This window comes from Ranitomeya imitator, chromosome 10, assembly GCF_032444005.1.
Source record: "Ranitomeya imitator isolate aRanImi1 chromosome 10, aRanImi1.pri, whole genome shotgun sequence".
NCBI classification, from domain to species: Eukaryota; Metazoa; Chordata; class Amphibia; order Anura; family Dendrobatidae; genus Ranitomeya; species Ranitomeya imitator.
In genome coordinates, this window is record NC_091291.1 from 136,285,591 (window position 1) to 136,429,769 (window position 144,179).

Below are 144,179 nucleotides of genomic sequence, written 5' to 3' on the forward strand. Positions count from 1 at the left end.
AAAAAAATGAGAATTACTTATTTAAAAAAGTTTTATTCAAGATAGCATCTTGAAAACATTAATCCCATTCAAAATACAGTTCAGTTGACGATATGCACTTGTCCCAATGTTTTTTCCACTGTTCGAGACATATTTATATTCTTCTAAACTAATGCTGTTAAGTGACTTCAGATTTGTTTTTCTTAACCTCTTCTACATTCTGAAAACACTTCCCTATAGGTTATTCTTTATTCTTGGGAATAAGAGGTCTCAGGGGGCTAGTGTTAGGGGTCGAGTTCCCACCTCTGCAGAGGGGGAATCTCGGGCCATCTCCACTGCGATCTCCCATTCTTCTCCTGCCGCAGTGGAACCTGCTCAGCAGAGACGTTGGTCCCAGCGTCTCGCTCAGTCTGACTCTGTACAAAGAGTTACTGCTGCTTTTCCTGCTTCTGCCATTGAAGCCAGTGCTGGGCAGCGGCAAGCAGACGCTTCTAGGACTAAGTCCTGCTTTTCTCGTTCTGAGCATGCCCAGAGTAACATCTCTCAGTGGAGATCGAGGGTCACATGTTCAGATACTGCAGCTAAATCCATTGGTCCTTCAGGAAGGTCCTGTAGGTGCTCAGGCTCTGTGGCAGCCTCTCATTGGTCCTTCTAGGAAGGTCATGTACTTGCTGCAATTATTTAAAGCTCGCATGGCCACACGGCCATGCGCTAGTATCTTTCTAAGTTATGTGCTTTGTGCCAGTGTGGTCATGTAAGATTGTGTTCAGGGACCCGGCTGAAATAAGCCCCTAGAATGCTGGCACCTCCGGCGAGGAGATTGTGTTTGTGTGTATTCAGGGACCTGGCTGAAATAAGCCCCTAGAATGCTGGCACCTCCGGCAAAGAGTTTTGTGTGCATGCATGACCACTGACTGCTCTCAGTTGGGTAGTTAGCCTGTGCCTCTGTGAAGTCTAACAGGGTGCAGTGCTTTGCTTTCACAGCTACTCTGTGAAATAACAGATCTAGGTTATACTGCCATATAGTGCCGCCATTTGCTAGCAGCAGGTTCTGCTGCACGGTGGATCCCGGGCTGCGAATGCATCTATAACAATAAAACATCTATATTTACTCGGTGCGTTCCACTAGCCTTAACAGCTAGTTTGGGCAAGTAAGGGGTGGGTAAGATACCATTATCATGACATTTACCAAAAACTGGTTGACTTTCAATGCTGTGTTGGCAGGCATGCTGTCATGATTAAGCAGCAATCGCCACAATTCATGTTGTTCTTTACTCACTGCCTCACGCAATCACTTCAGCACTTGCAGTTAGTAACATTGGTTGGCTTAGGTGACCTGAAGAATCAGTTCAACATGGACAACTTCTTTGATGTTGAAGAAAAAAAAAATCATGGACTTCAAATTTGATTTTATTTGCCATGATTTTTTTGGGCCTGAGCGATGAATCTGTCTTCCACTGGCTGGACTGTTGTTTAGTGTCAGGATCATAGGCGTAACACCAAGATACACTGTGATGACTTTTGACAAAAAAATCAGGTTCACCCCACCCCCCTCCCCTTACTCTTATAACTTAGCCCCCTGTGACTTCTTCTTATTCCCAAGAATGAAAAAAATCCTAAAGGGGAGGTATTTTCAGAATGTAGAAAAGATAAAGAATAAATTGCTGGGGACAATTAACATCATTAGTTCAGAAGAATATAAATGGAATGGAAAGACTATTGGGACAAGTGTGTGTCATCTAATGGAGAGTATTTTGAAGGATTATTTTGAAGGAGAGTATTTTGCTTCTGTGCCATTATAAAAGATTCTACTGTGGGTCAATTGATCAGTTAACTACATGTGTTACTTGCCTTACTTTTTTCTACCACTATTGCTGAATGAAACTGATGCTTGTGCCATGTGAGTGTGGCTGGAATTTAAAAAAAAACTTGGAGATGTTGCATGAGGTATCAGGTTTCCCAGCTAAGATGGCTTTCACATGTCCTTTAACCACCAGGTCCTCATTGCAACTTCAATTCCAAGCTGTAAATGCTGGGCCAGACCCTGATACCTCATGCATGGCCCATGGATGGCTGCTGCTGTGCCATTTGCAAATTTCTACTGTGGGTCAATTGATGCCACTTTTCATAATGTTTGCCCCTAATTTTAGCTGTTTGGGAAGATTTTTGTCACCCCTGAAGTTGTTGTCTATGCATTTGGTTTTGCCTCCCATTGAATCTAATGGGGTTCGGATACATTCAACTAACCATTCGGCGATCTGAACCATGAAAGATTCACTCATCTTTACATCTTCACCTTTACGGTCATTGGTACATCTTCAGATCGTCTTAAAGTCTTCTAGGCCAGGAATGAGCACGTTGGCAGCATATTGCAGCATTGAACATATTCAATTCTTCAAGAATGAGCTCTTTTAGAGCCAGGATGCTGAATGGAGAGTGAGGACAATTTGCCTCTTCAGAATTCCCAATAAGTGTCTTGTAGGAGTCAGATCAGAAGACACTTGGCCCCTGAATCACTGTCACCTGTTCTCCATCTGAAATACAACAGACATGAGTTTTTGATTAAGGCCATGTTAAAGAAGTACTCGCATACCAAGAGCACTGAGCAATGGCAGCATCTTCTCTTTCAATATAAAGCAGGCATCCTTCTATGAATTTATAATACCATCAATGAACTGTAGCTCCCCAACTCCAGCAGACCCTCATAAGGACACCACCACTATATTTCACTGTAGGCCCCATAAGTAAGTAGTGAGCATGCTTTATCAGATACAGTTGTGCTCAAAAGTTTACATACTCCGGCAGAATTTTTGCTTTCATGGCCTTTTTTTAGAGAGTATGAATGATAACATCAAAACTTTTTCTCCACTCATGGTTAGTGGTTGGGTGAAGCCATTTATTGTCAAACTACTGTGTTTTCTCTTTTTAAATCATAATGACAACCCAAAACATCCAGATGACCCTGATCAAAAGTTTACATACCCTGGTTATTTTGACCTGATAACATGCACAGAAGTTGGCACAAATGGGTTTGAATGGCTACTAAAGGTAACATCCTCACCTGTGACCTGTTTGCTTGTAATCAGTGTGTGTGTGCATAAAAGCTGAGTGAGTTTCTGGGATCCAGACAGACTTTTGCATCTTTCATCCAGCCACTGATGTTTCTGGATTGTGAGTCATGGGAAAAGCAAAAAAATTGTCAATAAATCTATGGGAAAAGGTAATTGAACTGTATAAAACAGGAAAAGGATACAAAAAGATATCCAAGGAATTGATAATGCCAGTCCGCAGCATTCAAACTGTGATTAACAAATGGAAAACCAGGGGCTCTGAAAAAACAAAACCACAGTCAGGTAGACCAACAAAAATGTCGGCCACAACTGCCATGAAAATTGTTCGGGATGCAAAGAAAAATCCACAAATAACACCAGCTGAAATGCACGACTCTCTGAAAACTAGCGGTGTGGTTGTTTCAAGATGCACAATAAGGAGGCACTTGAAGAAAAATGGGCTGCATGGTCGAGTCGCCAGAAGAAAGCCATTACTGCGCAAATGCCACAAAGTATTTCGGCTACAATATGGAAAACAGCACAGAGACAAGCCTCTAAATTTCTGGGACACAGTAATTTTCAGTGATGAGACCAAAATTGAAATTTTTGGCCACAACCATAAACGTTACATTTGGAGAGAGGTCAACAAGGCCTATGATCAAAGGAACACCATTCCTACTGTAAAACACGGAGGTGATTTGCTGATGTTTTGGGGATGTGTGAGCTACAAAGACACAGGAAACGTGGTCAAAGTTGAAGGAAAGATGAATGTAGCACATTATCAGCAAATACTGGAGGCAAATTTGGACTCAGCAGCAACTGCGCATGGGACATACTTGGACATTCCAACATGACAGTGATCCAAAATATAAGGCCAAGTCAACCTGTCATTGGCTACAGCAGAACAAAGCGAAGGTTCTGGAGTAGCCCTCTCAGTCTCCTGACCTCAATATAATTGAGCGACTCTGGGGAGATCTCAAGAGCGCAGTGAATGCTAGACATCCCATGAATTTACAAGACATGGAGGATTATTGTCAAGCAGAGTGGGCATCTTTGCCATCTGAGAAAAAAAAGAACCTCATCCACAACTACCACAAAATACTTCAAGCTGTCATTGATGTTAGAGGAGGCAATACACAGTATTAAACATTGGGGTATGTGAACTTTTGATCAGGGTCATTTGGATGTTTTGGGTTTTCATTATGATTTAAAAAGAGAAAACACTGTAGTTTGACAATAAATGCCTTCACCCAACCACTAACCATGAGTGGAGAAAAAGTTTTGATGTTATCATTCATATTCTTCAGAGAAAAAGCCAAGAAAGCAAAAATGATGCCTGAGTATGTAAACTTTTGAGAACAACTGTAATAAACAGCATACTGAAGTCAACTATTGTGGTGAGGCATCCCGTCTCATGTTTCATCAGGCTTTGTCACTGGATACGTGCAATCATGGACACAGTATTAGTTTTTCAATGGTGAAAAGCAAACTTAAACATTTTGTGTACTCCTGAAAGTAGGGTCATTAATGGGTTAAACATTATTTGTTTTCCTTACATTATATTTTAATTAAATGACTGCATAAATGAAGAGAAGAACTTGTGATATGATAAGCAAACATATTCCTTGCTAGCATGCTTTGTAAATACATGTCTGGTGATGATATAAAGTCCTTGAGCAGCGGAGTAGAAAAAGTTACCCTGCCTGTGATAGATTAGACGATGGATTCCAGCACCCATAAGCGCTACCATGAAGATGGCTTTGATTCCAGACAACATTTGGAGAGTTATTTGTCAGATAACCCTGATATGATCTCTGTAGAGGATTCCTTGATATTTCCAATTGAAAATCTTCTGAAAAGTTTTACAGAGGGTAAGTATCCTAATTGTTCTGTTTAGATGGTTTCAACTAAATACAAATAAGGCAAATTTGATTTTTAATGGTTTGTGGGATCTAAGTTGGAAAGTACTGTGCCCGACTCATCTCAAGCGAGGGAAGAAGAGCAACGCAGGGTTTGATTATTCCATAATTCCGAATAATATCAGATTTCAGGAGTTAGTAGTGTAACTGTTTTCCTCTGCAATTTTCAGATTCCTGGAAAATAAGTTGAGGATAATAAACAGTTAAACAAAGATTTCATTTGTTGGTGCAATTACTTTTAAATCTGCTCTAAGGATACTCTCACATTTACAAATGCAGATTTTTCTGCAGATCAATAGAAAATCCACATTCAATGTGGATTTTGATACTAATTTACCATGCATTGCAAAAGGTAAAATACAATGTTAAAGTCTCCAAACTTCAGGTCAATTTCTGAAGATATTTTTTGCATTGTGTTCATTTATAACTTATTGGTATGAATGAGTGCAACAGCATCATGCCTCCCAACTTTCACAGAAGAGAAAGAGGGACAAAATATGTACACTGTGGCAAATTTTTGGCGCACTCCTAACCAAACCCCTATACAGACCCATATACCATTTCTTTCTACCGTTATAGGAAAATATATCAGGGGGTATGGTGGCAGCAAAAGACATTCAACAGACCACCTGGGAGAGCAAGAAGTAGACCAAAATTTGGGACTGTTACTCTGCATCTGGGGCATTTGGGAGCTTTTGATTTATTCTTTGATAATTTGTTTATATAGTGGCATGTAAAAGTCTGGGAAAGTCTTGGCACCCCTCGTTAAAATTACTGCTATTGCGAACAGTTAAGCAAGTTGAAGATTAAATGACTTCTTAAAAGCCTAAAGTTAAAAATTGACACATTTCCTTTGTATTTTAGGATATATATATATATATTGTAGGGATTTCACTCACTCAGCTGCGACGGCTGACACTCAGGAGACGTGTTCCTTTAAAGTTCACTGGGTTTATTGCTTCATAAACCATGTGGCAAACAACAGAAAACAAATAGCCTTTGGTTCAGGTAAAGAAAAACAAGTGTCCAGTTCATCCGGCTCAGTCCTGAAGCCGTAACACACTCAGGAGGGTTTCACCTCCACACATACCTACCTGTGTTAAGCATTAGGCTTTCTTTTATATGTCTAACCACACCCAGAACCCATCACATGACCAGACATGTGGTTGTGACATCACCACAGGTCCTGAAACACATATAGGTAGCCATGGTTACATCACAGCAACAAGCCATCTATAAGACACATATCTCCCATCGATTAGACATCCTTTAGCCACGCTACATACCTCCCCCCTCTGCCTAAAGCCGTGGGGCTTGGCACTTTCTCCCACTAGACAAGGGATTCTTGACAGGGCATCAGCATTACCGTGCAGCTTTCCGGCCCTATGTTCCACATGGAAACAGAAGTCCTGCAGGGCTAAGAACCAACGGGTGACCCTAGCATTTCTACCCTTCGTTTCCCTCATCCACCTAAGTGGGGCATGGTCGGATATCAGTCTAAATTTACGTCCCAGCATATAGTACCGTAATGTGTCGACTTCCCATTTTATGGCCAAGCACTCCTTTTCAACGACTGAGTAGTTCTTTTCAGACGAGGACAGCTTCCTACTCAGATAGAGAACAGGATGCTCCTCTCCATGTAGTTCTTGGGAAAGGACTGCTCCCACCCCAACATCTGAGGCATCTGTCTGAAGAATAAACTCTTTCTTGAAGTTTGGGGCCATCAGAACGGGTTGCTTACATAAAGCCTCTTTCATTTCTTGGAAGGCTGAATCTGTTTCTTCGGACCACTTAACCATTACTGATTTTGTTCCTTTTAGCAGGTCAGTCAGAGGCGCCGCCATTGTGGCGAAGTTTGGGATGAACCTCCTGTAATATCCCACGATTCCCAGGAAGGCTTTAACTTGCTTCTTGGAAACTGGTTTTGGCCATGTTTGAATTGCCTCCACTTTACTGATTTGGGGTTTTATTTCTCCATGACCCACTATGTATCCAAGGTACTTAGCTTCTTCTTTACCCAATGCACACTTCTTCAGGTTTATTGTAAATCCGGCCTCTCTTATAGCATCAAACACCGCTTGGACTTTCTCCAGATGACTCTCCCAGTCCGGGCTAAAGATGACGATATCATCTAGGTACGCAGCAGCGTATGCCTTGTGGGGTGCAAGGACTCTATCCATAGCCCTTTGGAAGGTGGCCAGAGCTCCCTGTAGGCCAAATGGCATCCGGACATACTGGAAGCATCCATCTGGTGTAGAAAACGCCGTCTTCTCCTTGGCTTCCTGTGCCATGGGGATCTGCCAATACCCCTTCGTCAAATCCAAGGTGGTTATGTACCTGGCGGGCCCAAGCCTTTCGATGAGCTCATCAACTCGGGGCATGGAATATGCGTCGAACTTGGAGACCTCATTCAACTTCCTATAGTCGTTGCAAAATCTCCACTCCCCATCAGGTTTTGGGACCAGGACAATTGGGCTCGACCAACCGCTCTTGGATTCCTCAATGACTCCAAGCTTCAACATACGCTCCACTTCCTTGGAGACTATTTCTCGACGGGCCTCAGGAATTCTATAGGGCTTCACGTTCACGCGCACATGGGGCTCTGTCAGGACCTCATGCTCTATGACCTTCGTGTACCCAGGCAACTCGGAAAACAGGTCCCTGTTTTTCTGGAGTAACTCCTGGCATTGCTGTTTCTGGGACTCCGATAGCGTCTCCGCTATAGTAACCGCTCCAACCTCATCTTCTGGGTTGCTTAACAACGATGGAGTTACTGTCGGCTCTCTATCTTGCCACGGCTTGATAAGGTTGACATGGTATACTTGGAATGGTTTCCGTCTTCCTGGTTGGTGAATTTTATAGTTTACTTCACCAAGTTTCTCGACAACCTCATATGGCCCTTGCCATTTGGCCAAGAACTTGCTTTCCACTGTCGGAACTAACACAAGAACTCGGTCTCCCGGATTGAATTGCCTCACTTTTGCAGACCGGTTGTAGACCCTGGCCTGAGCTTCTTGTGCTTGGAGAAGGTGTTCTTTCACGATAGGCATCACCTTTGCAATCCTCTGCTGCATCAGGGCCACATGCTCAATGACGCTTCTGTGGGGCGTGACTTCGGCTTCCCAGGTTTCCTTGCCTATATCCAGGAGTCCTCGTGGATGTCGGCCATACAGAAGCTCAAACGGTGAGAAACCTGTGGAGGCCTGTGGAACTTCACGAATGGAAAACATCAAATAGGGTAAGAGACAATCCCAGTCTCTACCGTCTTTCTCTATAGCTTTTCTCAGCATGCTCTTCAGTGTCTTGTTAAATCTCTCAACAAGGCCATCTGACTGGGGATGGTACACCGAGGTCCTCAACTGGGAGATTTTCAGGGCTTTGCATAGTTCCCTCATCACCTTGCTCATGAAAGGAGTCCCCTGGTCAGTCAGGATCTCCTTCGGCAGACCTGTCCGGGAAAAGACATGGACCAACTCGCGAGCTATACTCTTTGAAGAAGAATTTCTCAAGGGAATTGCTTCAGGATAGCGTGTGGCATAGTCCAGGATGACTAATATATACTGATGGCCCCGGGCTGATTTAACTAAGGGACCGACCAAGTCCATGGCAATTCTCTCGAATGGCACCTCAATAATGGGCAGTGGCACAAGGGGGTTCCGGAAATGAGGAGTGGGAGCAGTTAGCTGACATGTAGGGCAGGACCTGCAATAGTTCACTATTTCCCGGTGGCACCCAGGCCAATAGAACCTCTGCACAACCCGTTCCTGCGTTTTTTCCACCCCTAGGTGTCCACCCAAGATGTGTGAATGGGCCATGTCCAACACCTTCCGTCTATATGGACCCGACACTACCAACTGCTCTACCAACTCCTCCCTTATTTTCGTGACCCGGTACAACAACTCCCTGCTCATTAGAAAATGGGGAAATCTTGTGTCTGCCCCCGGCTCCTGTACCACCCCGTCAATAACTGTGACATTATTAAAGGCTTCCCTCAGAGTGGGGTCCCTATGTTGGGCAGTCCCAAAATTTTCACCGGATACCTCTAACTCCAGAATGTCAGATGCAGGGGACACTTCCTCCTCATCTCCAGCCAGGACACAAAAAGGAAACCTGTCTGACTCTGGGTGTGGCACCACCCTTCCCGGGTTCACTGGTTCCCTACTCTTGCTAGGGAGCTCAGAACCTTTCCCCCACAAATCCCAAAACAAACAGAAATCCCGGCCAATAATTATAGGGTGCAACAAGTCCTGAACGACGCCGACTATGTGGGACTCCGTGCCACATGTCGTTTCAATGTTCACACTGGCCACAGGGTAGTCCTTTGCATCACCATGTATGCACCGCACTCCGACCTTCTTTCCCGGGAGCAGGTGGAGAGGAAAAGTGGCCCTCACCAGGGTCACTAGGATCCCCGAGTCTAACAGTGCCGTTACTGCTTGACCGTTCACCTTCACGGGACATGCTTGAGGTCCCTCGTTGGGCGGAGAGTTCACACTGCAAGCTGGATACGCATAGTATGAACAACGGCGTCCCATGCTGCAGTCCATCTGCTCAGTGGTTTGGGAACAACGGGCAGCTATATGTCCTGGCTTGTGGCACCTCCAACAAATAATATCACCCGTGGGGACCTTGGGCACCACCTCCCCCGCCCTTTGTGACCTTGGACGCACCACCCCTTTTTGGGACTCAGCTGCCTTCTGGGATCCCCAGTATGGCATGGGCTGCCTCCCGAAGGAGCCTTCCAACCCTTGGTATCTCTCAACCAGTCCGATCAGCTCGTCGGCATTCTGGGGATCACCCTGGGCAACCCAAGACTGTATAGGCCTCGGGAGGGAATGGACAAACCGATCCATCATCACCCGTTCTACCATCTGTGCAGGCGCAGAGGACTCTGGCTGCAGCCATTTCTGGACCAGGTGCAACAGATCAAACATTTGGGAACGAGGTGGTTTGTCCCGGTGATAGCCCCAGGAGTGAACTCGCTGTGCCCTGACAGTCAGTGTCACCCCCAAACGTGCGAGAATCTCGGCTTTCAATTTGTGATACTGTTTGGCATCCTGCAAGGTCAAATCATAGTACGCCTTCTGGGGTTCTCCCGTCAGGTATGGCGCAAGTACCTCTGCCCACTGCTCTGGCGGAAGTTTTTCCCTCTCAGCGACCCTCTCAAACACCGTCAGGAAGGCCTCAACATCATCCCCGGGAGTCATTTTCTGCAATGCGCGTCTTACCGTTTTCCGGACGTGGGTGTCATCAGCCAAACCTGGGGTTGAGGCGCTCGCCTTTCCCTGGATGGCAGTTGCCAGAAGCTGCATCTGCTGCTGATGCTCCTGCTGGCTCTGCTGCATCTGATGCTGGCTCTGTTGTAACTGCTGCCGTTGCTCCTGCTGGCTTTGTTGCATCTGCTGCCGTTGCTCCTGCTGGCTCTGTTGTATCTGCTGCATCAACAGCCTGTTGGTCTCTTGCTGCCTTTTCTCCTGCTGTGACTGCATCTGGACCAATTGTTTCAGCAGGTCCTCCATTTTCTCCGGCAATGCTTGCTGGCTTGCAACAGCCTTGACCCAGGACATTCAAAATAAACTCACGTCTCCGCTGGGAACGCTGCCCGCATTCTCCACCAATTGTAGGGATTTCACTCACTCAGCTGCGACGGCTGACACTCAGGAGACGTGTGCCTTTAAAGTTCACTGGGTTTATTGCTTCATAAACCATGTGGCAAACAACAGAAAACAAATAGCCTTTGGTTCAGGTAAAGAAAAACAAGTGTCCAGTTCATCCGGCTCAGTCCTGAAGCCGTAACACACTCAGGTGGGTTTCACCTCCACACATACCTACCTGTGTTAAGCATTAGGCTTTCTTTTATATGTCTAACCACACCCAGAACCCATCACATGACCAGACATGTGGTTGTGACATCACCACAGGTCCTGAAACACATATAGGTAGCCATGGTTACATCACAGCAACAAGCCATCTATAAGACACATATCTCCCATCGATTAGACATCCTTTAGCCACGCTACAATATATATATATATATATATATATACTATATAATCGTCTAAGGGTCACTTCCGTCTGTCTGTCTGTCCTTCTGTCACGGTTATTCATTTGCTGATTGGTCTCAGCAGCTGCCTCTCATGGCTGCCACGACCAATCAGCGACGGGCACAGTCCGGAAGAAAATGGCCGCTCCTTACTCCCCGCAGTCAGTGCCTGTTGCCCGCATACTCCCCTCCGTCACCGATAACACAGGGTTAATGCCGGCAGTAACGGACCGCGTTATGCCGTGGGTAACGCACTCTGTTACCGCTTCTATTAACCCTGTGTGTCCTAAACTTTTTACTATTGATGCTGCGTATGCAGCATCAATAGTAAAACGATCTAATGTTAAAAATAATAATAATTAAAAAAAAAACCTTATTCTCACCTTCCGCCATCGTGTCCTCTCCTCGGCACTGCAAGCGGCAGGTTCCGCTTCCAAAGATGCTATGGGAGAAGGACCTTCCATGACGTCACGGTCATGTGACCGAGACGTCATGGAAGGTCCTGCGCTCATACCAATCCTGGGACCGGACTCCACACACAAGCGCCGGAACTACAACGGGCTCTTCGGATGGTGAGTATGTTTCTTTTTTTATTTTTAACCTGTTACATATGTGACTGGGCAATATACTACCTGGCTGGGCAATATACTACGTGTCTGTGCTGTATACTACGTGACTGGGCAATATACTACGTGGCTCTGTGCTGTATACTACGTCGCTGTGCAATATACTACGTCGCTGTGCAATATACTACGTTGCTGGGCAATATACTACGTGGCTCTGTGCTGTATATTACGTGGCTGTGCAATATACTACGTGACTGGGCAATATACTACCTGACTGGGCAATATACTATGTGACTGGGCAATATACTACGTTGCTGGGCAATATACTACGTGGCTGGGCAATATACTACGTGGCTGGGAAATATAATACGTGGTTCTGTGCTGTATATTACGTGGCTGTGCAATATACTACGTGACTGTGCAATATACTACGTGACTGGGCAATATACTACGTGGCTGGGCAATAAACTAAGTGGCTGGGCAATATTCTACGTGGCTGGGCAATATTATATGTGGCTGAGCAATATTCTACATGGCTCTGTGCAATATACTACGTGGGCTGTGCAATATACTACATGGATGGGCAATATACTACGTGGCTGGGCAATATACTACGTGGCTGGGCAGTATACTACGTGACTGGGCAATATACTACCTGACAGGGCAATATACTACGTGACTGGGCAATATACTACGTGGCTGTGCAATATACTACGTAACTGGGCAATAAACTACGTGGCTGGGCAATATACTACGTGGCTGGGCAATATTCTATGTGGCTGGGCAATATTGTACGTGGCTGGGCAATATACTACGTGGCTGGCCAATATACTACGTGACTGGGCAATATACTACGTGGCTGGGCAATATACTACGTGACTGGGCAATATTCTACGTGGCTGGGCAATATACTACGTGGCTGGCCAATATGCTACGTGACTGGGCAATATAGTACGTGGCTGGGCAATATAGTATGTGGCTGGGCAATATACTATGTGACTGGGCAATATACTACGAGGACATGCATATTCTAGAATACCCGATGCGTTAGAATCGGGCCACCATCTAGGATATATATATTTATTTAATTATTTATTTATTTTCATTTTAAAACTTACAAAAAAGGAAAATTGGCTGATGCAACAGTTTGGGCACCCTTTAAGATTTGTGTGCTCATATAACTTTGACCAAGGTTTCAGTCCATTATTCCATTAGGGTTACAGCAGCCGTGGGTTGTTCCAAGAAGCTGCCTAGCACTCTGAAAATGAAAATGGTGGAACCCCACAAAGCAGGAGAAGGCTATAAGAAGACAGCAAAGCATTTTCAAATCGCCATTTCCTCAATTCAAAATGTAATTAAGAAATGGCAGTTAGCAGAAACAATGGAGGTCAAGAAAAGGTGTGGAAGACCAACCAAAATTTCAGGTACAGCTGCTCATTGGATTGCAAGAGAGGCAAATCAGAACCGCTGATTGACTGAAAAAGAGCTTCAGAAACATTTAGCAGATTCTGGAATTGTGGTACATTGTTCTATGGTTCAGAGACATCTGAACAAATATAGTCTTTATGGAAGAGTCATTAGAAGAAAACCTCTCCTGCACACTCACCATAAAATTCATCATCAGAAGTGTGCAAAAGAACAGCCAAACAAGCCTGATGCATTTTGGAAACAAGTCCTGTGGACCGATGAGGTTAAAATAGAACTCTTTGGCCACAATAATCAAAAGAATATGTGAAGAAAAAAGGGCACAACATTTCAGGAAGGAGCATCTTGTCAACAATTAAGCATAGGTGTTGGATCAATCATGCTTTGGGGTTGTGTTGCAGCCAATGGCATGGGTAGAGGGAAGAATGGATTCAATGAAATTTTAGCAAATTCTTAATGCAAACATAATGTTTGTGGTTTACTGCTAGACCTGGTACCTGGTACCTGGTTTACTGGTAGACCTCGTGTTTGATTTCTCCTGCGCTGATTATAATTACTTTACTTCATATGAAATGGTCTTAGCTGTTAAGTGTTGGCCACTGCCCTCTCATATACAGTACAGATCAAAAGTTTGGACACACCTTCTCATTTAAAGATTTTTCTGTATTTTCATGACTATGAAAATTGTAAATTCACACTGAAGGCATCAAAACTATGAATTAACACATGTGGAATTACAGTATATACTTAACAAAAAAGTGTGAAGCAACTGAAAATATGTTTTATAATCAAGGTTCTTCAAAGTAGCCACCTTTTGCTTTGATGACTGCTTTGCACACTCTTGGCATTCTCTTGATGAGCTTCAAGAAGTAGTCACTGGAAATGGTTTTCAAACAATCTTGAAAGAGTTCCCAGAGATGCTTAGCACTTGTTGGCCCTTTTGCTTTCATTCTGCGGTACAGCTCACCCCAAATCATGGGCCTCTTGGCTGCATCTCTGATCAGTCTTTTCCTTGTTTGAGGTGAAAATTTAGAGGGACGGTCGGGCCTTTGTAGATTTGCAGTGGTATGATACTCCTTCCATTTCAATATGATTGCTTGCACAGTGCTCCTTGGGATGTTTAAAGTTTTGGAAATCATTTTGTATCCAAATCTGGCTTTAAACTTCTCCACAACAGTATCACGGCCCTGCCTGTTGTGTTCCTTGGTCTTCATGATGCTCTCTGTGCTTCAAACAGAACCCTGAGACTATCACAGAGCAGATGCATTTATATGAAGACTTGATTACACACAGGTGGATTATATTTATCATCATTAGGCATTTGGGACAACATTGGGTCATTCAGAGATAAAGAGAAATAAACCAGCTCACCCATGATGCATTAGGTGAACTTCGGGAGCACGGACCCATTGTGTCCAAATGTGTAAAGTCCAAAAATAGAAAAATGTCCAACTCCACCAAATCCATGAAGATAACATTTCTTTATTCACAAACTTGTAGCATAGAGGATACAAACTTCAACACAAACCATATGGGTGTGAATCTCAACGCGTTTCTTAGACTAAGCTCCCTTAATCATGATCAACGTAAATTACAACTAACATCCCACAGAAGTCTGGAGTTGGAATGATGCTCAAAATCAAAGTGGAAAATGAAGTTACAGGCTGATCCAACTTCAGTGGAAATGCCTCAAGACAAGGAAATGATGCTCAGTAGTGTGTGTGGCCTCCACGTGCCTGTATGATCTCCCTACAATGCCTTGGCATGCTCCTGATGAGGCGGCGGATAGTCTCTTGAGGGATCTCCCAGACCTGGGCTAAAGCATCTGCCAATTCCTGGACAGTCTGTGGTGCAACGTGACGTTGGTGAATGGTGCAAGACATGATGTCCCACATGTGTTCAATCAGATTCAGGTCTGGGGAACGGGTTGGCCAGTCCATAGCTTCAATGCCTTCATCTTGCAGGAACTGCTGACACACTCCAGCCACCTGAGGTGTGGCATTGTCCTGCATTAGGAGGAACCCAGGGCCAACCACACCAGCATTTGGTCTCACAAGGGGTCTAAGGAACTCATCTCGGTACCTAATGGCAGTAAGGTTACCTCTGGCATGCACAATGAGGGCTGTGCAGCACTCCAAAGAAAAGCACACCCCACACCATTACTGACCCACTGCCAAACTGGTCATGCTGAAGGATGTTGCAGGCCGCAGATCGCTCTCCACAGCATCTCCAGACTCTGTCACATCTGTCACATGTGCTCAATGTGAACCTGCTTTCATCTGTGAAGAGCACAGGGCACCAGTGGCGAATTTGCCAATCCTGTTGTTCTTGTGGAAAATGCCAAGCATCCAGCATGGTGTTGGGCAGTGAGCACAACCCTCATTTGTGGACGTCCGGCATCTCCACCATTAGAAGTAATCTGGGGACGCAGGGACAGCTAGGGTGACCCTAGCTTTTGGTATAAAAAAGGAACCCCTAGCCACGGGATATCTGACAACAGAGCCATGAAACATAATACATAACACCATCTATTAAAAAGCTAAAGTTGAAAAGAGGATGACTTCTACAAATGGATAATGATCCTAAACAAAATTCACAATAGACTACCTCAAAAGGCACAAGCTGAAGGTTTTATAATGGCCCTCACAGTCCCCTGATCTGAACATCATTGAAAATCTGTTTCTAGACCTCAGAATAGCAGAGGATGCAAAATGACGTGGGAATCTCACAGAATTGGAACAATTTTCCAAGGAAGAATGGATGAAAATCCCTCATCCAAGAATTAAAAGAATTTTTAAAATGTGAAAGTTGAAAATTTGTATTATTTTTGCGTGAAATACAAAATAAATTTGTCATCTTTAACTTTAGGCCTGTTAGAGATCTCTTTATCTTAAACTTACTTAACTGTTCACAATAGCAGTAATTTTGACCAGGGATGCCCAAACTTTTACATGTCACTGTATTTGTAGCAGACATACAGTGGGGCAAAAAAGTATTTAGTCAGTCAGCAATAGTGCAAGTTCCACGACTTAAAAAGATGAGAGGCGTCTGTAATTTACATCATAGGTAGACCTCAACTATGGGAGACAAACTGAGAAAAAAAATCCAGAAAATCACAGTCTGTTTTTTTTATCATTTTATTTGCATATTATGGTGGAAAATAAGTATTTGGTCAGAAACAAAATTTCATCTCAATGCTTTGTAATATATCCTTTGTTGGCAATGACAGAGGTCAAACGTTTTCTGTAAGTCTTCACAAGGTTGCCACACACTGTTGTTGGTATGTTGGCCCATTCCTCCATGCAGATCTCCTCTAGAGCAGTGATGTTTTTGGCTTTTCACTTGGCAACACGGACTTTCAACTCCCTCCAAGGGTTTTCTATAGGGTTGAGATCTGGAGACTGGCTAGGCCACTCCAGGACCTTGAAATGCTTCTTACGAAGCCACTCCTTCGTTGCCCAGGTGGTGTGCTTTGGATCATTGTCATGTTGAAAGACCCAGCCACGTTTCATCTTCAATGCCCTTGCTGATGGAAGGAGGTTTGCTCTCAAAATCTCACGATACATGGCCCCATTCATTCTTTCATGTACCCGGATCAGTCGTCCTGGCCCCTTTGCAGAGAAACAGCCCCAAAGCATGATGTTTCCACCACCATGCTTTACAGTAGGTATGGTGTTTGATGGATGCAACTCAGTATTCTTTTTCCTCCAAACACGACAAGTTGTGTTTCTACCAAACAGTTCCAGTTTGGTTTCATCAGACCATAGGACATTCTCCCAATACTCCTCTGGATCATCCAAATGCTCTCTAGCAAACTTCAGACGGGCCCGGACATGTACTGGCTTAAGCAGTGGGACACGTCTGGCACTGCAGGATCTGAGTCCATGGTGGCGTAGTGTGTTACTTATGGTAGGCCTTGTTACATTGGTCCCAGCTCTCTGCAGTTCATTCACTAGGTCCCCCCGCGTGGTTCTGGGATTTTTGCTCACCGTTCTTGTGATCATTCTGACCCCACTGGGTGGGATTTTGCGTGGAGCCCCAGATCGAGGGAGATTATCAGTGGTCTTGTATGTCTTCCATTTTCTAATTATTGCTCCCACTGTTGATTTCTTCACTCCAAGCTGGTTGGCTATTGCAGATTCAGTCTTCCCAGCCTGGTGCAGGGCTACAATTTTGTTTCTGGTGTCCTTTGACAGCTCTTTGGTCTTCACCATAGTGGAGTTTGGAGTCAGACTGTTTGAGGGTGTGCACAGGTGTCTTTTTATACTGATAACAAGTTTAAACAGGTGCCATTACTACAGGTAATGAGTGGAGGAAAGAGGAGACTATTAAAGAAGAAGTTACAGGTCTGTGAGAGCCAGAAATCTTGATTGTTTGTTTCTGACCAAATACTTATTTTCCACCATAATATGCAAATAAAATGATAAAAAAACAGACAATGTGATTTTCTGGATTTTTTTTTCTCAGTTTGCCTCCCATAGTTGAGGTCTACCTATGATGTAAATTACAGACGCCTCTCATCTTTTTAAGTGGTGGAACTTGCACTATTGCTGACTGACTAAATACTTTTTTGCCCCACTGTATATTTTCATGTAAGCTTCACTATAGTAGGTCTTGCTTTTTTGAGAGACAAGCTGTATTTTTAAGTGCCATTTTGCAAAACATGTCTGTAAAGTTGTGTTTGCACGTCGTGCAAGAGCTGCTTTTTTTGCTGCTTTATCACTGCATGTTTTATACAGATGTCCACACCAAACTATGCGATAACAATCTTCTGGTTGTTATATCTTTGCTGCATTTTTTATGAATTTCCCATTTTGTGATGCATTTTTGGTGCAGATTTGAAGCAGCTTTTTAATGTCTTTTTTATAGTTTTGATTCTGCACTTTAAAAATGTTTTTTTTTTTCTTTTCTGGCTCCCCATATAAGTCTAAAAATAAAAAACATCAAAACGGAAAAGTTGAACAGTGTCTTTAGATGAACAGTGGGTATGAGTTTTCATGAGCTCATATCTACTTTGCTTGGATAGTTCAGTGCAGTAAATTGCATAAAATGCAACAACAGTTGTGTTTTTAAGTGCAAAATCAAAACTTTTATGTACTATGAAAAAGTATTAAAAATTCTGTGTCATTTCTGCACAAAAGGTCAACAAATAAATGGGAAAAGGCACAAAATATTGCAGCACAAAAGAAATACAATAATAATCAGAGAAGATTGTTATTATGTAGTTTAGTAAAGACATCTACAGAAAATGTGGAGATAAAAAGCAGCAGACAAAAATGCAACATTTATGTTGCATGTAAACACTGTCTTAGTGATGGATTTTTAGTAGATTTTTAATAGTAATGCACCTCCACATACTGTAATAATCTCCTTAGTTCATGCGCATACAGTTGTAACGTTACCTGAGCCCCCCACACATGCAGTAATAATGTCCATTGTGTCCCTCGATGAATACTATTAATGAGACTTTGAGACCCTCACAAAAAAGTAATAGTGCACTAGAAAACTGTAAAATAAAACAATAAAAAAAGTATAAATCTAAAGATGAGTGAACTTGTTTGGAAAACGTTCGCCAATCTCAAATTTGGCGCGAATGTAGCTCATTTGAATTCATGCTCCGATTCCCAAGCTTTTTATCTCAAAGTCGGCAAAATTCAGGCACAGTTGGGTAAATGCTTTTGTTGGGACTTTGGATAGGATAGTGGTGCTGTATGATGTGCAGGAAGGACATGTTGTATGAGGGATGGGTGTGTATAGGCGGAGGAGTGTTTTTTCCTTCCTTTTTGAATTAACTTAATGTGTTTACATTCCTGCAGCCAATCAGGAAACAGAAACCATCCACAACATATGTCTACAAGGGCTTCTGTCATTGGCCACCAAAGTCACATGTCCCTCTCCATATAAAAATCAGACATGGCATCATTTTGTCAGTGTAACAGCGCAGAGAGGCTTCTTCTGCTCCTGCTGCTGCAATTTGTCTTATAGTTAGATAGGATCATGTCCTGTTTAAAATCGACCTTTCAGCATCAGACTAGTTTGTGCTATTAGTATTGTGCAGGCAGGAGTCCACATTTCTTAATCCAAATCATATGGGCTAATACCATGTTGCAGTCAGAACTCAAGAGGCCTCATTTCCTAATCCAAATCGTTTGAGCTAATGTTGTGTTGCAGTCAGGACTCAGGAGGTTACATTTCCTAATCCAAATCATTTGGGCTAATATTGGGGTGAGGGCACCAGGCCCCATTTCCTAATCCAAATAGTTTGGGCTAATACTGTGTTGCAGTCAGGTCTCAAGAGTATACCTGTGTATAGGTACTGACAGGTAATGTGGAATTAGCTGTCCTGCCAGTCTCTGAAGTAAAACGTAGAGATCCTTACTCCCTCTGAATTCTGGCTACTGGATTTCTGCGGCTCAGAAGGAAGCAGCCTACTCCTGGCTGGTCTCCCTCTGATATTCCTCCCCTGTGCTCTGCTTTCCTGCACACTCTCTGCAATATGTTCACTTTAGTATCTTCTTTCAGGAGCTGCAGCACTTCATGCCACAGAGCTCCTCTTCCTCTGTCTTCCTGACAGGAACTGACCCTTTTCCTTCCAGATCAGGATGTTCTTATAGGGGAGTTCACCTTAAACAGGCTTAGAGCTCCCCTTCTGGTCTGGAGTGTGAAAATGTTGCATGCATTGTATTACCTGACAAAGAGGTCTCCTTTATTGCCTTCAGACGTAACATCACTCCCCCTGGTGAAAGAACGACATTACTGCAATGACCAGGACCCTGGGGCGCTGCACCTCCCCCCCATCCCCCATCCCCCTCCCCCCGCTAAATCCAGTACTCCGGAACTGGGAAAAGAAAACAACAATACATTAGCAAAAAGACATGCAAATTTTTGAAATGCTATAAAACAAGTTATTTTAACTGTGCTTCCCTTTATGGGAGGTGAGGACACTTGAATGTTGCAAACAACCAGTTTGTAAAAGTGCATCTGCATTGTCTTTAGTCAGATGATGCAAAGAAAGGCTCTACCCACGTAGTAATGTGGGCAGAAACAGGGTGCACCTTGGAGATGCCAAACTATTTACAATGAAAGTCTTTGGGTAAGCATTGTCCTTTACCGCAATGTCCATTTTTAAACCTGTAACAAAGATATGCAATTCAAACATGTAACAGCAATTGTTAACACTTTTAATCTTTGTACCTGGCTGGAATTTGGCCTTTGGTACTATGTGGAAACCTGCGTAGTTCCTGATCTGACATGCCCGCTGTTACTGGAATGGACCCACTAGTGTGCGTACTCTCTGTAGGCCTGCATTGTGTAGGTAAACTGGGCAAGAGTCTGCGTCTCCTTAAATTCAGCATAGGTCTGACAGGTTCACCAATAGCAGAGGGTGGAGTCTCTGGTTCCACTGCTGGGGTGACAATCGCTGCTTGAACCTGTTGGTGCGGAGTCTCCTCAGGTTCTGGATGGTTCTGAGTCGCATTATGTTCTGGTGTTTCCAGCTGAGGAAAAGTCAAGACTGGTATCACAATGGCCTGATTTATTTGAGTCCAAGACTGGGGAAAATCTCCAAGAACAGTGTGTATCATCTTCTCTTCCATAGATGGAGATGTTCCTGGGTCTGTTTCTCTGTCCCTCAATTTGTCAGGGCATTTCTTGAGATGGCCTCTGGATACTGCCGTCGAAGTTTCTCCTCCATCTTTGCTGATGAGACAGACTTTAGTATTGTCAAAGTTGGACGGTAAGATGGTATATGCTTCTGCTTCCCACTGATCATCAAGTTCGTTCATTCTTCTTTTACGTTTTAACACTTGCTCACCTGGTGACAAGGGAATTGCAGGAGCACGTTGGTTGTAGTCTCTGTCTTGTTTTTGTCTGGCTTGAGATAGACTTCTTTCTACACATTCCTGTACTTGATGGTACTTTTGCTGCCTTTCTGTATCCCAATCTGCATCAGATGATGGATTTTCTGGGGTTAGGACTCCCATGTCCAGATTAACAGGTAGTTTGCTGGATCTTCCTCTCATCAGGTATGCTGGAGTACAGTTGGTGGAACTCACTGGAATGTGGTTGTACAAATCTACCAAGTCTGGCAACTTTTCTGGCCATAAGTTCTTTTCCTGTATAAGTCAGGTTTTCAGTAGGTCAATCACTACTTGGTTCATCTTCTCACACATTCCGTTGGTTTGCGGGTGATACGGAATTGTTCTGATCTTTTTGCATCCATACAGGTTGCAGAACTCCTGAAACACTTCCGCCTCAAAGGCTGGACCTTGATCAGTAAGGACCTTCCCTGGATATCCGTGTGGTCTGCAAAAGTACCGTTGAAAGGCCTTGGCTGCTGTTCTTGCCGTCAAATCCTTGACGGGTACAACTACCAGGAATCTGGAGTAGTGGTCTACAATGGTCAGAGCATAGACATAGCCGGATCGGCTTGGTGTTAGCTTCACATGATCTAGCGTGACCAATTCAAGTGGTTGTTTGGTAACTATGGGCTGTAAAGGAGCCCTCTGACTGTCACGGTCCTTTCTGCATAAGCTACACAGGCCACACTCTTGGCACCACTTTTTTCGATGGTTTTTCTCATACCAATCAAGTAGAACCTTCCATGAAGTAGACTCTCCAACTTCCTCCATCTGAAGTGTCCTGCTCCATCATGGTACGCTTCCAGAACCATTGGCGCATCTTGTCTTGGGACCACTATCTGCCAAACCAACTCATAAGTGCGTGGGTCGATGCTTCTTCGACACAGCTTACCATCGTAGATAAATAGTTTGCCTTTCTCCATCCACAGTTGTTGCAACTCTTGGGGATCATCTGGGCCAGGGTATGAACCTGCCTGCGTCAGGAGTTCTTTCGCCCGACGGACCGCGGGGTCACTGTCCTGGGTCTCTGCCCATCCATGGTGGGGCAAGGGATTCAGCGTGGCTTCTGGCTTGTCTCTGTGCCGGTTCCTCACATGATGAGAATACTGAGTTGCCTTGGGGCGATGGAAAGCTGGCAATTCTATTTCTTCGAGTGCTTCGGAATCCTCTACCATCTCTGGCAAGTTGGGCATTCTGGACAGTGCATCAGCATTCGCATTCCTGTTTCCTGCGCGGTACTTGATGGTGAAATCATAGTTGGACAACCGGGCCATCCGCCGTTGCTCCAGGGCACCAAGTTTTACTGTGTCCAAGTGTGTCAGTGCATTGTTATCCGTGAAGACAGTGAATTTTGCTAAGGCTAGGTAGTGCTTGAACCTCTCCGTCACTGCCCAGACGATGGCGAGGAACTCCAGCTTTAAGGAACTGTAGTTTTCAGGGTTCCTTTCAGTGGGATGAAGCTTCCTGCTGGCATAGGCAATTACCCTCTCTTTGCCTTTCTGGACCTGGGACAGCCCGGCTTCTAGTCCCATGTTGCTGGCATCCGTGTACAGCACAAATGGTTGGTCATATTCAGGATAAGCCAATACCTCATCCCCCATCAGAGCCAACTTCAAATGAGTGAAGGATCTTTCCAGTCCGTTGTCCCAGTCAAATGGGGTATTCTTACCCTTGGTTTTCTTGGGTTGGCCCACTAACAGGTCTTGTAGTGGCGCGGCTTTCTTGGTGAAGTCTTTGATAATTCTCCTGTAGTAGCCTACCAACCCGAGGAACTGCCGAACTTCATGGAGGTTGCTGGGCTTCGGCCAGTCTCTGATCACAGTGACCTTGTCAGGGTCTGGGGCCACTCCTTCGGCACTCACTACATGGCCCAGGTACTGCACTTTAGGCTTTAACAGATAGCATTTGGATGGTTTTACCTTTAGGCCAAAGTTGGACGGGGCTTCTAACACCTCAACCAAGTGCTCCAGATGGTCCTCATAAGTCTTGGAGAAGACAATGACATCGTCCAGATACAGCAAGACGGTTTCAAAGTTCTTGCGTCCAAGACAGCACTCCATCATCCTCTGAAACGTTCCTGGGCATTGCACAGTCCGAATGGCATGTAGTTGAATTCACAGAGACCCATCGGTGTGGGGAAGGCCGTGTTTTCTTTGTCCGCCTCTGCTACGGGAACCTGCCTGTACCCACTGGTAATATCCAAGGTAGAGAAGTAGTTAGCAGATTTTAAAACAGCTAATGATTCTTCTATTCTAGGCAAAGTGTATGCATCCTTGTGTGTAATGCGGTTTATCTGCCTATAATCTACACACATCCTTATTGTGCCGTCTTTCTTTCTGACGAGAACTAATGGAGCTACCCAGGGGCTACAACTGTCTCTTAACAATTTGAAGATTTTGTTGAACCTGCTTCACAACTCATTCCTATTCATCACAAGCACTGTGTTGTGCACAGGCTGCAGCTGGCAATAAGAGATAGACTACAAGATGGACATGCTGGAACTCTGAATAGCAAAGTGAGGAAGTTGGTTATTGCTGCCAGAACCCCTAAAATTGATTCCATCTGGAAGAGACGTGCTGGAAAAGGGGCAATTGTGGATCAAGCCACTCGTTTGGGCAGCACCTATTTAATGATTGATCGACTGCTTGAGCTGAAACCCTTCCTTGTAGATATGGCCAACCCTCAGGTAACACTACATGAAGGTCAACAGACACAGGTGGCTGAATATAAAGGAATTGCTTCATCACCTATTTACAGTGCCTAAAAAGTTACAAGCAGTGGCTTTAACTCCTGGCATTTTTATAAAGAGTGGAAGAACTTGTTATTTTGCCTGTCCCAAAGAGGAGGTTTAATTGCAGATGGCATTGCTGCTTCAATGAAATGGAGCGAGACACAGCTATTAAAATGAAATTCTTCTGGTAGTTGTTTATGTGGGCCCGAGTCATCATATATTGCTGGATGATCAACAGCTTCCTAAAGGAAAAGAAGCTCTGATTGAGGTAGCAGTTAGGGTGAGTGGGCTACAGGATGGCAAAGAGCAAGAGGACTCGAGTCCTGCCAGTGCTGCTGCTGCCGTTTCTTCATCCTCATCAGATGAGGAGTTTGATTTCGAAAAGTATTTGGACGACATGGAGCAGTCAAAGTGTTGCCACAGGGAAAAAGATTCCACTCCCATAAAAAACCGATTGACCATATTTAAGCATAATTTTTCACTTGCTGTCAAACAAGTAAAACAGTCCAATCGTTCATCAAAACTGACTGTGCACGAGGCAATTCCTTTATACCCTGAAATTGTTAGAGATGTTGCCCATGTTGTTACTGCTTTGCCACCAACCCAAGTTAGTGTAGAGAGGTCGTACTCAAGCCTTAAAATAATTAGGTCAGATTTGAGGTCATCTATGAAGGAGGATCTGGTGGAGGCGATACTATTTCGCAGAACAAATTCGTAGACTGCACAGTACGTTTTTGTTGAAAACTGTTTTTTTCCACGTACTGCATAGTGTATAATAAATTGTAAATATGCAAAAGTTTATTGTTCTAAAGTTGTATTCCAATAAATATATTTTATATTCTATCTACAAGGCTTGATTATTGTTTCGTAATAATGATTAAAAGCTTGATGTTACCATTTTACTACAGTAAATTTATCACTTAAACTTAAACATAAGCCATGTGTGAGGGAGTCGGAGTAGGTGTCATGGAAATTAATGAGTCGGAGGTTTGACTCACCGACTCCACAGCCCTGTCTCCAACTTGAAGAGTTTGTTGCAAAAAGGTCAATGAATACGACAAGACATAAAAAAATAAATAAATGTTTAATCCACCTGTAGTTTACAGTAAAAGTAGTATATTTAGATATTCGTAACTGATATTGTGACCTTTTCATCTCAGTGTATAAATATTTCAATATTTGAATTTTCTTTGCAGGTCATGTACAAGGCGATATTTTGATTGACCTCAGTCCTGGTTCCATGGTTCATCATCTTTTTGCAGCTTGTGACTTTTTCAAGCACATCATAGTGCTGAAGATGAGAGACCAATGCATCATGGAGCTGAAAAGATGGGTGGACGAACGTACAGGAGCATTTGATTGGAACCATGCCACAAAACTTCATGCTGACGTAGAAGGAAACTGGTTAAGCATTTGTCCATAAATTGGGGGAATTCCACTGCCATTGTTTCTACAGTACAAAAGAGATGACTGTGTAATAATAATGAGCGTACCCTGGCACTAAATATCCTTAATTTCCCCAGCTGCTGATTGAATAGCCAATTCCACAGTTTGCAAAAAAGAAAATGTATTGCAATAATAGTACACCAATTAGTGCTATGGGAATTTATGAAAAGGACCACTTGAGGTGATGTGTGCACTCCCATTTATTTAGATTTATGTAAAATCTTTCATCCTTACATGTATTGCACTTGCCCCAGATTTCCCTACAAAATTCACCATGGTTCAATATGTAAAAAATGTTTGGTGTGGTGTGAAGCAAACGGCCTCTGTCATCAGGCATCATGGAGCTAGCCGTTTGCTTCCAAAATGAGTAGGAGTTGATACATTCAGTTTTCCTTACAACCATCATGAAGTCGCGTGACACTGGGTTATTCAAGTTTACCTGCATACTGAATTCGCCGGAGTGTGCAATATTATTATATTCATATTAGATATTTCAAAATGGACCTATTTTAGCAGACGTGGGAATAATAAGTCCTTGCTTAAAGACATTTCAGGGCGGCAATTGACATTGCCAAACAACGATTAAGCCCGCATGTAATTAGCAATACTTAGTCCTTCATCGAACGGAGTTTATTTGGATGTTTCATCCTCAGCTCCATGTGTAGGAAACTTGTGCGAGCCACAGCTAAATTTTTTTACATATTGAACCATAGCTAATTTTTAATGGGAAATCTGGAGCAAGTGCAATACATGTAAGCATAACATTTTTACATAAGTCTAAATATACTGGAGTGTACATAGTATTTTCCATAGTGCTAGTTGGCGTACTATTCCTATAACAAATGCTATGACTGCGGTCTTAGTGTAATTTTGTGTATCTTTTGTCTACCTTATTTTACAATCGCAACCAGGCTGCCCTGTCATGTACTGGTTATTGGGACTGCTAGGTGCCGGGATTCTCCTGCTGCCCGGGATAAATCCCAAGCATTGTCTGGTGCTGTGGTATCCCATTCTGGTCCCGCCATTGGGATTGCTGCTCAGCACAGATATCGGTCCCAGCGTCTTGCTTAGGCTGCTGATATATCTCTGGTTATTGCTGGCTCTTCAGCTAAGTCTATTGTAACTAGTAGTCAGGTGCAGCCTTCCGCTCTTGAGTCTAAGTCCAGAAATCACCTTACAGAGCATGTCCAGGTTGTGGCATCTTTTCATTGGTGCTCAGATGTTATCTGCTCTGGTGATGTGGCAGCTCTGGATTGGCTCGTGGGCGATGACACGGCCGGCTGGGCATGAGTGTTTGGGGTGCAGCCTAGGGTTTAAAAGGCTCTCATCAGCACACATGGGTGCACTAGTATCACTCTTGTTCGTTGTGTGCGGTGTACCCTTGGCTTAGCGTCTGTCTTCTTCATGTGGTTGCAGAGCAAGTTCAACCCTTTTGCTGTACGTTTCTTCCTCAGAGAGTGCTTACGCAAGCAGGTAGGGTTAGGACTGGTAACTCCCCTTGGATTAGCATCTGTCTCCTTCACGTGTGCAGTTAGCACGGTTGAGTTGCAGAGCAAGTCCAACCCTCAGGCTATACTTCTCTGGGACAGCATCAGAGTCTTGCACCTAGCATCATATGAGTTATTTTCCTGGACTCAGCATATTTTCCCTGTGACGTTTAACAGGGTTTAGTACCTTATTTACTTTTAGCAGTAAAACTCTGTGAAGTAACTGAGCTGAGTACTCTTGGTCCTGTTCACACAGTGTGGTGATTAACACTGTGTGTTCAAGGTGTTTTGCTCTCTGTTTAGTTCCGCCATTGCTCACTAGCAGCAGTTTTACATCTCTGCACAGTGGACCCCGGGTTGAGCTTGCACTTTATTATTTATTTAATTTAGTACAGTCCGCCAACCCTAACAGAGGAATTCTGCAGTGAGGGTGGTATATCACCAGTCCCAGGCCGGGAATATATGTATAAACCTCCCATCTGTCAGTACCATGCTCCCCCAATAACACCAGAATGGCATGCTGCCACGAATTCCTGGTTAAATATTAGCCCGGTCCGTTATCAAGCTTATATTGGGTCAGAAACCAACCCCAGGTAGCGTGAAAGTACTAGCCAGACTCCTGGATGTGGGAAATCAGGTTTCGAGATAAAAGAGCAGCCCAAAATTATTTGATATTTTAATTGCCAAAAGGTGCACAAGATACTACAAATATATACAGAATAATATACAGATATTACAGCCAGATCAAAAACAAAAAAAGTCCACTAAATATCAAAAAGGCCCATAAAGTTCGGGCAACACTTCTTTGAATACTAACTGACAAAACCTTATTTCTTGAGCACCATAATCATTAGATAGGGCTCAAGAAATCTTTAAGAAGTGATCACAACCCATTATTTATTTTGAAACTATATTAGCTTTTATTAATTTATCACATAAAGTATTACAAACAGATTTTTCTAAAAAGGTCACTGGAAAAACAGAGGTCCACAGATGGCATAAAATTTAGCAGATTAATTTACTCAAACTTGTTAAAAATGGCAGATATAAAATGTAGCAAAAATTTGGTTGGGGATAAAGTGCTCAGTGCTTATCAGTCCATTTCATGAAATATCAGAATTTACAACTGAATAGTGCTATAATATCTACCACATCAATTTAAATTTATGGAAAATCTAAATTTTCATTATTTATTTACTGCCAGAACAAAGTGCTTAGTGCATATCAGTGCTTTTCATGAAATATCAAAATTTGCCACTAAATGGTGGTATAACATCTGCCACGTCAATCTAAAGTTTACTAAAAATCTATATTTTCATTATTTATTTGCTGCCATAAAGAGGCACATGGAAAGGACAAGATCATTACCAAATATCAACAAAGTACTATTTTAGATTGTTTCTAAACATTAGAGACGCCCCCGAAGAAGCAGGGCAGTGAAACGCGCGCGTCGGGGCGTGAGGTCCGCGACTTTGGCAGTGGCACATGTATCGGACAAATAAGACATTCAGGTAACAAGCTGATTATAAATTCAAAACATATTTTCTTTCCCCGCATGTCGGGACGCATAAGTTAGGACTGTTGTGTATGGGGACAGCTGTGTACCCTTTAGGGAACTAGATACTATAAACCATATACAGTCTCTAAATCTCAACGCGTGACGTGATGCGGCTTCTATGGCATAACAATGACAAAGGCAAAAGGTGCGCAGCTAGGTCTTAACCCCTAGCTTGCCCCCTCCCATATTTGCCACCTCCCTTCTGAGTTGGACTGAATCCTCCTCCCTTGACCTCCTAGCTGAAATAATTCCCAATATCAAGGATGGGTCATAACTTCCAAGGGGGGTCCAAACGGGACGACTGACATCTCAATGGGTTCGTTGGGTCTGGACCGATACGGAGAGTGCAAACTTAGGTCGACTAAGAGGTTCTCGATAGCTCGGTATCTGGGACAGCTAGAGAAATATGAGATGCAGGGGTGTGTGCGGAGGTCTCTCAGGGATCTGGTGGCATATGGGACTTAAGGTACCGTCACATTAAGCGATGCTGCAGTGATATAGACAACGAGCCGATCGCTGCAGCATCGCTGTTTAGGTCGCTATAGAGACGTCAAACACGGCAACACCAGAACGATGCAGGAGCGATCCAGTGACGTACTTATCGTTCTCGCTGGTTGTTAGCTCCATGTAAAAAAACTGCTGGCATCGTTGCTTTTGCTGTCAAACATGACGAATCACGCCGACCTGACGACCAAATAAAGTTCTGGACTTCTAGCTACGACCAGCGATGGCACAGCGGGATCCTGATCGCTGTTGCGTGTCAAACACACCGAGATCGCTATCCAGGACGCTGCAACTTCACGGATTGTTGTCGTTCTAGTTGGAAAGTTGCTCAGTGTGAAGGTACCTTTAACCCTGAGATGCATGGTACTTTCATAATTCATCTCTAGATGTTGGTGACGCTTGGTCTAGAGTTTCTATTGATAGATAATTAATGCTGACCGCCTTGCACAAAAGACCACTGGGGGTCTCAGCTCTGCTCCTCCTTGTCTTCATTAACACATGGCCTCTAATTCTCTGGCCAAATCGCGAAGTTCTGTTCTCTTGTAAATTGGATACTTGTCCCAAGGGTGGGGGCCACAACCCTGCTGTGCAAAGGAGATCTCTGGATAATCTATGGGGCCAGAATTAATAAATCCAAAATGGAGTCTCCCTCATCCTTCACAGACCATTTAATGGTATACTTTTTTTTGCAGTGGCTCTCTGTACAGGAAAACGCTATTTTCTGCACTTTTCTATTTTGTAAACATTTTTGCCAGCGTATAATACATTAACAGAGAACGATAAGACACTATATATGGCCTCATATAAGTGAATGGAGTCCTACAGATTTAAGCATTTGAAGGGAACGAAACAATTATATTCAAATAAATATATAATAGACTTGTAGGATTCAAGTATTTTCCTAACTGGAAGTCAATGATCCAGCACTAACCACTGAGCGATAAATCCGTCTTATTCAGTATTGACTGGGGACTATAATTTTCACAATTTTTCTCATTTATTTTAGTGATCAGTTCCAGGACAAAGAAGGAAAAGTGCGATTAGCCCTTCAACATATTGTGAAATGTGACCTTGAGAAAGAAAATATAATAGATCCGATCGTCTTACCACCAGCCGATTGTATCATCAGTGCTTGGCTTCTGGATATGATCTGCAAAGAGAAAGATGATTACATCAGATATCTCAGGAAGCTCTTAAAGTTGCTGAAACCTGGAGGACACATTATAATATTCGGTAGCTTAGAGATGACATTTTACACAATTGGGAAACATAAGTTCCATGCTTTTAGTTATGATGAGGATTTTGCCAGGAAAGCTCTAGTTGAAGAAGGTTTGATCATTGACCGCTGTGAGGTGAAAAAGAGAACAGTTATGAATGACCACAATGATTATAAGGGCATGATATTCATTGCAGCTCACAAAGAGATGTAGGTCTATGACACAAAATGAGTTGCCATGTCAAATGTTTTATGTAGAGCTTAAATCCTATAAAAATCCTTAATTTGCGCCTAGTGCATGATTCAAATGTATAAAAATATAATTGTTCTTTATTTATTATAAAATAGACAATGTGACCCTGGGGGAAATACTGAAGAATATCCATTCACAGTCATGTCTTCCACCAAGGACTTGGATCTTTAATACTATAAATGCACACAATAAAGTCATTATAAGAAGACAGATGTCCGATGTTCCTATTTGTGTCCTTTACTAAGACAAAACTTTTCACACTTACTTCCTCTAAGTTTTGAAAAATATTATTTATGAGCAAGCAAAAACAAAAATCAAATCAGATCAATTTGATTTTTGACAGATATCTGCTTTTAATGAGCATCTTGTTCCAATTAACTTTTATATAAATATTTCCTTTTTACCCGGAAAACCTACTGGATCATGAATTTGAAAATTAGAGACCTCCAAGGTATAAATTCTAAAAGGGATGTTATGTTCATCAATAATAACCATTCCTGTTTTATTTAATGGCCTTCAGCTTAATCTCAAGCCATGGTGACTTGATGGATGAATGCTTTGTGGTGAGATGGATCTTGTGCAAGGCTACACAGGCCAACCAGGATCTTCTCCGCTGTTATCTTGAAAGTATCAAGCCATCGTGATGCTGATCTTTCTCTTTGCCTTGTTCCTTCTATTCTTCCATCCATATTGTTCTTCTCCAGTGATTGCTCTCTTTGTATGATGTGTTCACAGTAGGCAAATTATAGCTTGGTGAACCTTGCTTCCATTGACATGTTTGGCTTGATGTTTTCCAAAATTGATTAGTTTGTTCTTCTTGCATTCCATGGTATTGATAACATCCTTCTCCAGCACCACATTTCGTAGTTGTCGATTCTTCTTCTGTCATGAATCTTTATCGTCCATGTTTCGTATGCGTATGTATAACCATTCTACATAGACTCAATAGCTTCTTTTATCTATTTTCTATGGTACTTAGAGATGAGCGAATCAAGCAAATTTCAAATTTAGCTGTTTGCGTAGTGGAAATTCTATTTGTAGAAAATTATTTATTTGCAAATTGAATATCCCTTATTATGGTCTAAGGGCTCTTAAGACCTTAGAGCAGAGGTAGGGAATCTTTTTTCTGCAAAGGGCCATTTGGATATTTAAACCATCCTTCGGGGGCCGTACATATTGTTCACAAACTCCACCCACAAAATAAGTGTTGATGCTGGCACTGGTGTCAGGATGTAATCTTTCATTGCACGCGCCTCGGCGTTCAGTAGTGAATGCTATGTGCGCATGCTCACAGAGAAAGAAGATATTAAAATACTGGTGACCATCAAAACACAGCTGGCAACACAAGTACTGTGGCCCCCAGGAATTTGCCCGAGGACTGGAGAAAAGGTAAATTACAACCTATGAGCCTGAGGTTCCCCACCCCTGCCCTACAGCATAATAAAAGTAATATGAGGAGGTAACCCCAAAAATGAGAATTACTTATTTAAAAATGTTTTATTCAAGATAGCATCTTGAAAACATTAATCCCATTCAAAATACTGTTCATTTGATGATATGCACTTGTCCCAATGTTTTTTCCACTGTTCAAGACATATTTATATTCTTCTAAACTAATGCTGTTAAGTGACTCCAGATTTGTTTTTCTTAACCTCTTCTACATTCTGAAAACACTTCCCTATAGGTTATTCTTTATTCTTGGGAATAAGAAGTCTCAGGGGGCTAGTTTGGGCAAGTAAGGGGTGGGTAAGATACCAATTTACCAAAAACTGGTTGACTTTCAATGCTGTGTGGGCAGGCACACTGTCATGATAAAGCAGAAATCGCCACAATTCATGTTATTCTTTACTCACTGCCTCACGCAATCACTTTAGCACTTGCAGTTAGTAACGTTGGTTGGCTTAGGTGACCTGAGGAATAAGTTCAACATGAACGACTTCTTTGATGTTGAAGAAAAAAAAAATTTGAACTTCAAACTTGATTTTATTTGCCGTGATTTTTTTTGACCTGAGCGATGAATCTGTCTTCCACTGGCTGGACTGTTGTTTAGTTTCAGGATCATAGGCGTAACACCAAGATTCATCCACTGTGATGACTTTTGACAAAAAATCAGGGTCACCCTCCCCTTAATCTTATAACTTAGCCCCCTGTGACTTCTTCTTATTCCCAAGAATGAAGAAAATCCTAAAGGGAAAGTATTTTCAGGATGTAGAAAAGATAAAGAAAAAATTGCTGGGGACAATTAACATCATTAGTTCAGAAGAATATAAATGGAATGGAAAAACTATTGGGACAAGTGCGTGTCATCTAATGGAGAGTATTTTGAAGGATTATTTTGAAGGAGAGTATTTTGCTTCTGTGCCATTATAATAAAAGGTTCTACTGTGGGTCAATTGATCAGTTAACTACCTGTGTGTTAGGGTTGGCGGAACGCACCGAGTATATATATATATGTATAAATAGATGCGTTCGCAACCCGGGGTCCACCGTGCAGGAGAGGAACCTGCTGCTGGCAAACGGCAGCACTATATGGCGGTATAAGCGAACTCAGTTAACTCCACAGAGTCACTAAAAATAAGATGCTGTGCCCTGTTAGCGTCACAGGGGAACACAGCTAACTGCTGAGCTGGAGGCAGTCAGTGGTCATGCACCCAGAAAAGCATACAAACACTCCTCACCGGAGGAGCCGGTATTCTAGGAGCTTATTTCAGCCGGGGCCCTAAATCCATGCACACAATCTCCTCGCCGGAGGTGCCGGCATTATTTCAGCCGAGTCCCTGAACACGTATAAATGTGACCACACTGGCGCATGCACATAACTGATTCAATACTAGCTCATGGCCGTGCGGTCATGAGAGCCTTAAATAGCTGCAGCATGTGCAGGACCTTCCAAGAAGGACCAATGAGAGGCTGCTACAGAGCCTGAGCACCTACAGGACCTTCCTAGGAGGACCAATGGATTTAGCTGCAGTATCTGAACATGTGACCCTCGATCTCCACTGAGAGATCTTACTCTGGGCATGCTCAGAACGAGAAAAGCAGGACTTAGTCCTAGAAGCGTCTGCTTGCCGCTGCCCAACACTGACTTCAATGGCAGAAGCAGGAAAAGCAGCAGTAACCCTTTGTACAGAGTCAGACTGAGCGAGACGCTGGGACTGATGTCTCTGCTGAGCAGTCTCCACTGTGGCAGGAGAAGAATGGGAGACCGCAGCGGAGATGGCCCGAGATTCCCCCTGTGCAGAGGTGAGAACTCGACCCCTAACACTGTGTTACTTGCCTTACTTTTTCCTACCACTATTACTGAATGAATGCTTGTGCCATCTGAGTGTGGCTGGAATTAAAAAAGAAAACTTGGAGATGTTGCATGAGGTATCAGGTTTCCCAGCTAAGATGGCTTTCACATCTCCTTTAACCACCAGGTCCTCATTGCAACTTCAATTCCAAGCTGTAAATGCTGGGCCAGACCCTGATACCTCATGCATGGCCCATCATTAGGACACCGCCACCATATTTCACTGTAGGCCCCATAAGTAAGTAGTGAGCATGCTTTATCAGATACAGTTGTGCTCAAAAGTTTACATACTCCGGCAGAATTTTTGCTTTCTTGGCCTTTTGTTTTAGAGAGTATGAATGATAACATCAAAACTTTTTCTCCACTCATGGTTAGTGGTTGGGTGAAGCCATTTATTGTCAAACTACTGTGTTTTCTCTTTTTAAATCATAATGACAACCCAAAACATGCAGATGACCCTGATCAAAAGTTTACATACCCTAGTTATTTTGACCTGATAACATGCACAGAAGTTGGCACAAATGGGTTTGAATGGCTACTAAAGGTAACATCCTCACCTGTGACCTGTTTGCTTGTAATCAGTGTGTGTGCATAAAAGCTGAGTGAGTTTCTGGGATCCAGACAGACTTTTGCATCTTTCATCCAGCCACTGATGTTCCTGGATTGTGAGTCATGGGAAAAGCAAAAGAATTGTCAATAGATCTATGGGAAAAGGTAATTGAATTGTATAAAACAGGAAAAGGATACAAAAAGATATCCAAAGAATTGATAATGCCAGTCCGCAGCATTCAACCTGTGATTAACAAATGGAAAACCAGGGGCTCTGAAAAAACAAAACCACAGTCAGGTAGACCAACAAAAATGTCCACAACTGCCATGAAAATTGGTCGGGATGCAAAGAAAAATCCACAAATAACACCAGCTGAAATGCACGACTCTCTTAAAACTAGCGGTGTGGCTGTTTCAAGATGCACAATAAGGAGGCACTTGAAGAAAAATGGGCTGCATGGTCGAGTCGCCAGAAGAAAGCCATTACTGCACAAATTCCACAAAGTATTTCGGCTACAATATGCAAAACAGCATAGAGACAAGCCTCTAAATTTCTGGGACACAGTAATTTAGAGTGATGAGACAAAAATTGAAATTTTTGGCCACAGCCATAAACGTTACATTTGGAGAGAGGTCAACAAGGCCTATGATCAAAGGAACACCATTCCTACTGTAAAACATGGAGGTGATTTGCTGATGTTTTGGGGATGTGTGAGCTACAAAGACACAGGAAACGTGGTCAAAGTTGAAGGAAAGATGAATGTAGCACATTATCAGCAAATACTGGAGGCAAATTTGCACTCATCAGCCCGGAACTGCGCATGGGACATACTTGGACATTCCAACATGACAGTGATCCAAAACATAAGGCCAAGTTGACCTGTCATTGGCTACAGCAGAACAAAGCGAAGGTTCTGGAGTAGCCCTCTCAGTCTCCTGACCTCAATATAATTGAGCCACTCTGGGGAGATCTCAAGAGCGCTGTTAATGCTAGACATCCCATGAATTTACAAGACATGGAGGATTTTTGTCAAGCAGAGTGGGCAGCTTTGCCATCTGAAAAAATAAAGAACCTCATCCACAATTACCACAAAAGACTTCAAGCTGTCATTGATGTTAGAGGGGGCAATACACAGTATTAAACATTGGGGTATGTGAACTTTTGATCAGGGTCATTTGGATGTTTTGGGTTTTCATTATGATTTCAAAAGAGAAAACACTGTAGTTTGACAATAAATGCCTTCACCCAACCACTAACCATGAGTGGAGAAAAAGTTTTGGGGTTATCATTCATATTCTTCGAAGAAAAAGCCAAGAAAGCAAAAATTATGCCTGAGTATGTAAACTTTTGAGAACAACTGTAATAAACAGCATAATCAAGTCAACTATTGTGGTGAGGCATCCCGTCTTATGTTTCATCAGGCTTTGTCACTGGATACGTGTGTTATGATTAGGTAATTCAGTAACACAGTGTACATAGAGGTCAGAGCACATACAGTGATCTGACAATAATCCAAAAACATAGAAAGAGCTCTGAGACGTGGGAACTTTGTTGACCGCAATCCCTAATCCTATCCAACAACACCAGAGGCAGCCGTGGATTGCGCCCAACGCTACCCATGCAACTCGGCACAGCCTGAGAAACTAGCTAGCCTGAAGATAGAAAATAAGCCTACCTTGCCTCAGAGAAATACCCCAAAGGAAAAGGCAGCCCCCCACATATAATGACTGTGAGTAAGATGAAAAGACAAACGTAGAGATGAAATAGATTTAGCAAAGTGAGGCCCGACTTTCTGAACAGAGCGAGGATAGGAAAGATAACTTTGCGGTCAACACAAAACCCTAAAAACCACGCAAAGGGGGCAAAAAGACCCTCCGTACCGAACTAACGGCACAGAGGTACACCCTCTGCGTCCCAGAGCTTCCAGCAAACAAATAGATAAGCTGGACAGAAGAAAAGCAAACAAAATAGCAAAGGAAAACTTAGCTATGCAGTGCAGCAGGCCACAGGAACGATCCAGGAGGAAAATAAGTCCAATACTGGAACATTGACAGGAAGCCAGGATCAAAGCACTAGGAGTTAAGTAGAGCAGCACCTAACGACCTCACCACATCACCTGAGGGAGGAAACTCAGAAGCCGCAGTACCACTTCCCTCCACCAACGGAAGCTTACAGAGAGAATCAGCTGAAGTACCACTTGTGACCACAGGAGGGAGCTCTGCCACAGAATTCACAACAGTGTGCAATCATGGACACAGTATTAGATTTTCAATGGTGAAAAGCAAACTTAAACATTTTGTGTACTCCTGAAAGTAGGGTCATTAATGGGTTAAACATTATTTATTTTCGTTATGTTATATTTTAATTAAATGACTGTATAAATATAGAGAAGAACTTGTGATATGATAAGCAAACATATTCCTTGCTATCATGCTTTGTAAATACATTTCTGGTGATGATATAAAGGCCTTGAGCAGCGTAGTAGAGAGAGTTACCGTGCCTGTGATAGATTAGACGATGGATTCCAGCACCCATAAGCGCTACCATGAAGATGGCTTTGATTCCAGACAACATTTAGAGAGTTATGTGTCAGATAACCCTGATATGATCTCTGTAGAGGATTCCTTGATATTTCCCATTGAAAATCTTCTGAAAAGTTTTACAGAGGGTAAGTATCCTAATTGTTCTGTTTAGATGGTTTTAACTAAATACAAATAAGGCAAATTTGATTTTAAATGGTTTGTGGGATCTAAGGTGGAAAGTACTGTGCCCGACTCATCTCAAGCGAGGGAAGAAGAGCAACGCCGTGTTTGATTATTCCATATGATGAATACTATCAGATTTCAGGAGTTAGTAGTGTAACTGTTTTCCTCTGTAATTTTCAGAACCCTGGAAAATAAGTTGAGGATAATAAACAGTTAAACAAAGATTTCATTTGTTGGTGCAATTACTTTTAAATCTGCTGTAAGGATACTCTCACATTTACAAATGCAGATTTTTCTGCAGATCAATAGAAAATCCACATTCAATGTGGATTTTGATACTAATTTACCATGCATTGCAAAAGGTAAAATACAATGTTAAAGTCTCCAAACTTCAGGTCAATTTCTGAAGATTTTTTTGCATTGTGCTCATTTATAACTTATTGGTATGAATGAGCACACCAGCATCATACCTCCCAACTTTCACAGAAAAGAAAGAGGGACAAAATATGTACACTGTGGCAAATTTTTGGCGTACCCCTAACTGAACCCCTATACAGACCCATATACCATTTCTTTCTACCGTTATAGGAAAATATATCAGGGGGTATGGTGGCAGCAAAAGACATTCAACAGACCATCTGGGAGAGCAAGAAGTAGACCAAAATTGGGGAATGTAACTCTGCATCTGGGGCATTTGGGAGCTTTTGATTTATTCTTTGATAATTTGTTTATACAGTGGCATGTAAAAGTCTGGGAAAGTCTGGGCAGCCCTGATTAAAATTACTGCTATTGTGAACAGTTAAACAAGTTGAAGATGAAATGACTTCTTAAAAGCCTAAAGTTAAAAATTGACACATTTCCTTTGCATTATATATATATATATATATATATATATATATAGATATATATATATCTATATATATATATATATATATATATAGATATATATATATATAATTATTTATTTATTTTTATTCATTTTAAAAATTACAAAAAAGGAAAATTGGCTGATGCAACAGTTTGGGCACCCTTTGAGATTTGTGTGCTCATATAACTTTGACCAAGGTTTCAGTCCATTATTCCATTAGGGTTACAGCAGCTGTGGGTTGTTCCAAGTAGCTGCCTAGCACTCTGAAAATGAAAATGGTGGAAACCCACAAAGCAGGCGAAGGCTATAAGAAGATAGCAAAGCATTTTCAAGTCGCCATTTCCTCAATTCGAAATGTAATTAAGAAATGGCAGTTAGCAGAAACAATGTAGATCAAGATAAGGTCTGGAAAACCAACCAAAATTTCAGGTACAGCTGCTTGTTGGATTGCAAGAGAGGCAAATCAGAACCCCTGATTGACTGAAAAAGACCTTCAGAAACATTTAGCAGATTCTGAAATTGTGGTACATTGTTCTATGGTTCAGAGACATCTGCACAAATATAGTCTTTATGGAAGAGTCATTAGAAGAAAACCTCTCCTGCACACTCACCATAAAATTCATCATCAGAAGTGTGCAAAAGAACAGCTAAACAAGCCTGATGCATTTTGGAAACAAGTCCTGTGGACCTATGAGGTTAAAATAGAACTCTTTGGCCACAATAATCAAAAGAATATGTGAAGAAAAAAGGGCACAACATTTCAGGAAGGAGCATCTTGTCAACAATTAAGCATAGGTGTTGGATCAATCATGCTTTGGGGTTGTGTTGCAGCCAATGGCATGGGTAGAGGGAAGAATGGATTCAATGAAATTTTAGCAAATTCTTAATGCAAACATAATTTTTGTGGCTTACTGCTACAGATAGGTAGACCCCGTGTTTGATTTATCCTGCGCTGATTATAATTACTTTACATCATATGAAATGGTCTTAGCTGTTATGTGTTGGCCACTGCCCTCTCATATACAGTACAGATCAGAATTGTTAGAGATGTTGCCCATGTTGTTACTGCTTTACCACCAACCCAAGTTAGTGTAGATAGGTCGTTCTCCAGCCTTAAAATAATTAGGTCAGATTTGAGGTAATCTATGAAGGAGGATCTGGTGGAGGTGATACTATTTCGCAGAACAAATTTGTAGACGGCACAAATGTTATTCAGTATGTTTTTGTTGAAAACTGTTTTTTTCCACGTACTGCATAGTGTATAATAAAGTGTAAATATGCAAAAGTTTTTTGTTCTAAAGTTGTATTCCAATAAATATATTTTATATTCTATCTACAAGGCTTGATTATTGTATCGTAATAATGATTAAAAGCTTGATGTTACCATTTTACTACAGTAAATTTATCACTTAAACTTAAACATAAGCCATGTATGAGGGAGTCAGAGTAGGTGTCATGGAAATTGATGAGTCAGAGGTTTGACTTACCGACTTCACAGCCCTGTCTCCAACTTGAAGAGCTTGTTGCAAAAAGGTCAATGAATATCACAAGACATAAAAAAAATAAATAAATGTTTAATCCACCTGTAGTTTACAGTAAAAGTAATATATATAGAGATATTCGTAACTGATATTGTGACCTTTTCATCTCTATGTATACATATTTCAATATTTGAATTTTCTTTGCAGGTCATGTACAAGGTGATATTTTGATTGACCTGAGTCCTAGTTCCATGATTCATCATCTTTTTGCAGCTTGTGACTATTTCAAGCACATCATAGTGCTGAAGATGAGAGACCAATGCATCATGGAGCTGAAAAGATGGGTGGACGAACGTACAGGAGCATTTGATTGGAACCATGCCACAAAACTTCATGCTGACGTAGAAGGAAACTGGTTAAGCATTTGTCCATAAATTGGGGGAATTCCACTGTCATTGTTTCAACAGTACAAAAGAGATGACTGTGTAATACTAATGAGCGTACCCTGGCACTAAATATCCTTAATTTCCCCAGCTGCTGATTGAATAGCCAATTCCACAGTTTGCAAAAAAGAAAATGTATTGCAATAATAGTACACCAATTAGTGCTATGGGAATTTATGAAAAGGACCACTTGAGGTGATGTGTGCACTCCAGTATATTTAGATTTATGTAAAAATGTTCATCCTTACATGTATTGCACTTGCCCCAGATTTCCCGATAAAATTCGCTATGGTTTAATATGTAAAAAACTTTAGATGTGGTGTATCGGAAGCAAATGGGATCGTGGAGCTAGCCGTTTGCTTCCAAAACGAGTAGGAATTGATACATTCAGTATTCCTTACAACCATCATGAAGTCGCGAGACACTGGGTTATTCAAGTTTACCTGCATACTGAATTCACCGGAGTCTTCAACTTACACAGTTGTGGATTTCAGCAAGCAGCTACAGCTTCTTAATCTTCCAGGCATACCCTCGTCTGTAATGGAACATTTCAGCATTCCAACTCCATTTTACATGGACTGTGCAAAGTAGACATCCTACCAATAGGTGTAAGTAGCGGGACTACTAAGGTTGGCCCATTCTGGTCCATTTATTCAGTGTGCAATATTATTATATTCATATTAGATATTTCAAAATGTACCTATTTTAGCAGACGTGGGAATAATAAGTCCTTGCTTAAAGACATTTCAGGGCGGCAATTGACATTGCCAAACAACGATTAAGCCCGCATGTAATTAGCAATACTTAGTCCTTCATCGAATGGAGTTTATTTGGATTTCACACTCAGTTCCATGTGTGACTGAGGTTGAATCAGTTTATTGGTTTCACCCTCAGTTCCATGTGTAGGAAACTTGTGCGAGCCAAAGCTAAAGTTTTTTTACATATTGAACCATAGCGAATTTTTAATGGGAAATCTGGAGCAAGTGCAATATATGTAAGCATAACATTTTTACATAAGTCTAAATATACTGGAGTGTATACATCACCTCAAGTGATCATTTTCATCATTTTCCATAGTGCTAGTTGGCGCACTATTCTTATAACAAATGCTATGACTGCGCTCTTAGTGTAATTTTGTGTATCTTTTGTCTACCTTATTTTACAATCGCAACCAGGCTGCCCTGTCATGTACTGGTTATTGGGACTGCTAGGTGCCGGGATTCTCCTGCTTCCCGGGATAGATCCCAAGCACTGCCTGGTGCTGTGGTCTCCCATTCTGGTCCGGCAATTGGGATTGCTGCTCAGCAAAGACATCGGTCCCAGTGTCTTGCTTAGGCTGGTGATATATCTCTGGTTATTGCTGGCTCTTCAGCTAAGTCTATTGTAACTAGTGATAGTCAGGTGCAGCCTCCCGCTCTGGAGTCCAGAAATCACCTTACAGAGCATGTCCATGATGTGGCATCTTTTCATTGGTGCTCAGATGTTATCTGCTCTGGTGATGTGGCAGCTCTGGATTGGCCCATGGGCGATGACACCGCCGGCTGGGCATGAGTGTTTGGGGTGCAGCCTAGGGTTTAAAAGGCTCTCATCGGCACACATGGGTGCGCTAGTATCACTCTTGTTCATTGTGTGTGGTGTACCCTTGGCTTAGCGTCTGTCTTCTTCACGTGATTGAGTTGCAGAGCAAGTTCAACCCTTTTGCTGTACGTTTCTTCCTCAGAGAGTGCTTACGCAAGCAGGTAGGTTTAGGACTGGTAACTCCCCTTGGATTAGCATCTGTCTCCTTCATGTGTGCAGTTAGCACCGTTGAGTTGCAGAGCAAGTCCAACCCTCAGGCTATACTTCTCTGGTACAGCATCAGGGTCTTGCACCTAGCATCATATGAGTTATTTTCCTGGACTCAACATATTTTCCCTGTGACGTTTAACAGGGTTTAGTACCTTATTTACTTTTAGCAGTAAAACTCTGTGAAGTAACTGAGCTGAGTACTCTTGGTCCTGTTCACACAGTGTGGTGATTAACACTGTGTGTTCAAGGTGTTTTGCTCTCCGTTTAGTTCCGCCATTGCTCACTAGCAGTAGTTTTACATCTCTGCACAGTGGACCCCGGGTTGAGCTTGCACTTTATTATTTATTTTATTTAGTACAATCCGCCAACCCTAACAGGGGCATTCTGCAGTGAGGGTGGTATATCACCAGTCCCAGGCTGAGAATATATATATAAACCTCCGATCTGTCACTACCATGCTCCCCCAATAACACCAGAATGGCATGCTGCCACGAATTCCTGGTTAAATATTAGCTCGGTCCGTTATCAAGCTTATATCGGGTCAGAAACCAACCCCAGGTAGCATGAAAGTACTAGCCAGACTCCTGGACGTGGGAAATCAGGTTTCGAGATTAAAGGGCAGACCAAAATTATTTGATATTTTAATTGCCAAAAGGTGCACAAGATACTACAAATATATACAGAATAATATACAGATATTACAGCCAGATCAAAAACAAAAAAGTCCACTAAATATCAAAAAGGCCCATAAAGTTAGGGCAACACTTCTTTGAATACTAACTGACAAAACCTTATTTCTTGAGCACCATAATCATTAGATAGGGCTCAAGAAATCTTTAAGAAGTGATCACAACCCATTATTTATTTTGAAACTATATTAGTTTTTATTAATTTATCACATAAAGTATTACAAACAGATTTTTCAAAAAAAGGTCACTGGAAAAACAAAGGTCCACAGATGGCATAAAATTTAGCAGATTAATTTACTCAAACTTGTTAAAAATGGCAGATATAAAATGTAGCACAAATTTGGTTGGAGATAAAGTGCTCAGTGCTTATCAGTCCATTTCATGAAATATCAGACTTTACCACTGAATAGTGCTATAATATCTACCACATCAATTTAAAGAAAATCTAAATTTTCATTATTTATTTACTGCCAGAATAAAGTGCTTAGTGCATATCAGTGCTTTTCATGAAATATCAAAATTTGCCACTCGATGGTATTATAACATCTGCCACGTCAATCTAAAGTTTACTAAAAATCTATATTTTCATTATTTATTTGCTGCCATAAAGAGGCACATGGAAAGGACAAGATCATTACCAAATATCAACAAAGTACTATTTTAGATTGTTTCTATGTTCAAAACATTAGAGACGCCCCCGAAGAAGCAGGGCAGTGAAACGCGCGCATCGGGGCGTGAGGTTCACGACTTTGGCAGTGGCACATGTATCGGACAAATAAGACATTCAGGTAACAAGCTGATTATAAATTCAAAACATATTTTCTTTCCCCGCATGTCGGGACGCATAAGTTAGGACTGTTGTGTATGGAGACAGCTGTATACCCTTTAGGGAACTAGATACTATAAACCATATACAGTCTCTAAATCTCCACGCGTGACGTGATGCGGCTTCTATGGCATAAGAATGACAAAGGCAAAAGGTGCGCAGCTAGGTCTTAACCCCTAGCTTGCCCCCTCCCATATTTGCCACCGCCTTTCTGAGTTGGACTGAATCCTCCTCCCTTGACCTCCTAGCTGAAATAATTCCCAATATCAAGGATGGGTCATAACTTCCAAGGGGGGTCCAAATGGGATGACTGACATCTCAATGGGTTCGTTGGGTCTGGACCGATACAGAGAGTGCAAACTTAGGTCAACTAAGAGGTTCTCGATAGCTCGGTATCTGGGACAGCTAGAGAAATATGAGATGCAGGGGTGTGTGCGGAGGTCTCTCAGGGATCTGGTGGCATATGGGACTTAAGGTACCATCACATTAAGCGACGCTGCAGCGATATAGACAACGAGCCGATCGCTGCAGCATCGCTGTTTAGGTCGCTATAGAGACGTCAAACACGGCAACGCCAGAACGATGCAGGAGCGATCCAGTGACGTACTTATCGTTCTCGCTGGTTGTTAGCTCCATGTAAAAACATTGCTGGCATCGTTGCTTTTGCTGTCAAACATGACGAATCACGCCGACCTGATGACCAAATAAAGTTCTGGACTTTTAGCTATGACCAGCGATGGCACAGCGGGATCCTGATCGCTGCTGCGTGTCAAACACAACGAGATCGCTATCCAGGACGCTGCAACGTCACGGATCGTTGTCGTTCTCGTTGGAAAGTTGCTCAGTGTGAAGGTACCTTTAACCCTGAGATGCATGGTACTTTCATAATTCATCTCTAGATGTCGGTGACGCTTACATAGTTATTAAGGTTGAAGGAAGACTATATGTCCATCTAGTTCAACCCATAGCCTAACCTAACATGCCCTAACATGTTGATCCAGAGGAAGGCAAAAAAAACCCATGTGGCAAAGAGTAAACTCCACATTGGGGAAACAAATTCCTTCCCGACTCCACATACGGCAATCAGACTAGTTCCCTGGATCAACGCCCTATCAAGGAATCTAGTGTATATACCCTGTAACATTATACTTTTCCAGAAAGGTATCCAGTCCCCTCTTAAATTTAAGTAATGAATCACTCATTACAACATCATACGGCAGAGAGTTCCATAGTCTCACTGCTCTTACAGTAAAGAATCCGCGTCTGTTATTATGCTTAAACCTTTTTTCCTCCAAACGCAGAGGATGCCCCCTTGTCCCTGTTTCAGGTCTATGATTAAAAAGATCATCAGAAAGGTCTTTGTACTGTCCCCTCATATATTTATACATTAAAATAAGATCACCCCTTAGTCTTCGTTTTCCAAACTAAATAGCCCCAAGTGTAATAACCTATCTTGGTATTGCAGACCCCCCAGTCCTCTAATAACCTTGGTCGCTCTTCTCTGCACCCACTCCAGTTCAGCTATGTCTTTCTTATACACCGGAGACCAGAACTGTGCACAGTATTCTAAGTGTGGTCGAACGAGTGACTTGTATAAAGGTAAAATTATATTCTCCTCATGAGCATCTATGCCTCTTTTAATGCATCCCATTATTTTATTTGCCTTTGTAGCAGCTGCCTGACACTGGCCCCTGAATATGAGTTTGTCATCCACCCATACACCCAGGTCTTTTTCATTGACGGTTTTGCCCAGAGTTTTAGAATTAAGCACATAATTATACATCTTATTACTTCTACCCAAGTGCATGACCTTACATTTATCCCCATTAAAGCTCATTTGCCATTTATCAGCCCAAGCTTCTAGTTTACATAAATCATCCTGTAATATAGAATTGTCCTCCTCTGTATTGATTACCCTGCAGAGTTTAGTGTCATCTGCAAATATTGAAATTCTACTCTGAATGCCCCCTACAAGGTCATTAATAAATATGTTAAAAAGAAGAGGGCCCAATACTGACCCCTGTGGTACCCCACTGCTAACCGCTACCCAGTCCGAGTGTGCTCCATTAATAACCACCCTTTGTTTCCTATCCCTGAGCCAGCTCTCAACCCACTTGCACATATTTTCCCCTATCCCCATTATTCTCATTTTATGTATCAACCTTTTGTGTGGCACCGTATCAAAAGCTTTTGAAAAGTCCATATACACTACATCCACTGGGTTCCCTTGGTCCAATCTGGAACTTGGTCTAGAGTTTCTATTGATAGATAATTGATGCTGGCCGCCTTGCACAAAAGACCACTGGGGATCTCAGCTCTGCTCCTCCTTGCCTTCATTAACACATGACCTCTAATTCTCTGGCCAAATCGCGAAGTTCTGTTCTTTTGTAAATTGGGTACTTGTCCCAAGGGTGGGGGCCACAACCCTGCTGTTCAAGGGAGATCTCTGGATAATCTATGGGGCCAGAATTAATAAATCCAAAATGGAGTCTCCCTCATCCTTCACAGACCATTTAATGGTATACTTTTTTTGCAGTGGCTCTCTGTACAGGAAAACGCTATTTTCTGCACTTTTCTATTTTGTAAACATTTTTGCCAGCGTATAATACATTAACAGAGAATGATAAGGCACTATATATGGCCTCATATAAGTGAATGGAGTCCTACAGATTTAAGCATGTGAAGGGAATGAAATAATAATATTCAAACAATATATAATAGTCTTGTAGGTTTCAAGTATTTTCCTAACTGGAAGTCAATGATCCAGAGCTAACCACTGAGCGATAAATCCGTCTTATTCAGTATTGAGTGGGGGACTATAATTTTCACAATTTTTCTCATTTATTTCAGTGATCAGTTCCAGGACAAAGAAGGAAAAGTTCGATCAGCCCTTCAACATATTCTGAAATGTGACCTTGAGAAAGAAAATATAATGGATCCGATCGTCTTACCACCAGCAGATTGTATCATCAGTTTTGGGCTTCTGGAAATGATCTGCAAAAAGCAAGATGATTACATCAGATACCTCAGGAAGCTCTTAAAGTTGCTGAAACCTGGAGGACACATTATAATATTCGGTACATTAGAGATGACATTTTACACAATTGGGAAACATAAGTTCCATGCTTTCAATTATGATGAGGATTTTGCCAGGAAAGCTCTAGTTGGAGAAGGTTTGATCATTGACCGCTGTGAGGTTAAAAAGAGAACAGTTATGAATGACCACAATGATTATAAGGGCATTATATTCATTGCAGCTCACAAAGAGATGTAGGTCTATGACACAAGTTGAGTTGCCTTGTCAAATGTTATATGTAGAGCTTAAATCCTACAAAAAGCCTTAATCTGTGCCCAGTGCATGATTCAAGTGTATAAAAATATAATTGCTCTTTCTTTATTCTAAAATGCATTATGCACAATGTATCCCTGGGTAAAATACTGAAGAATATCCATTCACACTCATGTCTTCCACAAAGGAGTTGGATCTTTAATATTATAAATGCACACAATAAAGTCATTATAAGAAGACAGATGTCCGATGTTCCTACTTGTGTCCTTTACTAAGACAAAACTTTTCACACTTACTTCCTCTAAGTTTTGAAAAAAATTATTTATGAGCAAGCAGAAACAAAAATCAAATCAGATCAAATTGATTTTTGACAGATATCTGCTTTTAATCAGCATCTTGTTCCAATGAACTTTTATATAAATGTTTCCTTTTTACCCGGAAAACCTACTGGATCATGAATTTGAAAATTAGAGACCTCCAAGGTATAAATTCTAAAAGAGATGTGATGTTCATCAATAATAACCATTCCTATTTTATTTAATGGCCTTCAGCTTAATCTCAAGCCATGGTGGCTTGATGGATGAATGCTCTGTGGTGAGATGGATCTTGTGCAAGGCTAAACAGGCCAACCAGGGTCTTCTCCGCTGTTATCTTGAAAGTATCAAGCTATCGTGATGCTGATCTTTCTCTTTGCCTTGTTCCTTTTATTCTTCGATCCATATTGTTCTTCTCCAGTGATTGCTCTCTTTGTATGATGTGTTCACAGTAGGCAAATTATAGCTTGGTGAACCTTGCTTCCATTGACATGTTTGGCTTGATGTTTTCCAAAATTGATTAGTTTGTTCTTCTTGGACTCCATGGTATTGATAACATCCTTCTCCAGCACCACATTTCGTAGTTGTCGATTCTGCTTCTGCCTTAATTCTTTATCGTCCATGTTTCACATGCGCATGTATAACCATTCTACATAGACTCAATAGGTTGTTATTTTATCTATTTTCTATGGCACTTAGAGATGAGCAAATCAAGCAAATTTCAGATGTAGCTGTTTGCGTAGTGGAAATTCTATTTGAAGAAAATTATTTCTCTGCAAATTAAATAACCCTTATTATACAGGGTGGGCCATTTATATGGATACACCTAAATATAATGGGAATGGTTGGTGATATCAACTTCCTGTTTGTGACACATTAGTATATGGGTAAACCTGAAGCATAAGTGTTCAGAGAAAATACACTTTAATAGTGACCAATCATACAGAAAAGAACCGACGATTCGGCCGTTTGGCCTTTGTCGAGGTAATTATCTACAAGCAAAAATATATAGAGTCAATAAAGACATATCAGTGTTATATGGTTGATCATAACAGAAAATATATCCAACAAAAACAGACATAGTTGTGTCGTACAATGGTGAATATATAAATGAAGCAGAGTCTTCCTTATATAAAGTTGATAAAGAGTAAATACATGGCCTATGAGTTAAAAAAAGGAAAAAAAGGAAATCCCTTAAATCTACATATTCCGGATGACTAGGAGGAATGAGATTAAATATTAAATATAATTTTTGCTAACACGACTGTCCCACCTATCTTTCTATGTTCCTCTTGGCAGAGATTGGTCTGGCAAGGGTGGACAACCTTGTGACCTGAAACTTGACACTATCTTACTCTGCCCCAAATAGGACAAAGATAATATTTCAGTATTGACAAGTAGCCCCTGTTATAGAGCAAACTGCGGGCAGCGAGGGTAAGCTGCCGTGGAGCAGGGGTGCCAATTCATAAATCCCTATGGTGCCAACATCCGTTGTTAGGTAGGGACGGATTCACAGTCTAGAACAGGGAGAACATTCCTCTATCTGTTTCTATATTTATAGGTATATATACGTATATGGAAAATTTAGTTAGTTCCCGTGTGAACACGAACGGTCTTGAAAATTAGATTTTAATTGAAATCGATAAAAATGTACAGTTTTTAAAGGGTATTTTTGTTTGTAAGTTTAGTGTAATATACCCCTAATTAAATAATTTCGTAAGTTATAAGTAACAATAGAGAAGGAGGAATTTTTTCGAGTGGAAATGAGTTCTCAAATTTAGAAAAAAGCCGCAGTCTGGCGAATTCAGATTTATTGTACTCTGCTGCACACAAATTCAGCAAAATGGTGTCTAGTTGCGACAATTATCCTGCTGAAAAGTAGAGGGTCTGAAAAGTTTAAAAAAAAAAGGAACATCAAGAGCTCTGGAGATGAACTTGTGACTTTGAGATTGTTGATATTGTTTAACAATTTTGGTTCTCAAGTCCTCAGACAATTTTTTTTCCTCTTTCTGTTCTCCATGCTAAGTGTGGCACACACAGATACACAACGCAAAGACTGAGTCAACTTCTCCCCTTTTTATCTGTTTTTAAGTGTGATTTTCATACTGCCCACACCTGTTACTTGCCACAGGTGAGTTTGAACATAAATGATTACATTGCCCTTTGAAAAGTAAGATTTTAATCAATATCCCACTGAATAAAATAACAGTTTCCAAAATTTTGATGAGACTGAATTTCATAGGACTTTTTTTAGCCCATAATATGACAGAAAAGGGTTAATAATATATCTTTCATTACACAATCTTCCATTTTACTCAAATTAGTTAATGCAAAAATCAAAACATCAAAATTTACTACATCTAGTATTTATATGACCTCCATTATTTGTAAGGAAAGCATCAAGTCTTCAAGGCCAGGAATGAGCAAGTTGGCGACATATTGCAACATCCCTCTTATTCAATTCTTCGAGAACGAGATCTTATAGAGCCCGGATGGGGTCAGATCAAGACACACTTGACCACTGAATCACTGTCACCTGCTTTCCTTCTGAAATACAACAGATGTGAGTTTTGGATCAATGCCATGTTGGAAAAGTGCTCGTCTACAAAGGGCACCGAGCAATGGCAGCATCTTCTCTTTCAATATAGAGCAGTCGTCCATCTATGAATTTACAATACCATCAATGAACTGTAGCTCCCCAACTCCAGCAGACCCACATAAGGACACCACCACCATATTGCACTGTAGGCCACATAAGTAAGTAGTAAGCATGCATTATCAGATAATAAACAGCATACTCTAGTCAGCTATTGTGGTGAGGCATCGTGTCTCATGTTTCGCCACAGGATATATGTAATAGGCAAAATATTAGTTTTTCCATGGCGAAAAGCAAACTTTAAAATTTAGTGTATTGCTGAAATTAGGGTCATTAATGAGTAATATATTATTTTTTTTGCTTATGTTATATTTTAATTGAATGACTGTATAAATAAAGAAAAGAACTTGTGATATAAGTTAACATATTCCTTGCTAGCATGCTTCGTAAATAGATTTCTGATGATGATATAAAGGCCTTGAGCAGCAATGTAGAAGGAGTCACCCTGCCTGTGATAGTAGATTAGACGATGGATTCCAGCACCCATAAGCGCTACCATGAAGATAACTTTGATTCCAGACATTTGGAGAGTTATTTGTCAGATAAAGCTGATAGGGCCTCTAATGAGGATGCATTGATATTTCACATTGAAAATCTTACAAAAACTTTTACAGAGGGTATGTATCCTAATTGTTCTGTTTCGATGGTTTTAACTAAATACAAATAAGGCAAATTTGATTTGTAATAGTTTGGGGGATCAAAGGTGGAAAGCACAGTCCCGACTCATCTCAAGCAAGGGAAGTAGAGCAAAGCTGTGTTTGATTATTTCATATGATGAATAATATGAGATTTTTATTATAAGGGGACGCAACGTCATTTTTTGGGGGGTTCCCCCATTTTAATAGCCAGTAAAGGATAATTATACAGCTGTGAGCTGAAATTAGTTGCCTGGGAAGCTCCATGGGTATTACCCCCGTCCCAGGCTATAAACATCTGCTACGCGTTTCGACCATACGGTCTTTGTCACATGCTGTGACAAAGACCGTATGATCGAAACGCGTAGCTTTCTTCACTTGTGATATGGCATTGTCCCAGGAGTGTGTCTTCTACTATTTTATATGATGGATTAAAGTTTTACATTTTATCAAGAAGCTGGAACATTTTTCTCTATTACTTGGATCTGCACTACGTCGAGTCAGGACGAAGTTCCGTGCTCCTTGCACATATCGGTGAGCTGGCTTTTTTCTTTCTTTGTACTTAATCTATAAACATCTGCCCCCAACCATCGGCTTTCCCTCTGTTGGTTTCGAAAATTGCGCGGGAGCTCATGCCATTTTTTCCCCGATAATCTTTTATTACATACATGTCCAGTACTTTGCACACACACTGTATTAATTGTATTTGTTACTGACATCTATATATCTACCTATTCCATTTATATTTACTGTATGTAATCCATCTCTTCTATCCTGTCGCCTCCTGCAGTGATTTTACAGAACACGCCGATGAATTACTGGATTTTCTTCTATATATTTATGTAATATATATATATATGTGTGTGTGTCACTGACATCTATATATCTATGTATTCTGTGTGTATATATCTACAGTATTCTATCTATTCTATTCTAACCTGTCAATGTTATTTTACTGTATGCGCACATGAATTGCCAGCTTTTCAGAGGACACCGTTGCGTAAAAATGCTGTGTGATTTTTTTCTCGCATCCATAGGCTTGCATTGGCGAGTCTCAGACGATATACGCATAAAATCGCAGCATGCTGCAATTTTACACACATGTTGAATACGCCTTTAAAAAAATGCGGTGATGTGAGCTGACCCATAGATTATCACTGCCATACTAGAAACCTAGTACCTGTGACTTATGATTGTCATGAGTTTTAGTAAGACGTTGAAATGATGAAATAGAAGCATTATTATGGTGGAAATTGTGCCGTTTTCTGGTGAAAGTACAGCATCGTTGTTGGTGGGTGAAGATCACACTAGAGGACAATCCAATTAGACATGAATTAGATCGGGGAGAGGAATAAGCAGATCCTAAATGGCTTTTTCCAAGACATGAAGTCCCACAAACCTAGATGGAGGAAAACTAGCTGGACTCCATTTATAATTATTGGTTGTAGATTGTCATGTTGGAGGATTTACACTCAACATAAGAAAGTCTATGAGTTAGATATCAACATTTAGAAATTCGCTGTCATTTTCATATCCACATATTGTCGTTTTCATGGTTTATTGAGGAAGCCAATTTTTTTCTCATATATGACCTAAATCCGAGGCTAACCATTAGAATTATTATATAATTATAATCAATGTCTAAATACAGACTTTTGTGATTCTGTGATAGCTATGGCTGAATGCAAGAATATAACATCTACTATTGGAGATTTCCATCATCCTAGAGATTGTGAAAGAACAGACAGTGAGTAGTGTTGAGCGATACCGTCCGATATTTGAAAGTATTGGTATCGGATGGTATCGGCCGATATCCGAAAAATATCGGATATCGCCGATACCGATATCCGATACCAATACAAGTCAATGGGACACAAATATCGGAATGTATCCGTAATGGTTCCCAGGGTCTGAAGGAGAGGAAACTCTCCTTCAGGCCCTGGGATCCATATTCATGTGTAAAATAAAGAATAAAAATAAAAAATATTGATATACTTACCCTCGGACGCGCCCTGGTTGTAACCGCTGCAACCGCCATGATTCCCTTCCTAAGAATGAGCGCGTGAAGGACCTTCGATGACGTCGCGGCTTGTGATTGGTCGCGTGACGGCTCATGTGACCGCTCACGTGACCAATCACAAGCCGCGACGTCATCGAAGGTCCTTCACATGCTCATTCTTAGGAACAGAAGCATGGCGATTGCAGCGGTTACAACCAGGGCGCGTCCGAGGATGAGTATATCAATACTTCTTATTATTATTCTTTTTTACACATCAATCTTCACCCTGATACCGATTCCCGATATCGCAAAAATATCGGAACTCGGTATCGGAATTCCGATACCGCAAATATCGTCCGATACCCGATACTTGCGGTATCGGAATACTCAACACTAACAGTGAGTGATCACACAAGGGGTGCTAAGAACAGGGTAAACATTTAATAAAACTCCCCTTATTATGTGACTTTGCATGTTACAGGTACACTTGGCTGTCAGCAGATGTTTGGTTCTCCTGACCCTTAGGTGCTGTCATTATTTGCTGAGAAAGACTTCTTCAAATAAACAACATTGCTCGTTCCTTTTGACTAAGATTATAAGACGTCAGATGATTACATGATGATGTTTGTTGATCAGCGCGGCCCTTGCAGCTAGTGCCCATGGGGACTATACACGGCACACATAGGGGTATAGTATTCACATATAACCACGTGGTCTTAGTGCAGGTCTAGAATAATCTCCACATAAATGCAATGAGTTGCTACTGAGGCCACGTACTGCCTTTGGCATTATTGCTCCATTTTGGATTATAGAGATTAGCAAATTCATCAGCTTGCTCAAACTCGTCAGGGAAAAGATTGGCATTGACGTTATTCATTTAATGTTCCTAATTAGGGTCTTGGGTCTCTTCAAACTCCAAAGACTAATAAATGTTGAGTGTAAATAACAAATGCAATGCTTATCTTGCCACTTACCTATCCTGGTGCAACAGCTGCCATCTATTCCTCTGCTCCACATGTGTTCTTCGTCTTCTTTCTGTCATCTCCAGCCTTCTTCACTCTGCTCTTGGGCTTCCAGGTCCGAGTACTCTTCTGATGTAAAGGTGACATCACATTGGAGGCAGGACAGGTGAGCAGTGAAATGAGTATCTTCCATTTTTTTAATCACTTTCCAAGGCTTTTTCAACTCAGCACAATGGCATCCAGCATGGAATGAATCGTGTACAAATTCAAATTTAGGAGAATCAGATTTTTTACTTTTTGCTAAATTCAATTCACCGTGAACAAATTTGCTAATTTAAACACTTACATATAAAGTTTTGAGCGCTTGGAGTAAGTGTTGACTAAAAAAAGCGCAATGGCGACCAGCATGGAATGAATTGTGTACAAATTCAGATTTAGGAGAATCAGATTTTTTAATAATAATAATCTTTATTTATATATCGCCAACATATTCCGCATCGCTTTACAGTTTAACAGCTAAATTCAATTCACCGTGAACAAATTTGCTAATTTCCATAGTTACATACAAAGTTTTGAGCGCTTGGCAAAAGTGTTGACTAAAAAAAGTGCAATTCTGCAAATTTTGCTACTGCTTTTCTGTACAGCTTTTACTACATGGGTTAATTAATTTTAGATTTTGATTTATTGGACTTACACAGACGCAGCAATAACAAATCTCATTCTTTATATTTTTAGGCCTTTTTACTTCAGTGGCAAAATTGTACGAGCTAAATGTTTATTTTTTTAACACTTTTTATTTTTTTAATTCCTTCTAGTTGACTTGAACCTGTTATTGTCTCATCACATGTTCTACTGTGTATACTGAAATATTTAGTATTTCAGTGTATAGTGAAATTAATGATCTCCTATAAAGGAGCACTAGCAGCACCAAAAATGTGACAATATCTGCCATGGTAATGCTATGACACTCCATGATTACATCACAGGGGCAATGGATGCATACATATGTTGTAACATTTAAATGCCGCTGGGGTCAGAGATTGACAGCTGTATCTACACCGCGGTCCAAATTATTATGCAAATGTTATTTTTCACATTATTTTCCTAAATGGTTGATGTAAATGAGTCAGTACAACATACAAATCATCAACTATTAGAGGATACATCACATTTTATTGGACAAACCTGCCAATGAGAACAGGATATTTTTCCAAACTAGAAAAACTCAAAATGCAGCAAAGTATTCTATGGAGTTTCCAAACATTTTGCAAACTGTAAATTATGCAAATTGTCTCTTCAGAGGGGAAGAGGACTAGAACTCTTGTGCCACCTATTGGAAGGTAGCAAACCTACAAGTCAATGTTGACCCTTTAACGAGCCTTGTCACATGAGCTAGAATAATAGCCAAACCAGGATCTCAACTTTCAGATACTGTGTTTCGGGGTACTGCCTCTCGTCAGTGCAAAGTGGAGTTTGGCTATTATCCTATGTCATGTGGCAAGGCTCGTTAAAGGGTCGACATTGACTTGTAGGATTGCTTCCTTCCAATAGGTGACACTAGAGTTCTAGTTCTCTTCCTCTCTGAAGAGACAATTTGCTTAATTAGCATATTTTGCCGAGGAAAATTCTGGCCTTAAAGGTACCATCACACTAAGCGACGCTGCAGCGATACCGACAACGATGTCGATCGCTGCAGCGTCTCTGTGTGGTCGCAGGAGAGCTGTCACACAGACAGCTCTCCAGCGACCAACGATCCCGAAGTCCCCTGGTAACCAGGGTAAACATCGGGTTACTAAGCGCAGGGCGTAAGTATGTAGTGGTTGTTTTCTTTACTTTAACGATGGTAACCAGGGTAAACATCGGGTTACTAAGCGTGGCCCTGCGCTTAGTAACCCGATGTTTACCCTGGTTACCAGCGAAGACATCGCTGAATCGGCGTCACACACGAAACAAAGTTCTGGACTTACTTCCCCAACCAGCGATATCACAGCAGGGGCCTGATCGCTGCTGCCTGTCACACTGGACGATATCGCTAGCCAGGACGCTGCAACGTCACGGATCGTCTAGTGTGACGGTACCTTAAGGGTCATAGTACAATTTCAAATATATGAAGGGACAGAACAGAGATCTTTCTACTTAACTTTTTTACATCTAGATCTGCAGTGATGTCAAAGGGACATCTTCTACGTCTATAGAAGAGGCTTAGTCATAATCACAGAAGATGATTCTTTACTGTAAAAGCTATGGATTCTTACTGTAAAAGCAGTGAGATTACGGAATTCTCTGCCACATGATGTTGTAATTGTCGATTCACTAAAACATTTCAAGGAGGGCCTGGATGACTTTCTTGATAAATATAATATTACAGGTTATGGGCACTAGATTCTGTGATGGGGGTGTTGATCCGGGGAACTAGTCTGACTGCCATATGTAGAGTAGGGAAGAAATGTTTTTCCCTAATATGGGGCAATTAGCATCTGCCTCATGAAACTTTTGTCTTCCTCTGTATCAACATGTTATGTTATAGGTTGAACATGATGAACTTGTGCCTGCTTTTAACCTTAATGCAATTAAATCAAATATTTTAACAAATGTTTTGGTATGAATTTACAAAAAGGGAAAAATTAAATTAATCGGGTGTGATCTACACAAAATAAAAACATTATAGAATTGTGTTTCTTATTGCTTGTCCCCCCAAACACGTTCCTAAAAACGATAAGTGTATGTAAGCAGGTTGCTGGATGCAGTGATGCAAGGGAGACAGAGCAGGAGTTAACAATATAACAGTTTAATTAACACAAAGGAGAAAACTCCTTGCAGGGAGATAAACAGTTAAATTTGAAAAAATAGCAAATGTAAGATGACAGCAGTCCAATTATCAAACTTATCGTTTCCTTATGGTCCTCCACAACAGATGATCCGTTGAGGGTTGTAGTACTAGCAGCTGACAGAGTAGTGTCCACAGACGGTCATCCAGCTTATGGTGGCAACGGGCGCTCTAAGGTTTTACCTGTTGAACCCCTAGTCCATGAGCTTGTACAGCCAAAGCAATGAGTGCTACACCAATCCCAGAATCAAATGTGAGCTCAGGCATGCTGTCCGGCATACGGTACCATGGCCTAATGTCCTGCAAGCGGTCCACACTTCTTTGCACGTGCCTTAACTGCCTCTGGGCGCTCAGTGCTCTCTACATGCACTGTCACACTGACATTACCTGGAGGTGTCAGCTGCCATATCTCACAGCGCCGGGGCTTGGGGTGCGGAGCTCACTTCTCACCTTGCTACGCTCTCCCTGATGATGGGAAACTTACAGTCATGGCCAAAATTTTTGAGAATGACACCAAAATTATATTTTCACATGATCTGCTGCCCTCTGGTTTTTATTAGTGTTTGTATGATGTTTATATCACATACAGAAATATAATTGCAATCATATTATGAGTACCAATAGGTTATATTGACAGTTAGAATGAGTTAATGCAGCAAGTCAATATTTGCAGTGTTGACCCTTCTTCTTCAAGACCTCTGCAATTCTCCCTGGCATGCTCTCAATCAACTTCTGGACCAAATCCTGACTGATAGCAATCCATTGTGGCATAATCAATGCTTGCATTTTGCCAGAATTTGTTGGTTTTTGTTTGTCCACCCGTCTCTTGATGATTGACCACAAGTTCTCAATGGGATTAAGATCTGGGGAGTTTCCAGGCCATGGACCCAAAATCTCTATGATTTGTTCCATGAGCCATTTAGTTATCACCTTTGCTTTATGGCAAGGTGCTCCATCATGCTGGAAAAGGCATTGTTGGACGCCAAACTGCTCTTGGACGGTTGGGAGAAGTTGCTCTTGGAGGACATTCTGGTACCATTCTTTATCCATGGCTGTGTTTTTAGGCAAGACTGTGAGTGAGCCGATTCCCTTGGCTGAGAAGCAACCCCACACATGAATGGTTTCCGGATGCTTTACAGTTGGCATGAGACAAGACTGAGAGTAGCGCTCACCTCTTCTTCTCTGAATAAGCTGTTTTCCAGATGTCCCAAACAATCGAAAAGGGGATTCATCAGAGAAAATGACTTTGCCCCAGTCCTCAGCAGTCCACTCCCTGTACCTTTTGCAGAATATCAGTCGGTCCCTGATGTTTTTTCTGGAGAGAAGTGGCTTCTTTGCTGCCCTCCTTGAAACCAGGCCTTGCTCAAAGAGTCTCCGCCTCACAGTGCGTGCAGAAGCACTCACACCAGCCTGCTGCCATTCCTGAGCAAGCTCGGCACTGCTGGTAATCTGATCCCGCAGCTGAAACAGTTTTAAGATACGGTCCTGGCGCTTGCTGGTCTTTCTTGGCGCCCTGGAGCCTTTTTGACAACAATGGAAGCTCTCTCCTTGAAGTTCTTAATGATGCGATAGATTGTTGACTGAGGTGCAATCTTTGTAGCTGCGATACTCTTCCCTGTTAGGCCATTTTTGTGCAGTGCAATGATGGCTGCACGTTTTTCTTTAGAAATAACCATGGTTAACTGAAGAGAAACAATGATACCAAGCACCAGCCTCCTTTTAAAGTGTCCAGTGATGTCATTCTTACTTAATCATGACTGATTGATCGCCAGCCCTGTCCTCATCAACACCCACACCTGTGTTAATGGATCAATCACTAAAACGATGTTAGCAGCTCCTTTTAAGGCAGGACTGCAATGATGTTGAAATGTGTTTTGGGGGTTAAAGTTCATTTTCTGGGCAAATATTGACTTTGCAAGTACAGTAATTGCTGTTAAGCTGATCACTCTGACATTCAGGAGTATATGCAAATTGCCATTAGAAAAAATGAAGCAGTAGACTTTGGAAAAATTAATATTTGTCTCATTCTCAAAATTTTTGTCCATGACTGTACTATTTCTTTGTGCGCTTTTTTCTCTGTTTCCAGCCTAAACACGCCCCCTCTTCTCGGGTAATGTGACCTGTCGGGTCCCCTATTCCTTCCCCAGGCAACATAGAACGCAGTCTCGACAGTTCCAGACCTGGCTCAATACAGGTACCTGCAGCCCGATCTTCCTCCTTACATTTACAAACGACACCCTTCACAGCCACAAAGACGTCACAAAGCTGCAATGATGCAAAAATAAAGTATTTTACACATTTTTCGATATCGAAAAGAAAACTCAAAAACTTTGGGTTCTCCTTAAGTCATGTTCAGAAATGGGATAAATGTTTTGTTTAAATTTTTCTTTTTCATTTTTATGTGTAAAGTTCTTTTAAATGTAACTGTTTGATCCCATGACTCTTTTTGTCATGGAATAAGAACTCATGATGACCGGATAATTAATTCTTAATAACATGCTTTGTAAATTGATTCCTGGTGACAGTACAGTACAGAAAGAATCATACGATCTGTGATACAAGATTAGACGATGGATTCCAGCACCTATAAGCGCTACCATGAAGATGGTTATGATTCCAGGCAATGTCTGGAGCATTATTTTTCAGATAAACCTGATACGGTCTTTGCAGAGGATTCCTTGGTATTTCCAATTGAAAATCTTTTAAAAACTTTTACAGAGGGTATGTATATTAATTTTTCTATGTTTCAATCAATTTTAAGTAGATATAAAATGGGTAAATTGATTTTTATTGGTTTTGGTAATCAAAATGGTTAAACAGACTGAGAAAGACCGTGAAAGCAGAGCAAAGCATTGGTTCTTACATATGATACAGGATTGGTTATTAGTGACAATCTTTTCCCTTCTGTTTAATCCAGAAACCTGGAAAACAAGTTGAAGATGACAAAATCATAATTTAAAATTTTAGTTGTGTAGTTGTTTACATTTAGATCTATTGGAAAGGTAAATTCATTTGTGTAAATTTTTTACAGATGCAGATTTTCATGAAGATTCTGGAAAAATCCACATTTAGATTCACAATAAAATTTGAAATATTAAGGGCTCATTCAGACATCCGATTATTGCATACAAGTGTTATCCATAGTTTTCACAGACAGCACTTGTGCCTGTGATAGTCTATGGGGCAATTCATATGTCCGTGATTTTTCGTGGACCGGGCAGTCTGTGGAAAATTGCTTAGACATGTTCAATTTTGATCCAAGGGTAATATCAAAATTGATCATGCAATTGATCATCTATGATATGAGATGATATCGGAGTGTGGTCCAATTTTCTCTGATTGTCAGAATGGACGATGCAGTCCAAATTATTCTTCATATATGAGAAATGCTGACGCCACTCGGGTTCCACCCTGATCAAAGTGTGATCCAAAAATCGGTCAGTTTTTCTTGAACATGGAAATAGCGGAATGAGCTCTTGGATTTGGATTTGGCAGTGTAATTTTTTTTATACAGAACTTGCCACAACTTTGCCCTATACATTAAAAGGGGTTAAATTCACTGTGAAAATCTGCATGACAGTTTCATTTCCACAATAGAATTTTTTTTAAGTATATAAATCTTGAAAACTATGACATCCTATTGCTTAGAATGAGCACTTTGTGCTGAAAGAAGCGCTCCAGTTGCTTTTTGCTTACTTCTTAAATCGTAAAACATTATTAAAGAATAATGCAGAGGCTCCTGTGTATGCCCATCCGGGGCTTATCTACAGCATTACAGAATGCTATAGATAAGCCCTGATGTCGGTGGCCTTAGCATATAGGTGAATTTTGGGGTGACAGATTCCCTTTAAAAGACAAAAAACCTGGTCAATTAAGACTAGCATTACATAGGCCAGTCTTAATGAAGGGGTGTGGTGGAGTAAGATACACTTAATTCATTCAGACACATTTTACCACTGGGGTTCATGTTCACCTCACCATTAATGTTACTCAAGTCAGGGACTTCATTTTGAAAGAATTTGTTGGCTGGGCATCATCACGCCCCATCCCACCCATGCTGCACTCCTGTCTCACAATAACATGTAATCTAACTTCTAACACCTTACAATGTGTCTATGAATATACAGGCACAAGATTACTGCACCAACTATACAGCATTCTACAAGAATATGCCAAAATTACAGTTTTCATTTTCATTTTGGGCTGTGTTCATTGAGTGTATCTAGTATACCTCTCTGTATAATAATTGTCACCAACTGAAACAGATTTTCACGGTTTCATCTTTACTGTGACCTAGGCACGCTGTGAGTGACAACTTAGCCACCCTATGGGATGTGGAGTGTGCTGGACTGTCTGTGCTGTGAGTGACAGTCCAGTCATCCAATCTGTTGATGGGTCGTGCTGGTGTAATGGGGGCCAGGGTGGTAGCCATACCGAGGGATTGCTGCTGCTCCCTCATCACACCCCGATGCTCCGCTACAGAAACATCATGTCCATTTTGTGGTGTGCTGTGTGTGTCAAGTAGTTCACCCACCTGTGGGTCAGGGATTCCCTTCAGCATACAGGGCTCCAATCCGTTGTAGACACACACAAATGTTATCAAAGTCCCGATTCATTTTCAATAAAACTTTACTCAATTCGTGCATCTTCATAACAGACCTAATCCAAAAATCTTCAAAAGACATAAGAACTTCTCCTCCTGCACTTTCCCTGGTCTTTTCCTTCAGCTTATCTTCTAGCACCGTGTCTTCCAGACCAACAGTCCACTGGGAATTCCAGCCTTCTGATACTAGGTGCTCCCCGTCCACTTTTCCCTTCCTGGGCAAAAAAATCAGTTTGCCTCTGCAATTCCTGTTCGGACCATAAGTCCCCGACGTCGCAGGAGGTAACCCACAGACTAGCCACTGATTCTTCAAGGCTGCCTCAATTCCCACATGCTCCAAGATCTAACCTCTCCAGACCTCCTTCCTTTAGTTCTCTTTCTGTCTCTTTCAACTATAACTCACCATACAACTACTACCACACCTTGTAGAACAATTCCTTTCACTATGCTCTAGCTCCTCCAACTACCTGAAAATTACCTCAGAAAGGCGCTCTCCCTGCCACTACACTGGCTCTGCCCCCTTTCTCAACTGTCACTACTCTGACTGAAACCAGTTCTCAACACAATCTAATCTCCTACTCTACAGTGCCCCCTTAACACTAACCCACAACTACACTGCCATAACCCTTACTAATGCTGACCTACCACTGCCACTGACTGTCCCTATTCCTGTCCCTAACACACAGATATCAGAACAGTGTCATTATCATATTAAACAGTGTCAACTATCATAAACTACATAGGGACACACAGCAAACACAAAACATACCCAGTTTCATTAGGTAGGCATGCACAGGAATGCAGGGCTCAAACCAGCTGCCTGCATACCCCCTTACACTGGGCTGTCAGCGTTTAGATTGAGCAGCAGGACTGTCAATCTGGCCAAGCCTGGGGGCATTTTCCCAAGTGCCTCCCGTCCTTGGGGATTTGCTAGCTATTTAGCTGGTTATCTGTGAGCATCCCAGTGTCAGCTGTAGCTTAGCTTTGTTTGGTGTGTGCTCACTGCTGTGTTTGATTGTGTCATATTCTCTGATCTTGTAGCTGGACCTAGGATTTTTCGTGACCATTCGTGTGGATTAGCTCTTCTGCTCTTGACTGCAGATACCTGACCCGGACTTGACCTCTGACTATCCATTTATCTTATTCCCTTGTCTTGACATGCTATCCTGGCATTTGTCCCTAGACTGTTACCTGACCATGCCTTTGTCTAGCCCCTCTGTAGTAGGAGCCATCCTGGTATCTGATCTCAGACCTCCTGACTACCCTGTCTAATGGCTTGTCTGTGAGTAGTGACTCAGCGTCACACAGATGTGTTTCCAGAAGCAGGTTGGAATATTTCCATGTCTCAACTGCCAAAATTGTAATGTTATCTTTAGAGGTGACCACGTATCCAATCCCAGTTGGGCACAAAAATATCAGACCTCGAAATCTAGCAAAATACATCTAATGGAGCATCAATTATCAATTAGAATATTTGAAGAAAAAAAAAGCCTGTTTGATTAAGTTATTAGAAAGATGAATGTATATTTTCATTTTTTTATGTTTGATGAAAGAAAAAACACTGTGGTACCGCCTATATTTGCTTGATTGTGACTGTTTAACATGTCTGCATTCATGTTGCTTCAACATTCAGTATTTTATTTTCCTGCAGGTCATATTAAAGGAGACATCTTGATTGAGCTCAGTCCTGGATCCATGGTTCATCATCTGTTTGCAGCCTGTGAGTTTTTCAAGCACATCATAGTGCTGAAGGCCAGAGACAGATGCATCATGGAGCTGAAAAGATGGGTGGACGAACGTACAGGAGCATTCGATTGGAGACATGCCACAAAACTTCATGTCATTGGAGAGAGCAGGTATTTTTCAAAAAAAATTTGAGAATCCCATTGCTGTTGTTTCTACAGAACAAACAATATGACTGCAGTCTTTATGTAATATTGTGTATCTTCTTTCTATCTCATGTTGCAATGATAGTCTATTGAAAACTAAATTTTAAGCGGAAATAGAAAATTCTACATTTGTCCACTCAGACAAAAATTCTCAGTCTTCGTAGCTGAATAATAATATTGGAAGGGCACAATATGGCACACATTTAGGTCAGAGGTATAAATTTGGTGTATCCAAACCACAGCTGTGATGTATATCTGCAACATATTCAATCGATAGGCCATACAGTGGGAAATTAGCACCATTGTCCAAAGTGCAAGAAAAAGACCATACCATAATATAAATTGCTTGCAGTGGCTCTCTGTACAGGAGAGAACTAACTGCTGCATTTTTCCTATTTAGAAACAAACGTTTTCCCAGCCTATAAGACTTCTTTCACACTTCCATCTTCCAAATCTGCACAGGATCCGCCAAGACGTTGAAATGACGTATCCTGTGCAGATTGTGGAAAACGTGTGCACTGAGCCTGTCTTTCTGACGGTCCCGTCGAAGCTATGTGCACCTGTTGTGTATGCGTCTTCGCAGCAGTTTTCCGCTACGAAAACGCATACTCAACACAAACCAGGTTAAAAAAAAAAATCACAGTATTCTCACCTACCGATGTCCCGCTCAGTTACCGATGCTCCTGGCAGCTAGCGTTCCTAGTAATACATTGCAAAATCTCGCAAGAAGTCGTGGTCTCGTGCTTCTCGCGAGATTTCGCAATGTACTACTAGGAACGCTAGCTGCCGGGAGCATCGGTGACGCTGCGTGGGACATCAGGAGGTGAGAATACTGCAATTTGTAATTTTTTTTATTATTTTTAACATTATATCTTGTTACTATTGATGCTGCATAGTTCAATCAAGATCAGCCTACATTAGGTCAGAATAAATCCCCAGATCCTTCTAAAAAACCTAATAACTGTAAGCTACAATATTGTTACACTCCAGGAAGACATCCAGGCCTCTCTTGAACCCCTTGACTGAGTTCGCCATCACCACCTCCTCAGCCAAGTAATTCCAGATTCTCACTGCCCTAGCAGTAAGGAATCCTCTTCTATGTTGGTGGAAAAACCTTCTCTCCTACACATGCAGAGAATGCCCTCTTGTAACCGTCACCTTCCTTGGTATAAACAGACCCTCGGAGAGAGATTTGTATTGTCCCCTTTTATACCTAGTTATTAGTGATGAGCGAATATACTCGTTACTCGAGATTTCCCGAGCACGCTCGGGTGTCCTCCGTGTATTTTTTAGTGCTCGGAAATTTAGTTTTTATTGCCGCAGCTGAATGATTTCCATCTGTTAGCCAGCATAAGTACATGTGGGGGTTGCCTGGTTGCTAGGGAATCCCCACATGTAATCAAGCTGGCTAAGAGATGTAAATCATTCAGCTGTGGCAATAAAAACTAAATTTCTGAGCACTAAAAAATACTCAGAGGACACCCGAGCATGCTCGGGAAATCTCGAGTAACAAGTAACATCACTAATACTTATACATGGTTATTAGATCGCCCCTCAGTCGTCTTTTTTCTAGACTAAATAATGCTAATTTTGCTAGTCTCTCTGGGTATTGTAGTTCCCCATCTCCTTTATTAATTTTGTTGCCCTCCTTTGTACTCGCTCTAGTTCTATTATATCCTTCCTGAGAACTGGTGCCCAAAATTGTACACAGTACTCCATGTGCGGTCTAACCAGGGATTTGTACAGAGGCAGTATAATGCTCTCATCATGTGTATCCAGACCTCTTTTAATGCACCCCAAGATCCTGTTTGCCTTGGCAGCTGCTGCCTGGCACTGGCTGCTCCAGGTAAGTTTATCATTAACTAGGATCTCAAAGTCCTTCTCCATGTCAGATTTACCCAGTGGTTTCCCATTCAGTGTGGAATAGTGATATTGATTCCTTCTTCCCATGTGTTTAACCTTATATTTATCATTGTTAAAATGCATTTGTCACTTCTCGGCCCAAGTTTCCAACTTATCCAGATCTGTAGCAGAATACTATCTTCTCTTGTATTGACTGCTTTACATAGTTTTGTATCATCTGCAAATATCGAAATTTTACTGTGTAAACCTTCTACCAGATCATTAATGAATATGTTGAAGAGAATAGGCCCCAACACCGACCCCTGTGGTACCCCACTGGTCCCAGCAACCCAGTTAGAGAATATACCATTTATAACCACCCTGTGGTTTCTATCACTAAGCCAGTTACTAACCCATTTACACACAATTTCCCCCAGACCAAGCATTCTCATTTTGTGTACGAACCTCCTGTGTGGCACGGTGTCAAACGTTTTTTAAAAATAAAGATGTACCCCGTCCAATGACTCACCGTGGTCCAGCCTATAGCTTACCTCTTCATAAAAACTGATTAGATTGGTTTGACAGGAGCAATTCCTCATAAACCTATGCTGATATGGAGTTAAACAGTTGTTCTCATTAAGATAATCCAGAATAACATCCCTCAGAAACCCTTCAAATATTTTACCAACAATAGATGTTAGACTTACTGGCCTATAATTTCCAGGTTCACTTTTAGAGCCCTTTTTGAATATTGGTACCACATTTGCTATGCGCCAGTCCTGTTGAACAGACCCCGTCGCTATAGAGTGCCTAAGCATAAGAAATAATGGTTTGTCTATTACATTACTTAGTTATCTTAGTACTCGTGTGTGTATGCCATCCAGACCCGGAGATTTATCTAATACCATCCTGTTCAATATTGACTGGGAGACAATCACTTTCATCATTTTCCTATTTCTTTCAGTGATCTGTTACAGGATAAAGAAGGAAAAGTGAGATCAGCCCTTCAACATGTTGTGAAATGTGACTTTGAGAAAGAAAATATGATGGATCCAATTAAACTCCCACTTGCAGATTGTACTATCATTGCTTGGCTACTAGATCTTATATGCAAAGATCAAGATGATTTCATGAGATATCTCAGGAGGTTCTCAAAATTGCTGAAACCTGAAGGACACTTCATATTAATTGGGTGTTTAGAGATGACATATTACACAGTCGGGAAAGACAAATTCCATGCTTTTAATTATAACAAGGATTTTGCTAGGAATGCTCTAGTTGAGGAAGGTTTTGTTATTGATTGCTGTAATATTAAGAAGAGAAGGGATGTGAGTGACCTTACTGACTATAAAGCCCACATATTCATTGCAGCTCACAAAGAGAAGTAGCTCTTAGATGACACACTAGCTCTGAGTCTGCCCAACAAGTGTTATATGTAAAGCTAAATCTTATTAATATTCTTAAAGAGAACCTGTCACCAGGTCAAAAGTGACCAGATTTTGCAATTATTTCATTTCCACTGTTCCCCGGACCACGGTGATTATGATGTTGTCAAATCCACCATACGATTCCAGAGATATCGACCTTTTTAATCAATGCCAATTTTTATGGTCTGTAAGGGGGTTTGGCTCACAGGTTCCTCTGGGGTTGTGTCTTTAGGCTGCTCTACATTATTAGCCAGTAAGCACCGCACCTTTGTTAAACTCCAGAGAATTTAGTCCTAAATAAAAGTGCCCGTATCTCTGGAACCTGGTGGAGGGTTAAAAGCAAAAGTGGCATGTTCAAGACGAACAGTGGGAATAAAATAAAATAGATAGATCCTCCTTAATTAGTGTTTATTGCAGGATGGAAGTTTATAAAAATAAATTTGCTCTAGCTTTATTATAGTTTTGTGCTCTATAAATTAGAGGGAGAACATCCTTTTTTTGGTGAATAACACTGCTGACAATCCATTCACACTTGTATCTTCCATGCAGGTGCTTGATGTTTTGCATTATATGTACACACAATATAGTCATTGTAATGAGACAAGTGTATTATGTATCTTTTTGTGTCTTCTACTACAACAGAATTTTTTCTACTTACTTGCCATTAAGTTTTACAAAAATTGATTTACAAGCAATGATTGTATTGAATTTAATGCACTACGTGTGTTAGGGTTGGCGGAACGCACCGAATATATTTATTAGGTGAGATAGGTGCGTTCGCAACCCGGGATCCACCGTGCAGGAAAGAACCTGCTGCTAAGTAAGGCGGTGAAGAAAATTAGTATAAACGAACTCTGTTACTTCACAGAGCCCATAGTAAAGAGAACGTCTCCATGTCTAGCGTACCTCCTCCAACTGCCACTAGACGCTGGCATTTCCCCGACCGCTGAGGACACTTGGAGGCAAGATGTCCTGACTGTCGACAAACATGACAGACCTTAAGTGCACGAGCGGACCGGGACTTCCACCCCGCTCGTGACACCTCTATGGACCCATGTGACTCGGGCGCCTGGACCGGAGATTCCAAAGGTCTGGCGAAGGTGGGAGCCAGCCGAAACCTTTGCCTACACTGGGCTCGCTCCAACCTTCGCTCGTAAAAACGAAGGTCTATGCGAGTTGATACAGCTATGACCTCCTCCAGTTTGGCGGGAATCTCCCTAGTGGCCAAAGCGTCCTTCACATGGTCAGCCCCCTCCAAAATACAGGAATGAGGGCTTTATCTGGCCACTCCAACTCAGATGCTAACGTCCGGAAGTGGACGGCAAAATGGCTGACCATGGTCGAACCCTGAGTCAATGCCAGCAGTTGGAGCGCCGTATCATGGGTGACTTGAGGTACTACAAAGACCTGTTTCAGAGTGCCCAGAAACCGAGGAACACTCCGCACCACATGATCGTTGCGCTCCCACAGCGGCGTAGCCGACTCCAAAGCTCTGTCCGACAAGAGAGAGATTATGAAGCCCACCTTTGCCCGCTCTGTGGGAAAACGTGGAGTTCGAGATGTATACCACACTGGCTCACGGAACCCCTACAGGACTTAGTGTCCCTAGAGTATTTTTCAGGCAATGAGAGGTGAGATAAGGTCGGAACATAGGTGGCAGTGGGTAAAGCTGCTGCAGCCACGCTAGCAGCCTGAACAGCTATTGCGGTAACATCCATCGCCGAGGTTGCACGCTCGAGAGACGCCAACCAGCCCTCCAGCAGCTGGATGTACCCCTGCAATCGCTGTTCATCCACCATTACTTAGCCAGATCATGGTGCTAGTATACTGTTAGGGTTGGCAGAACGCACCGAATATATTTATTAGGTGAGATAGGTGCGTTCGCAACCCGGGATCCACCGTGCAGGAAAGAACATGCTGCTAAGTAAGGAGGTGAAGTAAATTAGTATAAAAGAACTCTGTTACTTCACAGAGCCCGTAGTAAAGAGAACGCTGTGCCCTGTTTAGCTCACAGGGGTAGCTGTTACTGAGTAGAGCCGACAGAGGTCATGCAGTCCAAACCAAACACGCTGCTCCTCTCCGGTGGAGCCGGAATTCTAATGGCTATTAGCCAGCCCTGAATTCACTCATAAGAAACTCCTCGCCGGAGGTGCCAGCATTCTAGGGGCTTATTTCAGCCGGGTCCCTGACTGCATACACACAAAAACTCCTCGCTGGAGGTGCCAGCATTCTAGGGGCTTATTTCAGCTGGGTCCCTGACCACACACACGACCACACTGGTGCTGAGCCCGTACATATTTGATACTAGCGCATGGCCGTGCGGTCATGAGAACCTTTTATAGCTGCAGCAACTTCAGGACCTTCCCAGAAGGACCAATGGAAGGCTGCCACAGAGCTTGATCAGGTACAGGGCCTTCCTGGTGGACCAATGGAAGTTGCTGCAGTACCTGAGCATGTGACCCTAGACCTCCACTGAGAGATCTTACCCTGGGCATCCTCAGTGTGTGCAAAGCAGGACTTAGTCCCAGAAAAGCCTGCTCGCCGCAGACTAGTGCAGGGTACAATAGTAGAGCCTGGAGAGGCAGCAGTAACCCTTTGCACAATATCAGATTCAATGAGCCGCTGGGACTGACGTCTCCGCTCCACTGCGGCCGATGTAGAATGGGAGACCTGTTATGATTACGTAATTCAGTACCACAATGGACATAGAAGTCAGAGCACATACAGTGACCTGACAATAACCCAAAAACATAGAACGAGCTCTGAGACGTGGGAACTCTGCTGACCGCAATCCCTATTCCTCTCCAACCACACTAAAGGCAGCCGTGGATTGCGCCTAACGCTCCCTATGCAACTCGGCACAGCCTGAGAAACTAGCTAGCCTGAAGATAGAAAATAAGCCTACCTTGCCTCAGAGAAATACCCCAAAGGAAAAGGCAGCCCCCACATATAATGACTGTGAGTAAGATGAAAAGACAAACGTAGAGATGAAATAGATTTAGCAAAGTGAGGCCCGACTTTCTGAACAGAGCGAGGATAGGAAAGGTAACTTTGCGGTCAACACAAAACCCTACAAACAACCACGCAAAGGGGCAAAAAGACCCTCCGTACCGACTAACGGCACGGAGGTACACCCTCTGCGTCCCAGAGCTTCCAGCAAGCAAGAAAAACAAAATAAGCAAGCTGGACAGAAAAAACAGCAAACAAAAATAACAAAAGCGGAACTTAGCTATGCAGAGCAGCAGGCCACAGGAACGATCCAGGAGGAAACAAGTCCAATACTAGAACATTGACTGGAGGCCAGGATCAAGGCACTAGGTGGAGTTAAATAGAGCAGCACCTAACGACTTCACCACATCACCTGAGGAAGGAAACTCAGAAGCCGCAGTACCACTTTCCTCCACCAACGGAAGCTCATAGAGAGAATCAGCTGAAGTACCACTCGTGACCACAGGAGGGAGCTCTGCCACAGAATTCACAACAGAGACCGCAGCAGACAAGGTTCGAGATTCCCCCTGTGCAGCGGCGGGAACTCGACTCCTAACATGGTATTTATTAACTATTTTGCGTGACATGACTCTCTAATTTAAAGGCATAAAAATTAAAAGTTTTAAAATTTTCACCAAATTTCCATTTTTTTCACAAAAAAACACAAGTCATATCAAAGAAATATTACCACTGTCATGAAGTACAATATGTCACACAAAAGAAACAATCTCAGAATCAGTGGAATCCATTAATGTGATCTAGAGGTATGACCTCATAAAGTGACACTGGTCAGAATTGAATAAATTGGATTGGTCAGGAAGGTGTAAACAAGGGTGAAGGGATTAAAGGGATATCTGGGGCAAGTGCAATACATGCAAGGACAACATTTTTGCATAAGTCTAAATATATGGCAATGTATACATCACCTTGGTCCTTTTCATAATTTCCCATAGTGTTACTATTCTTATAACAAAAGATATGACTGCGGTTTTATTGTAATATTGTGTATCTTTTGTCTACCTTATTTTATAATCACAACCTATTTAAAATTAAGTTTTAGATATCACTAAGAAAATTCACCTTCTGTTGGAAGGGAACAATAAGGCTCAATTTCTGTCACATTTTGGTTAGAGGAATAATATAGCAGTATACAAAGATCAAAAAGAGCATTTAAAGGGATAAGGCTAAGTTCACATTAGTGTTCAGGGGTGGTCGGCGGGCACGTCAAAACAACGCATCCACATACATCCGCATGTCCTGCATACCCAATGTTAAAGATAGGTACGCAGGATGCATAGAGAAGTATGCGAAAGTAGGCAGAGCTTAACAGAGGAAGTACGCAGCCCTCCGCAAAGCCCCCGAACACCTAAGTTTTTTGCAGTGGCTCTCTGTATAAGAAAGCACTATTTGTGCACTTTTCTTTTTTTTTTTGTAAAAAATGTTGCCAGCGTATAATACATTAACACTGAACGATAACACACTATTTATGGCCTCATATAGGTGAATGGAGTCCTAAAGATTTATGCATTTAAAGGAAACAAAACAATTATATCCAAACAATATATAATATTCTTGGGGGATTCAGCTATTTCCCCAACTGGAAGTCAATGATCCAGCGCTAACCACTGAGCTCTAAAGCCGATCTATTCAGCATTGACTGGGGACCATAACTTTCATGATTTTTCTCATTTCTTTCAGTGACCAGTTACAGGACAAAGAAGGAAAAGTGCGATCAGCCCTTCAACATGTTGTGAAATGTAACCTCGAGAAAGAAGATATCATAGATCCGATTGTCTAACCACCGGCAGATTGTGTAATCAGTGCTTGGCTTCTGGAAATTATCAGCAAAAATCAAGATGATTACAGCAGATATCTCAGGAAGTTCTTAAAGTTACTGGAACCTGGAGGACACATTATAATAATTGGTGCTTTAAATCTGACATATTACACAAGAAACACAAGTTCCATGCTGTGAGAATGCTAGCAGATCTCCTAAGGTGAACCCACTGGACCGCGACAGCGAACCTTCCCAGAGCGAGTTGACCCAGAGACCCACCCCTATAAAGGGAGCGTTTGGGGCAGGCCCAGGGGAGACTACTCGCGCGGCAGCTGGTACCTAAAGAGGATGACAGGAAAAGGGGTGATAAGGCTGGAGTACAGGAAAAAACGGACAAAGCAGGGATGTAGGAGGAACCGGTGGGAACAAGGGAGAACGGGACACAAGGTCGGGAAAGGAAAACTGACGGACAGCTGACGGATGGCTGGGGAGACAAAGACTAGGCAGCGAGGACGACCCGGAGACACTGGAAGAGCAGAACTGTAAAGGAAAACAAAGGAGAGTGGTCAGGTAAGGGAAACCAGACAAGGAGGAACACTAAGGGTAGTAAGCTACAGGAGCTGACTGCAGGACGGAATGTCCGAAGGACGTGGGGCCAGAATCACATGTAGTATACAAATGATCAACAGGCACCGCTAGGAGGAAGGGGCAGGCAGATAAGGAAGGCGGTGACATACATTCCGGTTCAGGGTCCTCCTGGAGCACAGAGCGGTGAAGCAAGAGCGGCTGGGATCAGCGAGGCACGAGTGTGCGCGAGCCGCAGAACCCAGTACGTGCGCGGCTGAGAAGAAGGAGGAACCGTCCGTGCGAGAGGAGAAGCCCGGGGACGAGCAGGAATGCACTGAGACGCCGCAGAGTGGTGAGTATCACAGGTTACAAGCGGCGAGGTGAACGGGAGCATGACACATGCTTTCAATTATGATGAGGATTTTGCCAGAAAAGCTCTAGTTGGAGAATTCAAACGACCAAAGGAAACAATGAACCTCCGCACTGCTGTTATTAGGCGAGACTCTGTTATTTTTATCACCCTTTTTTTTGGAGTAAGCCGATATAATATCCTTTTTTATACAACGGGGTGCGACTTGCAAAGTAATACATAACAGTCCATGAAACGAAGAAAAAAAAGTGCACTTACCCGTGTATGTAAAAAGTCACAACTTTATTCGGACAACATTACAGTAAATTTCAGGGAGAGTGTAGAAAAAATGCGGACAACGATCGTTTCGTGCCTCAGCACTTCAACGGGTCCAAACACTGAGAGGAAATAGGGTGGGTCTATATCAGCATAAGCTGAAAGGTGCTGCCCCTCCTATTACTCCTCCTGTCGACAATGTGAACCAATCACCTATATCACAAATGTGAAGACATTAATTACAAAAACACATTTAAAAATAATTTAAAAACAATGCCACCAAAGATATAAATCTGAAATATAACATTGCAATGAATTTTATAATAACTTTTCAGAGGAAAACTGCCATGTCGATCCTTTCATTTAAACCTAGGGGGCCTACAGCGTCTGCACGCATGATCCATCTCCCTTCTTTTTGGAGTAACAAGCGCTGCAAGTCTCCACCTTGTTTTGGTAAGGAAACCTGTTCCAACCCCGCAAAACGTAAGGAATGTATATTACCATCGTGTTCATTTCTTACATGGTTAATAAACCTTGGGACCCCTTTGCCTGTTCTCACCGAATTAAAGTGTTCTCTTATTCTTTTGAACAACGGCCGGATTGTCTTGCCTATATAATAAAAGCCACATGGGCAAAAAATAACATATACAATATGAGTGGACCTGCATGAAATGAAATCTCGAACCGTATGTTGGATGGGGCCAATTTTAACATAGGTGCCTGTCAGATGGTATTTACAAAAATTACAATGGCCGCATTTAAAATTTCCTTTAGATGTATTTGATGTGAGCCAATTATCCCGATCTGAGGAGAACCTATTTCGCACTAACAGATCCCTAATATTTCTGCTACGTCGACATGCAAATAAAGGCCCCCTATCTGTCATTTCTTTCAAGTCAGTGTCCCGACCTAGGATATGCCAGTTTTTACGAATTACTGATCTAATTATTGAATCCATAGGTCCAAATTCAAAACAAAAAACAAATCTTTTTTCTTTTTTTGTGGACCTGACACGGGAGTTATCATATATATCTATACTCGCAGCTCTATTTAAAGCCTCGTCTAGGACCGAATGCGGATACCCTCTTTTTGAAAACCTCTTATATAGTTCTTCTGATTGCCGTTTAAATCCCACTAGACTATTATTAATCCTTTTTACCCGTAAAAACTGGCTGTAGCGCAGGGATTTTTTTGTGTAGAGGGGATGAGCACTATTATAATGAAGCAGAGCATTTGTTGCAGAAGGTTTTCGGTATGTCTCTGTGTGAATTCTACCATCAATAACCGTGAGCTTGACATCTAGGAATACTAATTCATTTCTTCCAAACTGAGACGTGAACTTCATACCCATGGTGTTGGATATCTCAAGATAATCCACAAATTGTGTGAAGGTGTTACTATCACCATCCCACACCATGAATACGTCGTCCACAAATCTCACAATAAACTTTATGTGTCTCAAAAAGGGATTTTTTGTGGAATATATATATTCCTCTTCTAATCTGGCCAAGAAAAGATTTGCTAGGGTGCAAGCAACTGGAGTGCCCATTGCCACCCCCTTAATTTGTTTATACCAGGTGTCATCGAACTGAAAGGCATTATGTTCGAGAATAAAGGACAGACCCTCACAGATGAAGGAAATGGTTCCCGCATCTGTAGGGGTATTCCTTAAGATCATATCAATTTTTTCGACTCCCATTTTCTGGGGAATTCTGGTATAAAGACTTTCAATGTCTATTGAGGTCAAACAAAAACCTTCCTGCCAGATAAAATTATTTATTGTACCTAAAAAATCTCCGGTGTCTTTTATAAAGGAAGGAATATCACGTAACAGGGGGCGTAACAACCAGTCTAGTTGGAGAAGGTTTCATCATTGACCGCTGTAAGGTTAAAAAGAGAACGGACGTGAATGACCACACTGATTATACGGACATGATATTCATTGCAGCTCACAAAGAGATGTAGGTCTATGACACAAGATGAGTTGCCATGTCAAATTTTTTATGTAAAGTTTAAATCCTATAAAAATCCTTAATTTGTGTCCAGTGCATGATTCAAATGTATAAAAATATAATTGTTCTTTGTTTATTATAAAATGCATTGTGCACAATGTGTTCCTGGGGGAATATTGAAGAACATCCATTCAAACTCATGTCTTCCACAAAAGGGTTGGATCTTTAACATTATAAATGCACACAATAAAGTCATTATAAGAAGACAGATGTCCGATTTTCCTAATTGTGTCGTTTACTAAGACAAAACTTTCACACTTACTTCCTCTAAGTTTGAAAAGAAAAATATTTTGAGCAAGCTGTAACAAAAATCAAACCAGATCAAGTTGATTTTTGACAGATACAGTGGGGAAAAAAGTGTTTAGTCTGTCACCAATTGTGCAAGCTCTTGCACTTACAAAGATGAGAGAGGCCTGTAATTGACATCATAGGTAGACCACGACTATGAGAGTGAAAATTGAGAAAACAAATCCAGAAAATAACCTTGTCTGATTTGGCAAGATTTTTTTTTTAAAATTATGGAAGAAAATAAGTATTTGGTCACCTAAAATCATGCAAGATTTCAGGCTCTCACAGACATGTCCCTTCTTCTTTAAGAGGCTCCTCTGTCCTCCACTCATTACTTGAAGTAATGGCAGCTATTTGAACATGTTATTAGTATAAAAGACATCTGTCCACAACCTCAAACAGTCAAACTCCAAACTCCACTATGGTGAAGACCAAAGAGCTGTCAAAGGACCCCGGAAACAAAATTGTAGCCCTGCACCAGGCTGGGAAGACTGAATCTGCAATAGGCAAGCAGCTTGGTGTGTTGAAATCAACCATGTGAGCAATAATAAGAAAATAGAAGACATACAAGACCACTGATAATCTCTGTCATATATAAAGGAGAACCAAGAGTCCAAAAATAGCCAAAATTACGTATGTTCAATCATAAACTATATTTATTGATAATTTATACAACTGTACAACAACATTAACATTTAAAAACGCACCACTTATGTAATATTATGTGATAATTCCGTGGATGCATAAAAAAAAATGAAGATCATAGATCAGAACTCTGCCCGGTATTATATGTAACATGCAGCTAATGTGCTATAATGGCAAGTGCTGAGCTACTGATTGGCCATGGCATTCAGACTGTCCATCAGAGTAAATGTGTGCAATGACAGAGAATGTTTAATAACAGCTATGCCACCCGGCCGATCATGCGCTCAAGATGGTAACATTAAAACAGTACAATCCAGGTTGTATTACCCATAGTAGATCTGGCAGGTCCTGTCCTGGTCCTTGTGTGGCTACCCCAACGCGCGTTTCGCGTCTGGTGAATACCGCTTCCTCAGGATGCTTGGCATTTGCCACAGAACACCAGGATTGGCAAATTCACCACTGGTGCCCTGTGCTCTTCACAGATGAAAGCAGGTTCACACTGTGCACATGTGACAGATATGACAGAGTCTGGAGACGCCGTGGAGAGCGACCTGCTCCCTGCAACATCCTTCAGCATGACTGGTTTTGCAGTGGGTCCGTAATGGTGTGGGGTGGCATTTCTTTGGAGAGCCATGCAGCCCTCCTTGTGCTCACCAGACGTAGCCTGACTGCCATTAGGTGCCAAGATGAGACCCTCAGACCCCTTGTGAGACCATATGCTGTTGCGGTTGGCCATGGGTTCCTCCTAATGCAGGACAATGCCAGACCTCATGTGGCTGGAGTGAGTCAGCAGTTCCTGCAAGATGAAGGCATTGAAGCTATGGACTGGCCCACCCGTTCCCCAGACCTGAATCCGATTCAACACATCTGGGACATCATGTCTCGCGCCATCCATCAATGTCACGTTGCACCACAGACTGTCCAGGAGTTCATCGATGCTTAGGCCAGGTCTGGTGGGAGATCCCTCAGGAGTCCATCTGCCGCCTCATCAAGAGCATGCCCAGGCATTGTAGGGAGGTCATACAGGCACGTGGAGGCCACACACACTACTGGGCATCATTTCCTTGTCTTGAGGCATTCCCACTGAAGTTGGATCAGCCTGTAACTTAATTTTCCACTTTGATTTTGAGCATCATTCCAACTCCAGACCTCCGAGGGATATTGGTTGTGATTTACATTTTGTTGTTCTCAACACATTCCACTATGTAATGAATAAAGATTTACAACTGGAATATTTCATTTAGTGATATCTAGGATGTGGGATTTTAATGCTCCCTTTATTTTTTTGAGCAGTGTATATATATATATATGTGTGTGTGTGTGTGTGTGTGTGTGTGTCACTGACATCTTTATATCTATGTATTCTGTGTGTATATATCTACAGTATACTCTATTCTATTCTAACCTATCAGTGTGATTTTACTGTACACGCACATGAATTGCTGGCTTTTCAAAGTACACCAGTGCGTAAAAATCGGGTGCTGTGTGATTTTTTGCTCGCACCCATAACCTTGCATTGGCGAGAATCAGAAGATATATGCATAAAATCTCAGCATGCTGCGATTTTACACGCACGTCGGATACGCCTTAGAAAAAATGCGGTGATGTGAGCTGCCCCATAGATTATCACTCGTTTTCTCGCATAGCACTCTTCCGTATTCTACAGTAGTTTGATCCCGGCCTTACTAGAAACCTAGTACCTGTGACTTATGATTGTCATGAGTTTTAATAAGACAAAAAAGCTAGCCGTTTTCTGGTGAAAGTACAGCATCGTTGTTGGTGGATGAAGTGCACACTAGAGGACAATCCAAATAGACATGAATTATTACAAGTAGATCGGGGAGAGGAATAAACAGATCCTAAGTGGCTTTTTCTAAGACGTCAAGTCCACAAACCTAGATGGAGGAGAACTAGCTGGACTCCATTTATAACTATCGGTTGTAGGTTGTCATGTTGGAGGATTTACACTCAACATGAGAAAGTCTATGAGTTAGATATCAACATTTAGAAATTCGCTGTTATTTTCATATCAACATATTGTTGTTTTTATGGTTTATTGAGGAAGCCAATTTTTTCTCATATATGACCTAAATCCGAGGCTAACCATTAGAATTATTATATAATTATAATCAATGTCTAAATACAGACTTTTGTGATTCTGTGATAACTATGGCTGAATGCAAGAATATAACATCTACTATTGGAGATTTCCATCATCCTAGAGATTGTGAAAGAACAGACAGTGAGTGATCACACAAGGGGTGCTAAGAACAGGGTAAACATTTAATAAAACTCCCCCTTATTATGTGACTTTGCATGTTACAGGTACACTAGGCTGTCAGCAGATGTTTGGTTCTCCTGACCCTTAGGTGCTGTCATTATTTGCTGAAAAAGACTTCTTCAAATAAACAACATTGCTCGTTCCTTTCGACTAAGATTATAAGACGTCAGATGATTACATGATGATGTTTATTGATCAGCGTGGCCCTTGCAGCTAGTGCCCATGGGGGCTATACAGTGCACACATAGGGGTATAGTATTCACATATAACCACTTGGTCTTAGTGCAGGTCTAGAATAATCTCCACATAATTAGAATGAGTTGCTACTGAGGCCACGTATTGCCTTTGGCATTATTGCTCCATTTTGGATTATAGAGATTAGCACATTCATCAGCTTGCTCAAACTTGTCAGGGAAACGATTGGCATTGACGTTATTCATTGAATGTTCCTAATTAGGGTCTTGGGTCTCTTCAAACTCCAAAGACTAATAAATGTTGAGTGTAAATAACAAATGCAATGCTTATCTTGCCACTTACCTATCCTGGTGCAACAGCTGCCATCTATTCCTCTGCTCCACATGTGTTCTTCGTCTTCTTTCTGTCATCTCCAGCCTTCTTCACTCTGCTCTTGGGCTTCCAGGTCCGAGTACTCTTCTGATGTAAAGGTGACATCACATTGGAGGCAGGACAGGTGAGCCGTGAAATGAGTATCTTCCATTTTTTTAATCATTTTCCCAGGCTTTTTTAACTTAGCACAATGGCGACCAGCATGGAATGAATCGTGTACAAATTCAAATTTAGGAGAATCAGATTTTTTATTTTTTGCTAAATTCAATTCACCGTGAACAAATTTGCTAATTTCCATAGTTACATACAAAGTTTTGAGCGCTTGGAGTAAGTGTTGACTAAAAAAAGCGCAATTCTGCAATTTTGCTATTGCTTTTCTCTACAGCTGTTACTACATGGGTTAATTAATTTTAGATTTTGATTTATTGGACTTTCACAGAAGCAGCAATAGCAAATGTAATTCTTTATATTTTTAGGCCTTTTTATTTCAGTGGCAAAATTGGACGAGCTAAATGTTTATTTTTTTTACACTTTTTAATTTTTTTTAATTCCTTCTAGTTGACTTGAACCTGTTATTGACTGATCACATGTTCTATTGTATATACTGACATATTTAGTATTTTATTGTATAGTGAAATTAATGATCTCCTATAAAGGAGCACTAGCAACACCAAAAATGTGACAATATCTGCCACGGTAATGCTATGACACTCCATGATTACATCACAGGGGCAATGGATGCGTACATATGTTGTAACATTTAAATGCTGCTGGGGTCAGAGATTGACAGCTGTATCTACACCGTGTTCCAAATTATTATGCAAATAGCTCTCCAGATCTTTCAAGTTTCCGGGGCTGTGGCGGGACTACATTGAGTTTCAGCTCCCTCCCTGCAGGGTATTTGCTTACTATGCTTTTATCTTGGGTTTTGTTTACTGGACAGTGTGAACATGCACTTACATGCTGCATGCACACAAACTTATATTCCAGTTCATCTCTTTAGGTTTTTTGTTTCAGTTTCTTTGCATTCTGTGTAAATGTAAGGAGGGAGACCAAGCTGCGGGTACATGTACCAAGCTCGGTTCGGAAATGTTGAGGCTGTGTCCCCTGTTGTCCGGGGGAAGGTCTAGGAACCCGGACAGGTTCCCTGACTCGGAAGTGGAGGGTGCGGTTAAAAGTAAAAGCGCACACAGCGACTGGCAGTTTCTCGCCGGCGGTGGCAGGAGAGAGGTGTGTGCACAGCGTGCTCTGCTGGGTGCACTACAGTACCACAGGGGCTGAAGAAAAACATTTCTTCAGTGTCCGGAAGGAATTTTTTGCAGCCACGGACCAATTTTTTACATCCGCCCCTTTGAGAGTGATGTGCCAAGTGTTTCACCACCTGCAAAAACCCTTTAATGAACTTCCTATAGAAGTTAGCAATGACCAGGAATTGCTGCAGTGCCTTTAGGTCATGAGGCTGCACCCAATCCGTAATGGCCTGAACCTTCCTTGGATAAATGCGGAACCCCTCCCCTGATATAATTAATCCCAGAAAAGACAGTTCCTGCACAAAGAACGAGCATTTCTCCAGCTTAGCGTATAAGTGGTTCTCTCTGAGGCTCATAAGAACCATATGCAGATGGTGTAAATGAGACTGACTGTCCTCTGAGTATCTCAGAATGTCATCCAGGTAGATGACTACTTAACGCCCAATCAGGTCAGAAAAAATAACATTGATAAAATTCTGGAAAACCGCAAGGGCGTTAGTGAGACCGAAAGGCATGACCAGGTTTTCAAACAAGCCCTCGGTTGTCCGAAATGCTATTTTCCATTCATCCCCCTCCCGGACCCTTATCAGGTTATAAGCCCCCTGTAAATCGAGCTTAGAGAACCATTTGGCCCCCGTTAGTTGGTTGCATAAATCAGGAATCAGAAGGAGAGGGTACGTGTTCTTTACAGTAATATTGTTTAGTTCCCGAATGTCGAGGCACTGTCACAAACCACCATCCTTTTTCATTACAAAGAAAAACCCTGCCGCAATGGTGAGACAGAAGGCCTAATATGCCTCTTGCGGAAGCTCTCTGAGATGTACTCTTTCATGGCTTGGCGCTCAGGCCCAGACAAATTAAACAGATGAGCCCGGGTAATTTGGCTCCTGGGACTAAATCAATGGCACAATCAATAGGTCGATGTGGTGGAGTCGCCTCAGCCTTGCTTTCGGAGAACACATTCTCGAAATCCTTAAGGTATTCTGGAATACCCTCCAGAGCAACAGACGACACAGATACAGATTTTACCTGGTTGACAAAAGGTCCCAGGTTACAACATGGACCGTTAGCCTTACATCCACATTGAGTGATCTCCCCCGTCACCCAATCAATGACAGGATTGTGGCATTGCAGCCAGGGCATCCCCAGTATCGATCCTGCAGGCAGATTATTCATAATAAAACAACTTAATTTTCCACGTGAATGGAACCCACTTTCAGAGAAAAGACATCAGACATGAAACAAATTCCATACCGGGTAAGAGGGGATGAATCAACAGCCACAATTTTAACAAGGTCTTTCAGCCTGGCTCTCCCTATCTTATTAAGTGTCACAACTTGGGAATCAATCAGTTTAATGGAGGAACCACAGTCAATAAAGGCGATGGTCATGACAGGACCGCCAGCAAGTTCTAATTCCACCTGAAGCACAATTTTAGCAAGCGAGGAAAAATGTACCTTGGAGTCTGGACAACCGTCTCGATTGTTGCCCAGACTTTTAATTTTCCGACTGTTTCACTGAAGAAGGACAGGAGGGACAGTCCCTTTTCCAATGTCCAGAGGCTCCACAGTAAAAGCATAGTAGGTTGTCTCTACAGTGTCTTCTCTGTCTTTCCTTTACCGAGATAGACCCAATCTCCATGGGCACAGGTACGGGTGCAACGTCACACAATTTGGAGAACAAGGGAGTCTCTTGTTGCATCACTCCCCGAGCACAGCGTCTCCAATCCATATGAACCGCCTGCGTCATGGCGTCCTCCAGGGTATCAGGAGGAGGATGCAATGCTAGGGCGTCTTGTAGATGGTCAGACATGCCTCTGTGGAACAACCCCCTCAGGGCTCTGTCGTTCCAAAATACTTTGGCTGCCCAACATCTAAACTCTGAGCAGAACCATTCAGCAGATTGTCTCCCCTGTGTCACACTTATCACCATATCCTCTGCCAGATGCACTCTATCAGGCTCATCATAAATTTGCCCTGGACCCTCAAAGACAGGTTCACAGACATGGGTTCATGAACAGAGGAAGAGAGAGTGAAAGCCCATGCTTGTGAGGCCCCTCTTAATAAGGACATTACGATCCCCACCCTCTGCCTTTGATTTCAAGAGGCCCAGGGATGCAATTCAAAGAACAACTTGCATCCGTGCTTGAAGGCCCTAAACAATTTTTTATCTCTGGGAAAATTGTCGGATAACTTTACCGGTGGCCCGGGGTCCGCTAGGGATACATCAGTGGGACCCTCCTCCTGGAATCCCAATGGACAGACCCCTGTAGAACGCCTGCTACATCTCTCTGAACCTGTTGTAGCCAGGACTTGCTGCTCCATGGACAGCTTCTAGATAAGCTGGGAAAGCTCATTAACCTGCCCCGTGAAAGCCTGTACCTGATGCATAATATACTAACACCCCTCCACCAGAGAAAGACTGTACAGTCAGCTATAATGTCACGACTCCCGGGTATTGCTCCTGCAGGAAGAGCTGTGCACCACAGCAAGGGAGCTGAGAGCAAAGCGGCGGGGAACTCACCGGGTAGCAAACAGGACCTGAACCACGTGACAGAGTAGGAGGTGATTGAGGGCAGCGCCAGATGCCGGGGTGCAGAGGAGACGATATACACTGGAGAGTAGTTAAACATGCCAAGATCAAAACCAGGAGATAACGAGGTAACCGAGGGGTGATGCGGAGGGATAGTCAGAAAGGGAGCCAAAGGTCAGAAAGCCAACAGAACAAGCAAGCAGAGTAAAGCACAGAGAGCAAAACAAGCAAATGCAAACAGAGCACACACTCAAGGGGTCAGACACACAGACTTAAGGTACCTTCACACATAACGATATTGTTAACGATATCGTTGCTATTTGTGACGTAGCAACGATATCGTTAATGAAATCGTTATGTGTGACAGCGACCAACGATCAGGCCCCTGCTGGGAGATCGTTGGTCGCTGAATAAAGTCCAGAACTTTATTGGGTCGCTGGACTCCCGCTGACATCGCTGGATCGGCGTGTGTGACACCGATCCAGCGATGTCTTCACTGGTAACCAGGGTAAACATCGGGTAACTAAGCGCAGGGCCGCGCTTAGTAACCCGATGTTTACCCTGGTTACCATGCTAAAAGTAAAAAAAAAAAAACACTACATACTTACCTACAGCCGTCTGTCCTCCAGCGCTGTGCTCTGCACTCCTCCTGTACTGTCTGTGAGCCGGAAAGCAGAGCGGTGATGTCACCGCTCTGCTTTCCGGCTCACAGACAGTACAGGAGGAGAGCAGAGAAGCAGAGCGCAGCGCTGGAGGACAGACAGCGGTAGGTAAGTATCTAGTGTTTGTTTTTTTTTACTTTTAGCATGGTAACCAGGGTAAACATCGGGTTACTAAGCGCGGCCCTGTGCTTAGTAACCCGATGTTTACCCTGGTTACCGGCATCGTTGGTCGCTGGAGAGCGGTCTGTGTGACAGCTCTCCAGCGACCAAACAGCGACGCTGCAGCGATCCGGATCGTTGTCGGTATCGCTGCAGCGTCGCTTAATGTGAAGGGGCCTTAACTGAAAGTATAGCTGACATGGAATCCTAGCCTGGAGTGTGTATAAATACCCCTCCCAGATCCAAAGAGAGTTCAGCAATATTAACCCTGAGAGAGCAGGATATGATCCATGTCCTATACGACAGAAGTGACCAGAGATCAGCTGTGGATGATAGATCAGTCAGCCCCAGCGTCTGTGCGGAAGTGACATGTCCTGGCCAGAATCTCCAAGGCTGCTGGGGCAATGACTGCGCATGCATGTGAGTACGCGTGTGCAGAAAATGTAATAAAGTCACCAGCAAAGGAGGCATAAAAACATGTCCGCTGGAGCAGAGAGTGGGCATTTGGGAATACACGCATGTGCAACAAGCGTAGTGAAGTTCCCAGGGAGGGTGGCATAAGGTCAGGAGTAGCGGTGCCGAAACAGAAGTGACGCGTCGGCAATCCATAGTGGCAGTAACTATGGATGCAAGGTAAAAAGGGGAGCTGATGGAAAAAGAGTGATAGAATGTGAGCTTCGTTCTGGCTGACGGAGTAGCCTAGTGCTCAGAGAATCAAACTTTCCATGATAAATACAACATCAAGGAGGGGGAGGGGAAGGAAGAAAAACTCCACGGACTAAAGATGGCTACATTTCAATGATGTACAGAAATAATACAGGAAAAACCATGTGTATAAGATGAATGAATGTGAAATGGGAAATAAAGAGGTATTAAAGTCACTACAAGATGCAGATTCAAAATAAATAAATAAAGGTTTTCCCTCATCAGAGGAACAGACACAAGGTGTGTTGACTCAAATATATGTATTCAAGAAAGACCAAGGTCTCCAACAGATAGAACCAAGTTCATCTGTTATGTGTAATAGAAGAAATCATGCTGTAATCATGATAATTTATCAAACACCTGAAAATGTGGGAAAAGAGAGAAAAAGGGAGCCACTGAAGGAACGGCTAACCCATAAAGTTAGGAAAAGAAAGAAGCCCCATAAAAGAAAAATGGAAAACAGACAAAAATGAAGCATAAAACAAAAATCTTAATGAACATTTAATCAGTCCCGTTTCCCAAATCTTTAGAAATATATAATCAACCTCCCAAGCTGGGAAGATCTGGACTCTTAAGGTACCTTCACACTAAGCGACGCTGCAGCGATACCGACAACGATGTCGATCGCTGCAGCGTCGCTGTTTGGTCGCTGGAGAGATGTCACACAGACAGCTCTCCAGCGACCAACGATGCCAGTAATCAGGGTAAACATCGGGTTACTAAGCGCAGGGCCGCGCTTAGTAACCCGATGTTTACCCTGGTTACCATCGTAAAAGTAAAAAAAACAAACACTACATACTTACCTTCAGCTGTCTGTCCCCGGCGCTCTGCTTTCCTGCACTGACTGTGAGCACAGCGGCCGGAAAGCAGAGCGGTGATGTCACCGCTGTGCTTTCCGGCTGACCGGCGCTGACACAGCCAGTGCAGGAAGCAGAGCGCCGGGGACAGACAGCGGTAGGTAAGTATGTAGTGTTTGTTTTTTTTTACTTTTACGCTGGTAACCAGGGTAAACATCGGGTTACTAAGCGTGGCCCTGCGCTTAGTAACCCGATGTTTACCCTGGTTACCAGTGAAGACATCGCTGAATCGGTGTCACACACGCCGATTCAGTGATGTCTGCGGGAGATCCAGCGACGAAATAAAGTTCTGGCCTTCTAGCTCCGACCAACGACATCACAGCAGGATCCTGATCGCTGCTGCGTGTCAAACACAACGATATCGCTAGCCAGGACGCTGCAACGTCACGGATCGCTAGCGATATCGTTGTGAAGTTGTTTAGTGTGAAGGTACCTTTAGGCCACGTGGTATTAATCCTGTGACCTTGTACTCTTCCAAGCTCCTAATGTTCCACCACACCTTTGTTAGAGATTTATGTAGATTGATCAATTCACCCGTAAGTACAGAAAAACCTCCATCACTCTCCACAGACTCAGCAAAACCACCACCCCTTGCTTCAAAGATGCCCTGGGCCCTTTGGCTCCAGGCTGTTTCTCTGGCCAACTGATCCATAATCAGATTTAATCAGAATTAAATTCAATATCCAAAAAGAGAATAGTGTGCCAACTCTCCAAGAAAAGAGGAGGATGAACCCTTCCAAAAAATAGATGCAGCAAAGAAGAAAACTGGAGGCCGCCACTAACAGGGATCTCCCGTTACACGCTAAAAATGTACATGTGTCAAGAACAAAAGGGGAAAGGTAGCACGCAAAGTACGGGCGATCACCATATAAATAATACAAAAATCTTTATTAAAGTGACAACACTGCAAGGCTAAAAACATTTAAAACAACATGTAGCAACACAATAGCCAACAATATGGCTGTGCCCTTGCCATACCCCCAACTAAACAGTAACAATTCAAAAGATGCACAATGAGTACATGATAATCACACTGTTAAAGCCAACTACCCAAAGCACCCATACTGGTAAGCACAATAGAGATAGATAAATAAATAAAATTAACGAATATCAATAGAACCCTATCATGCAAACTGAGTTGCTAGAAATCAGGTGATCCCCCTAGAGCAATGTGTGCACATGGCACTAAAACGGAAAAATAGAGCTGGCTCTGGATGAAGGCCGGTGTGACAACATTCACTCTCAGGAGCAGAGGGATGAAAACATACTAATAACAATGACCAAAGGTGGATCATAGATCAGCATACTATCTGGGCATAGGCAAAATGGAATCCACACAGGAAGAGTCCTGTAAGCAAAGAAAGTTATGCTGCAGGTAGAGAAAGCAGAGGAGGCAAGGGCACAGGATGTGCCTAATGCGTGTCGCCAAATACACTGGCTTCTTCAGAGGCAATTGCTGCAGTGTGGCCCATGATAACTTAAATACCTGTAAATAATGAAGTGACCAGAGATCAGCTGTGGGCGATAGATCATTCAGCCCCAGTGTCTTCCCAGAAGTGACATGTCCTGGCTGTGATATCCAAGGCTGCTGGGGCTATGACTGCGCATGCGTGTGAGTGCGCGTGTTCAGAAAATATAATGAAGTCACCAGCAAAGGAGGCATAAAAACATGTCCACTGGAGCAGAGAGTGCGCATGCGCAAATACAAGCGTAGTGAGGTCCCCAGGGAGGATGGCATGAGGTCAGGAGTAGCAGCGCCGAAATGGAAGTGACGTGTCGGCAATCCATAGTGACAGTAACTACGGACGCAAGGTAAAAGGGGAGCTGATGGAAAAAGAGTGATAGAATGTGAGCTTCGCCCCTGACGGAATTGCATAGTGCTCAGAGTATCAAATCACCATATAAATAATACAAAAATCTTTATTAAAGTGACAACACTGCAAGGTTAAAAACATTTAGAACAACATGTAACAACACAATAGCCCACAGTAGGATTCATAGAAAAAAATACATGCTACATATAGAGGAATGAAATATGCAAAATTCCTTTATTAATGCAAGCTACAACAAAAATGTAAAACAATTTAAAAGTCAAAAAGACGACTATACACACGGTCACCCAGAATGGTGTGTAAATCCCCGCATCCCCTTGAGAAAGTGACTTGTAAGCACGTGAAACGCGCATCGGGATTCCTGCCATCCGGCTCAGGGTCCGTGCTTGTGTTTGCAGGTAAGCTTTGCCCCTGCACATTCACTTGATATTTTTCTTGGAACATTTTTCACTTTCTAATTTTACCTTGTGACAATGTTTGCCAGCACACAGACCATGTTTCATTTCTAATGTCTGACTATTTAAATACATGGGATATGACTAGTGTTGAGCGATACCGTCCGATACTTGAAAGTATCGGTATCGGATAGTATCGGCCGATACCCGAAAAGTATCGGATATCGCCGATACCGATATCCGATACCAATACAAGTCAATGGGACACCAAGTATCGGAAGGTATCCTCATGGTTCCCAGGGTCTGAAGGAGAGGAAACTCTCTGTTAGGACTGGCGGAACGCACCAGGAAAGAGGATATAGATGCGTTCGCAGTCCGGGGTCCACCGTGCAGGCGAAACCCGCTGCTAGTAAATGACAGACTATATGGCGGTGCTTTAAAGTATACACACGTGGGTTAAACCTCACCCAGCGTGAAGAAAGCGATCCTGTTAAGTCACAGGACCGCAGTACCGCACTTAGAGCGCGAGCAAGTAGTCAGTGAACTTAACCCCAAAAGGGATTGAAGTCCGATTAGACCCTTGCTGGCACAACACCACAACTGGGTGTGTAGAGAACCTTGTCAGAAATATATGAGCACAAGAGTGCGAGCGATGCCACACTGACGGACGCCACTAACCACCCAGACTTGGGTATGGAAAGCGCAAGGCAAGCGCACGGCGCCGTACTGGCAGGCACAGCTACAGGACGCTGTGATGTGTGGAACATACAGATGGATAGTCGGGCGCTAGAGAGCTACCATCATCCGCGAGCAGTCAACAACTCTAGGGAGGGATACTTAGGAGCTTTCATCCATCGACATACATCCATCTACACACACACATAATAATTGTACACTAGCGCATGGCCGTGCGGTCATGCGCAGTTTATATAGTTGCAGGACAGGAAGTGGCCACAGAAACTTTGCCCTTCCAAGACCTGCCAAGAGGACCAATGGAATGCGCTGCAGAGCCTGAGCACATGACCCTCGATCTCCAACGGGAGATCTTGCCCTGGGCATGCTCAGTGTGCGCAAACAAGGACTTAGTCCCAGAGAAGTCCGCTCGCCGCTGACCAGCACTGACTTTAATGGCAGGAGCTGAAGAAGCAGCAGTAACTCTCTGTACAGAGTGAGACCGAGCAAGACGCTGGGACCGACGTCCCTGCTGAGCAGACTCCACTGCGGCTGGATAGGAATGGGAGACCGCAGCGGAGACGGCTCGAGATTCCCCTTGTGCAGAAGTGGGAACTCGAGACCTAACATTACCCCCCCTCCTAGGGCCCCCCCCTCCTTGGGCCTCGCTACGCTCGAAGGCAGCAATGAGCTGTGGGGCCCGAATGTTTTCAGCAGGCTCCCAAGACCTGTCCTCTGGACCATAACCCTTCCAATCCACCAGATAGAACTTTTTGCCACGTACCACCTTGCACCCCAAAATAGCGTTCACCTCGTAATCGTCCGTAGATGAACCCGATGTCCCGGCAGATGACTCGGAAAACCGGGACATGTATGCGGGTTTCAAGAGGGACACATGAAAGGTGTCGGTGATACCCAAGCGTGGAGGAAGAGCCAGGCGGTAGACCACAGGATTAACCTGTTCGAGAACCTTGAAGGGACCCAAGTAGCGAGGAGCAAATTAAGTGGACTCAACTCGCAGCCTGATGTTACGGGCGGAGAGCCACACCAAGTCGCCAGGGGCAAAGGTCGGAGCGGGGCGCCGATGAACATCGGCGGAGTACCTCATTCTCTCCTTGGAGGCCCGAATGGCATCCTGCGTGCGATCCCAAATGTCCCGTGCCTCCACAGCCCAGTCTGCCACCCTGGGATCAGCGGAAGACACAGGCATGGGCACAGGAACACGCGGATGCTGGCCGTAATTTAAGAGGAATGGAGTCTGACCGGTGGAGTCGGCTACGGCATTGTTAAGTGCAAACTCTGCCCACGGTAGCAAGGATGCCCAGTCATCCTGCCTGGCAGAAACAAAATGTCGCAGATATGTGACCAAGGTCTGGTTGGCCCTTTCTACCAACCCATTCGTCTCGGGATGATATGCTGAAGAGAGATTTAACTCAATACTGAGTAGACGACAAAGCTCCCTCCAGAATCGAGACGCAAACTGGGGACCCCGGTCACTAACAATTTTGTCTGGCATACCGTGTAAGCGAAAGATATGCTTGATAAACAAGACAGCCAACGCCCGTGCAGATGGTAGCCGAGGAAGAGGCACCAAATGCACCATTTTGGAAAAATGGTCGGTGATCACCCAGATAATGGTGCAGTTACGAGACTTGGGTAAGCCCACCACAAAGTCCATCCCGACCATCTCCCAGGGCCTGTCCGCCACGGGCAGAGGATAAAGCAAACCAGCTGGCCGTTGCCGAAGAGTCTTGTTCCTGGCGCAAGAGACACACGCCCAAACATACTCCGCGACATCACGAGCCATATGCGGCCACCAGTATGTCCTCGCCAGTAACTCAGATGTCCTTTTGGCACCAAAATGTCCACCCACTCTGGACGAGTGCGCCCAAGAGAGAACAAAAGTCTTGCCCGGGGGCACAGACTCCAGCGAAACTGGGGCCACAGTTCTCAAGCTCTCGGAGGGGACAATAAGCCGAGGCTCCTCCTCCTCCTCCGCAGATGACACAACGGAGCGAGAGAGAGCGTCGGCCCGAATGTTCTTCTCCCCAGAAAGGAAATGGAGGGTGAAATGAAACCGGGAGAAGAACAAGGACCATCTGGCCTGGCGAGAATTCAACTGCTGAGCTGTCTGCAGGTACACCAAATTTTTATGGTCTGTGAAGACCTGAAAGGGAAAACGTGCTCCCTCCAAGAGATGTCTCCACTCCGAGAAAGCCAACTTCATGGCTAGCAACTCCCTGTCCCCGATGGAATAATTCCTCTCTGCTGGTGCGAAGGTCTTGGAGAAAAAGAAGCAAGGATGCTTCCGACCTTGAGCATCCTTTTGGAAGAGGACTGCTCCAGCACCAACAGAAGAGGCATCCACCTCCATGATAAATGGCTTATCAACATCGGGGCGGTGTAGAATGGGAGCGCTAGCGAAGTGTGACTTTATAGAGATAAAGGCCTTGGAGACCTCCTCAGACCACAATTTGGGATTCGCCCCCTTCTTGGTGAGGGCAACCAAGGGAGCTACCAAAGTTGAGAAGTGCGGGATGAACTGGCGATAATAATTGATGAACCCCATAAAGCGCTGCACCGCTTTAAGAGACTGGGGTTCCTGCCAGTCCATCACAGCCTGTAGTTTGGCAGGATCCATAGCCAATCCCTGGGCGGAGATTATATAGCCTAGGAAAGGTAAGGACTCCTGCTCAAACATACATTTCTCCAACTTGGCATAGAGGGAGTTTGCCCGTAGGAGGTCGAAGACTTTGCAAACATCTCTCCGGTGGGAGTCAATATCTGGAGAGTAGATGAGAATATCATCCAGATAGACTACGACCGAGGTAGAAAGCATATCCCGGAAGATATCGTTCACAAAGTCTTGGAAAACGGCTGGGGCACTACAGAGCCCGAAGGGCATGACCAGATATTCATAGTGCCCATCCCTGGTGTTAAAAGCCGTCTTCCATTCGTCCCCCTCACGGATGCGAATCAGGTTGTAAGCACCCCACAGATCTAATTTAGTAAATACCCTTGCTCCCCGAAGCCTATCGAATAGCTCAGATATCAAAGGCAAAGGGTACTTATTCTTAACGGTGATGGCGTTAAGACCCCTGTAGTCTATGCATGGACGCAATTCCCCACTCTTCTTCTGCACGAAGAAGAACCCTGCCCCAGCAGGTGACACTAACTTCCTGATGAACCCTCTTGCCAGATTTTCCTGGATGTACTGTGACATTGCCTCTGTCTCCGGGAGAGATAGCGGATAGACTCGACCCCGGGGAGGCTCAGCACCAGGCAAGAGGTCAATAGGACAGTCATAGGGGCAATGGGGCGGAAGGGTCTCCGCCGCCTTTTTGGAGAACACGTCTGCATAAGACCAATACTGCTTGGGGAGAGAGGATAGATCTGCGGGTACCTCTGTTGTAGCAACCTGAACGCACTCCCTCTGACACCTACCCCCACAAGATTCACCCCATCCCAGAATTCTGCCTGAGGACCACTCGATATGAGGAGAGTGGTACCGTAGCCAAGGTATTCCCAACAGGACCTCATCAATTCCCTCTGGAATGACGAGCAGAGAAATAATCTCCTGATGAGATGGCGACATGGACAGAGTAAAAGGGATGGTCTGGTGTGTTATCTGTGAGGGCAGAGTCGACCCATTCACCACTTGTACCGTAACAGGTTGAGCTAGCATAACCAGAGGTATTGCGTGGCGTTGGGCGAAGGCAGAAGACATAAAATTGCCCTCCGCCCCAGAATCCACGCAGAGCTCTACCGAGTGGGAGAATGAGCCTATAGTAATTGTCCCCTTAAAGGACAGTTTAGAGGCAAACGTCGCCGTGTCTAGTGTACCTCCACCTACGACCACTAGACGCTGACGTTTCCTCGACCACTGAGGACATCTGGTGGCTAGATGTCCAGACTGCTGGCAAACATGACAGACCCTGAGTGCACAAGCGGTCCGGGACTTAGATCCCGCTTGTGACACTTCCCTGACCTCATGTGACTCAGGAACCAGGACCGGAGATTCCAGAGGTTTGGCGAAAGTAGGAGCCAGCCGAAACCTCTGCCTACACTGGGCTCGCTCTAACCTCCGCTCGTTAAAACGGAGGTCAATTCGAGTGGAGACTGTTATTAACTCCTCCAGTGTGGCAGGAATCTCCCTAGTGGCCAGAGCGTCCTTTACGTGGTCAGCCAAGCCCCTCCAAAATATGGGGATAAGAGCTTTATCCGACCATTCCAGCTCAGATGCTAAAGTGCGGAATTGGACGGCAAAATGACTGACCAAGGACTCACCCTGAGTTAATGCCAGCAGTTGGAGCGCAGTGTCATGGGTGACTTGAGGTCCTAAAAAGACCTGTTTCAAAGTGCTCAAAAACAGCGGAGCACTCTGCACCACATGATCGCCACGCTCCCACAGCGGCGTAGCCCATTCCAATGCCCTGTCCGACAATAGAGACATAATAAATCCCACCTTAGCCCGCTCTGTGGGGAAACGTGCAGCCAGAAGCTCGAGATGAATAGAGCACTGACTCACAAATCCCCTACAAAATTTGCTATCACCAGAAAATTTTTCTGGCAGCGGGAGGCGAGAAAATGTCGGAGCAGGGGTGGCAATGGACAAAGTTGCTGGAGACACGCTGGCAGCCTGTACAGCTACTGCGGTAACATCCACAGCTGAGGTTGCGCTCTCGAGAGCCGCCAACCTACCCTCCAGCTGCTGGATATACCGCAAGGATTTCTGTTTGTCCGTCATCACTAGCCAGACCCTGGTGCTAGTGTAATGTTAGGACTGGCGGAACGCACCAGGAAAGAGGATATAGATGCATTCGCAGTCCGGGGTCCACCGTGCAGGCGAAACCCACTGCTAGTAAATGACAGACTATATGGCGGTACTTTAAAGTATACACACGTGGGTTAAACCTCACCCAGCGTGAAGAAAGCGATCCTGTTAAGTCACAGGACCACAGTACCGCACTTAGAGCGCGAGCAAGTAGTCAGCGAACTTAACCCCAAAAGGGATTGAAGTCCGATTAGACCCTTGCTGGCACAACACCGCAACTGGGTGTGTAGAGAACCTTGTCAGAAATATATGAGCACAAGAGTGCGAGCGATGCCGCACTGACGGACGCCACTAACCACCCAGACTTGGGTATGGAAAGCGCAAGGCAAGCGCACGGCGCCGTACTGGCAGGCACAGCTACAGGACGCTTTGATGTGTGGAACATACAGATGGATAGTCGGGCGCTAGAGAGCTACCATCATCCGCGAGCAATCAACAACTCTAGGGAGGGATATTTAGGAGCTTTCATCCATCGACATACATCCATCTACACACACACATAATAATTGTACACTAGCGCATGGCCGTGCGGTCATGCGCAGTTTATATAGTTGCAGGACAGGAAGTGGCCACAGAAACTTTGCCCTTCCAAGACCTGCCAAGAGGACCAATGGAATGCGCTGCAGAGCCTGAGCACATGACCCTCGATCTCCAACGGGAGATCTTGCCCTGGGCATGCTCAGTGTGCGCAAACAAGGACTTAGTCCCAGAGAAGTCCGCTCGCCGCTGACCAGCACTGACTTTAATGGCAGGAGCTGAAGAAGCAGCAGTAACTCTCTGTACAGAGTGAGACCGAGCAAGACGCTGGGACCGACGTCCCTGCTGAGCAGACTCCACTGTGGCTGGATAGGAATGGGAGACCGCAGCGGAGACGGCTCGAGATTTCCCCTGTGCAGAAGTGGGAACTCGAGACCTAACACTCTCCTTCAGGCCCTGGGATCCACATAAATGTGTGAAATAAAGAATTAAAATAAAAAATATTGATATATTCACCTCTCCGGCGGCCCCTGGACATCACAGCGTGTAATCGGCAGGCTTCTTTGTTTAAAATGAGCACGTCTAGGTCCTGCGAATGACGTCGCGGCTTCTGATTGGTCGCGTGCCGCTCATGTGACCGCCACGCGACCAATCAGAAGCCGCGACGTCATTCGCAGGTCCTAAATTCCTAGAATGAGGAGTTTAGTGCCTGCGAATGACGTCGCGGCTTGTGATTGGTCGCGTGGCGGTCACATGAGCGGCACGCGACCAATCAGAAGCCGCGACGTCATTCTAAGGTCCTAAACGCGCTCATTTCAAACAAAGAAGCCTGCCGGTTACACGCTGTGATGTCCAGGGGCCGCCGGAGAGGTGAATATATCAATATTTTTATTTTAATTCTTTATTTTACACATTTATGTGGATCTGATACCGATACCCGATACCACAAAAGTATCGGATCTCGGTATCGAAATTCCGATACCGCAAGTATCGGCCGATACTCGATACTTGCGGTATCGGAATGCTCAACACTAGTTATGACTATTTAAATACATGGGTTATGTTAATATATGTTACATGCTTTGCACGTCACCTTGTTCTATATGTCTGTCTTGTTTCATGTAATTTTTTAACACTTTTTCATGATGATACTCTAATAAAAATTTCTACTTTTTAACTATAATGATTTGATACTCTGTTTCTTCTCCTAATTATGGTATAATGTTTTTGGAGTTTAAAATGTTTCTTTAATGGTGGTTTATTATTAGCAACACTACCTTCGCATCAAGAATGCAACTGGGATTTTTGCTGTTTATAATGTATATGACCTTAATATAACTGATAAGATCCAGGCAAAAGATAATATAAATGGATAGCACTGTGATGTAACAAAATATGTATATCTGCTAGCCGTACCACACACCATGCACTGTAATACCACCAATAAGGCAACAATATCAGTTTGGATACCAACCAAGAGTTAAGGACTTAATGCCATAGTAGGACCAAAGAACCTTGATGACACATAAAATAAGTAATGTGTGTTAGCTGATTAAAAAAAGTAGCAGTCACCTGGAAAAACATTTAGACCATAGACATGTTATAAAACACAAGGTGCTGATAGTGCTAGAAAAATTGTACTGTGAAAGGGAAAAGGATAATGCTTGCGCATGAATAGCTAAGATGCCAATGGTGTTGGTCAACGGTACAGGATAGTGGCCTGGATCAAGAAAGGTCAGAGTACAAGACAGGACTAATGCAGCACCCCAGAGTCCTGGTCGCTGCAGTAATGTCGCTCTTCCATCAGGGGGAGTGATGTTACGTCTGATGGCACCAAAGGAGTTCACCTTACCAGCCACACACACACTTCACACTCCAGTCCACCAGGTGGAGCTAAGGGATCTATCTACTAGGCCACTCCTCACACAGTGTAAAACTGGTGGGTTGGTTAGGAAGTTAGCCAGAGGGAGTCAGAGGAGAGGAGAGTTCCTGGCTGGAGACCGACGAGGAAAGGTCTCCAGGTCGAGCTGGCTGGGGTGATCCCTGGTCAGATCCAGACTGAAGTCTGAGGAAGAGAGAAGGAAGGACACGGAGCTGCGCCTGCAACCCATGCGGCAGCATCCTCAGAAAGGATAAGAAAGGAATTGTGCTGTAGTGAGTGAGAAAAGAAGTAATGGCAACAGGAGTGAAACATCGGTGGGAGACCAGCTAGAAGCAGGCTGCCTCCTTCCGAAGCGCAGATCCGGTGGCCGGAACACCGAGGGAGTAATAGATTCTACGCTTTACTTCAGAGACTGGCAGGGCAGTCAATTCCAAGTTGGCTGTCCGACCTAAACACCTAAGCAGACACGGTGGCAATTGTGGAGGAGGGGTGTCACTAGGGTCCCTATAAAATAGCCTCAGGCCACCACCGTCATACGGGTTTGTCCTATCCATCTGGGGGACAGAGAGAGAGAAGTAACAACAGTGAGGACCTTATGGTAGCTAATGCAAGTAGGGACCTACTACATTACTGTGCGCAAGGGGAAGGCTACTGATTTCCACCTGGATAAGGGGACTCTGGAATTGCTCTCAGACCGGCCGAACCCTGCCTACCCTGTCATCCGGCACTCTGGACTGTGGATGCTGAAGCCTTCAGTAAAGGTAAAGAGACTGCACCCATTGTGTCCTCATTATTTGCCGTGCCTTACATTATCCACCATCATCATCTACACTCCTGGGAATCCCTGGGGAAATACTTCACCTGTGGGAAGGTATAACATCTAGCTGCCATAACACCACCCCAGCGGACCCCTAAGCAGTCGGTCATTCAGAGCGAATACCACAGGTGGCGTCACACTACCGTTATCTACGAACTCTGCCTTTTAGTTGGACGCCCCTCATAGGGCCACGGTCCGGGTCGGGCCACCATGACATCCTCACTGAGGGATCTGAAGGACCCGGTACCGAGTACCCCATTGCTCTTAAGAAATAACTTACCAAAGTCGCCGTTTTCGCCTGTCAATCAGGCTGGTCAGGTCGGGAGGGAGTTTGCATCTCGGCTTTGGGAAAATGGCCACCGCGATCTCTAATGCGCACGCGCGGCATCCCGCGGCCGTTTTCCTGAAGCCCCGTGCAGCAGAGCACTCGATCTGCGCACGCGCGGCCCCAGGAAGATGGCCGCCCCCACCGATGCAAGGGATTACAGCGCAGATCGCGCGCTGTGTCTTCACCACTACGCCACTACGCCACCAACGTAAAGCTGAGGAAGAACCACCGATGTCACCACGCCCTCCCGACCTGACCAGCCTGATTGACAGGCGAAAACGGCGACTTTGGTAAGTTATTTCTCAGCATACATAGGGAATCGGGGTACACTACATACACTATAGGAACACACAGCGCAGGCCCTATTTAACAGTATTTATAGCTCAATCTCAAAAAACGGGGTGACAGGTTCCCTTTAAGGTCTTATACACTATTTACACGCCATTCGACAGGGCTTGTCATCCATTCTGGGTGACTGTGTGTATTGTCATGTCTTTTTGAATTTTTTATTGTTTTTAAATGTTTGCTGTAGCTTGCATTAATAAAAGAATTTTGAAAAACTTATTCTGGTGATCCCTCTATACATAGCATGTCTTTTTTCTATACATTTCCCACACAGACACAGAGGGATGCAACCATGACAAGCACTGCATCCTCAGCCACAACTCTGGCTGTGGCCAACAGGGGTTGCGAGTCTGTAGTTCACAAGGGCAGAAAGGGTTACCTAGGCTGGGCCTTTTTTGAGACCACAAATGATGACCCAATTCATGTTATCTGCCAAATTTGCAAAAAACTTAGTAGAGGCAAAAATTGCATTAATTTGACAATTGCATGCGTGAACCGGCACATGGGTGATCAACATGCCTTAGTCTAGGAATCTCACTGCACTAAAATGCCGACTAGTAGGTCTCACCAACCACCGGCCATCCCATCAGCCACATTGCTGCTTCTGCCTCCTCAGTCACCATGCCAAGTGTTCTCACACAGGTCTCCAGCCGCAGAAAATCCACTTGTTTACCCGCTACAGTCAGGGTGAGTGAGAGCCCATCTGCTGTAATGGAAGTGGAGATGCCTGCTGTTTAGTGTTATCTAGCACATTCCATCTTTATCAATCCAACATAACATAGTAACATAGTAACATAGTTAGTAAGGCCGAAAAAAGACATTTGTCCATCCAGTTCAGCCTATATTCCATCATAATAAATACCCAGATCTACGTCCTTCTGCAGAACCTAATAATTGTATGATACAATATTGTTCTGCTCCAGGAAGACATCCAGGCCTCTCTTGAACCCCTCGACTGAGTTCGCCATCACCACCTCCTCAGGCAAGCAATTCCAGATTCTCACTGCCCTAACAGTAAAGAATCCTCTTCTATGTTGGTGGAAAAACCTTCTCTCCTCCAGACGCAAAGAATGCCCCCTTGTGCCCGTCACCTTCCTTGGTATAAACAGATCCTTAGCGAGATATTTGTATTGTCCCCTTATATACTTATACATGGTTATTAGATCGCCCCTCAGTCGTCTTTTTTCTAGACTAAATAATCCTAATTTCGCTAATCTATCTGGGTATTGTAGTTCTCCCATCCCCTTTATTAATTTTGTTGCCCTCCTTTGTACTCTCTCTAGTTCCATTATATCCTTCCTGAGCACCGGTGCCCAAAACTGGACACAGTACTCCATGTGCGGTCTAACTAGGGATTTGTACAGAGGCAGTATAATGCTCTCATCATGTGTATCCAGACCTCTTTTAATGCACCCCATGATCCTGTTTGCCTTGGCAGCTGCTGCCTGGCACTGGCTGCTCCAGGTAAGTTTATCATTAACTAGGATCCCCAAGTCCTTCTCCCTGTCAGATTTACCCAGTGGTTTCCCGTTCAGTGCGTAATGGTGATATTGATTCCCTCTTCCCATGTGTATAACCTTACATTTATCATTGTTAAACCTCATCTGCCACCTTTCAGCCCAAGTTTCCAACTTATCCAGATCCATCTGTAGCAGAATACTATCTTCTCTTGTATTAACTGCTTTACATAGTTTTGTATCATCTGCAAATATCGATATTTTACTGTGTAAACCTTCTACCAGATCATTAATGAATATGTTGAAGAGAACAGGTCCCAATACTGACCCCTGCGGTACCCCACTGGTCACAGCGACCCAGTTAGAGACTATACCATTTATAACCACCCTCTGCTTTCTATCACTAAGCCAGTTACTAACCCATTTACACACATTTTCCCCCAGACCAAGCATTCTCATTTTGTGTACCAACCTCTTGTGCGGCACGGTATCAAACGCTTTGGAAAAATCGAGATATACCACGTCCAATGACTCACCGTGGTCCAGCCTATAGCTTACCTCTTCATAAAAACTGATTAGATTGGTTTGACAGGAGCGATTTCTCATAAACCCATGCTGATATGGAGTTAAACAGTTATTCTCATTGAGATAATCCAGAATAACATCCCTCAGAAACCCTTCAAATATTTTACCAACAATAGAGGTTAGACTTACTGGCCTATAATTTCCAGGTTCACTTTTAGAGCCCTTTTTGAATATTGGCACCACATTTGCTATGCGCCAGTCCTGCGGAACAGACCCTGTCGCTATAGAGTCACTAAAAATAAGAAATAATGGTTTATCTATTACATTACTTAGTTCTCTTAGTACTCGTGGGTGTATGCCATCCGGACCCGGAGATTTATCTATTTTAATCTTATTTAGCCGGTTTCGCACCTCTTCTTGGGTTAGATTGGTGACCCTTAATATAGGGTTTTCATTGTTTCTTGGGATCTCACCTAGCATTTCATTTTCCACCGTGAATACTGTGGAGAAGAAGGTGTTTAATATGTTAGCTTTTTCCTCGTCATCTACAACCATTCTTTCCTCACTATTTTTTAAGGGGCCTACATTTTCAGTTTTTATTCTTTTACTATTGATATAGTTGAAGAACAGTTTGGGATTAGTTTTACTCTCCTTAGCAATGTGCTTCTCTGTTTCCTTTTTGGCAGCTTTAATTAGTTTTTTAGATAAAGTATTTTTCTCCCTATAGTTTTTTAGAGCTTCAATGGTGCCATCCTGCTTTAGTAGTGCAAATGCTTTCTTTTTACTGTTAATTGCCTGTCTTACTTCTTTGTTTAGCCACATTGGGTTTTTCCTATTTCTAGTCCTTTTATTCCCACAAGGTATAAACCGCTTACACTGCCTATTTAGGATGTTCTTAAACATTTCCCATTTATTATCTGTATTCTCATTTCTGAGGATATTGTCCCAGTCTACCAGATTAAGGGCATCTCTAAGCTGTTCAAACTTTGCCTTCCTAAAGTTCAATGTTTTTGTGACTCCCTGACAAGTCCCCCTAGTGAAAGACAGGTGAAACTGCACAATATTGTGGTCGCTATTTCCTAAATGCCCAACCACCTGCAGATTTGTTATTCTGTCAGGTCTATTAGATAGTATTAGGTCTAAAAGTGCTGCTCCTCTGGTTGGATTCTGCACCAATTGTGAAAGATAATTTTTCTTGGTTATTAGCAGAAACCTGTTGCCTTTATGGGTTTCACAGGTTTCTGTTTCCCAGTTAATATCCGGGTAGTTAAAGTCCCCCATAACCAGGACCTCATTATGGGTTGCAGCTTCATCTATCTGCTTTAGAAGTAGACTTTCCATGCTTTCTGTTATATTTGGGGGTTTGTAACAGACCCCAATGAGAATTTTGTTACCATTTTTCCCTCCATGAATTTCAACCCATATGGACTCGACATCCTCATTCCCTTCGCTAATATCCTCCCTTAAAGTGGACTTTAGACAAGACTTTACATAGAGACAAACCCCTCCTCCTCTCCGATTTTTACGATCCTTTCTAAACAGACTGTAACCCTGTAAGTTAACTGCCCAGTCATAGCTTTCATCTAACCATGTCTCGGTTATTCCCACTATGTCAAAGTTACCTGTAGATATTTCTGCTTCTAGTTCTTCCATCTTGTTTGTCAGGCTTCTGGCGTTTGCGAGCATGCAGTTTAGAGGATTTTGTTTTGTTCCAATCTCCTCACTATTGATTGTTTTAGAAATGTTCTTACCTCCCTTCTGAGTATGTTTTCCTGGGTCGTCTTTGTTCGAGTCTAATGTTTTTCTTCCCGTCCCCTCTTCTTCTAGTTTAACGCCCTCCTGATGAGTGTAACATCTCTGATAACTTCTCTGCCAACAGTTTTTCGTGTTCACCCTACTCCACCCTCTCTCTGCACAGCAGCCAGCCTTCGGGCCCGAGTTGTGGTCACATAAGAGAATGTTTCTTCCTACACATGGCAAAGTTGAGAGCTTGAACTCCACCATCTCCAATCAGTTGGCCATGGAAATGCTGCCTTTCTGCCTGGTGGATGCAGACGGTTTCATAAAGTTGATGGACGTAGCAGCATTCTAGTACCAGTAACCCAGTTGCCATTCTATAAGAAAGCTGTGCCTGTGCTACACCAGCATGTCGTAGACAACAACACCATTTCCCTGCAAAAATCTATGTCTGCCAGGGTGCATTTCAACACTTACACCTGGACAGGCAAATATGGGGAGGGGCATTACATCTCGCTGACTGGGCACTGGGTGACTTTCCCTTAATGAGACATGCATTCCAACAGTGCAGAGAGAATCCCCCCACCTCCGTACTGCGCAGCCAGGGCTCAACGAAGTCAGGCCTGGTGGTACAGCAATTTTTCCATCTCTATCCCAGCCTGGATGTGCTGCTGCAGAATGCACGGTCTCTGTGTGCTCACTTTCACTATTCACTCCCCGCAGGTCATCGACTTGCATCACTACAGAGGGCTTTCAGCCTACCGGTTAACCGGATGATATGCGATGTGCTGACACGGTGGAATTCAACTCTGCATATGTTGAAGCGACTGTGGCAGCAGTCACAAGCCCCAGTGCAGCATGTATTTTGCATAGCCTGAGTTAAAGCAGTACGGATGCGGTGCAAATCACACTTGCTTTGTGGGCACAGGTGAAGGACCTCTGCACCCTTCTGCACAGTTTTGATATGGCTACTAAGATGGTTAGCGCTGACGATGCTATTATCAGCATCACTATTTTGGTCATCTACATGCTGGAGCACACTTTGAATAGTCTGCGTGAGGAGGTGGTGGTCCCAGAGGAAGTGGAAAGGATAACAATATCTCTAAGTTCTGGACTTTCGTCATGCAGGTGGGTGCCATGGGAGGGTATATTACAGCGATCGAGGGGGGCTCATGGTATGGTACCAGACAAATGGTTAGTGAAGGTGCAGGAGCTGAGGAACAAATTGAGAAGGACGTGGATTTAGTGCTGATGGAAATGCAACAGTCAGGAGATGAAGATGATAATGATCCCGTCTCTATTGTCCATGGTTGCCGGGAGGGGATGGAGGAAGCAACCTTAAGTGTTACACCGCCACTGACACACTATGGACTTGGACCTCATGGAAGCACCCGATGCATGAGCGCCTTCAACCAGCACTGAAAGTAGACAGCAAAACAATCAAAAATACAAAGTTTTAGTCTGAATTTCTATTCAAACCCTATGATGGTGAAGCATCATGTTTCGACATGCTTTGTCAGAGGGCATGTGCAATCATAGACAAAATAGTATTCATTTTTCAATAGCAAAAAGCAAGCTCAAAATTGTGTGTACTCCAAAAAGTCTGGTCCTTAACAGATATCACATTGTTTCTTCTTGCTTTTGCTATATTTTTATCACCATGTAAATAGAGGATCGCATGACTGTATAAATGAAGAGAAGGACTCGTGATATACTAGGTAAATGTAATCCTTACTAACATGATTTGTAAATTGATTACTGGTGATGATATAAAGATGTTGATCACCAGTGAAGCCAGTCAGTCTGTCTCTGATACAAGATTAGACAATGGATTCCAGCACCTATAAGCGCTACCATGAAGATGACTTTGATTCAAGACAACATTTGGAGAGTTACGTGTCAGAGAACCCTGATAGTGCCTCTCATGAGGATTCCTTGATATTTCCAATTGAAAATCTTACAAAAACGTTTACAGAAGGTAAGTATCCTAATTGTTCTATTTAGATTGTTTTAACAAAATAAAAATAAGGAAAATTTGATTTTCAGTGGTTTTGGAGACCAGAGGGGAAAACACAAAGCCCAACTGATATCAAGCAAAGGAAGCAGAGCAAGGCAGTGTTCATTCCATAGGATCAATAGTATAAGATCTCTGGGGTTAGTAGAGTAATTGTTTCCTGTCTGTAATTTTCAGAACACTGGAAAAAGTAACCATTGTCAAAAGTAGAGATGAAAATAAGCAATTTTATGTGGCGATACCACCTATATGTATTTTTTTTTATTAGCTTTCTTTCTAATGGGGGATAATGGTAGTAATTTGAACTTATAGTTTTGTTTTTGTTTTTTCATATTTTTTATACTTTTTTTTATCTTTCACTGTTCTTGAAGGCAGCACTTATGCTACATCTGCTATATAATTATCTAAGGGTCACTTCCGTCTGTCTGTCTGTCCTTCTGTCACGGTTATTCATTTGCTGATTGGTCTCGGCAGCTGCCTGTCATGGCTGTCGCGACCAATCAGCGCCGGGCACAGTCCGGAAGAAAATGGCCGCTCCTTACTCCGCAGTCAGTGCCCAGCGCCCATCGCCCACATACTCCCCTCCGGTCACCGCTAACACAGGGTTAATGCCGGCGGTAACGGACCGCATTATGCCGCGGGTAACGCACTCCGTTACCGCCGCTATTAACCCTGTGTGTCCCCAACTTTTTACTATTGATGCTGCGTATGCAGCATCAATAGTAAAATGATCTAATGTTAAAAATAATAATAATAAAAAAAAAAAACCTTATTCTCACCTTCCACCGTCGCGTCCTCTCCTCGGCACTGCAAGCGGCAGGTTCCGCTTCCAAAGATGCTATGGGAAAAGGACCTTCCATGACGTCATGGTCATGTGACCGCGACGTCATGGAAGGTCCTGCGCTCATACTAATCCTGGGACCGGACACCGCTCACAAGCGCCGGAACTACAACGAGCTCTTCGGATGGTATGTTTCTTTTTTCTTTTTTAACCTGTTACATATGTGACTGGGCAATATACTGCCTGGCTGGGCAATATACTGTGTGGCTGGGCAATATACTACGTGGCTGGGCAACATACTACGTGGCTGGGCAATATACTACGTGACTGGGCAATATACTACGTGACTGGGAAATATTCTACGTGGCTGTGCAATATACTACATGGCTGTGCAATATACTACGTGGCTGTGCAATATACTACGTGGCTGTGCAATATACTACGTGGCTGGGCAATGTACAGTACTACGTGACTGGGCAATATACTACGTGGCTGGGCAATATACTACGTGGCTGGGCAATATACTACGTGGCTGGGCAATATACTATGTGGCTGGCCAATATACTACGTGGCTGGACAATATACTACGTGGCTGGGCAAAATACTATGTGACTGGGCAATATACTACGTGGCTGGGCAATATACTACGTGTCTGGGCAATATACTACGTGGCTGGGCAATATACTACGTGACTGGGCAATATATTATGTGGCTGGACAATATACTACGTGGCTGGACAATATACTACGTGGCTGTGCAATATACTACGTGGCTGGGCAATATACTACGTGACTGGGCAATATACTACGTGACTGGGCAATATACTACGTGTCTGGGCAATATAGTACGTGGCTGGGCAATATAGTATGTGGCTGGGCAATATACTACGAGGACATGCATATTCTAGAATACCCGATGCGTTAGAATCGGGCCACCATCTAGTATGAACATAAATGTCCAAAGTGGATGGGATGTCATGAAAACTACTGTCAACTTTGCGTCTAAGGGTATGTGTCCACGTTCAGTATTACATTCGGGTACAGCCACAGCGTTCAACCCCCAGGGTCCAGATGTTACAGCATAGTGGAGGGGATTTTATGAAATCCCGTCTCCAATATGCGTGCGAACACGCATCCGGCGGCCCTGCATTAATGGACATGCAGCGTGTCTTTTTAAACTACAGCATGTCTGTTTACCTTGCGGCGATGAGGTGCAATTTTCAATGAACACATCCGGAATCACCGCGCGTACAGAAGGGGGCGGCGCTTTGGGCGGAGCGGGTTTTCTGCTCCGTCCAAAGCGCCGTGATTACAGACCGTGGACACATACCCTAAGGATTCTGTTGAATTGCTCCATGTTTTGTTCCTTTTTTTCTCTATATGTTTCTATAGAGAGCCTGAGAAAATTGCATGGGTGGGTACCCAAGATCTCTGAGACGATACACTCCAAACTCCCTCGAAACAATCAACAGGACTGACCGCAGGTGTTTCAGCGGTGCCGATTACTTTTTGTTCTTGTTACGTGTTCAAAATCCTCCAATATGTGACAGTGCAGCCTGTGGCTCTTTGCTATCTCTGCTTCTAATGCTACAGGTTGGAAGTTTAAGGGTATGTGCACACGTTGCGAATTCCATTGTGGATTTTTCAGCGTGGATTCTACAGAATCCGCAGGTAAAATAACCTGCGTATTACCTGCGGATTCCTTGGAGGTTTTCTGCGGATTTTGTGCAGATTTTGTGCTGATTTCGCCTGCATTTTTACATCTGATTCCTATAAAGGAATAGGTGTAGAAACGCTGCGGATTCCGCACAAAGAATTGACATGCTACGGAAAATAAACCGCTGCATCTCGGCACGGAATTTTCCGCAGCATATGCACTGCGGATTTGGTTTTCCATAGGTTTACATGGTACTGTACACAGCATTGAAAACTGCTACGGATCCGCAGGGCCAAATCTGTATCCCTGGGAAAATCAGACTTCAAGAAAAGAAAATAATGAGTTAATTAAATGAATGTCAGTAAGTAGAGAGCAGAGAGATGCTGAACAGAGAGATGCGGACCAATGAACTCAGTAGCATGTAGTGACTGCAATGCAGGAGACAAGACATTGCAGGAAAGGAAACTGAGCGACTGAAACTCACGACACTACCAAAGTCTTCATCTCCTAGAACATCTCCCTCAAATCGGGACTGCTGGATCCTCTATGGTTGGGAATGCAAACATTTATTTAGGTTTTAAAGGGCAGCATAAGCTATTAATAAAGAAAAATACACAGAAGATATGTAGAAAAGTGGTTCAGTATGGGGATGATGGGGGCACATTTAAGTGGGCCCCGAAGGTAAGTAAATGTATTTACAACCATGATGGTGCACTATAACCATAGTGTTTAAAGGGAAACTTTACCAGATGACAATGCTGAGCTATAGATGAGCAGATCAGGCACATGTTGAATTCACCTTTTTGTGTGGATTTTCCCAGAAAATGTATCCCATATTATGATCAGTGGTCTCTCCATTTTGAAGAATTTCATTCAAAAACATCAACAGATATCACAAAGCATAAAAAGAAAAGTAATATCACGAGGCATAAAAAGAAAAAAAAACAAATGATTAATCCGCCCAAAGTTTACAGTGAAAGTAGTATATTTAGGAATTTAAAAGAAAAAGGGTTTTGCACTGGCACTTAGTACTCAATATCCACCCATCTTCCTTGTTTGATTGGCATCTGCCACCTATTGCCTAGAAATAAATATATACACTAGATACAAAATAATCAAAACAGCACTATGGGAGGACAAATAGGGTCTGTACATGCATGGATATGTACATGTAGAGTAATAATGTGACTTACAGTACAGACCAAAAGTTTGGACACACCTCATTTAAAGATTTTTCTGTATTTTCATGACTATGAAAATTGTACATTCACACTGAAGGCATCAAAACTAAGAATTAACACATGTGGAATTATATACTTAACAAAAAAGTGTGAAACAACTGAAAATATGTCTTATATTCTAGGTTCTTCAAAGAAGCCGCCTTTTGCTTTGATGACTGATTTGCACACTCTTGGCATTCTCTTGATGAGCTTCAAGAGGTAGTCACGGAAATGGTTTTCACTTCACAGGTGTGCCCTGTCAGGTTTAATAAGTTGGATTTCTTGCCTTATAAATGGGGTTGGGACCATCAGTTGTGTTGTGCAGAAGTCTGGTGGATATGCAGCTGATAGTCCCACTGAATAGACTGTTAGAATTTGTATTATGGCAAGAAAAAAGCAGCTAAGTAAAGAAAAACGAGTGGCCATCATTACTTTAAGAAACGAAGGTCAGTCAGTCCGAAAAACTGGGGAAACTTTGAAAGTGTCCCCAAGTGCAGTGGCAAAAACCATCAAGTGCTACAAAGAAACTGGCTCACATGAGGACCGCGCCAGGAAAGGAAGACCAAAAGTCACCTTCTGAGGATAAGTTTATCCGAGTCACCAGCCTCAGAAATCACAAGTTAACAGCAACTCAGATTAGAGACCAGGGCAATGCCCCACAGAGTTCTAGCAGCAGACACATCTCTACAACAACTGTTAAGAGGAGACTTTGTGCAGTAGGCCTTCATGGTAAAATAGCTGCTAGGAAACCACTGCTAAGGACAGGCAACAAGCAGAAGAGACTTGTTTGGGCTAAAGAACACAATGAATGGACATTAGACCAGTGGAAATCTGTGCTTTGGTCTGATGAGTCCAAATTTGAGATCTTTGGTTCCAACCACCGTGTCTTTGTGCGATGCAGAAAAGGTGAACGGATGGACTCTACATGCCTGGTTTCCACCGTGAAGCATGGAGGAGGTGTGATGGTGTAAAGGTGTTTTGCTGGTGACACTGTTGGGGGTTTATTCAAAATTGAAGGGATACTGAACCAGCATGGCTACCACAGCATCTTGCAGTGGCATGCTATTCCATCCGGTTTGCGCTTAGTTGGACCATCATTTATTTTTCAACAGGACAATGACCCCAAACACACCTCCAGGCTGTGTAAGGGCTATTTGACCAAGAAGGAGAGTGATGGGGTGCTACGCCAGATGACCTGGCCTCCACAGTCACCAGACCTGAACCCAATCGAGATGGTTTTGGGTGAGCTGGATTGCAGAGTGAAGGCAAAAGGGCCAACAAGTGCTAAGCATCTCTAGGAACTCCTTCAAGATTGTTGGAAGACCATTTCCGGTGACTACCGCTTGAAGCTCATCAAGAGAATGCCAAGAGTGTGCAAAGCAGTCATCAAAGCAAAAGGTGGCTACTTTGAAGAACCTAAAATATAAGACATATTTTCAGTTGTTTCACACTTTTTTGCTAAGTATATAATTCCACATGTGTTAATTCATAGTTTTGATGCCTTCAGTGTGAATGTACAATTTTCATAGTCATGAAAATACAGAAAAATCTTTAAATGAGAAGGTGTGTCCAAACTTTTGGTTTGTACTGTATATCTGTATATACTCAAAGTATCTAGATAAAACGTTTCTAAATTATAAAAAGGGGGATTTAGATAAAGCGTTTCTATAGTGTATTAATGGAGTTAAGACTGCAATGTCAGCTATTGTGAGTTGTGACATATCAGACACCCACAAGGGTAGAAGTCAGGATGGTTCTTGAACCACTTCCTGATAAAAACAAGGTAATTTATGCATTAAGTTGATCTTTGTTGAAGTGAACACCGATTATAGTTGGATCCATGCAGTAGAGTAGATGATTAACTGCACCGCAGGTAACAGTGTGATCATGAAGTGGTAACTGTGCCTGGATGTATGGATACCTCTAACCTGCCAATGCTGAAACCGAGGGTCCTGTAAAGTCCTCAAAGAGTCCTCCAGGAAAGAAGAAGATATTGAAAGGCTAAAGGCCCCTTCACATTAAGCGACGCTGCAGCGATAACGACAACGATCCGGATCGCTGCAGCGTCGCTGTTTGGTCGCTGGAGAGCTGTCACACAGACAGCTCTCCAGCGACCAACGATACCGGTAACCAGGGTAAACATCGGGTTACTAAGCGCAGAGACGCGCTTAGTAACCCGATGTTTACCCTGGTTACCATCCTAAAAGTAAAAAAAACAAACACTACATACTTACCTAACGCTGTCTGTCCCCGGCGCTCTGCTTCTCTGTACTCCTCCTGTACTGGCTGTGAGCACAGCGGCCGGAAAGCAGAGCGGTGACGTCACCGCTCTGCTTTCCGGCTGACCGACGCTTACAGCCAGTGCAGGAGGAGTGCAGAGCACAGCGCCGGGGACAGACAGCATTAGGTAAGTATGTAGTGTTTGTTTTTTTTACTTTTAGGATGGTAACCAGGGTAAACATCGGGTTACTAAGCGCGACCCTGCGCTTAGTTACCCGATGTTTACCCTGGTTACCAGTGAAGACATCGCTGGATCGGTGTCACACACGCCGATCCAGCGATGTCCGCAGGAGATCAAGCGACGAAATAAAGTTCTGGACTTTGTTCAGCGACCAACGATCTCCCAGCAGGGGCCTGATCATTGGTCGCTGTCACACATAGCGATTTCCTTAACGATATCGTTGCTACGTCACAAAAAGCAACGATATCGTTAACGATATCGTTATGTGTGATGGTACCTTTAGATGAATGTGCCTGTGTCCTCACATGCAAAATTAGATCGAATTCAGCATTGCTGACTTGGTCGGTGGCGTGCGCTAAGAAATCACTGCCGGTTGAACTGAGAGGTGAGCAATTCGCTGGCTGTGATGTCACTGTGGTCCGAGTCGAGCCTGTTTCCAATCCAACATGTTTCAAAAGCTACAGCTTTCTTTCTCAGGGTTGAGTTTAGAGACGTTTTACCTAGATCCTTTGAGTATATATATAAGTCACATTATTACTCTGCATGTAACTGATATTATGACTTTCTCACATATATATATATATATATATATATATATATATATATTTGTATACTTCAATATTTGGATTTTCTTCTGCAGGTCATATTAAAGGAGACATCGTGATTGACCTCAGTCTTGGTTCTATGGTTCATCATTTGTTTGCAGCCTGTGACTTTTTCAAGCACATCATAGTGCTGAAGTCTAGAGACAGCTGCATCATTGAGCTGAAAAGATGGGTGGACTCACGTACAGGAGCTTTTGATTGGACCCATGCTGTAAAACTTCATGCTGACACAGAAGAGTGCAGGTGAGGTATTTGCCCAAAGATTAGAAGAATTCCACTGTCAATGTTACTACAGTACAAAAGATATGACTGTGGTCTTAAGGTACCTTCACACTGAACAATTTAACAACGATATCGATAGCGATCTGTGACGTTGCAGCGTTCTGGATAGCGATATCCTTGTGTTTGACACGCAGCAGCGATCTGAATCCTGCTGTGACATCGTTGGTCGAAGCAGAAAGGCCAGAACTTTATTTCGTCGCTGGATCACCCGCTGACATCGCTGAATCGACGTGTGTGATGCCGATTCAGCGATGTCTTCACTGGTAACCAGGGTAAACATCGGGTTACTAAGTGCAGGGCCACGCTTAGTATCCCGATGTTTACCCTGGTTACCAGTGTAAATGTAAAAAAAAAAAAAAACAGTACATACTTACATTCCGGTGTCTGTGGCGTCCCCCGGCGTTCTGCTTCCCTGCACTCCTCCTGCATCCTGTGTCAGCGCCGGCCGGCCGTAAAGCAGATTACAGCGGTGACGTCACCGCTCTGCTTTACGCCGGCACTCACACAGTGCAGGGAAGCAGAACGCCGGGGGACAGACACCGGAATGTAAGTAAGTAGTGTTTTGTTTTTTTTACATTTACACTGGTAACCAGGGTAAACATCGGGTTACTAAGCGCGGCCCGGCGCTTAGTAACCCGATGTTTACCCTGGTTACCCGGGGACTTCAGCATCGTTGGTCGCTGGAGAGCTGTCTGTGTGACAGCTCTCCAGCGACCACACAGCGACGCTGCAGCGATCGGCATCGCTGTCTAGATCGCTGCAGCGTCGCTTAATGTGACGGTACCTTTAGTGTAATATTGTGTATCTCCTGTCTACCTTATTTTGCGGTCATAGCCTATTCAAAATGAAAATTCAAGTGTCAGTAGGAAAGTCTACATTTGTCCACTCAGATCAAAATTCTATTGCAAAAATTATATATCAATCTTGCAGCTTTATAATAAATGGCACTGTTGGGAAAGCACAGTAAGGCTCTAGTCATATCACATTTGGATTGGAGGTATAAAATGGGAATATCCAAACCAAAGCTCTTATGTACAGTGCGTGAAATAAGTACTAAAGGTGGTATTGACATAACATTCTCACCAGATATTGGCAACAATCGATCCAATCTACACAGGCAAAGAAATCAAACCATAGATGTATTAAGTTATGTGTAATAATGAGAAATGACAAAGGTAAAAAAGTATTGAACAAGCTTACTGCAATGTAATTAATACTTCGTACAAAATCCTTTGTTGGTGATGACAGGTTCAAAGCACCTCCTGTATGGAGAAACTAGTCACAGGCATTGCTCAGGTGTGATTTTGGACCATTCTTCCACACAAACACTCTTCACATCCTGGAGCTTCCGTGGATTTCTTCTATGAACTCTGAGCTTTAGTTCCTTCAATACATTTTCTATTGGACTCAGGTCCGGTTATTGGCTCTGCCATTGTAGCAGCTTTATTTGCTTTCTTTGAAACCAATTGAGAATTTCCTTGACCATATGTTTGTGGTCATTATCCTGCTGAAATGTCCACCCTCGTTTCATCTTCATCACCCTGGTAGATGGCAGCAGATTTTTATCAAGAATGTCATGGTACATTTGTCCATTCATCCTTCCTTCAATTACATAAGGTTTGCCAGTGCCGTATGCTGAAAAACAGCCCCAACACCATGATGTTCCTGAAATGATTCCACCTTTCTGTGTGTCTGAATGCAGTGAATACTGTTTGCCATCCAATTTAGAGCTTTGTCATGCTGAGCTGTCGGCATTTGATGGACAGCTCAGTGTCCTAATCGCAAGCTGGGGCAAGCTGAGCTGTCAGTGTCTTGATTGACAGTGTAGCCGTCCAATTGGAGTTTGGGTGTTGATTGAGATTCATCCAGCTGTCACCTGTTCAAGTAATTAACTGGCTATTTAGCTAGCTCTCTGCCCCAGACTAGTCTCAATTGTAGCTTCATGCTCACTGGTGTATGTTTTCGTTATTGCTCTGATCTACTGCTGCCAGACCGTGGACCTCTTTTTGGCCATCCGTTTGCTTTGACCCTTTGCTTGATCTGCTGTCTTCTTGGGTATCAGACCTTTGGACCATGATCTGACTATTCATTTATCTCATCCCTCTGTCTTTGACCTACCCTCCTGGCTTCTGACCTTGAATCTTTTGATTACCAAGTTTCTCAGCTTGTCTGTGAGTAGTAACTAGTGTCACAGTTCACATCTCCAAACTTCATTGCTGGCATAGTGTTTTTAAGGTAGTATGCAGTGCCCTTTGGTCTCCAAACATGGTGTGTATTATGTCATATTCAGTATACAGGGTGCGCCATGTATATGGATACACCTAAATAAAATGGGAATGGTTGGTGATCTCAACTTCCTGTTTGCGGCACATTAGTATATAGGAGGGGGAAAACTTTTCAAGATAGGTGGTGACCATGGCGGCCATTTTGACGTTGGCCATTTTGGATCCAGCTTTATTTTTTCCAATGGGAAGAGGGTCATGTGACACAACAAATTTATTGAAAATTAACACAGTAATGTTCTGTTTAAACTGGGGGTCCTGTTCCAATTTTTGTTTTGCCCATTCTGCAAATTGAGCATGCCGATCTGGCATCAGTTAAACACCCCTTTGGCGGATATTAGCTACTCACAAATGGCACCCTTACAAAATTCAGCTGCTGCTGCATCTCAGCGAGGATGACCCAGATCAGCACAATGAATTTGCAGAATAAGCAAAATAAAAATTGTAACAGGACCCTCAGTTTACACAGAACATTATCTTCAGTGATGAGACAAACTTTTTTGGGATTGATACATCTAAATCAAATGGGAATGGTGACAGTTTTCTCGCATAGGGACAGTCTTGCATTGAAATCTGCTGCAATGACCCAGGTACTGCGCTCACCAGACATCAACACAATTTCTATCTGCTCCTCACATGTTAACCTCTGTGACATGTCAATTGCTGTAAACAAAGAGAAACTTGTAAATAACTCATGAAAGAATAAAGTTACATTAAAACCAAGCAAACCAGAGATCACAAATTGAAAGGAATATTCCCAGAACTATCATTTATCTCCTACAAACAGCGCCCTAGCATAAGGAATCTCCTTGTCAGAAGTGTCCTCTCATCACCATCAGTGACTGGCACATGGCCGTGTAACAAAAAAAAAATGCAAAACTTGCACCAACATATCACCCACTAATATGGAACGCCCGCCGGGGCCGTGGGGTAATCGGTACCGGGTCCAGTACTTAAAAGGACATGTCACGGCGGCGGTGACCCGGTCAGTGGCCCTGGGCACCCATGTTAAAGGAAAGGTCTTTAAAGGGAATTGTAAAATAAATGTTCGTGATGCCACCTGTGGTATTCGATCAGGGATGACCATCACTGCTTAAAGGGGTTCTCTGGGGTGATGTTATGGCAGCCAGATGGTATAACTTCCTACAGGTGAAGTAGGTCCCCAGGGCTCCTGGTGAATAGATGGAAGATGGTGCAGTAAAGAACGAAGGATGCAGTTGTGCAGTCTTTTTACCTGGTTTACTGATGGTAACAGGCAGCCACAGTCCAGGGCCTCAGATCACAGCTTTACCAGGTGGAGTTGAAAGCCTTCCTCTTAGAGGGGTGGTATTATAGTCCCTTACTGCCTATGGCTTCTTAGCAAGGTCCTCTCAGTTATCTCTGTCCTTTATTGAAGTGGGACACAAACCTGTATGACAGGTCACTTGAGCTTTTTTACAGGATCTCTATCATGACCCGGGCTCTATGTGTCACTGTGTCTCCTAAGTGTTAGGGTGGACAGGTTACGTGTAGTCTAGCTGTCCTACCGGTTTCTGCTGTGCCTTCTAGAGTATGACACAACCTAAGTCTTCCGGTTACCGATATCTGTGGTAGCCCAATTACTATTCTCCCCTGTTGTCACTTTCCTGTGCTTTGTTCTCCGGCACGATTGCTACAAGCTGTTCTTCCTTCTGTATCACGCTATCTAGGGGCTACAGCACCTCAGGCTGTATGGCCCCTCACCCGTTCTTCTGCCCCAGATTGCCCCAGTCTCCTGCCAGGCACCAACTGACTAGCTCTTCCTAACTGCCTAGCAACTGCCTAGCAACTAACTCCTCCTTCCGACCAAAGAGAAAGCAACTCCCCTGATTTTGGGTGTAGAGCTCCCCCTTCTGGCCTGAAGTCAGAATGGTGTTGTATGTGCTAATTACCTGTTAAAAGGAATCCTCCATCGCTTCCAAGTGTGACATCGCTCTCCCCGTGAGGAAAGCAATGTCACTGTTACAACCAGGACCCTGGGGGGTCACAAATACAGTCCGCATACCAAACACAAATCTGGACTATAGGGTCATGGATTTCTTCTCATGTACTTCCTCCAATGTGGTGTCATGGTACAAAGTACAAGGTGCCCTGGAGGTATCTATATTGGGGAAAGCATGCAAAAACTACAAACAAGGAGTAACCTACACTGACACAAAATCAGGAATGAAATGGACACGACTGTGAGAAAACATTTCTCTTTACTGGGACACTGTATGACAGATTTAAAAGTCTTCATCATAAAAGGTCTTTTTAAGGACGACAAAGAGAGAAAAATTTGGGCATTCAAACTGATGTAGATCTTTGACACCAGGACTCAGTTTAACACTTGGATTTATGACTCACTAAATGGACACAATTCACATCTCCACCAGACGAACTCCTGATAACTAACAATATTCCCACTGCCTCTCCATTTGTAACAAAATGCCTAATTTGATTTCCTTGGCTTACCTTTAGGAGGCACCATCCATCTCACCTCATGGACAAATGTCCTGCTGAAATATCTCTTAAATAAGGTGCCTTTTTCTTCTAAATTCATTTGTAATCCTGCCTGAAGTAGGAGCCTTTGTGCTATGAAAGCTTGCAAACATATATTATTTTTTGGTTAGCCAATAAAGGTATCACTCCGAGAATACTTTCATCATCTTTAGGCATAAAAGTATTCACACCCAACTGGAAGTCAACGATTGAGTTCTAACCACTGAGCTGTAATGCCATCCTGTTCAATATTGACTATGGTACAATTATTTTCATAATTTTCCCATTTCTTTCAGTGATCAGTTACAGGACAAAGAAAGAAAAGTGCGAACAGCCCTTCAACATGTTGTGAAGTGCAACCTCGAGAAAGAAGATATGATGGATCCGATCGTCATACCACCTGCCGATTGTGTCATCAGTGGTTGGCTCCTAGATGTTATAAGCAAAGATCAGAATGATTACATGAGATATCTCAGGAAGTTCTCTTCATTATTGAAACCTGGAGGACACATAATATTAATGGGTTGTTTAGAGATGTCATATTTCATAGTCGGGAAACATAAGTTCCATGGTTTCAGTTATGATGAGGATTTTGCCAGGAAAGCTCTGGTTGGAGAAGGTTTTATCATTGACCGCTGTAAGGTTAAAAAGAGAACGGATGTGAGTGACCACACTGATTGGAAAGCCCTTATATTCATTGCAGCTCACAAAGAGAAGTAGGTCTGAGATCACAAATTGAGTCTCCATGTCAAATTTATATGTAAAGCTTAAACACTATTTATATCCTTAATCTGAGTCTATAAAAATATAATTCTTCTTTCTTTATTATAAAAAGTGTTGGCATCACGTATCACTGGGGAAAAAATCAAATATAAGGTGAAAAAACTGTTGAGCATTAGTGATGAGCAAATATACTCATTACTCGAAATTTCCCGAGCACGCTCTGGTGACCTCTGAGTATTTTTTAGTGCTCGGAGATTTACTTTTCCTCACCGCAGCTGAATGATTTACTTCTCTTAGCCAGCTTGATTACATGTGGAGATTTCCTAGCAACCAGGCAACCCCCACATGTACTTATGCTGGCTAACAGATGTAAATCATTCAGCTGCGGCGATGAAAACTAAATCTCCGAGCACTAAAAAATACTCAGGGGTCACCCGAGCGTGCTCGGGAAATCTCGAGTAAGGAGTATATTCGCTCATCACTATTGAGCATCTATTCACTCTCATGTCTTCCACAAAGAAATTGGATCTTTAAAGGGAACCTGTCACCCCCAAAATCGAAGGTGAGCTAAGCCCACCGGAATCAGGGGCTTATCTGCAGCATTCTGTAATGCTGTAGATAAGCCCCTGATTTATTCTGAAAGATGAGAAAAAGAGGTTAGATTATACTCACCCTGGGGCAGTCCCGCTGCGGTCCTGGTCCGATGGGCATCACGGTGCGGTCCGGGGCCTCCCATCTTCTTACGATGACATGTGCAGCGCCCCAGGGTCCTGGTGGTTGCAGTGATGTCGTTCTCCTCTAGGGGGGAGTGATGTTACGTTTGGAGGCAATGAAAGACAACTGAATCCAGGTATCACAAACATACAACACCTTTCGCACTCCAGGCCACCAGGGGGAGCTATGCTCCTATTTATTAGGGCACGTCTCACACTTAGATAAAACTGGTTGCCTGGATAGGAAGTTAGTTAGCTGCTGGCTGAGCTTTGCTCAGGTAGTTGGTCCCTGACAAGGGTGGGATCCTGTCAGAGGCCGAGACAGAAGGACACGGAGCTGTACCTGCCCTGAGTGCGGGAGCTTCTAGAAAGAGACACTGAAGGAGAACTGTAATGTAGAGAGGGTGAAGAAGTCATAGCAAAGGAGTGGATATCAGAGGAGTTCTGCCCTACCCAGGCTGCCTCCTTCTGAGGCGCAAGATCCCGGTAGCCAGAACACTGAGGGAGCAACAGTCCTTTATGTCTTGCTCCAGAGACCGGCAGGACAGCTAATTTCATGTTACCTGCCCGCCCTATACCCAGGAGGCAAGGTGGCACCGCTTAGAGGCTGGGGCATGATAGAGTCCCTGTAAAACGCCTCAAGCCACTGGTCATACGGGTTTGTCCTATCCCTCCGGGGGACAGAGAGAGACATAACATCTGTAACATCTTCAACAGTTGTGAGGACTTATGAGACGCTTAGCAATAAGGTACTACAACACACGGTGCTAGAGGAAGGCTACTGATTTCTACCTGGATAAGGGGACTCTGGAATTGCCTCCAAACCGGCCGGACTCTGTCTACCCTGTGGTCTGGTTCCCTGGACTGTGGATGCTGAAACCTTCAGTAAAAGGTAAAGAGACTGCAACCTTGTGTCCTCGTCTTCACCGCGCCTCACACCATCCACCATCTACACACTGGGAAGCCCTGGGGACATACTTCACCTGTGGGACGGTATAAAACCTAGCTGCCATAACATCACCCCAGCGGACCCCTTAAAGCAGCGTCGGTCACCCTGACCGAATACCACAGGTGGCATCACGAACATATCCCTTTAAATACCTATCCCTTTTACACAGACGTCCCAAGGGACACGCACCGGGTCAGCCACCGTGACATCCCCCTTGAAAACCGAAGGACCCGGTACCGAGTACCCCTTGCCCATGGGGGCGATCCACATCCTCTTCTTGTCCTCATGCTGCGGCTCCGGCGCAGACATACTTTGTCTGCCCTGTTGAGAGCAGAGCAAAGTACTGCAGTGCGCTGGTGCCAGGAAAGGTCAGACAGGCCCGGCGCCTGCGCACTGCAGTATTTTGCTCTGCCCTCAACAGGGCAGGCAAAGTACACCTGCGCCGGATCCGCAGCGTGAGGAGAAGAAGAGGACATCATCGTAAGAAGATGGGAGGCCCCGGGCCGGACCACGACGCCCATCAGACCAGAACCGCAGCGGGACCGCCCTTGGGTGAATATAATCTAACCTCTTTTTCTCATCTTTGAGGATACATCGGGGGCTTATCTACAGCATTACAGAATTCTGTAGATAAGCCCCTGATGCAGGTGGGCTTAGCTCACCTTCAATTTTGGGGGTGACAGGTTCCTTTTAATATTATAAGTGAAAACAATAAAGTCATTATAAAGCGACTGATGTCTGATTTGCGTATTTGTGTCTTTTATTTACCAAGATAAAATTTCTGACACTAGCTCTATGTTTTACAAAAATTGATTTATAAGCAATGATCACTTTAAGTGTGATGTACCGCATGCTAAATACAAGCAGTAGCAAAAATCAGATCAGATTAAATAAATTTTTGACAGATATCTGCTTTTAATCAGCATCTTGTGCCATGAAATTGTGTCTATTATTATTTAAACATCGCCAGATACCAGGAAAACATACTGGATCGTGAAATTGGAAACTAGAGGCCTCCGGGGAATTAATATAATAATAATAATAATAATAATCTTTATTTATATAGCGCCAACATATTCCGCAGCGCTTTACAGTTTACCAGTTTCAAACACAACAGTCATAAGTAACAACGTTAGCAATACAATAATTAAAGCGAAATAAGCCACCCCTGCTCGTGAGAGCTTACAATCTACAATGAGGTGGGGGAGATACAAAGTACAGGTGTGTATTTACAATGATGTATTTACAATGATGGTCCAGCCATATTCAGGGGGTGGGAATAGATGGAGATAGTGAATGGGCTACACACACACACAAACATAAAACGACTTTGATTAGTGAACGTGGTAGGATGCTCTGAACAAATGTGTTTTGAGGGAGCTCCTAAAACTATGCAAATTGTGGATAGTCCTAATATCTTGGGGTAGAGCATTCCAGAGGGTTGGCGCAGCGTGGAAGAAGTCTTGGAGTCGAGAGTGGGGGGTATGGATTAGTGCAGAGGTTAGTCGAAAGTCATTTGCAGAGCGCAGCGGTCGGTTAGACCGATAGACAGAAATGAGGGAGGGGATGTAAGGGGGTGCCGCACTGTGGAGAGCTTTGTGGGTGAGAACAAGTACTTTAAATTGTATCCGGTAATGAATGGGCAGCCAGTGTAACGACTGGCGAAGAGCGGACGCGTCCAAGTAATGATTAGCCAGATGGACGACCCTGGCTGCTGCATTAAGGATGGACTGGAGAGGGGAAAGTCGAGTGAGGGGGGGTCAATTAATAGAGCGTTACAGTAGTCCAGGCGGGAGTGGATCAGGGCAACAGTGAGGGTTTTTGCTGTTTCCATGGTGAGAAAAGGGTGGATTCTAGAGGTGTTCTTTAGGTGTAAGCGGCATGAGTGTGCAAGAGATTGTATATGGGAGGTGAAGGAGAGATCGGAGTAAAACACAACACCCAGACAGCGCGCCTGCTGCCGGGGTGTTATTATGGTGCCACCCACAGAGAGGGAAATGTCAGATTTAGGGAGGTTAGTAGATGGCGGGAGCTGTTGTGAATTCTGCTTTTGGGCTCCCTCCGGTGGTTGTAGGTGGTAATGCAGTTGTCCCTGGGCTGCAGTCTTGGACAGGTGTATCTGCTGATTGCAATTCTGACTGGAGTATTTAGGTTTGCAGGATCCATTAGTCCTTGCCAGTTGTCAATGTTTCTTGGGAAGTGTTGGTTCTCTGTCTGGCTTCTCCTGCTTAGCTGCCAATTCAGCAAAGATAAGTGTCTGTTTCTTTTTCTGTGGCACACATGCAGTGTGCTTATATTCTGTGCTATTCATTTGTTTTCTCTTGTCCAGCTTAGACTGTGTCAGTGTTTTCTCAGTCTTGTTGGATTCTCTGGAGTTGCAGATATATGCTCCACATCTTTAGTTAGATGGTGGAGTTTTTTGTATTTTCTGCTGTGGATTTTTTTGGAAGGATTTTAATACTGACCGCTTAGTATCCTGTCCTATCCTTTCCTATTTTAGCTAGTGTGGCCTCTTTTGCTAAATCCTGTTTCCTGCCTGCGTGTGTCTTTTCCTGTACTACTCACAGCCTTTATTTGTGGGGGGCTGCCTATCCTTTGGGGTTCTGCTCTGAGGCAAGGTAGAATTCCTATTTCCATCTATAGGGGTATTTAGTCCTCCGGCTGTGTCGAGGTGTTTAGGTTTTGTTACGCACACCCCACGGCTACTTCTAGTTGCGGTGTTAAGATAAGGGTTTGCGGTCAGTACAGTTACCACCTACTCCAGTGAAAGTTTTCATGCTGCTCCAAGGTCACCTGATCATAACAGTACAACTGGCCCATAATGAGTTAAATGCATCTCAGAAGAAGGGAAGAAAGGTCTTGAGCCATTTTTTTTTCTTCAGTCTGCTTGGTCTTCTCCTCCCTCTTTATCTCTGGGTGGCTGAGGAGCCTTGTGCTAGCATGAATGTTCAGGAATTAGCTTCTCGTGTAGACCAGCTTGCTGCTAGGGTACAGGGTATTTCTGATTATATTGTTCAAACTCCTGTTTTAGAACCGAAGATTCCTACTCCTGATTTGTTTTTTGGTGACAGGTCCAAATTTTTGAGTTTTAAGAACAACTGTGAACTGTTTTTTGCTTTGAGACCTCGATCCTCCGGTGATTCCATTCAGCGGGTTAAAATCGTCATCTCCCTGCTGCGTGGCGACCCGCAGGATTGGGCATTTTCCCTGGAATCTGGGAATCCGGCTTTGCTTAATGTAGACTCCTTTTTTCAGGCTTTAGGATTATTATGCGATGAACCTAATTCTGAGTGAGGATCAAGCTGAGAAGACCTTGTTGGCCCTGTCTCAGGGTCAAGAGGCGGCAGAATTGTATTGTCAGAAATTCAGAAAATGGTCTGTGTTGACTAAATGGAATAATGATGCTTTGGCGGCAATTTTCAGAAAGGGTCTGTTAGGGCTAGCAGAACACACCGAGTAAATAGAGATGTTTTATTGATATTGGTGCGTTCGCAGCCCGGGGTCCACCGTGCAGGAGTACCTGCTGCTAGCAAATGGCGGAGCTATATGGCGGTATAGACTAACTCAGTTAATTCACTGAGTAGCCGTGAAAGAAAAGCACTGTGCCCTGTTAGACTCCACAGACGCACAGGCTAACTGCCCAAACAGAGAGCAGTAAGTGGTCACGCAATTACACAAAACTCCTCGCCGGAGGAGCCAGCATTCTAGGGGCTTATTTCAGCCGGGTCCCTGAATACACACAGACTCAATCTCCTCGCCGGAGGAGCCAGCATTCTAGGGGCTTATTTCAGCCGGGTCCCTGAACACACTCACATGTGACCACACTGGCGCAAAGCACATAACTTTAGACAATAGTAGCGCATGGCCGTGTGGCCATGCGAGCCTTAAATAGCTGCAGCACGTCTAGGACCTGTGAAAGAAGGACCAATGGAATTGCTGCAGCACCTGAGCACGTGACCCTAGACCTCCACTGAGAGATCCTGCCCTGGGCATGCTCAGTGTGCAAAGCAGAACTAGTCCTAGTACCTGCAGGACCTTCCGTGAGAAGGACCAATGGGAGTCGCTGCAGTACCTGAGCATGTGACCCTAGACCTCCACTGAGAGATCTTGCCCTGGGCATGCTCAGTGTGTGTAAATAGGGACTTAGCCCCAGAGAAGCCTGCTCGCAGCAGATCAGTGCAGGGTACAATAGAAGAGCCAGAAGAGGCAGTAGTAACCCTATGCACAGAATCAGCCTCAGCGAGACGCTGGGAGCAACGTCTCTGCTGAGCAGACCCCACTGCGGCCGATGCAGAATGGGAGACCGCAGCAGACACGGATCGAGATTCCCCCTGTGCAGCAGAGGAAACTCGACTCCTAACATTACCCCCCCTCCTAGGGCCCCCCCCCCTCCTTGAGCCTCGCTACGCTCAAAAGCTGCAATAAGCAGCGGAGCCCGAATGTGCTCCACAGGCTCCCAGGTTCTATCCTCTGGGCCGTGACCCTTCCAGTCCACCAGATAAAATTTCTTGCCATGTACCACCTTGCACCCCACGATAGCATTCACCTCAAACTCATCCGTGGATGAACCCGATGTCCCGGCAGAAGACTCAGAAAACCGGGACAAATGAACGGGCTTTAAGAGGGAAACGTGAAAAGTATCGGTGATACCAAAGCGTGGAGGAATAGCTAAACGGTAGACCACAGGGTTGACCTGTTCCAGAACCTTAAACAGGCCAATGTAGTGAGGAGCAAACTTAGTGGACTCAACTCGCAGCCTGATGTTACGGGCGGAGAGCCACACTAAGTCGCCAGGAGCAAAGATCGGAGCGGGGCGCCGGTGTGTATCAGCCGAAACCCTCATTCTCTCCTTGGAGGCCCGGATGGCATCCTGTGTGCGGTCCCAGATGTCACGTGCCTCCACCGCCCAGTCTGCCACCCTAGAATCGGTGGATGACACGGGCATGGGCACAGGGACATGCGGATGCTGGCCGTAATTAAGGAGAAAAGGAGTCTGACCAGTGGAATCGGCTACGGCGTTGTTCAAGGCAAATTCCGCCCAAGGTAGCAAAGATGCCCAGTCATCCTGCCTAGCAGAGATGAAATGTCGCAAATATGTCACCAGAGTCTGGTTGGTTCTCTCCACCAACCCATTCGTCTCGGGATGGTATGCAGAGAAGAGGTTCAACTCTATGCTGAGTAAACGGCAGAGCTCTCTCCAAAATCGAGACATGAACTGGGGACCCCGATCGCTGACAATCTTATCAGGCATACCATGTAATCGGAAAATGTGCTGAATGAACAACACCGCCAAGGCCCGTGCAGAAGGTAGCCGAGGAAGCGGCACCAAATGCACCATCTTAGAGAAATGGTCGGTGACAACCCAAATAACGGAGCAGCCACGCGACTTGCGTAAGCCCACCACAAAGTCCATCCCGACCATCTCCCAGGGCCTGTCTGCCACCGGTAGAGGGTAAAGCAACCCAGCAGGCCGTTGCCGAGGAGACCGATTCTGGGCACAAGAAACGCACGCCTGAATATAGTCCCTGACATCTCGGGCCATTTGCGGCCACCAGTATGTTCTCACCAAAAGCTCAGATGTCCTCTTGGTCCCAAAATGCCCACCCACTCTGGAGGAGTGAGCCCAAGAGAGAACCTCCGGTCGCAAGTTAGCTGGCACGAAAGTCTTGCCCGGGGGCACAGACTCTAGCGAAACCGGAGCTACAGTTCTCAGGCTCTCAGAAGGGACAATAAGTCGAGGCTCCTCCTCCTCAGATGACACTACGGAGCGGGAGAGAGCGTCGGCACGAACGTTCTTCTCCCCGGAGAGAAAATGGAGAGTAAAATGGAACCGGGAGAAGAACAGGGACCATCTAGCCTGGCGAGAATTCAGCCGCTGGGCCGTCTGAATATACACCAAGTTCTTGTGGTCAGTGAAGACTTGGAAGGGAAAGCGAGCTCCCTCCAAGAGGTGTCTCCACTCTGAAAAATCCAACTTCATGGCTAGCAACTCCCTGTCCCCGATGGAATAATTCCTCTCCGCTGGTGTGAAGGTCTTGGAGAAGAAGAAGCAAGGATGATTCCGACCTTGAGCATCCTTTTGGAAAAGGACTGCTCCAGCACCAACGGATGAGGCATCCACCTCCAAGATAAATGGTTTATCAACATCGGGGCGATGTAGGATGGGAGTGCTAGCGAAGTGTGACTTGATCGAGAGAAAGACTTTGGAGACCTCCTCTGACCACAACTTGGGATTTGCTCCCTTCTTGGTGAGGGCAACCAAGGGAGCTACCAAAGTTGAGAAGTGTGGAATGAACTGGCGATAGTAATTAATGAACCCCATAAAGCGATGCACCGCTTTAAGAGAATGGGGTTCCTGCCAGACCATTACAGCCTGTAGCTTGGCAGGATCCATAGCCAAACCCTGGGCAGAGATGATATAACCAAGGAAAGGCAAGGACTCCTGCTCAAACACACACTTCTCCAACTTGGCGTAGAGGGAGTTTGCCCGTAAGAGGTCGAAGACTTTGCGAACATCTCTCCGATGGGAGTCAATATCTGGAGAGTAGATGAGAATATCATCCAGATATACTACGACCGAGGTGGTGAGCATATCCCGGAAGATGTCGTTCACAAAGTCTTGGAAAACGGCTGGGGCATTACAGAGCCCGAAGGGCATCACCAGATATTCATAGTGCCCATCCCTGGTGTTAAAAGCCGTCTTCCATTCATCCCCCTCACAGATGCGAATCAGGTTGTAAGCACCCCGCAGATCTAACTTTGTAAATACCCTTGCTCCCCGTAGCCTATCAAAAAGCTCAGATATCAGGGGTAATGGGTACTTGTTCTTAACGGTGATGGCATTAAGACCCCTGTAGTCTATGCATGGACGTAAGTCTCCAGTCTTCTTCTGTACGAAGAAGAACCCAGCCCCTGCGGGTGACACTGACTTCCTAATAAATCCTCTTGCCAGATTCTCTTGGATGTACTGAGACATTGCCTCCATCTCCGGGAGAGATAACGGATAGACTCGACCCCGGGGAGGCTCAGCACCAGGCAAGAGGTCAATAGGACAGTCATAGGGGCGGTGAGGCGGAAGAGTCTCCGCAGCTCTTTTGGAGAGCACGTCTGCATAGGGCCAATAGTGCTTGGGGAGAGATGGATATTTTTAGTATATGAATGCTGCTGGAGCTCCTAGGGCGTACATCGAGCATAGTCACCCAAAAATAGTGTGAATATAGCTTTAAAAACACAGTGCATCAATCATGGTTAAATGTAAACCTTTAAAAAAAAACTGAAAACCAATAGTCTAGTCCTAACCCTTGGGCCTTATTGCTTTTCTATTCAAAATTGCTGTGATACAATTACACTCTTCATGTTTTCATTTATTTTAGTTTCCAGTTTCAGGACAAACATGGAAAAGTGAGAACAGCAATTTGACATGTTGTGAAATGTGACCTCAACAAAGAAAATATTGTAGAACCGATAGATCTACCACCAGCAGATTGTATCATCATTGCTTGGTTCTTAGAATTTATTACCAAAAATCAAGATGCACTTAAAATTTATCTTAGGCTACTTTCACACTAGCGTCGGAATCTCCCCGTCGCAATGCGTCGGGCAGAGATTTCGACGCTAGCGTTTAACACACTGCACAACGGAGGAAGCGGATGCATTTCTCGGGCTTCATCCGCTGTCCCATTGTGAGGTGCGGGGAGGTGGGGGCGGAGTTCCGGCCGCGCATGCGCGGTCAGAAAAAGCGGTCCGTCAGGAGCAAAAAACGTTACATGTAGCGTTTTTTGCTCCCGACGGTCCGCCAAAGCACGACGCATTCGTCGCACGACGGATGCGACGTGTGGAAATCCGTCGCAATGCGTCGTCAATACAAGTCTATGGGGAAAAAACGCATCCTGCAAGCACTTTTGCAGGATGCGTTTTTTCTGCAAAACGACGCATTGTGATGGATTGCAGTTATCGCCAGTGTGAAAGTAGCCTTAGGAAGATCTCAAAACTGCTGAAACCTGGAGGACACCTCATATTTTTGGGATCTTAGATGCAACATATGTTGCAAGTGGCAAAGACAAGTTCCATATTCTTAAATATGATGAGGATTTTGCCAGGAAAACTCTAGCTGAAGAAGGTTTTGTTATTGATACCTGTAAGGTTAAGAAGAGAACAGTTGTGAGTGACCTCACTGACTACAAGGGCATGATATTCATTGCAGCTCACAAACAGAAGTAGAACCTCATAAATAAGGTCTGTATGCCAAGAGTTTCTAAGTAAAGCTTTACAGCTGAATAATCATAAGATACTAACACATACATATAAAGATATAAAATATAACTGCTTAGCCTTTAGAATAAGAGCTGCTGTTTACACTGTTAATAATAATATAATAATAATTTTTATTTATATAGCGCCAACATATTCCGCAGCGCTTTACAAATTATAGAGGGGACTTGTACATACAATAGACATTACAGCATAACAGAAATACAGTTCAAAACAGATACCAAGAGGAGTGATGGCCCTGCTCGCAAGCTTACAAACTATGAGGAAAAGGGGAGACAAGAGGTGGATGGTAACAATTGCTATAGTTATTCGGACCAGCCATAGTGTAAGGCTCGGGTGTTCATGTAAAGCTGCATGAACCAGTTAACTGCCTAAGTATGTAGCAGTACAGACACAGAGGGCTATTAACTGCATAAAGTGAATGAGAACATAGTGCGAGGAATCTGGTTTTTTTTTTTTTTATTTATTATATAGGCCACACAGGGATCGTTAGGTTAATGCATTGAGGCGGTAGGCCAGTCTGAACAAATGAGTTTTTAGGGCACGCTTAAAACTGTGGGGATTGGGAATTAATCATATTAACCTAGGTAGTGCATTCCAAAGAATCGGCGCAGCACGTGTAAAGTCTTGGAGACGGGAGTGGGATGTTCTGATTATTGAGGATGCTAACCTGAGGTCATCAGCGGAGCGGAGGGCACGGGTAGGGTGGTAGACTGAGACCAGAGAGGAGATGTAGGGTGGTGCTGAGCCATGGAGCGCTTTGTGGATGAGGGTAGTAGTTTTGTACTGGATTCTGGAGTGGATGGGTAACCAGTGTAATGACTGGCACAAGGTAGAGGCATTGGTGTAACGGTTGGTGAGGAATATGATCCTGGCAGCAGCATTCAGGACAGATTGGAGTGGGGAGAGTTTGGTAAGAGGGAGGCCGATTAGTAGAGAGTTACAATAGTCCAGATGAGAATGAATAAGTGAAACAGTAAGAGTTTTTGCAGAGTCGAAAGTAAGAAAAGGGCGAATTTTAGAAATGTTTTTGAGATGCAGGTAAGAAGAGCGAGCCAGTGATCGGATGTGTGGGGTGAATGAAAGGTCAGAATCAAGGATGACCCCAAGGCAGCGGGCATGTTGCTTTGGAGTAATGGTGGAACCGAAAACGGAGATGGCAATGTCAGGCAAAGGTAGGTTAGTAGAGGGAGAGAACACGAGGAGTTCAGTTTTTGACAGGTTTAGTTTCAGATAGAGGGAGGACATGATGCTAGAGACAGCGGTAAGACAATCACTGGTGTTTTCTAATAAGGCAGGCGTGAGATCAGGAGAAGAAGTGTATAATTGGGTGTCGTCAGCATAGAGATGGTACTGGAAACCAAATCTACTGATTGTTTGTCCAATAGGGGCAGTGTACAAAGAGAAAAGGAGGGGGCCTAGGACTGATCCTTGAGGAACCCCAACAGTAAGGGGAAGGTGAGAGGAGGAGGAACCAGCAAAACATACAGTGAAGGATCGGTCAGAGAGATAGGAGGAGAACCAGGAGAGAACGGTGTCCTTGAGGCCGATGGAGCGGAGCATAGTGAGGAGGAGCTGATGATCCACAGTGTCGAATGCTGCAGAGAGATCCAAGAGAATTAGCATGGAGTAGTGACCATTAGATTTAGCTGTTAGTAGGTCATTAGAGACTTTAATGAGGGCAGTTTCAGTAGAGTGTAAAGAGCGGAAGCCAGATTGAAGAGGGTCGAGAAGAGAGTTATCTGTTTCCCAGGAGACATTTAATTTATATGATTAAAACACCAATTCACTGTGGGATGCGGACAGACACTGATGGTTTACTGACCAAAGATGTCACATAGGTTCAAAATACAGATGAACATCCATGAGGGGAGTGGATGCCTAATATTTTAATTGCAACACTAGGTACATATGGGATATTGGAAAAATTTGAGCTGCAATATTGCTACAGAAATATTTACAGTAAATTGCAGGCTTGTTAGTCCAAGAGAGGTGTCTTATCATGACAGGACAAGAATGTGCACACGTTCAAGTTTTTTTGTGGTTTTTTTTTTGCATTTTTCGCGCTAAAAACGCTATAAAAACTCATTAAAAACGCATACATTATGCATTCTATCATTTAGAATGCATTCTGCATGTTTTGTGCACATGGATGCATTTTTTTCCGCGAAAAAAACACATCGCGGTAAAAAATGAGCATGTTCATTATTTTTGCGGATTTTCTGCGTTTTTCCCGCAATTCTATGCATTTGGGAAAAACGCATCAAAAACGCGTCAAAATCGCGGTAAGAACGCATGTGGTTTTCTGGCAGAAATGTCCGGTTTTTGTCAGAAAAATTTCTGCAAGAAATCCTGACATGTGCACATACCCATTAGCGACACTCCAAGAGCTGGTGCATAAGTAAGATCCCAAACTATTTAGCATTCTGAAAGAACTTGACACTCAGATAAGTAGGTGGAAATACAAAGGTTTATTTACAGTGTGACATTTCAGTCAGCAAGGACCTTCATGAGAGTACACACTGTTAAGTTGTGAGTAGAATAGACACGATGTCTGGTGGTATGGCCTCGAGGGTCCTTAGGGAATTCAGCATCGGTGTGGCGGTGTGAATGCGGTATCCACACATGAACAAGCGGTGGATACCGCGTTCACGCCGCCACACATACGCTGAATTCCCTGAGGACACTTGAGGCCATTCTACTTACAACTTAACAGTATGTACTCTCATGAAGGTTCTTGCCGAACAAAAGGTCACACTGTAAATAAACCTTTGTATATCCTTCCACTTATTTATCTGAGAGCCAAGACCTTTCATAATCTTATCAGGACAGGGGCACAACTACAAGGTAAAGGTACCGTTACACTAAGCGACGCTGCAGCGATATAGACAACGAGCCGATCGCTGCAGCGTCGCTGTTTAGGTCGCTAGGAGACGTCAAACACGGCAACAGCTGAACGATGCAGGAGCGATCCAGTGACGTACTTATCGTTCTTGCTGGTTGTTAGCTCCATGAAAAAACATTGCAGGCATCGTTGCTTTTGCTGTCAAACATGACAAATCACGCCGACCTGACGACCAAATAAAGTTCCGGACTTCTAGTAGCTACGACCAGTGATGTCACAGCAGGATCCTGATCGCTGCTGCGTGTCAAACACAACGAGATCGCTATCCAGTACGCTGCAACGTCACGGATCGCTGTCGTTCTCGTTCTAAAGTTGCTCAGTGTGAAGGTATTTTAAGCCTTGATGGTGGCTGTTGGGCTCATATAGATTGGCCAACTTATGTGCTATCTACCTTTTTTTTACTGTACATTTTTCTTTAGCAATATTGCAGTTCCATTTTTCCAATATTACGTATGTACATAGTGTAGGACTCAGCACTTACCTATTTCCTATGGCAGTAATGCAGTTCCAATTTGCTAAATTTACTATTCTAAGAATTTAAGAGTGAAGCTATATTTATAAGGTGACAAAAGATTATGTGTAGAGCATTATACAGCTTGTTCACTGATTGTATTTGCTGTTCTGTCTTCCATCTGCTTCATATGAATAATGAAATAAAGCAAATCTTATATTTATTTGTTTGTGTCTAGTGTTGAGCGATACCTTCCGATATCGGAAAGTATCGGTATCGGTTTGGATCGGCCGATATTCAAAAAATATCGGATATCGCCGATACCGATACCCGATCCCAATGCAAGTCAATGGGACCAAAATATCGGAATTAAAATAAACCCTTTCTTTCCTTGTAGGTTCATTCTACATGAAGGAAAACAACTAAGAATAATGTAGGATGTATTGTGGGAGGTGGCGGAGACATTAAAGGCAATGAGGTTTAGCCCAATCAAATAGAATAGCATGTTTTTTGTTTTTTTTAAGACGTTCGGAGTGAAAAAGATATTGAGTATGTAAATTTTTTTTTATTTTGTCAGATATTGATGTTTCACTATTCCACGCCCTTCCCCTTCTTTTTTTTTCTTTTTTTTTTTTACTTTTCCCACACTTTCATCTTCATCATCATCAGCATCTTTGACATCAACTTCTTCTTCACCTTATTCATCTTCTTCTTCATCTTCTACCTATTTTTTTTTTTATTACATTCTTCATATTCATTTTATTCAACTATTATTATTCTTCCTATTCTACATATTCTTTTTATTCCACTGTTATTATTCTTCCTATTCTACTTCTTCATCATATTCTCATTTGTGACAGGCATTCCCGTAGTTGTTATCTATAAAAGTTGGAAGATTACACCTTCCGTTCTGCCAGTCACAAAAGTTACATTTGTCCGCGTTCAGTTTGGCCTGCAGCATCAGGCTTTATCCAGGGGCACCACGAGGAGGAACGGACTCACCCCCATACACTGCTTAGTCTTCTTCTGCATATAATTTAGATAATATCTTTTGCTCTGATATTAAGTCTTATGCTTAATGTTCTTCTGCTCTTTGTTCTGCAGCCTCTTGTTCTTCTGCTTCTCGGTCTTCCATGTCGTCGTCTCCAGGGTCGTCGTCTCCAGTGTCGTCATCTCCGCCGTCGTCGTCTCAGCCGTCGTCGTCTCCGCCGTCGTCGTCGTCGTCATCGGGGTGGTCTTCCGGGTCGTCGTCATCGGGGTGGTCTTCCGGGTTGTCGACGTTAGGGTCTTCAACTTGGAAATGTAGCAGAAGGTACAAGAAGGCTGAGAAAATGCCAAGAACCAGCTGATGGAACTGGAACTCGGATGGCTACCCGAAGGTTCAAGAGCCTATGGAACTACCGAGGACCAGCTGACGTTACTGGAACCCGGTTACTAAGCAGGAGGTACCCGTGCTAAAAAGCACTACCAAGGACCGCCTGACGTTGGCGGAACTCGGATACCCAGAAGGAGGCACCTAAGCCAAAGGCTCTGCCCGGAACCAGCTGACGTTACTGGAACCAGGATGGGGAGCAGAAGGTACAAGAGCAAAAGACACTGCCGAGAACCAGCTGACGGTACTGGAACCCGGATGGGTAGCCGAAGGTCCAAGAGCCAATGGAACTACCAAGGACCAGCTGACGTTACTGGAACCTGGTTACTAAGCAGGAGGTACCCGTGCCTGAAAGCACTACCAAGGACCACCTGACGTTGGTGGAACTTGGATACCCAGAAGGAGGCACCTAAGCCAAAGGCTCTGCCCGGAACCAGCTGACGGTACTGGAACCAGGATGGGGAGCAGAAGGTACAAGAGCAAAAGACACTGCCGAGAACCAGCTGACGGTGCTGGAACCAGGTGGTGGACCCGAAGGCCCACAGGAGAGGAGAGAACAGCTAGGCCGCGAGGCAGCCGCAGTTACCGAACCCCAACAGTCCTACAGGGGGAGCTGGGCCTACTGGCACTACAGAACCAGCCTTGACTACCAGTTCACGCAGCCCACATAGGAAGCTCCTAAACTGGAGGCACCCTGGAGTTGGCTAACTCGACCGCACCACGACGGGGCAAGCATAGGCGTCTCAGTGAAGTTGACACAACCCGGAAACAGCTGACGGTGCTGAAACCAGGCTTGGCACGAGGGAGTACCTGTGACAAGAACACTGCCGAGAACCAGCTGGCGGTGCTGGAACCCGGATGCGTTGCCCCAGTGTGCAAGAGCCAATGGCACGACCGAGGACCAGCTGACGGTGCTGGAACCCGGTTACTAAGCTGTAGGTGCCCGCGCTTAAAAGCACTACCAAGGACCGCCTGGCGTTGGCGGAACTCGGATACCCAGGAGGAGGCACCTAAGCCAAAGGCTCGGCCCGGAACCAGCTGACGGTGCTGGAACCAGGTGGTGGACCCCAAGGCCCACAGGAGAGGAGAGAACAGCTAGGCCGCGAGGCAGCCGCAGTTACCGAACCCCAACAGTCCTACAGGGGGAGCTGGGCCTACTGGCACTACAGAACCAGCCTTGACTACCAGTTCACGCAGCCCACATAGGAAGCTCCTAAACTGGAGGCACCCTGGAGTTGGCTAACTCGACCGCACCACGACGGGGCAAGCATAGGCGTCTCAGTGAAGTTGACACAACCCGGAAACAGCTGACGGTGCTGAAACCAGGCTTGGCACGAGGGAGTACCTGTGACAAGAACACTGCCGAGAACCAGCTGGCGGTGCTGGAACCCGGATGCGTTGCCCCAGTGTGCAAGAGCCAATGGCACGACCGAGGACCAGCTGACGGTGCTGGAACCCGGTTACTAAGCTGTAGGTGCCCGCGCTTAAAAGCACTACCAAGGACCGCCTGGCGTTGGCGGAACTCGGATACCCAGGAGGAGGCACCTAAGCCAAAGGCTCGGCCCGGAACCAGCTGACGGTGCTGGAACCAGGTGGTGGACCCCAAGGCCCACAGGAGAGGAGAGAACAGCTAGGCCGCGAGGCAGCCGCAGTTACCGAACCCCAACAGTCCTACAGGGGGAGCTGGGCCTACTGGCACTACAGAACCAGCCTTGACTACCAGTTCACGCAGCCCACATAGGAAGCTCCTAAACTGGAGGCACCCTGGAGTTGGCTAACCCGACCGCACCACGACGAGGCAAGCATAGGTGTCTCAGTGAGCTTGACACAACCCGGAAACAGCTGACGGTGCTGAAACCAGGCTTGGCACGAGGGAGTACCTGTGACAAGAACACTGCCGAGAACCAGCTGGCGGTGCTGGAACCCGGATGCGTTGCCCCAGTGTGCAAGAGCCAATGGCACGACCGAGGACCAGCTGACGGTGCTGGAACCCGGTTACTAAGCTGTAGGTGCCCGCGCTTAAAAGCACTACCAAGGACCGCCTGGCGTTGGCGGAACTCGGATACCCAGGAGGAGGCACCTAAGCCAAAGGCTCGGCCCGGAACCAGCTGACGGTGCTGGAACCAGGTGGTGGACCCCAAGGCCCACAGGAGAGGAGAGAACAGCTAGGCCGCGAGGCAGCCGCAGTTACCGAACCCCAACAGTCCTACAGGGGGAGCTGGGCCTACTGGCACTACAGAACCAGCCTTGACTACCAGTTCACGCAGCCCACATAGGAAGCTCCTAAACTGGAGGCACCCTGGAGTTGGCTAACTCGACCGCACCACGACGGGGCAAGCATAGGCGTCTCAGTGAAGTTGACACAACCCGGAAACAGCTGACGGTGCTGAAACCAGGCTTGGCACGAGGGAGTACCTGTGACAAGAACACTGCCGAGAACCAGCTGGCGGTGCTGGAACCCGGATGCGTTGCCCCAGTGTGCAAGAGCCAATGGCACGACCGAGGACCAGCTGACGGTGCTGGAACCCGGTTACTAAGCTGTAGGTGCCCGCGCTTAAAAGCACTACCAAGGACCGCCTGGCGTTGGCGGAACTCGGATACCCAGGAGGAGGCACCTAAGCCAAAGGCTCGGCCCGGAACCAGCTGACGGTGCTGGAACCAGGTGGTGGACCCCAAGGCCCACAGGAGAGGAGAGAACAGCTAGGCCGCGAGGCAGCCGCAGTTACCGAACCCCAACAGTCCTACAGGGGGAGCTGGGCCTACTGGCACTACAGAACCAGCCTTGACTACCAGTTCACGCAGCCCACATAGGAAGCTCCTAAACTGGAGGCACCCTGGAGTTGGCTAACCCGACCGCACCACGACGAGGCAAGCATAGGTGTCTCAGTGAGCTTGACACAACCCGGAAACAGCTGACGGTGCTGAAACCAGGCTTGGCACGAGGGAGTACCTGTGACAAGAACACTGCCGAGAACCAGCTGGCGGTGCTGGAACCCGGATGCGTTGCCCCAGTGTGCAAGAGCCAATGGCACGACCGAGGACCAGCTGACGGTGCTGGAACCCGGTTACTAAGCTGTAGGTGCCCGCGCTTAAAAGCACTACCAAGGACCGCCTGGCGTTGGCGGAACTCGGATACCCAGGAGGAGGCACCTAAGCCAAAGGCTCGGCCCGGAACCAGCTGACGGTGCTGGAACCAGGTGGTGGACCCCAAGGCCCACAGGAGAGGAGAGAACAGCTAGGCCGCGAGGCAGCCGCAGTTACCGAACCCCAACAGTCCTACAGGGGGAGCTGGGCCTACTGGCACTACAGAACCAGCCTTGACTACCAGTTCACGCAGCCCACATAGGAAGCTCCTAAACTGGAGGCACCCTGGAGTTGGCTAACTCGACCGCACCACGACGGGGCAAGCATAGGCGTCTCAGTGAAGTTGACACAACCCGGAAACAGCTGATGGTGCTGAAACCAGGCTTGGCACGAGGGAGTACCTGTGACAAGAACACTGCCGAGAACCAGCTGGCGGTGATGGAACCCGGATGCGTTGCCCCAGTGTGCAAGAGCCAATGGCACGACCGAGGACCAGCTGACGGTGCTGGAACCCGGTTACTAAGCTGTAGGTGCCCGCGCTTAAAAGCACTACCAAGGACCGCCTGGCGTTGGCGGAACTCGGATACCCAGGAGGAGGCACCTAAGCCAAAGGCTCGGCCCGGAACCAGCTGACGGTGCTGGAACCAGGTGGTGGACCCCAAGGCCCACAGGAGAGGAGAGAACAGCTAGGCCGCGAGGCAGCCGCAGTTACCGAACCCCAACAGTCCTACAGGGGGAGCTGGGCCTACTGGCACTACAGAACCAGCCTTGACTACCAGTTCACGCAGCCCACATAGGAAGCTCCTAAACTGGAGGCACCCTGGAGTTGGCTAACCCGACCGCACCACGACGAGGCAAGCATAGGTGTCTCAGTGAGCTTGACACAACCCGGAAACAGCTGACGGTGCTGAAACCAGGCTTGGCACGAGGGAGTACCTGTGACAAGAACACTGCCGAGAACCAGCTGGCGGTGCTGGAACCCGGATGCGTTGCCCCAGTGTGCAAGAGCCAATGGCACGACCGAGGACCAGCTGACGGTGCTGGAACCCGGTTACTAAGCTGTAGGTGCCCGCGCTTAAAAGCACTACCAAGGACCGCCTGGCGTTGGCGGAACTCGGATACCCAGGAGGAGGCACCTAAGCCAAAGGCTCGGCCCGGAACCAGCTGACGGTGCTGGAACCAGGTGGTGGACCCCAAGGCCCACAGGAGAGGAGAGAACAGCTAGGCCGCGAGGCAGCCGCAGTTACCGAACCCCAACAGTCCTACAGGGGGAGCTGGGCCTACTGGCACTACAGAACCAGCCTTGACTACCAGTTCACGCAGCCCACATAGGAAGCTCCTAAACTGGAGGCACCCTGGAGTTGGCTAACCCGACCGCACCACGACGAGGCAAGCATAGGTGTCTCAGTGAGCTTGACACAACCCGGAAACAGCTGACGGTGCTGAAACCAGGCTTGGCACGAGGGAGTACCTGTGACAAGAACACTGCCGAGAACCAGCTGGCGGTGCTGGAACCCGGATGCGTTGCCCCAGTGTGCAAGAGCCAATGGCACGACCGAGGACCAGCTGACGGTGCTGGAACCCGGTTACTAAGCTGTAGGTGCCCGCGCTTAAAAGCACTACCAAGGACCGCCTGGCGTTGGCGGAACTCGGATACCCAGGAGGAGGCACCTAAGCCAAAGGCTCGGCCCGGAACCAGCTGACGGTGCTGGAACCAGGTGGTGGACCCCAAGGCCCACAGGAGAGGAGAGAACAGCTAGGCCGCGAGGCAGCCGCAGTTACCGAACCCCAACAGTCCTACAGGGGGAGCTGGGCCTACTGGCACTACAGAACCAGCCTTGACTACCAGTTCACGCAGCCCACATAGGAAGCTCCTAAACTGGAGGCACCCTGGAGTTGGCTAACCCGACCGCACCACGACGAGGCAAGCATAGGTGTCTCAGTGAGCTTGACACAACCCGGAAACAGCTGACGGTGCTGAAACCAGGCTTGGCACGAGGGAGTACCTGTGACAAGAACACTGCCGAGAACCAGCTGGCGGTGCTGGAACCCGGATGCGTTGCCCCAGTGTGCAAGAGCCAATGGCACGACCGAGGACCAGCTGACGGTGCTGGAACCCGGTTACTAAGCTGTAGGTGCCCGCGCTTAAAAGCACTACCAAGGACCGCCTGGCGTTGGCGGAACTCGGATACCCAGGAGGAGGCACCTAAGCCAAAGGCTCGGCCCGGAACCAGCTGACGGTGCTGGAACCAGGTGGTGGACCCCAAGGCCCACAGGAGAGGAGAGAACAGCTAGGCCGCGAGGCAGCCGCAGTTACCGAACCCCAACAGTCCTACAGGGGGAGCTGGGCCTACTGGCACTACAGAACCAGCCTTGACTACCAGTTCACGCAGCCCACATAGGAAGCTCCTAAACTGGAGGCACCCTGGAGTTGGCTAACCCGACCGCACCACGACGAGGCAAGCATAGGTGTCTCAGTGAGCTTGACACAACCCGGAAACAGCTGACGGTGCTGAAACCAGGCTTGGCACGAGGGAGTACCTGTGACAAGAACACTGCCGAGAACCAGCTGGCGGTGCTGGAACTCGAATGCGTTGCCTTGCCTATTAAAGATTGTCTTCCTAGAGCCCCAACTAGCGGTGTTGGAGCAAAGGGTAAGCAGGGGGAGATGAGTGTAGGCCGAAGCCTGCACTGGAGGCAGCTTTGTGTCTGCGTTGCGTTTGCAGGACACTTTGCCGGCTACACACTGGGGGAACAGCTGGCGTTGCTGAACCCCACTAACACAATGGCGTGTGTTTTTCTCTGTGCAGCTAGCACTTGCGGGCAAAAACTAGCGATGTTAGAGCCCGTGTTGAAGCAGGAGGAGGAGGAGAGGAGCAGAGTGTAGGCCGAAGCCTAGTTGAACCAATTTCAAAGGAAACCTTTAACCCCCCCCTCAGGTGTTACAAAGTACAAGAGACACACCTTGTGCAGTATTAATGCTGCACAAGTGAAAGGTTGCTCTATTAATTTGTCTACTTGCACACGCTGAATGAAAGACATACACAATTTACCCCATTCTACAGTCAAACTGTAGTGGATGCGTGACTTGGTTTTTTGATGAGACGCAGCACAGGTGTCCAAAATAACGCCTTGGTGCTTGGCGCAGCTTCCTGAGCGTTGTTATTTGCTGTACAGGAGTCTGCGCTCTTGTGTTATCCCTTGGCAATGCCCTGTTAGCGCTGCCCATCTTATGACATCATTTCATGTTGGCCGGTGCGGTTAACGATGGCCATAAATCCCAGACCCACAGTGTCTTTTCATAAAGCCACACTGCGGTGCTGGGATTCGTGGCCTTGAGCAGTAAATATTTTGGCCGCTCACACACGTCCTTACACCTGCTTCAGACTGGGCGGCCTCTGCTGATCCCTTCTCGCATGCCGCGGCCATGAGGCTGCACAGTCTGAAGAAGGCGGAAGGAGATGAGTTAAGACAGGCGAAGATATGCACTGCTCGTGCCCATCAATCACACCCTCGCAGTCAAAATAATTAAGACAACGAGGAGCATTTTATTCAGGCAGGGCGGACGAACAGGCGCAAGTAGCCAACCAATGATGTCAGAAGACGGGAAGCGCTACCAAGGGGGGTGCTGCGTATCATTAGAAAGGAAAGTCACACCTCAGGGACAGTGGAATGGTCTCAAAGAGACACATTTTGTACGTGTTGAGTTCCACGTGGGCAAGGAGAAAACATCAGCCACCTTGTACAAATGCAGCAGTACTGCTGTACAAGGTGGCTGTTATACATATAAACACCTGGGGGTGGGGGCCAGGCTCCCTTCAATTTCAGTTCATGTGCCTGCGTGGCGTTTGCAGGTCACGTTGCCGGCTGCACAGCAGGGGAACAGCTGGCGGTGCTGAACCCCACTGACACATTGACTGGTGTTTTTCTCTGTGCAGATTGCATGTCCGGGCAAAAACTAGCGGTGTTAGAGCCCAGGGTCAGCAGGAGGAGGAGGAGAGGAGCAAAGTGTAGGCCGAAGCCTGCACTGGTGGCAGCTTTTGGTCGGTTGTGCCAGCGTGGCTTGTGCTGGACACGATGCCGGCTACACAGCGGGGGAACAGCTGGCGGTGCTGAACCCCACTAACACATTGGCTGGTGTTTTTCTCTGTGCAGCTAGCATTTCCGGGCAAAAACTAGCGTTGTTAGAGCCCAGGGTCAGCAGGAGGAGGAGAGGAGCAGAGTGTAGGCCGAAGCCTAGTTGAACCAATTTCAAAGGTTACCTTTAACCCCCCCTCAGGTGTTACAAAGTACAAGAGCCACTCCTTCTGCAGCATTAATGCTGCACAAGTAAAAGGTTGCTCTATTAATTTTTCTACTTACACAAGCTGAATGCAACACGTAGACTATTTAGCCCATTATACTGTTAATCAGTAGTGGAGGCGTGACTTGTCTTTTTAAAGAAAAGCAGCACAGGTGTCGAAAACAACATCTTTTTGCATGGGCGCAGCTTCCTGAGCGTTGTTAGTTGCTGTACAGGAGTCTGCGCTCTTGTGATCCTTTGGCCATGCGCTGTGAGCGCTTCCTGTCTTATGACCTCATTTCATGTTGGCCGTTGCGGTTAGCGATGGACATGAATCCCAGACCCACAGTGTGTTTTTAAAAAATCACACTGCGGTGCTGGGATTCGTGCCCTGGTGCACTAAATATGTTTGCCGCTCACACATGTCCTTACACCTGCTTCAGACTGGGCGGCCTCATCTGATCCCTTATCGCCTGCCGCGGCCATGAGGACACCCAGTCTGAAGAAGGCGGAAGGAGATGAGTGAACAGAGGCAAACATATGCACTGCACATGCCCATCAATCACACCCTCGCTGTCCAAAAAAATAAGACACCGAGGGCCGTTGTTTCGAGCAGGGGAGATGCACAGGCGCAGCCAGCTAACCAATGATGTCAAAAGACGGGCAGCGCTAACAAGGGTGGTGCTGCGTGTCATTACAAAGGAAAGTCACACCTCAGGGACATTGTAATGGTCTCTAATGAGACACATTTTGTATGTGTTGAGTTCCACGTGGGCAAGGAGAAAAAGTCAGCCACCTTGTACAAATGCAGCAGTACTGCTGTACAAGGTGGCTGTTATACATAGAAACACCTGTGGGTGGGGGGCAGGCTCCCTTCAATTTCAGTTCATGTGCCTGCGTGGCGTTTGCAGGTCACGTTGCAAGCTACACAGCAGGGGAACAGCTGGCGTTGCTGAACCCCACTGACACATTGACTGGTGTTTTTCTCTGTGCAGATTGCATGTCCGGGCAAAAACTAGCGGTGTTAGAGCCCAGGGTCAGCAGGAGGAGGAGGAGAGGAGCAAAGTGTAGGCCGAAGCCTGCACTGGTGGCAGCTTTTGGTCGGTTGTGCCAGCGTGGCTTGTGCTGGACACGATGCCGGCTACACAGCGGGGGAACAGCTGGCGGTGCTGAACCCCACTAACACATTGGCTGGTGTTTTTCTCTGTGCAGCTAGCATGTCCGGGCAGAAACTGGCGTTGTTTGAGCCCAGGGTCAGCAGGAGGAGGAGAGGAGCAAAGTGTAGGCCGAAGCCTGCACTGGTGGCAGCTTTTGTTCTCTTGTGCCAGCGTGGCTTGTGCTGGACACGTTGCCGACTACACAGCAGGGGAACAGCTGGCGGTGCTGAACCCCACTAACACATTGGCTGGTGTTTTTCTCTGTGCAGCTAGCATTTCCGGGCAAAAACTAGCGGTGTTTGAGCCCAGGGTCAGCAGGAGGAGTAGAGGAGCACAGTGTAGGCCGAAGCCTAGTTGAACCATTTTCAAAGGTTACCTTTACCCCCCCCCTCAGGTGTTGCAAGGTACAAGAGCCACACCTTGAACAGCATTAATGATGCACAAGTCAAAGGTTGCTCTATTTAATTTTGCTCCATGCACACGCTGAATTAAACACGTACACTATTTAGCCCATTATACTGTCAAACAGTAGTGGAGGCGTGACTAGTACTACTAGTCTTTTTAAGGAGACGCAGCACAGGTGTACAAATTAACACCTAGGTGCTGTGCGCAGATTCCTTACCGTTGTTATTTGCAGTACAGGAAACTGCGCTCTTGTGTTATCCCTTGGCAATACCCTGTTAGTGCAGGCCGTCTCATGACCTCATTTCATGTTGGCCGGTGCGGTTAACGATGGCCATGAATCCCAGACCCACAGTGGCTTTTCCTAAAGTCACACTGCGGTGCTGGGATTCGTGGCCTTGTGCAGTAAATATGTTCGCCGCTCACACATGTCCTTACACCTGCTTCAGACTGGGCGGCCTCAGCTGATCCCTTATCGCATGCCGCGGCCATGAGGCCGCACAGTCAGAAGAAGGCGGAAGGAGGGGAGTGAAAACAGGGGAACATATGCACTGCTCGTGCCCATCAATCACACCCTCGCAGTCAAAATATATGAGACAACGGGGGGCGTTGTGTCGGGCAGGGGGGACGCACAGGCACAGCCAGCCAACCAATGATGTCAGGAGACGGGCAGTGCTAACAATGGGGGTGCTGCGTGTCATTAAAAAGGAAAGTCACACCTCAGGGACATTGTAATGGTCTGTAATGAGACACATTTTGTACTTGTTGAGTTCCACGTGTGCAAGGAGAAAAAGTCAGCCACCTTGTACAAATGCAGCAGTACTGCTGTACAAGGTGGCTGTTATACATAGAAACACCTGGGGGGGTGGGGGGCAGGCTCCCTTCAATTTCAGTTCATGTTCCTGCGTGGCGTTTGCAGGAAACGTTGCAAGCTACACAGCAGGGGAACAGCTGGCGGTGCTGAACCCCACTAACACATTGGCTGGTGTTTTTCTCTGTGCAGCTAGCATGTCCGGGCAGAAACTGGCGTTGTTTTAGCCCAGGGTCAGCAGGAGGAGGAGAGGAGCAAAGTGTAGGCCGAAGCCTGCACTGGTGGCAGCTTTTGGTCAGTTGTGCCAGCGTGGCTTGTGCTGGACACGATGCCGACTACACAGCAGAGGAACAGCTGGCGGTGCTGAACCCCACTAACACATTGGCTGGTGTTTTTCTCTGTGCAGCTAGCATGTCCGGGCAGAAACTGGCGTTGTTTGAGCCCAGGGTCAGCAGGAGGAGGAGAGGAGCAAAGTGTAGGCCGAAGCCTGCACTGGTGGCAGCTTTTGTTCTCTTGTGCCAGCGTGGCTTGTGCTGGACACGTTGCCGACTACACAGCAGGGGAACAGCTGGCGTTGCTGAACCCCACTAACACATTGGCTGGTGTTTTTCTCTGTGCAGCTAGCATTTCCGGGCAAAAACTAGCGGTGTTTGAGCCCAGGGTCAGCAGGAGGAGTAGAGGAGCAGAGTGTAGGCCGAAGCCTAGTTGAACCAATTTCAAAGGTTACCTTTAACCCCCCTCTCAGGTGTTGCAAGGTACAAGAGCCACACCTTGAACAGCATTAATGATGCACAAGTCAAAGGTTGCTCTATTTAATTTTGCTCCTTGCACATGCTGAATTAAACACGTACACTATTTAGCCCATTATACTGTCAAACAGTAGTGGAGGCGTGACTACTAGTCTTTTTAAGGAGACGCAGCACAGGTGTACAAATTTACACCTAGGTGCTGTGCGCAGATTCCTTACCGTTGTTATTTGCAGTACAGGAAACTGCGCTCTTGTGTTATCCCTTGGCAATACCCTGTTAGTGCAGGCCGTCTCATGACCTCATTTCATGTTGGCCGGTGCGGTTAACGATGGCCATAAATCCCAGACCCACAGTGGCTTTTCCTAAAGTCACACTGCGGTGCTGGGATTCGTGGCCTTGTGCAGTAAATATGTTCGCCGCTCACACATGTCCTTACACCTGCTTCAGACTGGGCGGCCTCAGCTGATCCCTTATCGCATGCCGCGGCCATGAGGCCGCACAGTCAGAAGAAGGCGGAAGGAGGGGAGTGAAAACAGGGGAACATATGCACTGCTCGTGCCCATCAATCACACCCTCGCAGTCAAAATATATGAGACAACGGGGGGCGTTGTGTCGGGCAGGGGGGACGCACAGGCACAGCCAGCCAACCAATGATGTCAGGAGACGGGCAGCGCTAACAATGGGGGTGCTGCGTGTCATTAAAAAGGAAAGTCGCACCTCAGGGACATTGTAATGGTCTGTAATGAGACACATTTTGTACTTGTTGAGTTCCACGTGTGCAAGGAGAAAAAGTCAGCCACCTTGTACAAATGCAGCAGTACTGCTGTACAAGGTGGCTGTTATACATAGAAACACCTGGGGGGGTGGGGGGCAGGCTCCCTTCAATTTCAGTTCATGTTCCTGCGTGGCGTTTGCAGGAAACGTTGCAAGCTACACAGCAAGGGAACAGCTGGCGGTGCTGAACCCCACTAACACATTGGCTGGTGTTTTTCTCTGTGCAGCTAGCATGTCCGGGCAGAAACTGGCGTTGTTTTAGCCCAGGGTCAGCAGGAGGAGGAGAGGAGCAAAGTGTAGGCCGAAGCCTGCACTGGTGGCAGCTTTTGGTCAGTTGTGCCAGCGTGGCTTGTGCTGGACACGATGCCGACTACACAGCAGAGGAACAGCTGGCGGTGCTGAACCCCACTAACACATTGGCTGGTGTTTTTCTCTGTGCAGCTAGCATGTCCGGGCAGAAACTGGCGTTGTTTTAGCCCAGGGTCAGCAGGAGGAGGAGAGGAGCAAAGTGTAGGCCGAAGCCTGCACTGATGGCAGCTTTTGGTCAGTTGTGCCAGCGTGGCTTGTGCTGGACACGATGCCGACTACACAGCAGAGGAACAGCTGGCGGTGCTGAACCCCACTAACACATTGGCTGGTGTTTTTCTCTGTGCAGCTAGCATGTCCGGGCAGAAACTGGCGTTGTTTTAGCCCAGGGTCAGCAGGAGGAGGAGAGGAGCAAAGTGTAGGCCGAAGCCTGCACTGGTGGCAGCTTTTGGTCAGTTGTGCCAGCGTGGCTTGTGCTGGACACGATGCCGACTACACAGCAGAGGAACAGCTGGCGGTGCTGAACCCCACTAACACATTGGCTGGTGTTTTTCTCTGTGCAGCTAGCATGTCCGGGCAAAAACTAGCGGTGTTTTAGCCCAGGGTCAGCAGGAGGAGGAGAGGAGCAGAGTGTAGGCCGAAGCCTAGTTGAACCAATTTCAAAGGTTACCTTTAACCCCCCCTCAGGTGTTACAAAGTACAAGAGCCACTCCTTCTGCAGCATTAATGCTGCACAAGTAAAAGGTTGCTCTATTAATTTTTCTACTTGCACAAGCTGAATGCAACACGTAGACTATTTAGCCCATTATACTGTTAATCAGTAGTGGAGGCGTGACTTGTCTTTTTAAAGAAAAGCAGCACAGGTGTCGAAAACAACACCTTTTTGCATGGGCGCAGCTTCCTGAGCGTTGTTAGTTGCTGTACAGGAGTCTGCGCTCTTGTGATCCTTTGGCCATGCGTTGTGAGCGCTTCCTGTCTTATGACCTCATTTCATGTTGGCCGTTGCGGTTAGCGATGGACATGAATCCCAGACCCACAGTGTGTTTTTAAAAAATCACACTGCGGTGCTGGGATTCGTGCCCTGGTGCACTAAATATGTTTGCCGCTCACACATGTCCTTACACCTGCTTCAGACTGGGCGGCCTCATCTGATCCCTTATCGCCTGCCGCGGCCATGAGGACACCCAGTCTGAAGAAGGCGGAAGGAGATGAGTGAACACAGGCAAACATATGCACTGCACATGCCCATCAATCACACCCTCGCTGTCCAAAAAAAAAAGACACCGAGGGCCGTTGTTTCGAGCAGGGGAGATGCACAGGCGCAGCCAGCTAACCAATGATGTCAAAAGACGGGCAGCGCTAACAAGGGTGGTGCTGCGTGTCATTACAAAGGAAAGTCACACCTCAGGGACATTGTAATGGTCTCTAATGAGACACATTTTGTACGTGTTGAGTTCCACGTGGGCAAGGAGAAAAAGTCAGCCACCTTGTACAAATGCAGCAGTACTGCTGTACAAGGTGGCTGATATACATAGAAACACCTGTGGGTGGGGGGCAGGCTCCCTTCAATTTCAGTTCATGTGCCTGCGTGGCGTTTGCAGGTCACGTTGCAAGCTACACAGCAGGGGAACAGCTGGCGTTGCTGAACCCCACTGACACATTGACTGGTGTTTTTCTCTGTGCAGATTGCATGTCCGGGCAAAAACTAGCGGTGTTAGAGCCCAGGGTCAGCAGGAGGAGGAGGAGAGGAGCAAAGTGTAGGCCGAAGCCTGCACTGGTGGCAGCTTTTGGTCGTTTGTGCCAGCGTGGCTTGTGCTGGACACGATGCCGGCTACACAGCGGGGGAACAGCTGGCGGTGCTGAACCCCACTAACACATTGGCTGGTGTTTTTCTCTGTGCAGCTAGCATGTCCGGGCAAAAACTAGCGGTGTTTGAGCCCAGGGTCAGCAGGAGGAGTAGAGGAGCAGAGTGTAGGCCGAAGCCTAGTTGAACCAATTTCAAAGGTTACCTTTAACCCCCCCCTCAGGTGTTGCAAGGTACAAGAGCCACACCTTGTGCAGCATTAATGCTGCACAAGTAAAAGGTTGCTCTATTTGTTTTGCTCCTTGCACACGCTGACTAAAACACGTACACTATTTAGCCCATTATACTGTCAAACAGTTGTGGAGGCGTGACTTTTCTTTTTAACGAGACGCAGCACAGGTGTCAAAATTTGCACCTAGGTACTGGGTGCAGATTCCTGAGCGTTGTTATTTGCTGTACAGGAGTCTGCGCTATTGTGATCCCTTGGCCATGCGCTGTGAGCGCTTCCTGTCTTCTGACCTCATTTCATGTCGGCCGTTGCGGTTAGCGATGGACATGAATCCCAGACCCACAGTGTGTTTTCAAAAAATCACACTGCGTGGCTGGGATTCATGGCCTTGTGCAGTAAATAGGTTTGCCGCTTACACATGTCCTTACACCTGCTCCAGACTGGGCGGCCTCAGCTGATCCCTTATCGCCTACCACGGCCAGGAGGCCGCACAGTCTGAAGAAGGCGGAAGGAGATGAGTTAAGACAGGCGAACATATGCACTGCTCGTGCCCATAAACCACACCCTCGCTGACAAAATAAATATGACAACGAGGGGCGTTGTTTCTAGCAGGGCGGATGCACAGGCGCAGCCAGCTAACCATGATGACAAAAGACGGGAAACGCTACCAAGGGGGGTGCTGCGTATCATTACAAAGGAAAGTCACACCTCAGGGACAGTGGAATGGTCTCAATGAGACACATTTTGTACGTGTTGAGTTCCACGTGGGCAAGGAGAAAAAGTCAGCCACCTTGTACAAATGCAGCAGTACTGCTGTACTAGGTGGCTGTTATACATAGAAACACCTGGGGGGGTGGGGCCAGGTTCCCTTTTAATTTCAGTTCCTGTGCCTGCATGGCGTTTGCAGGTCACGTTGCCGGCTACACAGCAGGGGAACAGCTGGCGTTGCTGAACCCCACTAACACATTGGCTGGTGTTTTTCTCTGTGCAGATAGCACTTCCGGGCAAAAACTAGCGGTGTTTGAGCCCAGGGTCAGCAGGAGGAGGAGAGGAGCAGAGTGTAGGCCGAAGCCTGCACTGGTGGCAGCTTTTGTTCTGTTGTGCCAGCGTGGCTTGTGCTGGACACGTTGCCGACTACACAGCAGGGGAACAGCTGGCGGTGCTGAACCCCACTGACACATCACCTAGTGTTTTTTCTGTGTAGACAACACTTCCAGGTGGCAACTGACAGTGTTGAAACCCAGGGAATCAAAGAGGAGCAGAGTGTAGGCCGAAGCCTGCAGTGGAGCAAGTTGAAAGGGAACCTTTAACCCCCCTTCCCCCCCAGGCATTTGTTGCTGAAAGAGCCATCTTGTACAGCAGTAATACTGCACATGGAAAATGGTGGCTCCGAAAATTATGCTCCTTGCAAACGCTGAAGTACACACTCATATAATGTGTCCCCTCACACCATCAAACCATCCCGGAAGTGGGACTTTCCTTTGTAATGTGACACAGCACAGCCGTCATTCCAACCCCCTTGGTGCCGGGCGCCACCTCCTCAACGTTGTTTGGTTCTGTCACAGAGCCCGCGCTGTAATGTTATCCCTTGGCCATGCACAGTTAGCGGTGCCCGTCTTCTGACATCATGTAGGTGTCAGGCTGGCAGTGCCTGTGCGTCCAAGCTGCCCGAGATCCAACCTTGCAGTGTCATCTAATGTACTCCCACTGCGGGCCAGGGATCCATGGGCATGCGCAGTGCATATCATCGCCTCTCACTCACCTCCTTCCTGCTTCTTCAGACTGTGCGGCGTCACGGCCGTGGCATGCTATTAGGGATCAGCTGACGCCGCCTAGTCTGAAGAAGCGTGAAGAAGGGGAGTGAGAGGCTAGTATATGCACTGCGCATGGCCATGGATACCAGGCCCACTGTGGGATCACATTAGACGACACTGCGAGGTGTGATTTCGGGCAGCGTGGACGCACAGGCGCAGCCAGGACGACAACAAATGATGTCAGAGGACGGGCAGCGCAAACTGTGCATGGCCAAGGGATAACATAACAGCGCAGGGTCCATGACGGAATCAAACAACGCTAAGGAGGCAGCGCACGGTGCCAAGGGTGTAGCAATGACGGCTGTGCTGCGTCACATTACAAAGGAAAGTCCCACCTCCGGGACGGTTGGACGGTGTGAGGGGACACATTACATGAGTGTGTAGTTCAGCGTTTGCAAGGAGCATAATTTCAAGAGCGACCTTTCCCTTGTGCAGTATTAGTGCTGCACATGGTGGCTCTTTCAGTAACAAACGCCTAGGGGGGGGGGGGACAGGTCCCCTTACATTTTAGTTGTGCCAGCGTGGCGGTCGCATGACACGTTGCCGGATACACAGCTGGGGATCAGCTGACGTTACTGAACCCCAATAACAGAGGAGCGACTGTTGACTGTGCACACAGCACTTCCAGGCACCAACTGGCGGTGTTAGAGCCCAGGGACAGCAGGAGGAGCAGATTGGAGGTATTGCCGCACACACAGCTGGGGATCAGCTGACGTTACTGAACCCCAATAACAGAGGAGCGACTGTTGACTGTGCACACAGCACTTCCAGGCACCAACTGGCGGTGTTAGAGCCCAGGGACAGCAGGAGGAGCAGATTGGAGGTATTGCCGCACACACAGCTGGGGATCAGCTGACGTTACTGAACCCCAATAACAGAGGAGCGACTGTTGACTGTGCACACAGCACTTCCAGGCACCAACTGGCGGTGTTAGAGCCCAGGGACAGCAGGAGGAGCAGATTGGAGGTATTGCCGCACACACAGCTGGGGATCAGCTGACGTTACTGAACCCCAATAAAAGAGGAGCGACTGTTGACTGTGCACACAGCACTTCCAGGCACCAACTGGCGGTGTTAGAGCCCAGGGACAGCAGGAGGAGCAGAGGAACAGAGTGTAGGCCGAAGCCTGATTGGAGCAAGTTGAAAGGAAACCTTTAACCCCCCCCCCCAAGACGTTTGTAGCTGAAAGAGCCATGTTGTGCAGCACTAAGGATGCAAAAGGAAAAGGTTGCTCTTTTAATTATGCT

At 44.8% G+C, this 144,179-nt stretch overlaps 4 protein-coding genes across 5 annotated transcripts; all 4 read left to right on the plus strand.

The window, feature by feature from the left end:
• Positions 1 to 4,700: 4,700 nt before the first annotated feature.
• LOC138651927 (nicotinamide N-methyltransferase-like) lies at positions 4,701 to 30,244 on the plus strand. Its single transcript, XM_069742546.1, has 3 exons — positions 4,701 to 4,900; positions 24,769 to 24,976; positions 29,574 to 30,244. Exons 1-3 carry the CDS (start codon positions 4,750 to 4,752, stop codon positions 29,995 to 29,997), a joined length of 783 nt encoding a protein of 260 aa, XP_069598647.1. The 5' UTR covers positions 4,701 to 4,749; the 3' UTR covers positions 29,998 to 30,244.
• Positions 30,245 to 36,354: 6,110 nt separating this feature from the next.
• Positions 36,355 to 46,206, plus strand: LOC138651776 (indolethylamine N-methyltransferase-like). Its single transcript, XM_069742274.1, has 3 exons — positions 36,355 to 36,546; positions 39,140 to 39,347; positions 45,529 to 46,206. Exons 1-3 carry the CDS (start codon positions 36,396 to 36,398, stop codon positions 45,950 to 45,952), a joined length of 783 nt encoding a protein of 260 aa, XP_069598375.1. The 5' UTR covers positions 36,355 to 36,395; the 3' UTR covers positions 45,953 to 46,206.
• A 3,182-nt stretch (positions 46,207 to 49,388) lies between these two features.
• On the plus strand, positions 49,389 to 65,725 carry LOC138651818 (indolethylamine N-methyltransferase-like). Of its 2 annotated transcripts, none has more exons than XM_069742339.1 (3): positions 49,389 to 49,554; positions 61,615 to 61,819; positions 64,659 to 65,725. In XM_069742339.1, the coding sequence occupies exons 1-3, from the start codon at positions 49,407 to 49,409 to the stop codon at positions 65,080 to 65,082; spliced, it is 777 nt and encodes a 258-aa protein (XP_069598440.1). In that variant the 5' UTR covers positions 49,389 to 49,406; the 3' UTR covers positions 65,083 to 65,725. The 2 variants fall into 2 exon arrangements, with proteins under 2 accessions (XP_069598440.1, XP_069598438.1); XM_069742337.1 differs by lacking the exon at positions 49,389 to 49,554 and adding an exon at positions 57,861 to 58,081.
• Positions 65,726 to 100,117: 34,392 nt separating this feature from the next.
• On the plus strand, positions 100,118 to 113,814 carry LOC138651713 (nicotinamide N-methyltransferase-like). The gene is made up of 3 exons (XM_069742129.1): positions 100,118 to 100,315; positions 107,110 to 107,317; positions 112,434 to 113,814. The coding sequence occupies exons 1-3, from the start codon at positions 100,165 to 100,167 to the stop codon at positions 112,855 to 112,857; spliced, it is 783 nt and encodes a 260-aa protein (XP_069598230.1). The 5' UTR covers positions 100,118 to 100,164; the 3' UTR covers positions 112,858 to 113,814.
• The last annotated feature ends 30,365 nt before the right edge of the window (positions 113,815 to 144,179 follow it).

Coding starts and splice junctions, on each gene's coding strand:
- LOC138651713 (XM_069742129.1), top strand. CDS start 100,165: ATGGATTCCAGCACCTATAAGCGCTACCATGAAGATGACTTTGATTCA. Junction 100,316..107,109: donor TACAAAAACGTTTACAGAAG/GTAAGTATCCTA, acceptor TTTCTTCTGCAG/GTCATATTAAAGGAGACATC. Junction 107,318..112,433: donor GCTGACACAGAAGAGTGCAG/GTGAGGTATTTG, acceptor CATTTCTTTCAG/TGATCAGTTACAGGACAAAG.
- LOC138651927 (XM_069742546.1), top strand. CDS start 4,750: ATGGATTCCAGCACCCATAAGCGCTACCATGAAGATGGCTTTGATTCC. Junction 4,901..24,768: donor TCTGAAAAGTTTTACAGAGG/GTAAGTATCCTA, acceptor TTTTCTTTGCAG/GTCATGTACAAGGCGATATT. Junction 24,977..29,573: donor GCTGACGTAGAAGGAAACTG/GTTAAGCATTTG, acceptor CATTTATTTTAG/TGATCAGTTCCAGGACAAAG.
- LOC138651818 (XM_069742337.1), top strand. CDS start 57,931: ATGGATTCCAGCACCTATAAGCGCTACCATGAAGATGGTTATGATTCC. Junction 58,082..61,614: donor TTTAAAAACTTTTACAGAGG/GTATGTATATTA, acceptor ATTTTCCTGCAG/GTCATATTAAAGGAGACATC. Junction 61,820..64,658: donor CATGTCATTGGAGAGAGCAG/GTATTTTTCAAA, acceptor TATTTCTTTCAG/TGATCTGTTACAGGATAAAG.
- LOC138651776 (XM_069742274.1), top strand. CDS start 36,396: ATGGATTCCAGCACCCATAAGCGCTACCATGAAGATGGCTTTGATTCC. Junction 36,547..39,139: donor TCTGAAAAGTTTTACAGAGG/GTAAGTATCCTA, acceptor TTTTCTTTGCAG/GTCATGTACAAGGTGATATT. Junction 39,348..45,528: donor GCTGACGTAGAAGGAAACTG/GTTAAGCATTTG, acceptor CATTTATTTCAG/TGATCAGTTCCAGGACAAAG.